The sequence below is a fragment of the Harpia harpyja genome, chromosome 11 (assembly GCF_026419915.1).
Source record: "Harpia harpyja isolate bHarHar1 chromosome 11, bHarHar1 primary haplotype, whole genome shotgun sequence".
NCBI classification, from domain to species: Eukaryota; Metazoa; Chordata; class Aves; order Accipitriformes; family Accipitridae; genus Harpia; species Harpia harpyja.
In genome coordinates this window covers 24,666,619-24,810,797 of record NC_068950.1, presented here as the reverse complement: position 1 = coordinate 24,810,797, position 144,179 = coordinate 24,666,619, and the positions used below count along the sequence as shown (strand labels likewise).

The following is a 144,179-nucleotide window of genomic DNA, read 5'->3' as shown; positions in this document are numbered from 1 at the left end:
GTTTATAGTGCCTCAGTAAGAACAGTCTCAGTAATAAAAGGAAAAGAAACACAAACTGGTTTAGATGGTACTTAAGTTACTCATTATGCATTATTCCAAAATGTCTCCCGTGCCTGACAGACTGAACGACCTTGAACAACTAAAGTAACTTTCTGTTCCACTGCTCCCTATCTTTAAAATTAAAATAATGATATTTACTCCCAAATGTAAGGTGGTTTAAGATTGATGAACAAAAAGAATTCTAGACTGATGGAGTATTATTACCAAGATTTATCCACCAATAGCTATATAGGTTCAGCTCAGAAGTACTTCACTCTCCTGGATTCTGGCACTTCAGAACATCACATCCACTTAAAATAAAACTGCAGTCATAGGGACCGCCCTTCATTCCCTCTCATGAAAGAACTGGGGAAAAAAAAATACAGTATGGGGACAGAAATTTTATTCACAGCTGCCATAAGTGATTGCCAACTAGCAGATAGCAGTCCATGTTGAGATAAACATAAATATGTTGGTAAAATATAAATATGTTGGTGCTGAGAGCATTTTTTTAAAAAATACACCCAATAACTTAGCAATGTATCTACAGTATTTTCTTACCTCAACTAATTTGAAGCATGGCAATGTCATGTAGCTTCTCTGAGACTGACGCCTGCTGTTTGAAATCATGTTCACCTGTGAAGGAAAGAAGTTTATTATGTCCGTCTGGAAGAAACTAGCATTGTTTAGAATAATGTGCCCACAGCAAACTATTAAAGACCTGCTTAAAACACAGATTTGTACCAAAATAAGGAATGGTGAGAATTACAACAGGAAAGAGGACTGTTCACGTGTGCTCCTTTATTCCAGTATGAAAAAGCTTCAAGTTAATTTACAGTTTACTATTTTGCTAAACTGATTCCAGCCATTTTTGTTCCAAATAACAGTATCTATACAAAGATTTGTACTTAAAATTGTTTTAATTATATCCCTGCATACTTCAACAAAACAAATCTTTTAACTCTTTTCAGCAGAGCTTTTCTAATTCTATTGACTTCAAAGAAACTTAAACGTGTTCTTAAAGTTCATACTAGAGAGCTTTGCTGACAGGGCATTAGTTGAAGGCTTAAAAGTTTTCAAAACTAAAATTTTAATCTACCAGGCTTCTACAGAAGCATGGGAACACAGGCCTAGAAGGAACTACCAAGCTGTGAAGTTGTGTCTTGCAATCCCAGTACAGTAGGCTCCTGGTAGAATCCATGGAATATTTATTCTCAGCACCACAGCTACAGAAACTTTCCTAGTACCTTGCCAGAAAATTAAGATCTGTTGTTAAAAATAAAACAAACCCAAAAAGCAATAACCACCAGGAAGAAAAACCCGCACTAGTAATCTCTGCCATAGGAAAATAAGAGCAGAAAACAGTGCACTGTGGATGTAATGATCCCAGGAATCAGCCCATGACTGGAATAGTAAATTGACTAACATTTCCAGAGGAGTTAGTATCTTCAAGAATTAGAAAACTTCTAAATGCTGGGCAGCCCCTCTAGATTGCTCTCTTCTTCCTTAAAAAAACCCTACCACACTATTGCTTTGATTATCTAATTTTTAAAACTCTAGTTTTAAAAATTTCTCACTAGGCTCTTCCTAAAAGATACTGAAATAGTTCTTTAGCCTTCTTCTGTTTTTCTCAGCTGTGCCCCTCACTGTTCTTCATTTCTGTCTCACTATTCACTCCTTTTTTATGTTCTCTCCTTCTGGTCTCCCTGTGTCCCCCCTCCAGTTTATCTTTTGCACATACTCCCTTTTCCTCATTCAGCTTCTCTCATGTAGCACATCTTCCAACATCTTGCATCTCCTTCTCTCTCTCTTCCATGGCCTCCCAAATCCACCTTTGATTCTCTTTCTTCCTCTGATGCTTTAGTAAGCTGCAGCTGACTGTTGTCTTTCTCCCTCCCATGCCCTGCCTGTGCATGTACATATTTCATACAGGGCTTGGGGCTGAACAGTCCAGGAGACAGCACACTAAAACCAGAAAGCAGATGCTTCCAAGCAATAGCGGAAAAACAAACTCTGCTATGTGTGCGTGCAGCCTGGCTCCCAGCAATGCACTGAGCATCTTTGACGCTCTCCTCCCCTCCTGAAGGTAGCTCAGGGAGTGTGACACTGTGCCTCTCTCCCCTTCTGAGTCAGTTAGTAGAAATGTGGAAACAGAGCTGTTGCTCTGCTCAGGGAGACTTGTGCTTGCACCAGCTGGGGTCTCCCTGGGAGCTATGAGCTTTTCAGCTGGGACCCTGTCACTCTGGGCATTTTTAGCCCAGTTTTTGGTGCTATCAAACACAGCAGTGCCTACCTCTATTGAGCTTGTGTTTATCCAAAGCAATGAACAAGAAAATGCTTCATAAGCAAGCAGTATGACCTATGTTCTTGAAATCTCGCTCAGATTGTTAAAGGCTGAACTTAATTACCAAGAAAATAGAAGATGGTGGCTCTGCTGTTGATCAATTTACTTGTATGCAACCAGGGCCAAACACTGCTGTTCATATTCCATTCAAATCTTTGCTCAGGCAAGAGTCCCAGAGACTCCTTGACACTCCATTATATGGTTACATAATATAACCATTAATATTGCATGTGGAGCTGTGCATGCACAGCTACTGCACATTGGGACTATACACTCAGCTCATTAAAGAGACACCAACATAGCAGTTATTTATTATTTATTGAGTGCTAACAGTACATTGAAGAAAAGCGAAACAAGCTCTGAGCATTAAGGACCAATACACGGCCACTCTTCAGCTGTTACCTCAAAACCAAAAAGGGCCTAGGATTCATCTTCCCCAGCATAGCATCAAAGGAGAGACATGTTCTTGTTAATGTTGTGTAAGTACTGTAGATGGGTGTCTGCAAATGCCTAAAGCTCTCAAGTGCACCAAAATGGGGATGAACTGTAGAGCCTGAGGTGTGTCCCAGAATTTCCTTTTCCGTAACATGGAGACGGACACTGGCTGGAGCCTGGAACACCCTTTACACAAGATAAACACATACCATATGTGAAATTGTCTTTCCAGAGGTTGCTGCTATGAGTTTGGAGGAAGATGAGTTAGCCTGAATGAGGCATCAAGAAGCCATCTGTGAGGGCATGGCTGAAATGCTACAAGCATCCCTACAAATAGCTCTTGGTAAATAACTAGTTTTGGTTTAGTAATATGAAGTCTTTCTATGTAACTAGTTACTAGGCAGCCTAGGAAACAGTTTCTCTGGCAGTACCCCACTGTATGCATTAGGCAGTCTGCCTCCCTCCAGCTGCTGCTCTGGGGCTATGCCTAACGGCAGCCTACAGGATCACTCTCCAGACAGGCCTACCCCTGCCACATGTCATCACCAATCTGCCTCACTGCTAGACTAGGGAGCCATGTTCACATCTGTGCTGTGTTTTTGGAAGAAAAATTGCAAGCACACACCTCCAGGAGGAGCTCTGGACAAGAGCATTTGACTGAGCAGCAGTATCCCCTGCAGCTCTGTAGGGCAGCTGGTTATGAGCCACAGGTGAATTTCACACTTGGCAGCTGCATGCTGAACACCCTCAATTTATACAGTTGATGCAAACATGCTCTCAGTGTTTCTGATCACATTTCCGTCAAAATCAATTCAATTTATAAGAAGCCTCAGCACCTCTCTTCTACATGAGAGAATTGCATTCACGTTCCTAGGGTGGTTTGGGGTTTTTTTTAACTTTTAGCTACTGTGTAAAGGGGGTAGGAGTTTGGCAGCAAGACCATGGCCAAAACAGCAGAATGTTTTTACAAAAAGCAGTCACTGCCCTGCATTTTGCCTGGAAATCAATTCTATAGGTGATTTCTAGGCACGCCTACTGGCTCAGGTACTTCAGGTTCAAAGGGAGACCTCCTCTCTGGATGTGACACAGGGAGACCTCCTCTTTGGATGTGACATGAGCTATGAGCTCTGGGAAACTCTAAACAACTTTTAGTGTCAAAAAGTAAGATGTTTAGAGTTTAAGCACTTCCAACATTACTCAGAAACAGAAGAGGAAGTGCTTGGGCTCACAGCTTGAATATGAATTCACGTGATTTACTTAATACCACATTTCTGCCAGAGCCACAAAATGAACTCAAATATCCTTAGTTCTGAAAGGGAGCCCCCTAACCTTCTCACTATTTGACTACTTGTATTACCCACAGTTGCCATTTTTATGACTGTCTTCTGGCATGTCCCTTTTTTGGTGAAAGCCAGTGTAAAGGCAACTTGAGAGCCTCATGCTGCCCATATTCCATAGTTTGTTACACAAGTGCCAAGCAGATCTAAGACACTACTGTATCATCACAGGATGTCTGCTCCATCACAGGTTTCCCTGTAACTTAGGATTCAGCTGGAAATACAAATGGCATATTCTATTTAATTTGTCTCCTTCCATTTATGTGTGAAGTTCACCTACACCAAGGAAAAAGTACTTATCAATAATTCAGGAGATGTAAAGATATGCTCTGAACTAAAAAAAATCTACTAAAATGCAAATAAAGCTCACTAGAACTATCTGTAGCACTTACACTCCCCAGTGTGGTAAAAATGTAGTGGCTTGCCAGAAGGTAAACAGAGAATGTGTCTGGGAAATATTGAATTTGTCAAGAAAACAGGAAAATAAGGTCACTGTGCTATGAAGAAAACAAATTTTCATGATAGGAAACCATTTTTATGTGCCAAATCTATACAGTCTTCTTAGAGGTAATGGACAATGGAGAAGATGATGACATTTTAATGAAGAAAAAGAGAAAGAAAAACAATGAAGATACTTTCCTCTGAGATACTGACATTTATATCTATCATTTGTATCATCTGTATCTATCTTTTTATCATCAGTATCTATTCATAAGGATGAAAAAGGATGAAAAGTCTCTTTTCCCTAATGCCGATATTAGTGTTGATCTTGGGGTGTACGGAGACAGGCCAGACAAAGCAATGGGAAGCTAACTCTAACTCTATGAACAGCAAATGAGCACTCGGAATAACCAACAGAGTAGAGATGAGCCTCGTATCATCTAACCTGAACATCAAACCAAACTACAGAATATCAAAGAAGAACTCATCTTCAGATAGAAGTGATAAAACAGAGAATTTTGTACGCTAATGTCTATACCTTTTTCATGTAAAATGCTAGGGAGTTTGTTCTCAGCCAAATATGTGACATTTTTCCAAACTGTTTTTCTCTACAAAAATACTGTAAAATATAAAAATAGGAATGATGATCCTTTCAGGCTCCAGATCTGCCAGAGTAAGAAAAGAAATACATGAGAGCCAATTCTTCCCAGTAGAAGAGACAACGTATCTCTTACGTAGGTAACAGGGAAAAGGAAAAGAAGTAACACAGCTCGTATTGATCTGTCATGGTTTAACCCCAGCCAGCAACTAGCACCACACAGCCGCTCACTCACTTCTTCCCCTGGTGGGATGGGGAGGAGAATTGAAAACAAGTAAAACTCGTGGGTTGAAATAAGAACAGTTTAATAATGGAAATAATTGAAATAATAATAATTGAAATAATAATAATAATAATAGAAAAATATAATGATGATGATGATGATGATGATAATGGTGATGATGAAAAGGAAGATAACAAAAAGAGAGTGAAATAAAACCCAAGAAAAGACAATTGATGCACAATGCAGTTGCTCACCACCTGCTGACTGATGCCCAAGCAGTGATCTGCCCCTCCCGGCCAGCTCCCCCCAGTTTAAATACTGAGCATGACATTCTATGGTATGGAATATCCCTTTGGCTAGCTCAGGTCAGCTGTCCTGGCTGTGCTCCCTCCCAGCTTCTTGTACACCTGCTCACTGGTAAAGCATGGGAAACCGAAAAATCCTTAACAGGATAAGCACTATTTAGCAACAACTAAAACATCAGTGTGTTATCAACATTGTTCTCACACTAAATCCAGTATGATATACTATACCAGCTACTTGGAAGAAAATTGACTCTATCCCAGCCAAAACCAGGACAAGATGGTAAAGATGCTGGGGGGGGAAGTACTATTTAAGATAACTTGGACACAGATCATACAGATCAAAGTCAACAGTTTCATGTATATTCAAAAGCAAAGCGTGAAGCCAATGAAATCTAAACTGTACAAGAATAGGTTGCTATCAGCTGAGAGACACATGAGAGAACAATTGCAAATCACCCTCATGAGAGCACGAAAAGGCACTCTTGGCTGCTTTTGCTACCTGAAAACTCATGCGTGCCACTAACTGGCGAACCTTACTAATGAACTCAGATGCTCTTTGCCTCTGAAGCCCAGGGCAGTTACTCACTTTGCCACTTCTTCCAAATAACCTTCCACCTCACAAGTGTATTAATCCATAGCCAACAAGTTCCCTGTAGCATCTGCCAGGCCGTCAGTGATTGCCAATGCACAGCAACAGCTAGGTCAATAGTAAATGAAATGTGGAGGAGAATGTTATCAGCAGATTGGAGGCAGTGCAAATATACCAACACAATATTTTCCCCAGTGATTTCCACATGTTGCACAAACATCCCTTGTTTTTTCATTCTTTGCTGGCCTTCTGATGGGTGTACATTTGTGATGATATTGAGAGCTAAATTGTGCTCTCCTACCTTGAAATTAAATGAGTTTTTAAAGAACTGTAGAACAGCTGAAATAGTATTGAGAGACAATCTTATTACCATGAAAGATGAAAGCTAGGAACCAGAGAAACTATATCCTGCTCTTTCTTAGGTTACTCATTATCTGAAGATTAGGAGGACATGGAAGCCTGTCAAACACCAGATCAAAAGCTCCCACAGGAGTTCAAATAGTAGAAAGTGTTATCAGCAAGAAAAGGATTCACTGGATTTGTAGTGACAGGATTAAGTTTTTCCCAAACTGCATTATCAGAAATAACAAGGTCATTTTTATGTTAAGGAGATGTGGGAAGAATGCACTTGTTTTGCAAGCAGGCAAATTAATATGAGATTAACCAATAAAAGAATTTAATAAAATTACTTCATTTGTGAAATCAAGGCAAATCTTAATCCTATGGCTTTGTACTTAAAAAAGACCCCACTGGAGTAAAGGAGCAAAATCCTTGTGCTGACTTGAAATCTCATCCAACACGGATGTGACAATGACTCCCTACCATAATAACAGGAAGCCCTTGCCACTCAGAAGGTATCTACAAAGACACCTTCCCACAGTCAGGCAGCTGATTGTGGGAATCTCTGCAGAGATACTCACTAAAATAGTACAGTGTAATTGTCTGAAATAATTCCCCATATAGATCTTGGAATAGCTTATTGTCTTCATTTTTCTCTCTGTTTTAGAATCAAAATATTTAAATATGTGGAATGTTTTAAACAGCTAGTCTTAGTCTGCAGCTTGCTCTGCAGTCAGGAATGGATTTACCAGGCAAAGCAAAATCAGCTGCAGCTCTCTGTGCATTACCAATGGACAGTGAGGTGTGAATGACACAGGCCATGCAATGAGGTAGCAATATTGGGTCTGTTTTAAACGCAATGTAACCAAGTCTTGAGCCCTAAAAGTTCTAAACAAATAATTCACAAATAAAACACAATTATGTGAATTTAAACTTTTCTTTTAGTTGCGCACTGATGACACTAGAATTACTGCTGCTGAGAGTCCCTCACGGTCAAGGCTGGTAGTGGTGTAGAGGCAGTGGGTGAGTCAACCTTGCTTGATGCATCCATAATTGTACCTACATATGATAAGCATCTTTTGTCCCACAGTTCATTGCCTCACTCAATGAGGCAATGCTCAGTTGAGTGTTTAGGGTCCCTGAAGTACTTTATGGCCAGCCACACTTTCTCTATTCATTTTCCAGTTTGCCATATAGGACCTGATAGAACATTGCTTATTTAAACTCTGGGATTGATCAGTCACAATCACTATCAAGGACAGATGTGAAGTCAGCCCACCATAAGCGATGGACATTGACCTATCTGTCACATAGCCTCATCTGGAATCAGATGTGAAACAGCTGCTGATAAAAATCATACAGCTCATTAATGTACTTTCTGTGGGTCTCATTAACAGTATTATTAGAATAAAATAATAACAAAGTAAGTGAGGTCATATTTTGATTTCCTCACATTTATTCAGTACTGTTGTGGTTCAACCCCAGCCATTAACTAAGCACCAAGCAGCCGCTCGCTCACTTCCCCCCCACCCAGTGGGGTGGGGGAGAGAATTGGGGAAAAAAAGTAAAACTCGTGGGTTGAGATAAGAACAGTTTAATAAAACAGAAAGGAAGAAACTAATAATGATAACAATATTAAAATGACAATAATAATAAAATAATTGGAATATAGAAGTGATGCACAATGCAATTGCTCACCACCCGCTGACCGATGCCCAGTTACTACCCAAGCAGCAATTCCTCCCACCCCCACTCCCTCCAGTTTATATACTAGACATAACGTCACATGGTATGGAATACCCCTTTGGCCACTTTGGGTCAGCTGTCCTGGCTGTGTCTCCTCCCAACTTCTTGTGCCCCTCCAGCCTTCTTGCTGGCTGGGCATAAGAAGCTGAAAAACCCTTGACTTAGTACAAACACTATTTAGCAACAGCTGAAAACATCAGTGTGTTACCAACATTATTCTCATACTAAATCCAAACCATAACACTAGACCAGCTCCTAGGGAGAAAATTAACTCTATCTCAGCCAAAACCAGGATAAGTATTGACATTTCTTTCCTGATTTTTTAATTCTCATTATTGCCAAATATCCAAATTTTGAGTTATGCTGATTAGTTTTGAGTAGATGTAAATATCACACATTATTTTTTCTATTACAAGGATCAGTTCCACCTTCTATTAATTAAAAGTTAGTTCACACACCAGCCTGTGAAATTTGCTATTTCTAAGTATTTTTTGCCAGGAGAAAAATCAACTGCTCTAATGTTCACCAAAAGTACACGCAAAGAAGAAGCAGAAGTCACTACAGTCACGTGTATATCAAAACTAATTTGTATTTAATAATAGCTGCATCTCAAGTTGTCTTGAACTGCTGATCTGCAGAATTCCTGATAGTGATTTTTGGGAAGCTGGGCTGAATACACTGTAATGGTTTTTTTCCCAGCCTTTAACTGTTGTTTTTCTTTAAACTGTATCTTAAAATATATTAAGTACTTTCCTCATGTGACTATCTAAGTAAATTCTCTATTGCCAAAAAGATGTGATGCAACTACAGATGAAAGCGGGTATGGTTCTTCTTTTTCAATATCAAAGAGGTGCACTACGTCACCAGTCTGAGAGTCTCTATGACACTGCAACAATCTGTTGCAACAATCAGTTATTTCTTATTTTTGACAGATTTGATGGAGGTTGACATGTATAAATCTCTATATGTTATTTCTTCAGATTCCACTTATTTGTTCTATTTCCTTCTGGCCAAATAAACTGAGTTCATTTCAGCTCAGGTAAGATTAAAACCTGGCTTTATTTCTGCTGAGATAAAATTCACTGACAGTTCTCAGCTTCTGCATAAGACCTAATTTGTGCATAATAATATGTCTAAAAAGCCACAATTAAACTTCAAAGAACTTAAGCATGATAATCATCTTTATACTTCATTAAAACAGTAATGACTTAAAATTTTACTGCATAATTGTAAATTTCCCAGTTAGCTTATGTGTAATTTTTCTTCTTAATCTCTGTTTACTAAAAAAATCACAGTAAATATCTTAAAGAAAAGAAGAAAGAAAAAATGTGATTTTTTTTACAGGGGCAGTTTAAGTACAGACCTGTAAGTGAAGGTGTATGAGTCAATTGGCTGTGTTCTGGGCCTGCCTGAATACCAAAACACTGCCTGCACTGGCCACCTAAGTACATATGCTGAATCCTACAGACTCCTCAAATAAATTTACAGATTTCAAAATAAAAGTGAAATAGGACCTCCATGTTGTGTTTGCATTTTTTAGTGATAAATTATGTACTTCTTATTCAGGCAACTGGGATACCTCACAAAGGGTGGGTGTCAACTGCAGGATTTGCCATCTACTAAATAACAATATGTTCACAGGAGTATATAGCCATACTATAACTTAAGGCCAAGTAAACAGAAAATATAACCTCAGCATGTGTATGTGAGGTTCATCACAGTTTGTGCTGTGGATCTATCCATGAAAGATTAATTTTCTAAATATGTCATTGCAGCCAGTGATTCAGAAGTAGAACACTTCCATCTGGCAACAGATGGTCAAGATGCATCTTATTTGTAGGACAGTCTTCTGCTAAAAGAACTAGTCCTCTCCACAATCTGTATAATCAGATAAGCAGCTTCTTTCTAATATTACTGAAATGAGAAACCACACCAGCACCTTATCTCACAAGATCAATCAACCCTCTATACACCCACATGCCTGCTTAAGTGTTAAGCATCCTTCTATGTATCATGGCCACTTCTGCATTTCACTCCTGATTTTGCAGTTGAAAACGTGCATGTTACCTATGTAACAACTGGGTAGTTTCCCTAACATGCTAGTTGGTGCTCTGAATCTATGTAGCAGTCAATCATGTGTTGTGATGAGCTTATCAGCAGCTGTTCTTATTGACTGAGGGGTGGTTGCAGCTTCCTAGTAGCGTTTGCCATGGGTTTGCAAAGCTATCCCCTCAGACCGAACCTACTGCATTGTTTCACATGTTTTTAATCACTCACGCACAAGGCGGCAGTATCTGTGGGAGTAACAGATGGCTGCTAACAAAGTTGGTTTATACTATTTCCTCCCTCACCATCCCAGATATCTGTTCCCCATTGCTGGCTTTCTTCTCTAAAGGTTTTAGGAAGAATATTCCAAAGCTCAGCACATCCTAACCAACCATTCAATATTTACTCTTTGTAAAAATCCAACAGATTCTGTTTCACAATAACTGGAAAAAAAGAAAGAAGGGTTACTTTCACTAAATGAGTTGATCCTTAGGAGTTGTTCACTCAGCTCTAAGAAAAAGGTCTCAAACATCAGCTCTAGTGGAGAGTTATGAGTCATCAGATAAGAAAATTCAGCTCTCCCATTTTTATGTGATATGGTAAACAAGAAAAGCACTGCAGAATTAATTCAGTGCTTGCTTTGGTCACAGAATCTGAAGTGACTGTTGCCATGGGTACATAGAATCAAGTTTTTAAAGGGGATTTAAGGACATGACAGAGGAGAAAAGACAGCATGGAAGATTCAAGAGTTGTAGATCCCTGAAGAAAATGAGGATCTGAAACACAGAGACCCAGAAAAGAAAAGTAGCCATTCATGCCCTGAAGACAAGGTAAGAGAAAAGACAGCCAACTGAAAGATCAAGGTGGAGAAACAAAGAGAAGAAACTGGCAGACACACCAAGGGGGAAAGAAGAGCAGCTAGCTCCGTAAGAAGAGAGGAAGGGGCAATGAAAATAAGCAGGGACCAGACCACGAGGACAAAGAATTGCTTTACACAGAAGATTATGAGAGATCAGAAAAGGACAAAAACAATGGATAAAGAAGTAACAGATGAAGGATAAGGGGAGAAGCACATTTACAGCATGAAAAAGATATGTATGGATGATTGGGGATTTTCATTGAAGAGTCAATGAGCAAGTCATCAGAGCTGATCTGGAGAAAAGAAAGATACGTGGTGTGGCAGGAGCAAGGATACATGTTGTCCTGAACAAAAAGTCATCATGGGAGAACAGAAGAATCCACTAATCCTACTTCATGCTGAAAAATGTCACTGCAAAATTCCATCAGGAACAGGATCAAAGAGCTCCCAGCTGGGAAAGACTGGCTTATCTGGTCTTTAATGGAATTCTTCCAGCCCCAAGAGAAGGAACATGTATGAAATTCAAGATTAAATAAACTGGGAGATGACTCAATGACTAATCTTAGAAGGAAGGTTTTAGGTTGCTTGGCCACTCAATAGAGGACTTTTTTCTGAAGGGAGGACTTCCCTTAAAAAAGGAAGGGACAGTAAGGAGAAACAAAAGATAATATTTAAGAAAACATCGGGTGAGTCAGTGACATAGCTGCAGAAATCTGGCTTTAAAAAAAAAAAGTGCTTAAAAAAAAAAAAAAGACAGTAAGCAACACCTGAAATGTATGTCCATAAAGGAAAAGAACCTCTAGAGGGAAAGCATGTTGAAATAGCAGTTGTGACAAGGATACCACCATGAAAAAGAACTTGCTGGCCAGGAAAGGGATATAAACCTAAATATAGTGAGATGTCACTTCACAGTAAAGATGTGACAGACTATAAATAAGAAGGGCTACTGTCGATGAAACTGAATCTACGTGGGTCAAAATCAGTTTGTAAAAGCAGTCCTACTGAGTAGCGTCAAAAGTGTGTGATCACCACAACTGTCTGGTTGGATCTTTGTTGTGAAATCAGTTGCAGAAAATGTCCACGTAAGTGTTCTTACCTCAAGGCACTTACTAGAAAACACAGGGCTACCTGCTCTTCAATGAAAGCTTAGTTCCAGCATAGCTTTCTGCTTGAGAAGCACAGTCTGGCCTTTCTTTATCTTGCTATTATAGTATTAAGAAATGAATCACTAAGAAAAAAAATGTATTGTTTCAGAAAGGTTTTTGGAATTTTTATATTCTTGTGGAAGCTAAAGCTGTGAAAGGGCTCCCAAAAGAGTTTAGATGCATTCAATGAGGATATGATCAGTTTTTAAATGTGATCATCCAGATGAACTTTCAGATTATAAATCACTAAATTCAGGATGTCTTTTCAGGGGAAGGATCATTAAGACATATTCTCTATTTCTTCTACTTTTTCCCTAAGCATCCTTTAATGGTCACAGTCAGAAACAGGAGACAGGCTAGATGGCCCTCTGTTCTAACTCAGCGTGCCTGTGCTTTGAGTTTGAGATTGAAACATGCCTTTGTAATGGAACAAGAAGGAGTAAGAACATTTACATCCTTGTTACTGATTGCCTGATTTCTTTATCCTATAGAGCATGGATAGGGACACAATGATCAATGAGCATTCATTCCATAACACTTTTGCAGACAAAGAGCCAGAGGGCTTAATTTGATACTGGTAAAAACCCCTTCAACTCCACACTCTTAGAGAAAAGAAGACAAGACTTGAGAGTTGGAAAGCTGTCCGGAAGTTACGGTCTCATCCATGGCTACTTCCAGGACTTTGCTGCATGAAGTGACAGTGCAGTCTAAAGGGATGTCCTAGAATATACGTATAATTCATAAAAGTGATTGAAAAATAAAGTTCATGTGCTCTGGAAAAAAGTAATGCTAACCTACTATTTAGACTGGATGTCTTTCTTTTTCCATAAAAGACATGCTGAGAAAAGCCTCTTTCTAACAACTATCAATTAATGTTTTATTTCACCAACAGTGTGTTACTTTTTGTTTGTGAGAAGATTGCTGCATAGTTTTAATTGCTGTACAATTTCCCACATGAAGTCTTTTCCACCAGGAAGCTCATACTGTACCTATGAAGAGTTAAGGCTCTCTTGCTATCAAAAGTAGCTCCTTTTGCCTACCACTACTGTCAAATTATCTAAGATCAAAAGAAAGTTAAAGCATTGCTACTAGAACATGTTAAGGTTATTAAAACACCTCTCTCCCTCTTTTTGAAGAACTGTGTGTTTTTCCTTCACAGTCAACGGACTTTCAGGCATTTAGGTCAAACATGGTTCAACTGGTTGAGACCTGTTGGAAAGCATCTTGCAAATGTCTTACGTGAGTTTCTTCGTGGTAATGTATGTTGCAGTGCCATGTGGCTCTGTTGAAGTCTGTAAAAAAGATGCATAATTAGTAATATTCATTAAAGTTTCAATAATACTCCAAATGTATTAGCTGCTGTCCAGGCAGATAGGGAAAGATAGTCACTGCTGTAAGCAGCTTGTAATTTAAAATCAGTAACAATGAATAAGAGAAAAACAAAGATGTAGACTCAGTTTATCATACTGTCCACACTTACATGGAAAAATATTTAGCTGAAATATTTTTTAAAGTATTTAGGTTAGCTAAGAAAGACTACTGGGACAATGGCAGTACTTGAAAATGTGCAATGACCTATATTCATTTGAATGAACCACTGAAAGCTTTAGCATATTCTGGAAGAACAACTGTGTGGGCAAAGAGGGATGCAACCTAAAATGACTTCTGTGCAATTAAGCACACAGTTCATAATTTAGCACACACTGTATTAAAAACTGACCTTTTAAAAAGTTTTTGACTATGGATATAGCCACAATCCATTTTCAGTTTAGTTACAGCTATGATTTATATTTCTACTAGGCTTCTGGCTAACTTCCCTGAAAGAAATGTGTAAATGGTAAACACCACATAGTAAAAAGAAGGGTGCAAATGCATCCCGCTGCCTCAGACAGTCACGAATTTTTTCTAGGTTTTTCTTTTAACTAACATTAATATAGTGTCTGTTCATGAGGCCCAGATGCTATTGCAATAAAACCAGTACAAGAGATAGATGGAAAGACAGATTAACATCTTGCTGCATATCTTTAAAAAGAATGTATTGTGAATAGACTTTTTTCAAGGTAGGCAGCAGTAGTAATAATAGAACAGGCGGTGACTACCTGAAACTGAAATCTGACACTGACATTTGAAGGATAACTTGAATTGTCATGTTTGAAAGATTCTGGAAGAGAACTTAATGGTTCTTGATAAGGATTTAGTTTTGCTATTCCCAGTTCTTTCCAAGCTCAAAAGAAAAAAAAAAAAAAGAGAAAGAAAAGACTAATGATCCTTCCTTTTTCTGTTGAAATTAATTGGACTTTTGGCCTTAATGAGCAGAAAAACAGATCTCAACATCCTGCTATTTTCTGAACAGGTTTGTGCCTTTACTTTGGGGATATCACTTTGTATACTTTTGAGCATATTTCAAATACTTGGTGCTACAATTACTTGAGATATAATTTATATCTTTTTTTAAAATGGCCTTTGAAGCTGTTAACACTGGTGTCATCCAGAATTACTAGTGAAGTGTTAGCTTAAGGTTTCCTGAACACCTGCTTGTTATTTTTATATATAGTGAATTTTAAAGTGTGTTTGCAAGGTAACAGAAGGAAGAATTGACTCTTGCAAGACCTTCTTGCTCTACCTGTATATCTGCTTCTGTCAATTCACACAGGGTAGATATTCTCACCCTCTTAGACTTCTACATATGACTTTTATGCAATGAAGCTCTCAGTCTTTACAGAACTCTTAACTTAGTGTTGCCAACATGGACTAAAGCAAGTACATGAGACTCTTTTGCTTTTCTCCACTGCAAAGCTTCAAAGCTTCCTGCTGTCTCCCCAAAAGCACTGAGCCACATTCTGGGTCTCAGCTTTCATCTTCAAACTGTTAAACACATTGGTCAAAATTGTGAAAGTCTGCTCTAAGTCTGGGGACACAATGGACTCTTCTACCATCTACAGATTTTCACTGAAGGAACTAGAACTCCTCTCCAGTCAAGCTGAAGGCTATGAAAGAACTACCACAGGAATGCTCATCCATCACCAGCCTCACTACCTCCTGCTCCAAGTTCAGCAGGAGGACTGCCAGCTCCAGGATAAATCTAGGGCAGCATGAGGATGTGTAGGCTCTCTGCTTCCCTTATATAATGCCTATCTTATACAATTCGCACCCGAAGGAAAGAATGAGGCAGAATGAACTGATGTCATGGATTCTGAAAAAAATAATTACATGGCCCACTAATATCCTGAGAGGTCTTCAGACTCTCTGGTGATGATGGCAATATAGGAGGCAAAAGAAAACAGATGAGAACTATGCAGGTAGAAGCCATATTAATTTGCCTGGGATATTTCTGAGATTTGAAACAATGTAAGTCATGCTACTGTCTCTCTCTTTGCATGCCTTTACAAAGCATCCCCAAAAGTATAACACAAAATCATTACATTTTCTGTCATATAATTTAAAAATCAACAGATATCTATCCTGTAAATGATGTCAGGTTTAAAACGTCAACACTACAGAATCACCAGATAAATGGATATCACATAAAAATTAATACACAAGTGGATCGTTGAAATCCAGTAAATGAGATGAATTTTTGTGAACAGTGTAGGTATAAGTTTAAGAAAAACTGTACAGTTAAGAGGAGAGGAGGATGTAACAGAATCGATTAAGCCATTACTCTTTGTCTGCAGAAACCTGGCACAAAGCCTACCTTCACTTCCAAGTGTGATATGAATTGACGAGCACTCTTAACCTCCTTTGTACTGAAAATTTGCCTATGTCTCATTCTTACTGGACAATATGACTGGTAGGCTAGACAGAGAGCTGGTCTGCTTGATTACAGCACTCAATGTCAGGAGCACTTTTTTAAAAATTCATTAATTCAGAAGCACCTATATGAACATGTGTAAGTACCACCATGACAAACTATAGTCCATTATGCCCATTCCTACCTGCTGCATACTCTGCAAAAATTTTCTGGTGAACTTATTTGAAGTGCCAGAAGGTCCACTGTCACGTAACATCTCATTTTGAACAACTCATAGGACTAAAACACACTGTTTATGTGGGAATAAGTACTGCTGGACCCCACTGGTCCATCAGGTTGAGTACACCTCTGGGTGACCTTGCACTGGCTGGTCACTCATCACACCACTGCCTCCGCACCAGTCAATCTCTGCCAAGATGTCTCTCCATTCTTCTTTGTATAATTACTTTCTTCAAATTATCCAAAGGTACATAAATATGATTTCCAAGAATAATAAGTTTTTCTAAGTATTCCTAATGTACACAAAAGAAACCTCAGAGTAGATAGGTAGTAGAAAGCTAGTAGGAAGCTAATGGTTGTAATACCTATAAGAAGACCCATTTCTGCTTGATTTTTATGAATGGTGTACAAACACAGCCAGAAAAAACCACCACCAATGACACATATTAGGAAACACCTCTACCAGAAAAGAAGATTACATTGTCACTACTATAAAATAAAATACGTTGTCAAGGTTGTTTCCTTCCCAACATATTATACCATGGTATTGTAGAAATATCTTGGGGGAGGGGCTGGGCAGGAGGGAGTTGAAAACAAATTCTGTAAAATTTTACAGCCATACTTTTCAAGTAGGCATTATTGCAAGGAATGACACTTGTTTTAGTACCCCATGTACCTGTATTTCACACATACTTAGCACCCCTCAGTTTCATTATTGAAAATCTTTTCCCAAGAAACTAAGGATAAAGGATGCAGCTCAAGAAAGACTTCACACAAAATCTCAAAATCTTTTTGCTATAGCTACATAACTGTAAATTTGAAAAAGAAGCTAGTACCTGTGTCTTTTGTACTTCCATCCATTACCGTTATCTATACCTGTATCTCTTAATGTTTCCAGGTACCTTTTGTTTCCTTCTGTACTTAGACCGTGACAAAGGTACATCTGTTTCTCAGAGGTCTCAGCTGTGGGCATACAAACCACTATGTTCTTCCATCACATAATCCAAAGGCCACATCCTAATTTTCCATCAAGAGTACAGCCATCATTGTGGTGTTGTACCACAGCTAATAGGCTGCTCAGAGACCTATCTCAAATCAAGCCGCATGTCTTTTTGTAGTTTGGCCCCATCCTGTAGGAAGAACATCCCAAGCATGATTATGGTGGACGAATCTCGTACAAAATCAGTATAGCATGTTTGAGTGGGGTAGGAAGATGGGTAAATAGTGGGCAGATGATAGGCATTTTGTGTCACAGGAATGGTACTGTATGTGTATGCAGCTTAGAGAAGAATTTAAGTGGTGATACATCTATTTAGTGAAAGTCACTCCTTCTAAGACCTCTTAGTCTGGTTTCTAATGAGAATTTTAATAATAAATGTTAGGGAAGTAGTTGTTTTAACATTCATCCAAGACACAAATAAAATCCTCACCTTACCTGCTGCCATAATCCGGGAAGTATTAGATTCTGTTCGCTCTAGGACTTTGGTAATGGTACATCTGGTGTTGGATGTACAACTCATTATTTCTATGAAAATAATTGTTCTCTATCCTGGCCAGAAGGAATATGCCCATTTGGCCTATTTTTGCTCACTTTATTGACCATTATTTCAGTTAGAAAACAATATTTCAGTAACCAGTTTAAGCTCTTCCTCTTTAAACTATCTTATTAGGTCCCATCCTGGGTGTTTAGCTTGGAGTGAGGGACTACATTGGGTAGAAGGGTATTATATCTGTCTATTGCTATAGTAATACAAATCAGGGACCTCATCAGAAACGCACTGGTCACTGGTGCATTTAATGGAATTGCTGTTTCTTTTCTATTTTCAGAGAAAAAGGGTTTGTGCGAGGGGATTTTTGGTGGCTGGAGAATGAAATATGCTTTATCATTTTTGCTGATAAATATTACTGAATACCTATTTAATATTTCCCATTTTTATAAAATATAATGTTCTGCACCAAATCCTACTACTTTGGAGATTTAGCCAACTGCCTTCTGTGGAACATTTTGTGTAAAGGAAGCAAGTTTTGTGTGGACCAACATTTGCAACATTTCTATTTTAGCTGTCCGTAGCAATTTAGGAACATCAGAAGCACGATGCAGGAGAAGATCGAAGATCCATCTAGCTTTATATCTTTTCTGAACAACCACTACTGCTCCAGAAAACATTAAACTCCAGTAATGCACTCTTTGATAGAAGGATGAACTTCCCATTCTGAGCAGCTGATCTTTATATGCCCCAAAGCTTAAACATTCTTGATGCTGCAGCGCATGCAAAGCACACCCCAGCAATGTATGTGAAATTGAATATGGAAAAGCATCATATCCCTCATAAATTGAATTGAACAGCTCTACTGCAGAAAACACCTTCTGTCAACATCCACAAATCATTTGTAAGTTTTGTATTGTATATTAGAAGAAAAATTCATTGGAAAAAATGTGCAAATATATAATATTTTATTTTTAAATCCCATATATTGCCTTCCAGTACACTTTATTCCCCACTCATTAAGCCCTTGACATCAGCAGAAACATTACTGTTTACATCCCACAAGCTTTGCACAGATTCATCCTGTTAGATGAATGCCCCTAGAAATCAGATTCCATTTTTCCAGGGAAGTTGTATCCAGTTTTGCTACAGCTGTGTGATGCTTTGTCTCTTTATTTACATACCAAGTCCATCACTCATTGCATACAAAAAGCATTTTGTAAGCCATACAAATACATATGTACCAGATTTCGAAAAAGGTAAAGTCTGGTTTGTGTCCTACACTCTAAAGATTTCTGAAGACACAGCAAGGTTGCATATCAACCTATGCTCAGTAGAGCAGTCTGTAACTGTAATTAGTCTTCCTAAATACTAATCAGCATTTCATCTCTGTGAGTTCTTATAATATATTCAATTCCCCAATGCATTAAAGAGCATTTCACTGCATATTTCAATCTGTTTGGTTCATTTCTTCCAGAAGATAGATAATTTTAGGTAATTAAAAGGATTAAAAAGTATTACTGTCCTTCTTAGCAACATTAGTTACTCTTTATGCCTGTTAAATCAACATTAATAGAATCAAGTGCAAAGTAACAAGAGTCTTTAGGAAGTTTCCATATGCGTTAGGTATCTATGTAAACAAACTACCTTACATGCTTTTATTGATATTAAATGCTTATGTTGAAGAAAAATATAGTGCCAAAACTATTTTCAAAAGGCAATTAAAGGAAGCGCCAGGGCACCGCACAGCGCTCAGTTGGGGAGCGCCAGGGTGCCTGGCAGCAAGTGCCTGCCCACAGGGGGGCTCCGAGCATGCAGAAAGGCTGCTCACGGTGGCTGTCTGCTTACAGCTGCTGCAAGGAGCAAGAGAAATAACAGGATAAAAATGAAAAGCTCTAATAGCATGTGACTGCTTCTAGATTACATGGACTCACTGGGAAAAAAAAAAAGCCCAAACGTTCGGGGGGGTGTTGACTGAGCAAGTCTGATGCATATTCACTTCCGAATTTCAAAAAGCACTGTGTCGATGCAGTGGAAAATCCCAACAGGATTGCCAGTGCCAGCTGAAACAGGATTATGCACACATGACTGACAGTCCCTCATAGCTAAGGAAGAAGCAATGCAAATCACTGCTGATTGATTTTTACAGATCAATTACACTTGAAAGACAACATGTTTCTATCTCCTGTAACAGAATTCCTGTTTGGCTGTTCAGACGCCAGGACTAGAAGTGGATGTGGCTCTCAGTGTCACTCTTGCTGTGTCCCAGCCACTGCCGCCACCGCCCACGCTCATCCCCTGCAGCCCCAGCCTGGGCCCACGGTGCTTTGCATCAGCGCTGTCCGGGTCCCCTTTCCCTACCCTCGTGTCCCGGCCCAAACTGCAGGCCCGGTCCAGGTCCCACTGCCTCTGCCTCCAGCCTACCCATGCTGCACATGGATCCCACAGACCAACAGATGAGAAGCTGGGTAAAAATACTAATGACACATTCTTGCGCCATGAAAAGAAATTAAGGCAAAAGGAGCAGAGCCTGAAATGACAAAAAATGTGCAGATAAATACAGAGAGGAGACCAATGTCTCCATTACATTTGCAAGAGCTCAGCGCTCGGCAGAGGGCTCCAGTCCTGCACACAGGCAGCTGCTCACTGCTCCCTGTGCCCAGGGGTGCCGCAGGCAGCCCACACACAGGAGGGAAATTGCACAGTTTGTCCAATCACAGCAAACATAAACCTCTTTCTTGAAACCAGGGTTAAGATATTTGTTGACTTGAAAGGAGAAGAAATAGGCTTCATGTTTTCTATTCATGCCATTGTCTGGAGATCATCTTTATTCCTAGCAGAAAAAAAATCTGCCATGTTCCTGCACTGAGGAGCTGCAGGGACTGAAATAAAATGGCTCATGTCCTTTTAGTTTCTGTGAAACATCCACCACACAGAAAAAAGCAGACAGCAGAGCAGGAAGCATGCCTGGGTTCATGTGCCCATGCACTCTGTGTTAGCAACACACCGTAACTTCTTCTGCTCGAGTGAACAGAGTGAAACACTTGTTCTCTCTCTCATTGAAGATGCTGTTAAAAAACATGCCTGGATGTCAGTCTCTGCTCCCATCTTCTCCTTTACTGAGTGCTCTCCAGGCTATAGAAAAAACAGTGAAGGAGTCAAATACAGGCAAAACTGAGCCTTAGTAGAGAAGAGCAGTACTACCTTTCCAGGTGTTGATATTACCACCACAAAGTGCAAACATTTGAAACAGCTATTTAATTGAGCCTAACATGAAATACAGAAGTAACCTGACTGGCCTGATTTTGAGTGTGTTCTGGGATTACTCCCTTCACTGCAGTCCAGTTGCTCCTGAAGTGTGCCACTGCAAGTAGACCAGCTCTTATTCTAAATTAAACCCTCTTCACAAGAATATTCAGAGTCCGTACCCCAGCCTTTCTATAGTGCTTTGCAATATATGTTGTCTAGAGGGCAATACAAACAATTGTAAGTTCTTTTTATTACAGTCATATTTAGACGTTTAAAAAAAAAAAAAAGAGCAAGGTTTCTTTGTGCTTAGCACTGTATATTTACTCAGTGGTACATCCATTGATTATTTTTGTGGTCCTTAATTGTACAGTAGAGGACAATTGTACAATAGAGGACAAATGTACAATTGTACGTCCTTTCCTTCCCTTCCTCCCATACACTAATATGTTTATTCACAGGTCTCCAACAAGCAGACTAATTGTGAATGCACAAATGTGCATATGGATTGATACACATGAAACAGAGCAAAGTTACAAAGGGGTGTGCTTAGTTGAAAGAATGGGCCTACACCTACCCAGTGCAGTATACATGTTTGTGGGCAAACTTTACATACAGTATGCACAACTGAGTTACAGCAGTTACAGATGCAGACATCAGACATTATCTGAACTGAAAGCTGTCTGTAGCTATAACCCTGAAGAAGACCCCAAGGATTCTGATGATCCCCCCATGAGAAAATCTCATTGAATGTAATGTATACTAACACATTTTGTACTGTTTTTTAGTATTTACTATAGGACAGCAATGATATTCCTACTGAATTTCACGACTTTTGCTTTTCAATTCTGTAAGATCTTTGTGCCACTTCTCTACAAGATTGTCCACTTGACAAATAAATGTTTTCAGCTTTATCAAAATTTAGAGAATTTTGCATATGGGATATCTTATATTATCAATAAGATTTTTATTCTTCAGTATCTATTGTAAAAAACAACCCTACCTCCCTCAACAGAAATTCTAGCAAGGCTAGAAATTCTCGGAAACTCTCAATTTATGACTAGTACCCTGGAGATGAAGGTTTTCTCTGGTAGAGATGTTGACCAAAATACCGAGATTTTACTCCTCATGACATTCAGTGACACAGGTGGCAAATTCATTTGTTCACTATGAATGTAAAAACATTCAAAGGAAAAGACAATTGCCCTAATGCCCCATGTAATATGACAGACCACTGTACTGTTGGTGCTATAAAGCACAAACATGTAGACAGAAGATGCCGTGATCTTACAACCGTAACCGCAGGCAAACTGCAATTCAGAACAGGCCAGAAACAGTAGGCTTTCTCATGACAGCCATCCATGTATATATCCATGCAATGCCTGGTATTGTTATCATACTTTTTCTTTTGGACAACAGGTAGAAGGCAATTGTATATTTATTTCCCTGATGAAATTGAAAGATCATTAAGAAGAAAATCCAGAAAGGGGAAAATGCAGCATTGGGGTAGGTGTGAAGTTAAGAGAATGCTGCAAGTCTTGCATACTTCTAACCTAGTATAAACAGGGATTCCTCACTCTTTTGCTTGAAAGTTCCATTTATTTCAAGAAATCTATTTAAATTAAAGCAGGAAGATTTGAAACACACCATTCTTAAAATGTGTGTCTCTATCTTTCTCTGACTGGCTTTTCTTAAGGAAAAAAAAAGAGATCTGGAGTAGACCATGAAAAGGGTATATAGTGAGTTATGCATGCACAAATTAGATTTTGAGTGAATATAGTCATGTCAGCTTTTTACAAGGTAGTACATTCAGGACTTAAGACTGTAATATGCTAAAGTACCTTAGCACTGTAAAGAGTATGTAATCTCAGTAAAAATATCTATTTTAATTACACCACCAGCAATTTGAAATAGAAAATGTACATTTTAGAGTTCATTTTAGAGCTAAGGACGAGAGGTGCTAAAAACACACAGTGCCATATCATGCAGATTTACCTCTTCGGTTTGCTTTGTTTCTGTGATAATGGGAGTCAAATTTTTCTTCTCCTTTTTAAAGAATAGAAGAATAGGACCAAGTTAGTCATTTTCAAGGGGTCCGTTACCCTATTACTGAGAAAGAAATGTAACAGTTTATTAGATATTTCAGAGCAAAGGTAGTTCTGCGCTGAAATCCTGCATCATAGAATGCAGGATTTAGTACCTGGGAGTTTAATGTTAGAGTGCAGTTAAAATAACTAGCTCTTACTGAGAAAGGACAAGAAGCTTAACCCCTACAGGTTTATCATGTCTTTTATCCCAGTGAAGTCTATGGGGAACAAAATTCTCCATTTTGGAGAAAGGAAGAAGAATGTCTCTGCATTGAGCCAAATTTACTAGCTACCATGGTGGAGCAAGGACTACCAGCTGAGCCATGAAATCAGTCCTGCCTGGTGTGCTTTTGCAATTGGAGCGCAGATAGCATTAAAAAAACACAAGCTGCTGTAACAAGGAGGACTCCACTCTGTGAAATTTGAGGTTGTGATTTCATATTTCCTATGAAATTTCATATATGTGTGTTTCCATCACAAACATAATTTGGTATGACATTAAATGAAGATACATTCTAAAGACTGCAACTCACAGTGGGTCTTAGTTTAATGCTATACATGTAAGAAGCATTCTTTTCAAATTAATCCTGACACTCTAAGAGACAGATTTTCCCTGGCATAGCCTGGGGGGTAAAATACATACCAAGGTCTGGATTCATCCAAATTTAGTTATTTAACTGAAGTACCTCAGCTAGGAGCTTCCAACTACACCAAAGTCAGCAGAACCTCAGGGAGTATATCCAGTCCTCCTAAAACTCGAATCACCTTCTGGAGATGCCTCTCTCACAAAACACAGTCACTGTCTCCATTGACTATATGGAAAACCTGAGGACTGAGTGCCTAAACTTGGGCAGAAATAATTGGTGCTCAGGTATCTGGACCAAATGTCTGTGGCCTCCATGTGACATGGAAGAATACAGCACCAAGGGAAAGTATTGTTGTACAAAGAAGGATAGAACAGACAGATCACAGTCCCCATGAGGCATCCAAGAACAATGCAGCTCATACACTACTCAGCTCACTGAGGAGGTAGCAAAATTATGCCTCTTGTCTTCTGTGAAAGACGTTTAATCCAGCTTTAATATGAGTCCTTTTTTCTTTATACAGCTATTTTCATTAAATACAGATCATAGAATCATAGAATCATTTTGGTTGGAAAAGACCTTCAAGATCATCGAGTCCAACCATCAACCATGCCCACTATACCATGTTCTGGAGTACCTTGTCTACGTGCTTTTTGAATACCTCCAGGGATGATGACTCAACCACTTCCCTGGGCAGCCCATTCCAACATCTGACAACCCTCTCAGTAAAGAAATTTTTCCTAATATCCAATCTAAACCTCCCTTGCCGCAACTTGAGGCCATTTCCTCTCGTCCTATCTCCAGCCACCTGACAGAAGAGACCAGCACCCACCTCACTACAACCCCCTTTCAGGTAGTTGTAGAGGGTGATAAGGTCTCCCCTCAGCCTCCTTTTCTCCAGACTAAACAGCCCCAGTTCCCTCAGCAGCTCCTCATAAGACTTGTGCTCCAGGCCCCTCACCAACTTGGTTGCCCTTCTCTGGACACGTTCCAGCACCTCAATGTCTTTCTTGTAGTGAGGGGCCCAGATCACTGCACTGCTGGCCTGATAGCATAAAAAATTCATCAGTTGACCACAGAACACTCCAAAATGACAATTTTTCTTTCCAGCATTAATAGACTTTATATAAATGATAAAATGAAGTTATTCTCCATGCCACTTCATGTATTTTCACCACAGCACATATCCCTGAGAACTACAATGATCTTTGTGTTATAGGTGCCAAGATAGCCTTGGCTTTCCAAGTAGGAGGGGGAAAACCCTGATAGAGGAAGGTGAAGACAACTATATGTATTTCAAAGTACATATTCCCTTTGGTGCTGCATCTTCAGACTGACTGTCCCAGTTTTCCCAGATCTCAAGTTTGGGGCAAGCACACAGGACATTCAGAAAAATATGGCCTTACAGGGCCCTCAGTCTACTTCAAATTTTAAAATCAGTATGAGACAGCTTGTCCTAAAATATACAGTAAGTGTCTAAAATACACATTGTAAGGGAATGCATATTTTGTTCCTACAAAGCGTTCCAAATGGACTTTCTGTATTACAACTATACTAAGTCAGCTCCTTCACTCGGTGGAGCTCTATAAATTTGCTAAATTGATAACCTTTTCTTTCTGTAATATATAGTTTGGAGAGAAGTAAAAACAAAGCACTAAACTAGGTTCCCAAATCCTACTGAAAACAAAAGGAGCTACTCTGAAACACCAGGAAGCAATATTTGGTTCTAATGGTTTTTGCACACAAGGTGGTTGTGTTCTGAGTAGTTCCTACCAGGAAGATAGTTTGAAAGATTCATTAGATCCATTGACTTAGTCATATGCTAGTTTCACTGGCTTAAAATAAAAATGAAGGCAGAATCAGGCTATTTCCTGGTTCAGAACACAGCTGTTCTCCCACTGATGGCATAACTAATTCATTTAATAATATTCAGAGCACTCCATAACAACATATTCTAGCAATTTCCAGTTGTCCATTATTTTTTTAGTTTCCCCTCATAATCAGACTTGATTGAGAGAAAATGGGAGGAAAAAATACATACATTATGCATGTGTAGTGCATAATGTCTGATCTATGATGACATTTCCCTTCATTCATGCAGACAGACAGAATAATTCTCTCCTGGCTGTGCCATTCTTGAGTTTTTCTTTCTCTTTCTGCTCACAAAGTCATGTTTTATAGTAATGATCCAACATTATATGGTAGGGAAATGATGTAAACCATATCAGCGGGGCAGGAAATATCAATATTATTATAGCAAAGTTTAATGCTTTAAAAGATGACTCAAAATTTCAGAAAGAACATTTAAAAGATATCTTTAAAAATCTCAGGCAAAAACTCTAGACAAAACTGCCCTATATGTATAACAAATAAATGCAAGCTTTATGGATGTATGATTTAAGTTTTTCCTCCCCTGTATCCTCCTTTCAGCTTAAAAAAAAGGAACTTAGATTCATTTCAGCATGCTATTTCCTTAGAGAGACAAAGGAGTGCACGTCCTTACGAAATACTTCAAATTACAGTATGACTGAAGTCATTAACTTCAATTGGGCCCGGATTTTTCCTTCTTAAGTGCAATACTAATCTGAAAAGTTATTATGTTAAAATAGTCAGTTTTTACATGGTGGATCACCTCTATTGAAATATTGGGTAACTTCTGTTGACCATAGTCACAAAACTATGTCCTTTACTTCTTTTTAACTCCTAAATAAACATGAAGGAGCCAAATACCCTTTTTTTCTTTTGTTTTTGATCAGCATTATCATTTACTAAGCAACACCATTTTCGAAGGGATTGTGGCTGTTTTGCTAAATACTATTAGTGTTCCCAGGCCCTAAATATAGCATAATTGCCTGAAAATTCTGGGGGCAGGGTCATCGACTGAAGATGTGGAGGTTTCTCTCAGTCATCTCAGTGAAACCTCTGCCATCTCAATAAAGACAACTTAATGCAACTGATGAAAGGAGCAAGGCCCGAACACACTGGTACATAAGCTTCATTTTTGCCTTCTGGAGCCATTTAGCCGTGGAAGTTATAACTAAGTTGAGCAGGACCAGCCGGGAGCCAAGACAAGCCAGACTCAGCAGAGGGCACCGCTGAGCAGTAACCAGTGTTTCCACATACACCCTGCTGGGCATTTGTACAGAGCAAGTTGCTTGGGCCTAACTCTCATCAACAACTCTCTCGCAAACCAGCAGAAGACAAACAGCACAGTGCAGGGGTCAGCTCAATATAATTTGAAGGCATTGATGTTACCAGGTATAACTGAGTAACTAATACAATCTGCAGCATTTTAATTGCAGGTCAGGATTCATTGGAGGAAAGGACTCAGCATGATTCTCCCATCCAAGGTTAAGCACTCAAGGCCGGAAGTGAGGACAAACGATTGCTGCTGGTTTTCAACAGTTTTTACAGGGAAACTATTGAAGGGAATGATGTTATCCTGCTATGCTGATTACCGTAAAATCCATTCCAGATAAAAGTGGCACTTAACAGTAGCGTTTCGCTCCCAGGAGGTTGAGTAGGTTATTTGAAGGAGGTGGGAGAGGGCAGGGGTGAGGAACAGCTACAAATACTTCCTTTTAATTTTTGCATTTAATGCAAAATTAATGCATGCCACATTATATCTGGTATAATCTGCACCTCTCTGCTCTGTATCTTATTGCAAATCTTTCTAGGGGTAGATTAACTAGCAGCAAATAACTCAGAAAAATGCTCTTTTCCTTTTTTTACGAAGTAACCTATTCACTATAGATCTTGTGGTAGCAGGTGTGACCTGAAAATCTATGCAACTTGCATCTATAGAGCCATGTGGGGATTCTCCTCCCTCCTATCCCTAAAGTCCACACAACTCCTGAAGGAAAAACCCATAGAAGTATATTATACTTAACCTGGCAAACTTATCTTCAAATACATGTGCTTCTTTTTTGCCCTCCTGCACCTGCCACAGGTATGTTTTTACACATACTTTTTGAATCACAAGTGATTATAATTTTTGTTACAAAACTGTGTAAGACTCATCTTCCATTTCTCCCATATTCAATACAGTTTGCCAAAATACAAAAGCTGATCTTACTCAGAACTGATTTCCATGACATTTGATCATTATACTGCTAACACTACTGTTTCACCACATTTCCATAATGGGAACAAATTGGAAAAATAGCTACTGCATTTGAAAAAAATCTCAGCAATGCTTTGCCAACCCTCATTTCTTTCTTTCCCATTTTACATTTTAAAACACTCCTTGGAGACCCAGAAAAGATTGAAGAAAAAAGTACTTGAGAATTCAAGTATAGTAAAAGATGATAAATTATTACATTTATAGAATAATCTTATGTGTTATATTTAAAAGGAAAACCAGTGACATATAACTCATAGAACAGTACTAATAATAACCCATATTTCTTGCTTTCTGTGACATTTCTACATGAGAAGTCATCCCTTTGTGTCATTAAAAAAGTGTCATTGCATTAAAAAAGATACTAGCCATGGAACATACCCATTTGAAGGCACAACCTCAGGTTCACTGTCTCCTAGAGGAACTGTATATATTATATGGATATTCTTCTGGAGACACAGAAGTAGCTGACACCTGCTGCTTTGCCATCTTGTGACAACACGACTGGAAGAGGTTAGGTGGAGTAGGGGGTGAACCTCTTGTTACCACACCTGATTCTAAAAATTCTAGGGACAGTAAAGGATCCCTGTAGCTCCTCTGGGAAGAAGACTGTCTGTAATCAAAATGTATAGAAAGGCAAAAATTGTAAGTATTCATTCTAGGTCTCCAACATCTTTCGAAGTTCCTGAAAAATTCTAACTCCTATCAGCATTTTTAGAAATTGTACCCAACTGAGTATCTTTAAAGATTAGAGTTACAGTAACAACACCACACTTTCTTCTAATGACCTCACAGTACTGAATTTAATTATGGTTTACATAACCCTCATATCATCTCCTGAGACTGAAAATGACATTGTCCCCATTTTACAAAAGTGTAAACTTCAGCATAGAGAGCTTATGAGAGATCCAAAAAACTGTGGAACAAAGGAAACAACAAAAGTTTTATGCACTGTGCCAATGCCACCCTCCTGCTTTTTGGAGGGTGATTTTATAAACCCATTTTTCTGGGTTTCAGGAATAGTCCCTCTTCAACCACTCCTGGAAAGAGTCACATAAACAAGTGGCAAAACTGAGTCACTGGAGAAACAAATTAACTACACACAAAGAATTCTCAGATGTACAAATTAAGCCAACTAAAAAATAGACAAACTTTCTCTAATCCTCTGCATACAGATGTTACTTCCTAAAACAGATGATGAAAATATTCTAGGCAAGAAATATGATTATTTAGTTGAGAATGCCCACAAAAACAAAGTATTGTTTGGAGCAAGGAGAGGTAAAGGTTGATCCTTTGTACCTATCAATGTTTCTCACCACATCTTTGATACACCAGATACCCATTACATATATTCTAAATGAAAGGTCAGGTCAACAGACTGGAAAAGTGTCCTCAGGTATCAGTTCATAATATTAATAGTAATGCACAGAAGCACATTTTAAATGCATTTTCCCAAACATTTGAAAACAATCAAATTGGATGGTATGAATTGGATATAGAAAAAACCCAACATATCTGCATATCTGAGAACTCTAGCTAGGCAAGTGATTAGGGAAGCAGAACACTGGTGATCTGTCTGTAATTCCATCCCCATGTAGAAACCACATGTTCTTTCTGCCAAACTTTGCAACAAGAGATACTGCTTTCCACTGTGTTCCTTATCTCCTTCAGCTAAAGTGGTGTCTGAGCTGCCTGCACTGCAACATCCAACTGACTCCAGCATCCTGAGATTGCTATCCTGGATTCTATTAGCCTTTCACAGATCGACAGATACCTCCCCACAGACTGCAGTGGAGTTACTAGGATGAGAGAAAGAGAGGCTTCATGGCTATGTCTGCAGCCACTTTCCTGAAAAGCTCAGTGCTAAAATACCGAAGGGGAAAGAGATAGGACAGGATGGGATGGGGACAGGACAGGACAGGACAGATGGGACTGCCAGCCGTACCTTGGACAGCTCCTCAGCGTCACTTCTGCCTGCAAAAACGGGACGGAGTCACACTGGCAGCGATGACCTTGGTACAGGTAATATTTAGAGGGGTACGGTAAGCACAGGGCACAGACACAAGTGAAGAGAAGGGTGTCGTCTTGCTCTTCACTTCAGGGCTTAGTCACCTAGTTTCTGCTTTCTGTCTCAGTTAACTATTGCCCTAAGCAAGGCTGGTTGGCTGGCAATACCCAGGAGACAGCATGACAGGGAAAAGCAAAGAAGTGGAGGACTCTGGGGAAAGGGGCAGGGAGTTTGGAAATAGACATGGCAAAGGTAAATAAAACAGGGTGAGAAGATGAAAATGAAAGACTGAAAGAGCTGGATGAGAGAAAAGGATAAGGAAGGGAGGATGGCGGAAGAGGCAAGAAAAGTAAGAAACTATGTAGGAGGGAGTGAACAAGACATGAAGACAGAAGAAAAGAAAGAAAAGGTGTGTAGAAAATTGAGTGCTAGAGCTGGGATGGTGCAATGGCAAGGGAAACAGGGAAATGATATGGCAGAGACATGAACAAGACATGCACAAGCATTTGGAGAGCATAAAATGAAAGGAGAACATAAAAAAAACGTGTAGTAAGAACATACAGAAATGTGTAGCCCATACTATGGGTAGTGATATCTGCTTCTGGAGAATCACATACCTTCCTCCAATCTCCAAACCTTACATCTATATCCCAAGACAAATCAATATTCACTGGTTCAGCCACCAATCCATTAACAGATTAATGGATACACTTTAACTCCTGGGAAGGTGTTAATACTTCTATCCTCTTAACAGTGGTCTTAATCTTGACATCATACTGATTAAAAATGTGGCATTTTAACCTGTTTAATTAAGATGATAGGTGCACTCATTGCTTTTAATTTTGCTTTTGCACCATAAATAAACTAGCTGATCATATTTAAGAGTCATAAACAATTTCCATCTGGTATCCAAGAAGGTGATATGGTTCATCTGCATATCATCAAGTGGCATGCATGTAAATAAGAAAGTTTTGCTGATTACTTGCCCTACTTCTTCTACTATAGTGAAATTCATAACTATTAGGATCTTCTAACATCAGGTCAGACTATCTGAACTTAATTCCAATGTGAATGAAAGGAAACATTCCCACACTCTTATTTCATTATTATCAATTAAAGGTAGAATTGTACATCAAAATGGTAAACTTTTCTGTTGCCAAAGTGGTGTATTAGATGCAGAAAAAATAGTAGAAATAAATTATTGCCATTAGAGAGATGGACGAGCCCATTCAAAGAACAGTAAAATTAAGTATTATGCAGCAACAAAAATATCACTTCTTTCACATATTTTCCCTCTTTTTAGATATGTAATTTGTCATTGGTCACAGTTCCCTCTTTATCATTAGAATTTGTATCTGGAAAACATTCTGCCAGGGCAGGAAGGCAAATAATGGTAATGAAAAACACGTGAAAATTACATTCTACTAAATAAGTGCTTATATTGATGTTCTGTTATCAAAGCATTTTAAATCCCAAACAAATAAATCCCTCAATCAACATAAACGGACTCTTGGGAAAGATGAAGAAAACTACACTATTGTATATTTGGATTAATTTAGAATTAAGAAATATTTGTAAGGCTTTTTCTTCTTTCAAAATCCAACAGTTTGCTTTTTAATTTGGGTTAGCTTAAAGATATAAATAATTCTATTTCAGTGCAATTCAGGGGTACTGCTGAAAATTCAGGGGTGACATCCATTTGTCCACAGTGAGAAAAGAGATTTTAAACAATTTCTGGTATTGAATTAAGCTGCAAATCAATTTGAGATCCTAGTTTTTACCAGAGTAAATCACTAAGAGCTCTCTTAACCTACAATGATCTGTTGCCTCAGGCGATGCACAGCTCCTTGCTCCACAGTTAACTGACAGCTGACTTATCCAGTCAAAAGGTTGGTCTGTGCATGGAAGCCTTTCCTTATTTTCTTCCATATTGTTCAAAAGGACCATCTCCCCTTTTGTAGATCTCACCACCTAATTCATAAAGCCTCTCCTCAGGTTGGAACTCCCTGGGAATGGCAGCTGAATTTTGCTGGGCTACACAGCATCTCCCCTCTCAAATCAATTCAGTCAATTCAGAGGATCTTTCCTAAATATCTGTTCTCCTTACACTGCTAATGCCACACGTATGCTGAAATGGGTGCATCCTGTACTTCTCTCTGATAAAAACTCTTTATATCAAGAGACGTCAAGTCCAAGTTCCAAATCTGCTTTTGCATTCAAGCTCTACTAAACAGAGTGAGAGTTCAGGTAACAGAGTGAGAGTTCAGGTAGAAGGGAGAAGCTCACATGGTGCAGGATGAAGCCTTCAGCAGGCCTATCAGGGTAGATGAGGCATTCATTCATTAAATCACAGAAGTTGCCTCCATTTTACTCCTACTACTGATAAGAAATGAAGTAATGGATGCATTTCCTGAAAATAAAGAATTTGTACAGTTTTAAGGGGACATCATTTACTTGGAGGAACTTAGTTTCGTTTAGAAAATACTGCAGGACAAGATTCTCGTAACTGAAAGCATTCAGAAAAGCAACATCTCTGTTGCACATCTGTTTCCTTCAGGTATGTGAAGGACTTTCAGCACTTTCTATCTAGTTGGTTTTAGTGACACACTGCAGAACATTCCTGGATGTAGACACTGCTCTTTTTTGTCATTTGATTGTGTACATCTACGTTCAATTTAATTTCCATTCTAGATACAGAGTTTGGAAGGAATAGAATTAAGGCTTCCTGCTTTCTTGTTTGTTCCCATTCAGATACAATTATACCAAGGCTGATTGGAGAGCCTCTGCTGAGCCACCTTTATATGTCCAAGTCACAAAAGATTTTTTTCTGAGACTTTGAGGTTGTAGAGACATTTTGAGCTATTCTACCAGGTGAAGAAACAGTAAGTCAACGTGATTTAATTTAGCATTAAGCTTTTCTGCAATCATTAGACCTCAGAGAACTTGGAAAAGTTGATTTTTTCAGAGTTGCTGGGGCACTAAGCTATCTAAGCCGCTAAACTTCAGCTATGAAACAAATGAGGTATAAGTTTCAATCCAATCTGAATGACTAAGTCATTGAAGAATTTATGGATAAAACATTAATTAAAAGGGCTATAATACACAAAGATTGGGATTTTGGAAAAATGTGGAAAAATGTTACTGAATTATTAAAGCACAAAGGGAATTTTTTACAGAATTATTAAAGTTCTCGAAGTTGAATTATTTAAAACTATTGAGAGACTTGAGTTTGCCTGGAAAAAACTACCTAGATTTCTAAGTTCAAAGTAGGAATCCTGTTTTCATCTTTGTACTGAGATTCTTGTTTCAATTAAACAAAATAAAAATCCTGCAAGCAAATTCATGTATCTAGTCAGGCTACAGGCAGAAGCCAACATGCAGCATTTGAGCTGCACAAACAATAAACAAATGAACGTGGGTTTGTATTAAAAACTTGCACATAATTATTTAAAACTTTTAAACTAAAAAGGACTGTGGTGGGTTGACCCTGGCTGGGCGCCAGGTACCCACCAAAGCCGCTCTATCACTCCCCCTCCTCAGCTGGACAGGGGGGAGAAAATATAACAAAAGACTCGTGGGTCAAGATAAGGACAGTTGAATAAAGTGAAAGCAAAGGCCACGCGCGACAGCAAAGAAAAACAAATGATGTTATTCTCTACTTCCTATCACCAGGCGATGTCTAGCCACTTCCTGGGAAGCAGGGCTTCAGTACGCGTAGTAGTTGCTCTGGAAGACAAAAATGTCCCACTTCCGTCTCCCTTTACTTAGCTTTTATATCTGAGCTGATGTCATATGGTATGAATATCTGTTTGGTTAGTTTAGGTCAGCTGTCCTGGTTATGTCCCCTCCCAAGATCTTGCCCTGCCCCAGCCTGCCATTGAGCGGGGGGGGCAAAAATGTTAGAGAGACAGCCTTGATGCTGTGCCAGTACTGCTCAGCAGTAGCCAAAACACTGGTGTGTTATCAACAACTTTCTAGCTACTGATGCAGAGTACAGTGCTACAAGGGCTGCTATGGGGAGAATTAACTCCATCTCAGCCAGACCCAATACAATCTTCACCCCTTATTCCATACCATTTGCGTCATGCTCAGGTCCCACATAATTTAATACGCATATATTCTAACCACACCATTGTATTTAATTCTCATTACTGAAATCCCTTCTTACCAACACTTACAACTGAAACTACATACTTAAACCACTTTTATACCCAACATACAGATTTATACATTCATATTAATTACTATCCCCTGTCCTTTAACAGATAGATATTCCATGGGCTTCTTCCACTCCTCCAGATGTTCCCCATTCGTCAAGATGAGTGGTCAGGACAGGAGAAGCAGTATGTTCGATTGTTGGGCACCAACACCGGCTTGGTTTGGGTCACACTCCAAGGAGGCAAGCTTGCCACACTGCAAGGAGGCAAGCGAGCCAGTAAATGCCTTATAATGCATTTAATTATGCATTGGGCAAGCTTTATTCTCTTACAGCTCAAATATGGGATATGAAAGGCGATGACTTTGGCCTGTGTTTTTTTTCATGCAAATATATAATATAGCAAATCTTCTGGAGTATGTATCTGTAACTATGTCTGCAATTATATAATATTGGCTTTCCATACATATTAAATTGTTTATTGTAATTCCAGAAAGAATAGATCATAACATCAACAGAATCTGTCCTCAACCCTTCCACTTAGGCAAAGTTTACAACTCCATGAAATGATGCTGGCCCCATGTAATCAATGCAGGTGTTATATTCAGTATATGCATCAACAAAATCAAAGATAAAGACTAACTCCTCTCAAGTTATGTGAGCAAAGCCTTTGTCCCTCATTTGGGGCTTTCTTACAGTTCTCTGATTACACAAAAGCCATAAAGATGTCAGGTCTCCCTGTGGAGACATGTCAGTAGGCCAAGGGATACACTGCAGAGATATAAGACCAGCAGGAGGACTCTCCACCAGCCAGTCCACAAGGCAGAGGCCTGCAGAAGCCATGGTTACTAGAGCACTTCAAGTGTTTGGTGTTCCTGAATGCTTCCACAGGGCCTTGTTGCAGGCAACAAAGTTGAGGTACACTTGAGCTACTTCAGTCTATCTTAGGTAACACTTTCAGCCCTAATTTCCCCAGATTTTGTACTTAGCCATTTTTTTTCTAGATGGTGTCAAATTCAGGAACAACCACCCAGGGAAAGCTAGGTGCTAACTGGAAGAACATGAAGTGAAAAGCATTCATTAAGTCATCAGATATGTCTAATTCCCTGCTCTTCCCCACTTCTTTTTATCCTACCATTGGTGTTTACTGGAGCAGCTACACAGAACAAGAACTTACTGCCACACTATGGAGTGAGCTGCACACAGCTCAAGCAGATACACAGCCTCCACTTCTGCTTGCCCTATTGTAAAATCATCTTATATTTTCCACACATTCTGCAAACATAACAAGCTGTTGCAGGACAGTTATCTGGGGAATGAATCTGGGACCATCAGCAGTTACTGCCTACTCCCAAATGCTATCGCAAAAATCTGCAGATTTTTGTAGGTACGTACCAGAAGACAGGCTGAATTTAGATGCAGGGTTGACAACTTGGAAATTATATATCCTAATATGCATATGCTCCCAAGCATGTGTAGAAATATCTATTTATTAAAGCAGTCCATTTACTTAAAGGAATTAATTATCAGTAATTGATTTTTAAAAAAAAACAACCAAGTTATTGAATGAGTACAATGATAGAAAATGCCACCCATTTAACTCTCAAGCACATATTGTACAGGCACACCTGTAAGCAGAATATGACCCACATCACTCAAGTTACAAGCAAGCATCTCCATTTTTTTCTGCAAGTTATGCCTAATAGCTACAATCCTTAAAACTCAGTGAAAAGTCATAATGGCTTGAATGTGTTTAAGATATTCCAGTCAGAGGAAATGAAGAATTGCACCAAGAAAAATCATCCCCTTATATGTTGCATATCTTCTCATTATTACTGTTGCCATTACTTATGATAATTTTCCTTCAGTTATTAAGCTAATTCATTCAGTCTGTGTTTTATTATTCTTTGGCCTTAGTTTTTGGCACAGGAAGAAATGGAAGCTTGGTCCAGTGGTTTAAGGCACTGGCAGACTCAGAAGATATTAGTTCAGCTCTCAGCTTCCCTTCAGGAAATTGCCATGGCACAGCTTACAGAATTTGATTGTGTAACTGTGTTGAGGAAAGTGTGACTTTTTTACTTCAGGAGCCTTAAAGATAGTTGTATTTTATACTGCAACAAAGTAAGTCTCATAACTAGGATACTGTATTCCTGTTCTCCAAGTGAAAAGCATTAAAGAGAATTTTTCTGTCAATATCACTGAATCTGTATTGAGCTCTTACTAGTCTAACTATGCCAGGTACGTCTAATCAAAGAGCTATTCCAGCAAAGCTAAGGTCTTGTTAAGGTCTTAGTCTTTCATATTTTATTTTCTCAGTTACAAAATAAGGATAAGTATCTTAAATTATGAGGTGCTCATTTACTGTGATAAGCTAACTCAGTATTTTAGATGAATAATCATAAAAACCCCAATACTGAACATGAAAAACCAGAGTTCTCTGCTTACCGAGATCAAGTGTACTTGTCACTAAAGTCTTTCACTTCCGGTTGACTTCAGTAGGCTGAGAGTAATCACTATATTGCAAAGAATTTCTACCCTGTATTACTGTAAACTATACAGTATTTCCACTGAAGCCACATTTTAGGTAAGAATAAACTAACTGTATGTGTGTTATGAGCTCGTGTGCTTCTCTGCAGAAGCATAATTCTACAAGGGCAAATTTATACATAGGAATAGAGAACAAAGATTGATATTGTCCTGCCCACCCTAGGAATGTTCAGATCAACAAAAGAACATTTTGATTCACTTTAAGGAAATCCCAAAGCCAAACTCATAGAGCCAAATTACTTCCTCTTAGAACCCGTTTGACTATAACAATGTCACACAGATGTTGTTGAGAAGAACTGGTTCAGAACCATTGCATTTGAATTTGCAATGAATTCGAATGCTTATCAACCACGCCACTTTGTGTCCTCTACATAAGCAAAGTACTAACTTTTTATTCGAATACCAATGGAAACTCATTCCTAAATGCCCAGTGATATTTTTCTAACTATATGCAGCTCCTTTTTTATATAAGGCCTCGTTTGTTGCTTTTTCCTAAAATATTTGAAATAATAGAATAATAGATAAAAGGAGAAAAAAGCTCAATTATTTCAGAAACCAAAATATCAGCAATCAATGAAAATACAGGCAATCATAACTACATCTTGAAAAACACATTCCTTTCAGTTTCAAAGTCAGGAACAACTGTATTAGAAAAATTGAAGTGGTAGAAAATACAGGCTTACAGTGTTTGGAACAAGTGCATCGGTGTAACACCTCTGTTCAGGATTTGCACTCTGAACTTCAGCAATATACTTCTGTCAGACAGAAGTCCAGAAGTTTCTACAAACAATGAACTTGTCACATAGAAACAAATTACTTGGTATAGAATAAAGAAAATATTTAACTGGCTGCATAGGCCTTTATTTATTGGGAACGTATAAAAACAAGAGTACATCCAATTAACTGTGTGAACAGCTATGGTCCATAAGACTACACCTACTGTGAAACGGCAGTATTACTGATCTCCGTGTGTGTGGTAAATCCACACTCCTTGGAAGCACTGCAGCTACTGAACGTGTGTAGATAGATGGTAAAATATATGTAGATTCCATCATGTGATAAGAGAAGGATTGCAATTTGCAACTTCTCATGTCATCGGAAGAAGATTGAGCACTGTAGCTTTAACTATTTGGAAAGCTACATACCCATTTCTGCCACCATCATTTTATGTTCTGTGCTAGAAACTACCCAGAGCATCAGGGTGTATCTAAGAAGCACGCCTATTTGGCATTCCTCTGGTATGCAGGCACTATTGCTAGACATAATTTTTTAACATCAAGTGCTAAATCCTCAGTTATTTTCACCAATGATAATGCAAACTGTACAGTTATATCTTTATCTACATCAAGGAATAATTACTCAGTTACTGTTCCCTTTCTATGGTGAACACCTGTTGACTGTTTGCATCTACATTCCCCCTATTAACAAACTTTTCCACATTTAATTTAGCAATGGTTGATTTTAACAGCTTTCTAAGCATGATTACAAAGGGGCTGAAAGCCACCTGACAGCTCTTCAGTCTCACGTTACAGAACCAAGATACAAAATGATGGTATAGCCTCTTGTATTTTTGCCCAAGTGTTAATTTTATAAAGAACACTCTGTGTGAATATTCAACCAGTTTTCACAATTAAGCTATTTCTACTCAACTTAATCACAGATCAGTTTTTGCATTTTTAGTCTAACACGATGATAGGACTGATTCTTGTGCTGTGCTATTTCTGCACAACATTTATTGATAATGAGTTTTTCTGCTGCCTGATGATGTAGAATTTTTTCAAGGAAAATGTTATACAAATAATAAAATATGCATTTCATGGTTTTCCCTTTTCTGTTAGTTCAGTGATAGAGTTCTCTGGTGCTATACATTATAAATAGTTAATGCTGATATATATTGAGTGCTACTGTGGAATTGCAGTCATTTTTAGCTGACATGCTTTCATTAAATTGCCACATAGCACCTAAGCCTTAAGACCTCCTAAGTACATAAAAACATATTTATATGCATATGCACATATAGGGTAGGTTCTTATGCCTCGGTTTTAATAACTAACAGTGAAAATGAGTATTTAATGGTGGGGGACAGGAGTTATCTTCAGTCCTGAGGTCGCCTAATTTGTGCCCTTGACAACCAACAGCACTATGATTATCAACTTCCAAAGTAATTGATGTTCTCATAAGAAAGTTAACGTTGGACTTCAATATTGCAAAAATAAAAGATTTTTGTCTCTTGTGAATTTGGAACATCTAAGAACACTCTGAAAAATACATATTTTAGTATTTTAGACATTCTTCCTGCCACCTCCAATGAATAAGTCACCATCTTGTGCTTTTACCATTCACTTGCTAAATTTCCTTCTCAAAGCCATGCACACAGTTTGTCTTGTTCACAGAATTTGAAGCATACATTTTTCATTAAAATGTATTGAATAATATTGTGTTTAGGCATATTACTTTAAGAAAAAAAATTTTGAGAAGGAGGTTATTTAAGTCAGAAAAACATGACATCAGAGTCTTGGAAATGGCAAAACTAAGCTCAGATACAAATATGTGCAGTGGTTAGAAAGGGACGGATTAATAACAACAGGCTATTGTAGCAGTACTCCTCAAAATGTCAGATGTGTACATCAGCCCTTTTCTGACATGGTATTTCATACAGACTGCAGGGCAAACAGGATTTCTGCTGGGACGTTTTTATAAAATACAAACAGGACTGTCCTGCATTTCCATTCAGACAAATGGGTACTACTGTTAATTACAGTTTCTCACTTGACCTCTGCCTCAGCTCATGCACCAAATGGCTGATGTTTAATTAGCTGCTGATAACTAACTTGCCCAGATTCAAGTAAAATCTCTGTGATGGGTCACCGCATAAAAATCCAGATTTGTGCCTTACTGATATATACAGAAAGTTGCTTTAAAGAGCCATTGATATCCCAGAAACAGTCTGGGATTTTCACATTCTGACATTTTCATGCCTTCATGCCTGTAACTAAGATCTTAAATCCAGATGTATGCAGGTAACCAAGAATATGCCATTATCAGCATCAAAATAAAAGCATAGTGGGCATAATACATAACAAACATAAACTCCTTTTCCCATATTCCACATCAGCCAGCCACAAGGCAGCTTCACTAAAAGCCAGATAACCACTCAGCCCAGTGCTATGTCTGACTTAAGGGAAAACAGTTCATACAAACCACAGTCCAGCGCTATGCTTCTGCAGCCACATAACTTGCAACCCCAAACTCACCTAAGGCCAGGCATGTATGTCTGCAAAATACTATGTAGATGTGTTCATAGGTAGTATTTAAAGCCACAGATTCAGAAGAATGATTCTAGCATGACTCATGCAAAACATGCAAAATTCATTTTCTAGACCAAACGGTGCAGTGTAAAAGGCAGCAGAAAAGCCAGGAATCAGTGTCATCTGCTACTTTAAAGCTGTGACCTACATCTAGTAGCCAAAGAAAAGACATTAGAAGACAGAGCTTTACAGCAACAGGAGATTATTAGGCATAGTGGAGAAACAATTGCTTGATGCAATTACAACTTTAAAGCAGAATTTAACTCTCCCATCTGCACTGTGGGTCTCTTTTGTATGTTTTGAACTTGTTCCACTATGAATCTCCCAGTGCTGTCACATGCCATCTATCCAAGAGCGCTATGTGCTGCTCACATGGGAGCTACAGATGGGTCAAAGAGGAAAATTTTGCCCTGACATGAATAAGTAAGGAAAAAATAAACTTGCACTTGTGAAAAGCTAATGCAAGTGTTAATAATTAAGGGGATGTCCTTGATATCATTCAGCTATCCAATTTTGCTGTATCCTATCATTTTTCCCTTTCATCACATTTACCAGGTTTATATGTAGGGCACCTTGTTAGGATGCTAGAAAAGATGTCGTCTGACATGGACTTTGTCCTGGGAGTGACCATTTCTTTTCTCCAGTAACAGATTATATTAAAGTAGTTGCACCGAAGATTAGAAAGCCTGTTCATGAAATATTTGTAAAAATTTATCTGTGTTATGACCACAACAATCTTTTAAATAGATGACTGTAAAACAAGCAATGTCCTCTCACTTGCTCAGGGCAGATTTACTTATGGAATAACATGGGAATTCAATACACACAGCAAATTCCCCCAAAAAGACATTTTCCTGAGGGACTAGTGGGGGAGAAAGAAGAATATATATATATATATGCACACACACACTGCTGCATTTCTGAATTCTGATATGGCAAGCAAAGCAGAACAAAAATCATCTGTCAGTTCCCCACAGCAGAGCCCAGCTCCCATATGCCACTCTTTTTCCAGAAGAGGATTACTGTTTTAATATGCTGAGTTCACATCATCTATTCCACGCTCAGTGGGCAAAACAAAACCAAAAAATCCATCTATATAATATGAAAGAGTTAACCCTGATCCATACACACAGTCTCAGAAATGGCCTTTGTGCAGGGAAATTGTGTGGTGACCAGGGGAAAGCAGGTTTTCTTAGGCTACTAAGCAACAGTAACTGCAACTGCAGCTGCTGCTGCATGCAGCCTCTGGCCAAACTTCTGCTTGCTAGAAACCCCCCAGTGCCATTGTCTGACCAGTAGATCTGCACAGCCACAGACCCACCGGCTCTCAGCCAATTTTAATTCTTTCCCAAATTATTTCATACTGCTTTTACAAGAGGGTTTATTCAGTGATATAGCACAGGTCCCTGCTTACGCAGTGTGCTTTCTGTTCCCATGGAAGCAGTGAAACCACAGCCATTGCCTGTGTCCAGCACTTACCAAAGCCTGGGAATAAAGGCAGACTTTGCTGCAGAGGGAAGAGAGCTCCTGGATAAAGAGATGATGACCTGCAGTCACATTTTATACAGTGCAGCTTTACCAACGCACTAGACTATGCTGGAAAATAATTTCAAATCATGTTTCTAATAACTGTGGCAGCTACTATCTGCCTGACAAGTGCAAAGAAAGGTGCTTTCTTCACCTAAAGAAGCTCCACCAACAATAATTCTTCAGTGGGGGCAATGTTTTGTGTCAAGCTGATCTCTTAAAAATCAGCTTGGACTCACCAGGGGCACCCACTGATGGCCAAGTTTTCTTTTTGTTGAAGGAAGAATAAATATCTCTTCGTAAAATCTTATTCCAGATGAGTCAGAAGAGGCCTATACTCCAGGTCTATGAATTTTATCTTTTAGTTCCCCAAGTTCTTAAAATTTTTCTATTAACTTGATTGGTTTTGCTGAAGCAAAGCATAAACAGTTTTATACTTTATGCTAATATGTTTCCATGACACTTTCCTGTTACAGAGATTGCTTGAAGGTGGGTAAAAAAAGCTGTCAGCATTAGTGCAGATCCTGTACATATGACTAGCCTGCACATAGATAATAGGCATTCATAAGTCATGCATCACCACACTTCCTTGTAAGATTATCTTGATTGAAATGGACAGGAGGTGTTTTCTGAATTTTTTACCACCAACAAATTTTCCTTTAGGAGATCGTACAGATGAGATACTCATTGTGGTGGGTTGACCCAGGCTGGATGCCAGGTGCCCACCAAAGCCACTCAATCACTCCCCTCCTCAACTGGACAAGGGAGAGAAAATATAACAAAAGGCTCATGGGTCGAGATAAGGACAGGGAGAGATCACTCAGCAAATACAGTCATGGGCAAAATAGACTCGACTTGGGAAATTACTTTAATTTATACCAATCAAAGCAGAGTAGGATAATGAAAAATAAAACCAAATCTTAAAACACCTTCCCCCCATCCCTCCCTTCTTCCCAGGCTTAACTTTACTCCTCAATTCTCTACCTCCTCCCCCCACAGCAGCACAGGGGGATGGGGAATGGGGGTTACAGTCAGTATATCACACATTGTCTCTGCCACTCCTTCCTCCTCAGGGGGAGGACTCCTCACACTCTTCCCCTGCTCCAGTGTGGGGTCCCTCCCATGGCAGACAGTTCTCCATGAACTTCTCCAATGTGAGCCCTTCCCATGGGCTGCAGTTCTTCATGAACTGCTCCAGCATGGGTCCCTTCCATGGCGCGCAGTCCTTCAGGCACAGACTGCTCCACTGCAGGTCCCCCAGGGGGTCACAAGTCCTCCCAGCAAACCTGCTCCAGTGTGGGCTCCTCTCTGCACAGGTTCACAGGTCCTGCCAGAAGCCTGCTCCAGCACAGGCTTCCCACAGGGTCACAGCCTCCTTCAGGCATCCACCTGCTCCAGCGTGGATTCCTCCACAGGCTGCAGGTGGATATCTACTCCACCGTGGACCTCCATGGGCTGCAGGGGGACAGCCTGCCTCACCATGGTCTTCCCCATGGGCTGCAGGGGAATCTCTGCTCCAGCACCTGGAGCACCTCCTCCCCCTCCTTCTTCACTGACCTTGGCGTCTGTAGAGTTCTTTCTCTCACATATTCTCACTCCTCTCTTTGGCTGCAATTGCTGCTGTGCAGCAACTTTTTCCCCTTCTTAAGTATGTTATCCCAGAGGCACTACCACCATTGCTGATGGGCTTGGCCTTGGCCAGCCATGGGTCCGTCTTGGAGCCAGCTGGCACTGGCTCTGTTGAACATAGGGGAAGCTTCTAGCAGCTTCTCATAGAAGCCACCCCTGTAGCCCCTCTGCTACCAAAACCTTGCCACGCAAACCCAATACACTCATTTACACAAAAGACATTTCACACTGTTCTATCAATGTTTTTATGTAAATGGGAATCAATCCCATAATTTCTAACAACTAACTGTCAAAAGAGCTGAATGCAACTGCAATGGGAGGGACTTCTGTGTTTCCATGTGTTAATATATAGATGAATCCCTTAGTCCAAAAGCCATATCATTACACTCAGCAAGGGATTCTTCCCTTTTTCCATCAATATTCATGTGCTTGAAAAAGGACACACAGTAACTTAAATGTCAGTGTTGAGAAGTGGAGAACAAATATTTTTACTCCATTATGTTAGTTCAGGACATACGGTCCAAATGACTGCAGCCCCCTCTGGATACTGCAAGATGAAGAGAGATACAGAGCCTCTGCATAGAGTCGGTCAGGTGCTACCCTCTGACACTCGGGCAGGTAAGGCAGAAACTAGGAATGCATTGCTGGCAGCACAGCAAGGGTGAAATGATGAAGTGGCACTTTAGCTGTACCTTGGTTACTTACTCTTGAGAAACTGGTTGCTATAGCTGAGTCTCAACAGAGAACAAGTGAAAGCCCAGAGAGAAGGGTGGGAAATGCACCCTAGCCATGTCCATACTTGCCCATCAGTACCACCGTTAAGACTAGTGTGAGGCAGACCTGCCACACTCTGGGACCCAGGCATTGATGATTGTCCTGGTTTCAGCTGGGATAGAGTTAACTGTCTTCCTAGTAGCTGGTACAGTGCTATGTTTTGAGTTCAGAGCGAAGAATGTTGATAACACTGATGTTTTCAGTTGTTGCTCAGTAGTGTTTAGACTAATGTCAAGGATTTTTCAGCTTCTCATGCCCAGCCAGCGAGAAAGCTGGAGGGGCACAAGAAGTTGGCACAGGACACAGCCAGGGCACCTGACCCAAACTGCCCAACGGTGTATTCCATACCATGTGACGTCCCATCCAGTATAGGAACGGGGAAGTGGGGGCAGGGATTCGCCGCTCGGGGAACTAGCTGGGTGTCGGTCGGCGGGTGGTGAGCAATTGCACTGCGCATCATTTGTACATTCCAATCCTTTCATTATTGCTGTTGTCATTTTATGAGTGTTATCATTATCATTATTAGTTTCTTCTTTTCTGTTCTATTAAACCGTTCTTATCTCGACCCATGGGTTTTACTTCTTTTCCCGATTTTCTCCCCCATCCCACTGGGTGGGGGGGGAGTGAGTGAGCGGCTGCGTGGTGCTTAGTTGCTGGCTGGGGTTAAACCACGACAATGATCATTTTCCTCTATTTGACTAGATTAAGGGCAAGAGTTCTTGTCAAGGTCTGTCACTGACAAAAAAGTAATTGCTTCACTTCAGCTAAATCATATATAACTCCTCTCCTAACTCCCTCTATCAGTACATTCACCAAATAGTGAGAAACAAAACCAGAGAATTAGCACAGCTCTTCCTGCCCTTACAGCAGTCACACAGCTTGCATTGCATCCTTCCCACCAGACATTGTCCTGGTTTCAGCTGGGTTAAACCACAACAGACATTTATAGTAAGAATTTGTAGAACAGGGACAGGTTGCTACTCTGCATTTTACTGTACCTAACTATCACTGCTGCACTCTTAATTGGCCTTTAGGCAGTACAATAATAAAATATAATTAATAGTCAGGTTTTTGCCAGTTTCTGAAATTATATCACGATGTGAGTTTCTTCGTTCATTTTACCAGAGAAGCACCCTAACCCCTCTAATCTTCCAGAATGAAGCACTCGTGTGAAATGGAGGCAGACAAAGCACTCCTGAGTAATTTTTAATGGTGTGTGCTAATGATTTTCAAGCCAGATTCAAGATTTCAGAACAAGCAAGGCTGATACAGTAAATGCAACTCTAAGTGGCCATCGCTCATTAACCACTCTCCCCAATAATAGTTACATATTTGGCAGCAGCAAAGTATGGCTACAGCTCCTCAACCCTTACTGTTTTGCTTAGAATAACCCAGCAGCAAGGCTAACAATAAGGGACTTTTTTTACTTAAAGGCTAGACCACTGATGGGTAAGAACAACTACCAGACACCCCCACGCAGCCCAAAATAATTTCCTGGAATTTGGTGCTGATAGTCAGTTACAAACCTCCTCTGCTCACAGCTCCTCTACTCCCAGAAGCCCTCCTGGCCACCTCTGCTGCCTGGAGCCCCCCCACCTCCCTTTCACAGGGGCACCAATGAGTCCCCTGTACCCCTGAGTCAGCAGAAACCCTGGGAATCGTTCCTAACAGGGTTAGGACAAGACTATGTGTTGCAAACAACCTGCGGCAACCTGTTGCAGCTCTGAAAAGTCTTTTTCAATGATTTGGAGTCCGACTACAGAGTTGCCTTCCACACCTGCCTGCAGGCATGGAGTACATTTTTGCTTTTACCCTCTTAGGAAACTTTTTTGCCTGTCTGCTCAGTGCAGAGCATGGATTGGCACATCCTCTGTGGGTAAAGGAAAGGAGAACAGCTAGAAAAGAAAAGGGGCTGGTGAGAATCTTCACCTCCATTGCCATAGCACACTGGCTACAGCAGCCAAAATACTAGCAAACATCTGAACAAGAGCAGCGGGTTATTTCCCGTGTCCCTCCCAAAAAGGAGGGACAGGAAATAAACGATGACTGTTTTGAGTCACACTTCTGTCCTTGAACATTAAAGCTATACACCACAATGCAAGAATAAGCTTACAGGCAAAAGACAACATTTGCAGACATTATTAATGTCCTACAAAGAATGAAAATGCTATCCCATACAGGGAACTCCTGCAGGCCTCATCCGTGGTACCTCTCACTGACATCGACAGGAGCTTGCCTGAGAAAAGGCTGCAAACTTTGATCCATAAATAGGATCTCGAAATAACACATTTCACCATGGAAACAATTGTTCAGGTTAATTCTGTTCTCTTTAAGATTGTAGCAGGAACTGCACCAGATGCTTCACGGACTAGAGAAACCACATGCCTCAGTAGCACACACGGGGTTGAAGAGCTCGGTTTTGCTCAGTCCCAGTCACACCACTCCCCCCTGCCTGGCGCTGAGGCTGCGGTGAGCTGTCATTAGCAGCTCGATCTCAAAAAGAGTACACCTGCAAGAGAACACTGGCCATACAGGAACGGTATTCCCAGGGCCGTTCCAATACTCCTGTTTCAGAGAAAGATTTCCCAGAAACAAGATAAAAGCCCCGAACTCCCCCTGGAGCGCCCCGTACACCCTCACGCCCGCAGGGATCCTGTTCGGGTGTCTCAGGCCCGTACGTGCACATTCGCAAATCGCTTGCTGCAGCCAAAGCTCCCCCAGTTCTGAGCGCGCCGCCCCGGGGCGTCCCCTTCACCCCCGGCTGCTCTGACGCTCCGCGGAGCGCCGGCGCGAAGGAGTTAAGGCGGCCGGGACCCCCGCCGCCCGCACGCCCGCCGCCGGGGCCGGGCCCCTTCCCCCCGCCGCCGAGCAGCCTCCTGACGTCAGCCCCGCGCACGGCGCAGGGGACGCGCTAGCGGGCGGCTCGGCGCGGCGGCGGCGGCGCGGCGGCGGCGGGCGGAGGAGACCCGCGGCGGGCGGCTGCGAGCGGCCGGGGGAGCGCGCTGCCGCGGGGCCGCCGCCCGCAGCCGCCGCCAGCATGTCCGCGAAGGAGCGGCAAAAGGGCAAAGTGACCAAGGACAGCGTCACCCTCCTGCCCTGCTTCTACTTCGTGGAGGTGAGTGGCCGCCCCGGCCGAGCGGGCTCCTCGGGAGCAGCCGCGGGGGCGGCGGTGCCGGCGGCGGGCGCGGGGGGTGGCGGCGGGCGCGGGGAGCGGCGCGCCTCGGAGCCTTTCCGCGGGGAATGCCGCTTTCCCCGCGGGGAGGGAGCTCCCCTCGGCACTGCTTCCGCACCGTCTGATGCAAAATCCCTACGTGATGCTTCGCCTTACCAAAATCGGCATCGAAGCCCCCCATAAGGAGCAGGCGTAAATGAATCTCTTCTTTGCAGTCTTTTCAAGTGCGAATTATTTCTAGGAATTACTCAGCAAATGAAAGGGTTGCTCAACTAAATCATGCTATGTGCACAGGAACCTCTCGGGAGGAAGACATGTTTCAAGAAGGGCTGGCTTCTAGGCAAACGCCGCTCGCGTTGCTTTAGTAGAATAAAAACCACTTTCGTAAGGGAATGCTTAGGGAAACAGAAATGTTCTCAAAATGATAATCAGTGGCATCAGTTTCTACCAACCTCTGGATTACGTGCTTCCTCTAACAGAGCTAAAAATGTCTGGTTTGAAGATGGAATGGGGTTCTCGGCACATCTTAAAGAGCAAAACCTGCTATGGCTGCTCAGCTGGTAGCAGGTGGAGTTGCAGAGGCACTAGCTGCTTGGTGTGTCACTCGGAGGCATTTAGCCCCCCTGGAAAGTACAGTCACTTATGTACTTGTATAAGATATGAGTAGACACAGTTTAAGCTTAAAGAAATTGGCGTGATGTTAATTTGTTTAATGGCACAGCAGTAAGAAGGAGGTAAGAATGTTTTATGGATTGAGCAAAGTGTTTCAGGTGACCCCACTCACAGGGAGGTGACTGAGGCACTTTGAGGCACCATGTAACTTACCTCAGAGAGAGATTGTGAAAATAATGTGAACAACTTAGTGGTAAAATATGGTGTAAGTTAACTATAACTGGTGTGCTGAATAAAAACATAAAAAATACATACAACCCTTAATATACAAAACTCTAAAATATAAACATTGGCTGAAATATAAAACAAAAATTATTTTCTTTCAGGTGCACTTGAAGGGCTTGGGAGGTTCTCTAGGAGGCAGAAGGGGTCAGGTTGAGAAGGAGTTTTAGATAACAGTGGAGTGTCTCTGTCCCCTGTGCTCCCCAAGCACCTGGACATGGTCAGGAGCTAACCCAAAGTAAGCTGCACCAACTGGAAAGCTTTGCAGAAGCTGGTTATATGGAAGTATCCAACACATCCTGTCAATGCAATTAGGCCTGCTCAAGAAAAGCCTTTTGACGGAAGGCATTTGCTGTGCCATGTATCTTACACTAGCTTCGCATAGGAGGGAGAGGTCAAGCTTGGAGAAGCCCCTAAAAAAATGTAGGGGCTTCCTCAGTCTCTGTGCCATCTTTGTTGCTTTGGGAATCCAAACAGGACAAGAGATTGCTGGACTTCAGCTTGGGCATAACTCTAATGCAGGGGACAATGTAGAGATCCTGCAAGACACAACAGAACTGTGCTGTTTGGTGGGCTTGGCTTTGGCCTGCAGCAAGATGGGATGAAATACAGAGCAGCAGCACAAAACGTGTGCCTGCTGCTCAAAAGAGTTGCCTTACATAATATTAATTGCATACTTGTAGTTCCCCTAGAAGCTCCCTGTAGCTGTTACAAGGAATAAGGCAAAGGATTCCATGAGCAATGAAGAACTTAGACTGAGCTCTGTGTACAGTTCCCACATGAAGCAGGCGAGTTCTCCACTCTGGTGTGGACTTCTAAGACCTTCAGCAAGTCATTTACAGCTAGATCTAAAGCAGTGGAGATCTCTTCAACACCCACCTGCTCTGACAGGGAGTCGGAGTTCTCGCTTAAAAGAATGGTGTCCTAATGAACTTCTAGGACTTACTTGTTATTCAGTTGCAGGAGCAGAGTCCAGAGCCTGTGTGAGCCCTTCTCCCCCAGGAGCAAGTTCTAATTATTGAACTCATGAACATGTAGGTATTCAGTACAAGTAAAAGCAACATCAAGAGAAAAAACTGATGCAATACACCTGAGCTTAAACATCGATTAGGAAACTCTTTGGTGAGTTGTCAGCCCTCTCCCATTACACTGCAGGAGGATTTGAAACCATTTCCCACATTTTAGTTGAGTAGTCATATCACTTGAGTGAAAAGGTGACAACAATTTTTATGATATTTAGAAAGAAACACTTGGCATGTGTTACGTACGTACACCCACCCTGCATTTACCCGCATGTGCACTAATTCCAGTAAGACTAATGAGAATGCCTTTCTAGAGCTTTGTAGCACAGGCGGATGCCAGCACTTCAACAGCATCAGAAAAAGGACATTATGGCTTAGATTCTTCCATTGTGATTGGCTCAAGGAGAACCAAAGATTGAGTTGCACCTCATAAAGAGAGATTTCATCAAAGATAATTTAATTGCAATGAGAAGTTCACAAGTGTAAGGGATAGAGGAATCACCCAGTGTGGTTGACTGGCATTACTATCTAATACGGATTTCCTTTGTAAGCAGGAGGTAAGCTCCTAATGTGATTCAACTACTTAAAAACAAAACTTACCCAATTTAATTAAGGCGCTCTGAATTTTAAAGCTTTTACTTTCATGAATAGTGGTTGCATGGATGATGGGAAACAGGCTTCCAACCTCTCTCCTCTGAATGCTGTCAATTCTTTTATGATTTTTTTCTTCTGCCACTCACTAACTTTAATTTTCCATGTCCCATTCATAGCAGACAGTCCCTCCCCACCCTGAATTGCAATAAAAAAAACAGAGCTCGTTAAGTTTGCACCTTCAAACAAGAAAATTAGGGTTTGCTGTCATCCACTTTGTATCAAGACCTAGGAGGTCTAGGCCAAAAGAAAAGCAGATTGTTTAGAAAATACGTTACAAAAAAGTGCTGTTTTTTCTCTCAAACACTAGACAAAAGGAAAGACATGGAAAAAAGGATGTTGGGTCAAGGAGAAAGTCAAAATTCCAAAGCAGTAGGAAAGGGATGTGTTCATGTGTATACAAATGAAATATATATAGTTAGAGAGTGGAAAAATTACCTGTAATAACCAATATAATTCAGGCATGCAGAACAAGTAAAGACAGATTCCGTGCTTCAGAAGGACCTTATCTTCAGAAATAGCAGCAAATACAGTTCTGCCACTGAGGGTTTTCTGCTATTAAGATCCTTAAGAATGTGTTATGAATGAGACTAACTCCTGTAAACAAACATGTTTGGTGGCAGCAACTTTCAGGATTGGATAAAATACGATTACATAGAACATATGCAGGCCAACGGATGGTTAACTTCAAAAGAAATACTCTGGGCCTGATTTTGGTTTCAGTCTAATTTAAGAATTATTCAAACTAGCAGATTTTATCAACAACAGAGTTAAAACATAAACCCAATATGCCCCTCTTGAGATCATTGTTATCACTAGAGCTACTCTTCATTTACGCAGCAAAAGCAAAAGGAGAATCAGGCTAGAGCTTTGGAAGACATAGAAATGAAAAAGAAATGAAAGAGATGGAGCTTCTGAAAAATGTGGATGGGTCATTCTCTAAAAACATCAGAGGCAAACAAATGAGCATTATGAAATAAATCTTAACACATTTTCAATTACATATCTTGAAGTTTCACGATTCATAAAATAAAATAACTTGTATCATAAGAATGTTTTAGAGGTTATTTTAAAACACTGGTAATACTTCTGCTTAGCAGATCGTGTGATCAGCACACACTCCTGACAGCTGAATAGTTTTAGACTGCCTTGTGCATCGTGCTTACCTGAAGCATGTGGTAATCAGCACTGCCAGGCAGTTTGGCCTGTTTTATTCCTAATCATGCTTGTGGCATTTTAGGGTTCTGTAGACTGTATGGGTTATCTGAGCTTCATTTGCATAGCTGAGAAAAAACTTGCCATGAAAACTCACAGTCCCTCTGGTCAAGCGGGAATTCATTTTCATGGTAAAAAGTCTACATGCCTCTGGGAGATACTGAAAATGAGTATTCCTGGAATAAGTTTTGCTTTTTCTTAACTGACTTTCTTTTCAGCATATTCAGAGTATATCATAAGTATATTCACTTACAGATGAAATACGGATGTCTCGCATTTTAATATGAATCTGGAAAACTTCCAGGGTTATGTAGTTTCTGTTCCTGGCAGAATGGTCATACTTTAGAGGCACGACAGACAGATACATTTCTTCTTGGTGGAGGAAAAAGACTGTCTTCACCCATGCTATTCCACATCAAAAACTGCTGGTTTAAATCCTGGCTTCACAGAAGTCACTATGAATTTTGCCTTCGACTTCTGTGGCACTATTGCTTCATCTGGTGCCCCAGATGTGAGAAGGCAAAAGGCCAAGGTGTTGTCAATCTGAGTGACTTGATGCACTTATTCTCCACCTAAATTGTGTTCCGGTGCCACAGCCTTCATCTGTTGGTTGCTTAACTTCCAGGGACTAAAATGGGAGACACTTCAGACAATGTCCCTTGTACAGTTAAATTTTTTCCTTATGTTATCTTCTAGAGTCTTGTGTATGATGCATGCATACAGATATAGGTAGCTTCTTTTTTCTAGGTTTTCCAGAGTGCAGCCAGGAGTTAATAACATCAGGACTGTTTTGAAACGCTTTTTTCAGTACTGGAAGACCACTTTTCTCGTTCCCCAAAGGAGCTGGAATTCTCACCAGCAGAAAGCACAAAAATCAGTTATCATTGTAGGACTCCAGGCTGCAAAATGCAGGTCATCAGCTTCCATTGAAATAAGTGCATGTAGAGAATGTTCACTGTGTCTCAGCACCAGATGCTTTATTTCCTTTTGTTTCTAACATACACTGACAGAGCTAGGTTTGAAATGTCAAATGTTTGTATGCATCACTTGGTAGCTCAGTGCCACTTCTCAGTCACATCTGGCATTTTTTCCAGCTATTCAGCCATGCATGACCCACCACATTTATGCACTTTATCACCTGCAAGTCATGTATAGGTGTGACTGCAAGAGACACAAAAAGCCAAGGGAGTGCACTGATTAGAATAAGAGCAGAGGGAGAGTAGGCTATAGGGCCAAATCTTTCTTCCTAAGAACAGGATGTTCGGATTCAGTGTAAGAGTTAAACTATACCGCTGTGTCTTGGAGGCATAGTATAGTCACATTTCTCTCTAGATAGGTTTTCTGTTATGCTTAAATTAGCCTTAGGGGGGAAGAAAAATAACCAACAAAAAACCTGAACTGCAGAAGATGAAATTATCCCCATACTGTGGAAGTAGCATAATACTTTCCAAATACATTGCTTTTTCTCTCAAAGGAGTCAACCATGTGTGAGGGGAGGGGAAGAAGGAAAAATACATTTAACAGTCTGCTCATTAAGCTGACCTTGTCACGTGGCTGACTTACAGAGGATACATGTGCATTAGAGGCCAGCATCCCCAAAATATTAAGGGGCTATCTGAGGCCTGAGGAGGCTGCTATGCATTCAAAGCAGCTATATAGTTCATTGGCCAAGTCATCAACGTTACATCCTCCACATCACTTCTATGCTTTTACAGAAGAGCCATACAGCCTGCATCCCACCAGCTTTTAGCAGATGATGAACAGAAAAGGGGAACAAAAAGGGAGGTGTCAGGCCTGTGCCAAGGCTGTCCTGGGAGAAAAAATGCAAATACCACATGTCAGATCTCCCTCTGTGTTTGGCTACTTGCTTGGCAAGTGTAGAGGTTGAGTTGTTCATAGTGAAAGAAGGCCCTGCTCCCTTTTCAGTCCTGCACCATCCTCCTGACCTAATACCCCAGTAGTAAAAGGAGGCCTGAATGTGTTAGAAATTAAAGGATATTAAATTTGTCAAATTATTACCTCTTCCAAAAATTTATACCCCTCTCTGTGATTTTCTTCTATAATTGTTAAAAATCTATTACTCTGCAGCCAAAATTAATAAAGAACAGCCTATTGTGGAACCCTACATACACGGGAGCTGAGCTGTTACAAACATTGTATCTTGACTGACGATCTTGTCCCTTAAAAGTCCAGTTTGTAGGAAGGGAGTTCAGAAGTGGCAAAACATCATGGGAGTAGGCTGCTGGAGAAGGGTTGGCACCCACAGAATTTTTTTTTTTTTAATGTATTGTCCTGGTTTCAGCTGGGATAGAGTTAACTGTCTTCCTAGTAGCTGGTACAGTGCTATGTTTTGAGTTCAGAGTGAAGAATGTTGATAACACTGATGTTTTCAGTTGTTGCTCAGTAGTGTTTAGACTAATGTCAAGGATTTTTCAGCTTCTCATGCCCAGCCAGTGAGAAAGCTGGAGGGGCACAAGAAGTTGGCACAGGACACAGCCAGGGCACCTGACCCAAACTGCCCAACGGTGTATTCCATACCATGTGACGTCCCATCCAGTATAGGAACGGGGAAGTGGGGGGGCAGGGATTCGCCGCTGGGGGACTGGCTGGGTGTCGGTCGGCGGGTGGTGAGCAATTGCACTGCGCATCATTTGTACATTCCAATCCTTTCATTATTGCTGTTGTCATTTTATGAGTGTTATCATTATCATTATTAGTTTCTTCTTTTCTGTTCTATTAAACCGTTCTTATCTCAACCCACGGGTTTTGCTTCTTTTCCCGATTTTCTCCCCCATCCCACTGGGTGGGGGGGGAGTGAGTGAGCGGCTGCGTGGTGTTTAGTTGCTGGCTGGGGTTAAACCACGACATGTATGTATGGAAACCAGTGTGTTTTAGAGAGTAGAATAAATTGTAGTGTTGTGTAGGGACTGGCAGCTTTGTTCCCTAGAGATGGGGTTTTTGAGGAAACTTCTAGCTGAAGTTCGGTAACACTCTGACCCGAAAACAACCACCTTTTTTTTGGTATGTTGCTGTTCTTGATTTACCTTGCAGCAGGAGCATAAAAGAAGTTTCATAATCAACAGTATGTGCAATATCCTAAATCTCATTGTTTGTGGTTATTCATTGATTATAACTAATCATTGATTTAATTAATCAATAATCATAATTAATTGTAATAATAATTAATGAATCATCAATTATGTTTGAAGTCACACTGAAAAGAAATGCATTAATGGTATTTTTTGTGTTGTAAAATTTCTGCCTAAGGATTTGCTTTCTATTTAAGCACATATACTTAATTAAAAAGAAATATTTTAAAAGTATTTTTAGATTATTCCTGCCTGAGAATATTTTTGTTAAACAATTTTTATTCTGTTGGTCTCTCCCTGTGTAATTGCTGCTTCACATACTTCTATTAAAAAAAAAAAAAAAAGGAAATAAGCACTTTTAGGATTACCATGCGTTCAGCATGATTTTGAGATTTCTGAAATAAATAGGAATTTTATCAGTGATGTATCAGCTCTATTTCTGGTCTTACACATACTGAGAGGTTTTCTATTAAGATTTGGCAAAAGATCAAGAGGTTTGAGGAGCTGCACGAAGGTATCTGTATTTCTAAAGGTAGACTCTAATTGGCAGTCACCAAACAAATTAAACTCTAAAATCAATGCTGGAAATAAGGATAACTTAATTTTCCAAAATTGTAATGATAACAGCTTTCAATGACATCTGGGATTTGAAATTAAACTGTGAGTTGAAATTACATCCAATAGTGTTAAATCTAGGAGAAGGAGGACCATCATATCATGTCTCTGCAATTAGTTTCCACAAAACTTAGACAATGGTGAGGTAAAAATCCTTTAGAGAAAAGACCAGTTCCTATGGCTTTGGGCCAGATGAAACCTGCATCCAAAAAAGGGACAAGAAACAGCAGAAACTCATGTTCAGAGAGAAAAGCAAAACGCCTTTATACAGATGCAAAACTTAGGACTTCTGAAAAGCCTGAATGCCTTCTCTTATAAGCCTGAGGCATTTAAGAATTAAGTTTAGAACATAAAAAAATCTACAAATCTGACTTTTAGGTCAAGCAAGTTCCCTGATATACAGCCATCCTGTGCTTAGTGCTATCTCTCAAAAGTCCTCATGACAGCCCAGTTTACAATGCATTTGAGCTTGTACTTGGTCTTAATCCCAGTCCTGCACAGCAGTCTCACCAAGGGTGAAGGTACAGCACTGGTGTAGCTAAGAAGGAGCCATGTGTTCTCAAACCAAGAGAAAATGGCAGAATTTGGGCTGATACCATTTCTTCTTCCTGACCTATTTCTGGAAGGTATTCAATCATAGTCATGACCTCAGTATTCATTCCTGCCAGCATAAAAGAGACCTGTCCTCCTTCCAGTCTCTCCTCCTGTCTTTTGTGAATCTCACAGCAAAGTACAACAGGACAACAGCCAGGGTGGTTGAAAGCTGCAATCACTGTTAGCAGTTGGCTAAGAATAGGAATACCTTGTCTCCTCCAACCCACCACAGCCCTCTTTTTTGTCTTATCCATCTGTTGGGCCTTGTCATTTAGACCATGAATTATTTGGCACAAGGACTGACATTTATGATACATTTTAATAGAATCTTCCACAATGCCACAGCCTTGCAGTGCGAACACAACATAGCTATTAAATAGAGCATCCTTCTCCCAAGTACCTGGCTGGTATTTTTATCAAAGGAGAAAGCAATAGCATTCATTAGCTATCTCTTTGAGGCAATCCTGTTTATTTACTTGATAGCTTACAAAGATTCCCTGATTCCCAGAAAACAAGAGAAATGCCAGGAGGCAGCTCCCATGCTCAGGAGCTCCTTGCTTGCTGCGGAAGGGTTGCAGAATGACCTAAGGATCTAAGAATTCCCAGGCCATCCAAGCCTAAAAATTATTTACAAAATATAAAGGATCCAAATAGTGTATCAGGCATCCCTTAACCCTTTTTGACAGGTGGACTAGTCATACTACCTTTCTTCTGCATCTGGCTAATCATGTCTTGACTTCCTCTGAAAGCCACATATATACTGATTCTCTCTTTTCTGCCTATCTTTTATACAGGCAGGTAAAACTAATCAATTCCACAGCCTTTGTATTTGCATCCAGTCTCAAGGAAGATCACTCAAGTCATTCCAGCCAGCACACTGAGCAGTGACTTCAATATTCAACTATAATTACAAGAGAGGCTTTTCATTTTTCCCCCTACTTAGCCTGACTGAAATATAGCCCAGGCTAATCAATTTGTAACCCATATTTAAAGAGTGTCTGCCGGTAGCCACCAACACAGCCCAATACAACACCACCACAGGATCTGGATATGAGTTCACGATAAGAGATAACACCTGTAGTGCATTTTAGCAAAGCAAAGAGAGGTCACATAAATGCAACCTACAGAACAGGTTCAGACATTTGAGTATGTGACACTTCATGGTTGCACTCTCACAAAGCCCATGGATTTTAAGATGTTATTTTCCTGAAGATAAATATGGACTCTTTGCTTAGTTAAGTGCTGGCAAATATGAGAGTTAGATATGTAACTACCAGTGTACAGTTTTAGAGAAAGGGAATTTATAGAAGCTACTGGTTCCCAGAGAGTTTTGAATTATGTATGTATCCAGTTGCATATTCTTTCAAGGTAAGAGAGAAACTGGGGGGTGGGGTGTGTGCTTATTTGTTGCCTTTCTTTTGGTTTGAGCCTCACTGTCTCCACTGTCATTTAAGAAACCATCAATATCTGATTGCTACTGACTTGCCTGTAATGCTTGCAGTGAGAATGTGGTTTTAGTGAAGTTCATTATTTGGAAATTCTCCAGGGACCACCTTGAATTAGAAATTTAGGGCTCTGCAGAGAGCCTGTGGAATAGTAAAGTTAAAGGTCCTACATTTTAACTCAAGAGCAAGCAGTTCAGTGTTTCCTTCATAACAACAGGTTGTATGCCTGGCGGAAGGCCGGAGACAAAAGTCAGTGCTCAAGATGCTGAGCTATCCAAAGGACAACCTTGTGCTATTTAGGGTTTCATACACTCCAATAAGATTTTCCCACTAAGGCTTTGCCTTGCACTGCCCCATTTGCAAGACCTCTGCTGTCATACCAGACCTGTATTCCTGCATTACAGAGGGTGCAATGTGGAGGAGTTACAGGTGTAGGATAAGAGATAGGGCATATGCTGGTACTGGAGACGTCAAGGCTATAAACAACTCACCCAATGGTCAGATAAGGAAATGCAGAACTGCAGCTGGCAAAACTGGTTTTGGGGTAACAGAGTGTACAAAGAACAAGCATCCAACATATGTAAACCATGCCGCATATAGTAAATTGGGATGTAATGTGCAGACAGACCAAAAGAGAAAGAGCAAGGTGTGAAAGCACATTAGCAAACATAAAAATGAACCCATGTGGTTCCTAGAGTGAGGAAGAATCATCATCAATATCATACTGCTCCTGACAAAGGATTTGAGATGCACTACACTAGAGTCATAAATAGCTCATTTTATACAGAATAACTACTTGTTACTACTAGATATAGATACAAAAATCATGCAGAGTTGTACCATACAAAGAAAGGTGAAAGTAAAACAAATTAGGCAGAACCTAATTTCTAAGATCATTAGAAAAACTGCTGTTTCAATTGAGCCAAAAACAAAGCTCCAGGCAGGTCAAGACAAGTACAGACAAAGCATGTTTGATAAGCCCCAGTCCTGAGTCCTTGCAAACTCTGTACAAAATCTGCAGCTTGTTCGTAGCAATGACAACACTGTATTTAGTGGGCTACAGCTCTACAGGTTCCTCTTTTCGTGCATTTGAAGCCATGGAAAACTAATCATAGGGAAGTTTAACAGAAGCATTTCCATCTACCTGGGAGTACCCCAGCAAGTTTGGACCTGGTGGTTAAGGGGTAGCCAACTTGTGGGTTTGGGGCAGGACCAGCATGGCTTCCATGTGTAGGCTATATTATATGACCAATAACAAATTGTGCTGGCAGTGTGGGTAATCGTAATCCTCACAAGTAAACCAGGAGCACCCCAAAACAGCCCCAGGAGCAATCACAGCATGTCCTACAGAAGAGCAATGGGCAACCTGAAGAACTGTTATCTTCCACCTCTGAAGTCTCACAGCCATGTCTTCCTTCAGTTCTCTGCAATATGTGATAAATATCTTGTGGCTCTTCGCCAGAAGGAAGATTTGTTACATATCCCATCAGTTAAGAGAAGTTATTGTGATACTGAATGCTCTTTTGGTTTGTCCTGCACTACGTAACACACAGGAGGTTGTCACCTTTCATTTTTCTCCTTACAAGATCTCTAGGTATTTACATTCTTGTTGAGCTCTTGGGAATAGAGATCGTCTTTTCTCAGGCTTGCCAATTCCTAGCTCAATACAGCAAAATCTTTTAAAATACTAATAACATTAATTATTATTCATAGCAAAGTCCTATAGCTTAATAAAGGCTCTTAACTTACAGTTTAAGAAAATAACAGGAAAAAGAAAAAAAAAATCTTTTTTAGAAGAATAAATAAACCCCAAATCAAACCTTTTCAGCAGCTATGCTGATTGTGGTCCTGACTTTAAGACTCTAAGCCAAACAGAGTTTGACCACTTGGGTCAAACTCTACACTTACAGGTCTAAATTACAAGCTAAACAGGGATCTTTTTCCATTAGCCAACCAAGGAAGTTAAGAGTGGAAGGACTTATTAGTCAAGATATGTGAACTGAGGCTGGGAGTTTTATTATTCTAATTAGGAACAGGAAAATTCCTATTCCATTTTGTAATTAAAACAATACACATTCCACCATCTAATTATATTTGACATTTTCAAGGTGTTGGGAGCTGAAGTCTGTAATTACAGAACTACTGCTGCCTTAAGCAGAGCACTGCATAAATATTCATATATTAAATAGCCAGTTATACTGTTCAGAAGATTTTAGAAACATTTGCTTTTTTTTAAGAAACATTAGACTTTTAGAAGACACATCTTATATTTGTGTTTTTAAAAAGATAGGAAGAAAAATGTCCTGTGGGATCTGACATACTGTATACAGCAAATTGATTATAAACCCATTCATTAGTATTGTAAGCAGTTATGTTGGAGATTCATAGTCCTTTAGAATTATTTCTTTTCTTTTAGCAGAATGGGTAATTACAGTCAGAAATAATATGGGAGTCCTGTAGTGAAGTCATAAGACAGTAAAATGCAATTCTTACAATTCCTTGATTTTGTAATTAACAAAATTATAGCTTGCATACAGTAGTTTAAAAAAGTTACCCACGTCTTTTATTTTAGTGTCTCACAATAAAATATCACTTCAAACATCACCTATTTTTGATAGTTCAATATTGCCACTTAAAACAGTTGCCTGCCTAAGAATCCAAGTAGAGGTGGACTTGTGGGTAATGCAGAGCCTGTTGTTCAAGGACAGGCTTTCCTTTTATTGACATTAGAGAAATGGAAAAATACACAATGAAGATGAAACTCTTGAGTGCAAAGTGTTCCATAAGTCTGCCTGCTCTGTGTTTCCATTCTAGGAAATGAACCTTTGGGGACATCTAGATAAAAGGGCATAATTTCTGAAAAGAAGGGCAATAGGCACTTTGCCTGTTTTGTCCTTTTAGCTCATTGGAATAGGTTTGTATCCTGTTATAAGATGCTTTGCCCCATGGGACCTGGACTCTGGCTAAGTCATTAGGTATGACTTTTAAACAGTTAATAATAAAAGACATTGCAAATGTTTCAAGAGTTAAATGCTGTGCAGAATTTCAGTGTCCCAGCAAGAGCAGCAGAGACTCAGTGCAAGCTCCCTGCACACCCGGGCAGCATGCACTGTGCTAGCCTTCTGGTCAGGAGGCCAGTTAGCCCAAACAGCTCCACAGTCCCTGTGCAGGCAGGTGTGGAGAGAAGGGCACCCAGTTCCACAACAATATCTTAATTATTCCCAGAGTATGAAGACTTGAGGGAAGTCCTCTTTCATCCCTGCACATCTGTATAATGACTAGAAACAGTCTAGCCCATGTTGACGAATCATGCATGCTCGCACTATAGTAAATCAAGGACTGCGTCCAGCAGGAAGTGAGAAGTAGTATTATCTAATGCATCCAGCTAAAGAATTGGACTTCTTCCTGTGATGGGCAGGAAGCCGGACTCAATTTAGTTACATTTTATATAATTCTTCCATACATAGTATATGTCAGATTATATAATAGTTATGTATTCACATAATATGGATTACATATTGTGTATGTTATATGCTATACATAATATATATGTGTAATATAGTATGTAAGCGCAAATATACATATATGTTTGGGGTTTATATATGTGTATACACACACACTACTTACTGAAACAAACTTACAGATGCCTGGTGTTATTTTTGTAATGCTCATAGCACTTAGGGATGCCAATACACATTCTCTCCCTTTCTATACAATCACAGCCTCTATACTATGCAACATTACAATGCAATCAACTTCAACACAGATAACGAGACAGGCAGAATTCTTCCATTCTCCACCTTCTACAGATTTTGCTTAGAACGCTTTGAAGATACAACTTACCTTCTTCAACTCTGTCCTTCAGCACATCAAAAGATAAGCTGTTCTTTTCAAACAAAAAACTGTCATATTAAAAAGTGTTTCAGTGAAATTTAGCTAGAACCTTCCTTCTTTAACCACCCAGAATCACATTTTATGCACAAAAAGTCTGCAATTTAAAAGCCCAGTGTTTAAAAATCTGAAAATGGCCAGTTAATGCAAGAAACCATTGTCCCTCTGCCATATATAGCAGGTTTTATTCATCATTTTCCCAATATACATATTTATTCAGTTTTACCTCTACTTTTTTACTCCATTGTAGAATGGGATGAATGACATTGATTTTAATCAATCAATTATTTTTGTAAATGTGTACTGAACATTGCAAGAATAATATAATCTAAGTATGCCCCAAATTATGTTAGGACAATCCCTATTTCTCATAATGTGAGGTGCTTGATGTAAAGGAGGGTTTTTTTCTCAAGAGATGTGATACACCCTTATCAAATATTTATGATTTTATCTGTCTAAGTGAATCTATTTAGTAGTTGCAAGCTTTTACTTTTCAGCTGCAGCTAACAATAAGGAAAAGTTAATGTGATAACCATCTTAAAAAGAAAAAAAGAAAACGAAGCAGATAGGCAGTTCACATCATATTATCCATAGGTACCTTCATTGCAGTAGAGACACAGGGAAAGAGTCATTGCATCTCAGCGGAGGAGCAGGCAGTTGTTCTAATGTTGCCTTGTTCAGTGAGGACTCTGGGAAATAACAAACAAAAAACATTTCTGAGCATTTACTAAGAGGATACAGAGAATAATCATATGCTGCTGGTCACCTCTGAATGCCCCAATGCCCACCCTGGGGGAAGGGCTGCCCCCTCTGTTCACTTATAAACCAATGGCTTCAAAATGCCTTTTTGCTATTCTCTTGAACGACTTCCTTCCACAGAGGCTTACTGGTTGAATCTGTGCTTTCAGGAGCTGGTGGCAAGCTGGGGTGAGTTTATCCCCAGAGGGGCCAACTTTGCTCTTAATAAATTACTGGAAGTAATTGCGAAGGGTAAAATCACTAAATAGCTAGAGGATAACAGAATTGTAAGCCATAGTCATCATGGTTCTAAACAGACTGAGTCTTGCCAAAGTTAATTGGTTTTTTGATAGAATTACAAAATGAATGTGCAAAGGCAGAACACTGTATTATCACCTATTTAGATTCTAGGGCAGCACTGGTTACTGTTTTTCATTAACTGTTACTTTGAATCTTAATGCAAACTGGCTTTAATATAAACAGTGTCATATACATGACATAGAGTTGCTAAAGGACCAAAAAGGGTCCTAATGACCAACATAATGCTAAGGTCCCACATGGGAGACTGCAGTCCTGCTACATCCTTTAAAAAAAAAAATAAATCAAAGTTTGTCTATTAATGATTCATAGATGAAAAGGCTAAATTATGTGGGCTGAAGATTGGATTGAGTGTTTTGACTAGCTTGGTAGACAACAGGGTTATTTGGTATCAACTGAATAGTATCCTGTCTCTAGAGAATTAATTATTTAAAGATGGTAAAATGGATATGACAAGGAGCAGTGAGATGTAAACAGCGAACATCACAGAGGTTTATTAACAGACTATGTTGTCTTTGCAAAAGCATAGCTATTCCATTTCCAAACAGTAATCTGTTACTTTCTTCTCTTCTAGTTGCCCATATTGGCATCTTCTGTGGTTAGCCTCTATTTTCTTGAACTTACGGATGTCTTCAAGCCAGTTCACTCTGGATTTAATTGCTATGACAAGAGTCTGAGTATGCCATACATTGAACCTACACAAGAGTCTGTTCCCTTCTTGATGTTGCTTAGTCTGGTTTTTGCTGGACCGTCAATTACGGTAAGTTTGAGGTGCCACTGTGACTTATTAAAGATTTTGAACAAAGTTTCAGTTGGCATAAAGAAAATAGCTCCTTTGGTTTCACTTAGGCTGCAGAGTGTCATCCAGGCTAATTACTTTAGGATTTTAAATTCATCTTTTATTCTTCTATAACAGAAGGAGACACACTCCTTAAAACATTCCCTGTAGCACTTCACCTACTCACACTATGCTGATTGTGGGCATTAATGTTAAGAAACAGCATCTACTATTGGGTAAGAATAGCCTGAATCATTCTGTTATGCTGTACAAATATTTGAACTTTTACAGACAGGACCATCTCCACACTCTGAGATACACCAAAAATTCAAGATTTTGATGGAAGTGGAAGCCTTTCATTTACAGCCCTGAACATGCAACTTTTATTAGAGCTAGCTTCATTCAGTGAGAAGGTGTATCAACCGTGCCAGTGAAATCAATTACACTTTCCCAAATAGCACTGGGACTCCTCTAAATGGCGAGTTAGCCATTAGGAGCAGGGAAAAGGAAGCTGGTTTAATCATTCACCCAAAGGGAGGGGATGATTTCAGCAGAACAGAAATGTCCTGTCAGAATATGAGCAGTTTGGCCACTATTTTACAGAAAAAAAATATATAAATGGTCTGATACAGGTGAGTATTGTCACTGCTGGAATTGCTGTGTCCAAGTAAAATGAAACTAAAGACTTTACCTTTATATATACACTAAAGGGAATTCATTGTGTCTGGTTTTAGGCAGCTCAGACAGGAGCCTTATTCTCATACTGCTCCTGTTGGGCAAATGGAGAGAGAAATTCACCTTGAGTGGGTGATTCCATGCACCTAAAAAGCTGAATCAACCTTCTGAAAGGGTCTCTTCTCTCCCCTGACAGCGATGACTGCGCATCTCGGTTAGGCACTTCTCTAAGGCCAGCTGCAAATGTATCTCTGCTGCCAGCTCCTCTGAATTCCCTTAAACTCAACCAGTTCGTTCCTTTATAATACTAGCCAATTTGCAATTACAAAATCAGTAAAATGTGATGCCCATAAAAAAATCATCAAGTCTTGTTCTCTCTTTGCTTTCCAGGATGTTTTTTGTTTGTCTTTTTTTAAACTGAACTCTTCTGTGTTTGATTTTGGTTGCTTTAGAAACCATTTTTGAAGGATTTTGTGCAACCATCAGGCTAAAAATTGTACTCATTTAGGAACTGGGAGCTAAGGCTCTTAGTGTTCCTGGTGCAGATGCTTGCTGCAAACACCAAATACTGTGATAAAAATGAAACTTGTTTGTATTGCAGTTTGGCTGGGTTTCTTAAGTCTAGACAGTGTTTCTGATAACAACAAAGTGGACTTCCCTGAAACAATCATAGAAGGAATCTATATAGACTCACTTGGGCCACAGTAGGGGGTAAAAGCTGATTTTTACTTCAGAGAGTCTATGTCAAGCCTAGGTAATATCAAACATCTTCAACTGAGATGAAAGACGCCCCATTTTATTAAGGGCTTTGATTACAGCTAAATTATTTCAGCATTGCATGAAATTTTGCAATAGAAAATGCTATTCTTGCTTGAATCATTTTCCTACCAGCAGTACAGATAACTAACCAAAACCATGCCATGTGAGGAACTCAAACCCACACTTGAGCATGCCTATCAAATATAAGATTGGTAAAGAAAGTAAATCCTGAAGCTTCAAAGCACAACTGCTTAAAAGCTGCAAGCTTTAGGAAGGTGTTGTTCTTTTGTATTAGTGTGAGCATGAATGCGATGCTTGTATTAGTTGGATAATGGGCTCTGAATGATAGTGTGAAATACACAACCTCCTTTAATAAAAGGCACTGAAGATGGTGTAGAGCATCAGCTGTTTATTATTCAATACCACTTCTGAAGTAAAAAAACTAGGGGGGTTTATTTGTCCAATTCTTCCCTTTTTCTTTGGAAAAATAGGCCAATGAAGCTCAATGCAAAAAGATGACAATTGTGTCATTGTCATCTTGTAGAGTTTAGCATTTTATAATTTAGTTTTCATTAACATTTCAATGAATTACACACTTTATAAAACCTGTAAAATATAGAAGAGAAAGCATGAGCTATGTGATGCTAGCCCCTGTCTGCAGTTCACGTACTGCAGTATGAGGCAGGTCGTCAAAACTCAATAAAATACAGGTGTAATTAAGCCACATTTTAAATATTACCAAAGAGTGTAAATAAGAAAAAATAAAAAAAAAGGGGGGGGGGGGGAGGCGGAAGGTGAAGTCGACAAGCAAATTCCAGTCTCAATCCCTCCTTAAAGCCTCATTTAAATATTAGAATAGGACTTAATTTTTGTTCCTGTGTTATTTTTGTTGATATACTTGTTTTTTCCCAAGACTGGAGAACATATTAAATCTGTTCACTTTACAGTAAATTTTTTTACAACAAATCTAGCATTTTGTAATTATTACAGAAGGATCTATGTGGATTAGGTGCTTTAATGTTTGGGGGGGTTTTGCTCATTATTAGTGAGCAGCAACTGCTTTAACTAGGTCTGTCCTGTAGCCCTGAAGTGCTACAGAAAATTGCTACCTGTATTACTGACATATGTATATCAATACATTCTATATGTAAAAACATTCTATATGTATTCATAAACCACAGGAGACTTCAGTGTGGAACAACTGGACTTGTATGGATATTTTATGTCTGGAATATAAATATACCTGAATTGCAACATGATTTCCATTTTCTTCAAAGAACTCTGAATCTGATCCTCTGACATATTTTCTCTCTAGTTATTAATTCAAAAATGTTAGGACCAGTTATTTAATCACATCAGTGTAGGTTCAAACCCTTATCAGCCACTGACTAAAAACCTACTTAAAGGTAACAATGTGCTTTCTAACAGAGATCACCAGGAAATTAGATCACACTGATTTGGGAAATCAATTCGCAAGGAGAGAAATTCACTGCTGGCAGTTTCAGTCCTACTGCCTCCTCTACTGTGGGAGTTTGTTTCCTTGGAAATACCAGCCTCTGAATTTTCCTTGACATAGGCCTTGCTGTTTCCCAATTTTCTCCTCTATCACACAAGCTAATCCGTCCCTCTGGTCTTTTGCCCTGTGCCAGACATTTGCTAGAGCCTGGCGAAAAACTATTAGAGTTTCTCTGTTTTTTAAGTTTGAAATACTACTGATTTCTCCAGGAAGTTTCAGCTGTAAATTGATTGAATAGAAACAGATAATAGTGACTATAGTTCTCATCTAATTAAAATTCCTTAAATAACCCTTACCACTGACTTTTCTATGTAATGAGACAGGCTTCACTACTTCAATTTTTCTGGCAAAGAAAGGAAATTTCAATTTATTAAACCTTTAGCTAAAAAAGTTAGACTAAGCTTTTCCATTGTATCTCCCTTCTGCTAGGGTAAGGGGTCTTAGCATGCACAAACTTCACTGGTAATTACAGCAGATACAGCATAATTCAGATTCTTTAGCATCTCATTGCATTGTAAGCTTTGTGCATTGCATATATTAGTTTTCAATGCATCTGCGGATAGACAAGGTGACTCCCCTCTTAGTGGTGAGAACGGCCTCATTAATTTCAATATTTCAGCCCGACCCTTATTCTGAACTCTGTACAAGCCCTGTACAGATTTCCAAGTTGTTGCACTATTCAACAAGGAAAACAATCAAACCTGAGACTGCAAATGTATAAACAGATCTGGATTTTCCAGCAAGTAACACCATTTTTAATTTCTATTCTTCTCTTTATTTCTGTTATAAACTCTCATCTAGGGCTTCAGTCATAATCTGTTTTGCTTGGTGTGTTCAGAGGGACCATAAGGACAGAACTTTTTCTACTGCTGTGGATCTGGTTAAAACCCAAGCCAAATTAAATAAATACAGAAGAGCGGGCTGCCATGTAATTAGAAACTGCTAGGGATTGCTAGGCTTGAGGCCAAGGCTGAGTGCTAAAACCACCTCAGGAGCACTAAGATGTTGCAGTGGCTCTGGATTATTTTAGAGGCGAGATTTTCTAATTATTACTTTTTTATTGTAGAAGCATCAGATTTCAGCTGTGGATCAAGACCCCGATTCCATTGAGCACTGTATACTGTATGCCACTTGTGTTTAATTTTAATGCCACCTTCTTGCCTGCCTTCACTCAAGCTAAGGTGCATTACTGAATGTTTACATATTGATACAAATCTTCTAAAGGCGAGTACCCATCAGTGGATGACATTGGTTGTGGTATAGTTATATTTCAGCCCTTTGAATTCAATCAGTGTCTTCTGAGTAACTGCTACATTTAATTTAATGGCTCCTTTGTCATTGCAGATAATGATAGGAGAAGGAATTCTCTACTGTTGCCTGTCCAAAAGAAGAAATGGGATTGGAACAGAGGCCAATATTAATGCAGGAGGATGCAACTTCAATTCTTTCCTTAGAAGAGCTGTCAGATTTGTTGGTGGGTTTCAAATGTTAGTCACAAAGAAGAGCTTTCCATATACATTCAGTTTTCACCATGCAGGTTTCTTTCTCTGAAACAGCCTTTCAGAACAGTGCAGGGCTGTCACTGGCATAGATCTTCTGCCAGAAAACACAAGAAGAGCAGAGCAGCCCCGTACTCAGTAATGCAGCATCTACACTCTCCATCTTCCCTTTCCTCTCCTGTACTATTGTCAGTGTTTCTAAAAGAATAATTTGTTTTTCCTTCTCTGCCCACCTTGAGCTGGCTTCCTTTTAATGGTTTCAGTGTATAGCTTCCCCTGCTTGTCTTCATAAGGATTCAACCCACCTGACACAGTATTCAGCACAACAGTAAAAACTTGTCAGAAACTCTCAGTAGATTTGACATTCTTTTTCTGGGATGTGTGTATCTACCTCTTGAAAAAGGGCTAGAATCTAGAGAGGGTCATGTTGAATTGTTTTATTTTACTTAGTTGTCATTTATGAAAAATGAACTTGAAAAGGCAACTGGACTTTGTTCCCCTTCTTGCAGTTAATTTCCTCTACCAATGAGTGGCTAAAGGGAAGGTTTTCTCTGTTCCAGAAATCTTTCATTAGAGACAGCAGCCTAGGCTAAGACAACCTGCAGGACAGCAGACTGAAAATCTGGTAGGAGGACTATACACTAGCTTTCTGTATTCTGGCAAGCAGGGAGGTAATGACAGGAGAGGTTATACATTCTATGACCAGTAAAGCATCCTCTTAAGAGCAGCAGTGAGGAAGTCAGCAGAGGGGATGGCAGATTAAAATATCAGCCAGAAGGACTGTAAAGATAGCCCATGCTCTCCACTTCTTCTCCTGTACGGCATCCCATTCCAACGCCAAAAAAGACAAGCTCAAAGATGCATAGATTTAATTCCTGATTCATACTCTGAATTTGCAGTTTCTTTCATATTTTAATGACCTTAGCATTCTTTCAATGTTAAGGTGAAAAATAAATTTATATGAATACAAGTAGGGAATTAGAGGTAAATTTTTAGGGGAAAAGCAGTTGAAAATGCTCAGTAAAACAGCTGCATTTACTTCAACTGCCTTGTGAATTTGGCATTGTTAACCAGATGGAAACATTGATCAACTACCAAAAAGACTTAAATATTTGTGCTCATGGCAAGGACTTGGTACTCAAGAAATATCAGAGATGTGAAGGTAGCCAAAGTTATTGCCAGCTGATGAGTCCCTGGTGGTAGAAAGAGAACAGGTCCTCAGAGCAGCGATCTAATGGGCAGCTGTCCATGTTATTAAAAGCCTGTATCCCAGTGGGCAAGTCCAAGGACTGGATAAGCACATACGCTCTCCTCAAAGAGTTGGCTGTCCTTTAGTCAGTTCAGAAAACTCCTTTCCAAATTGAAGCAGCTCCAGCGTAGTTCACTTTTATGAAAAGATGTTGGAGGACATCAAGCCATCAAAATGAAATGTTAAGTATCAACAGGAAGAAAACAAGCATAAATAATCTTAATTTTTTACATTAAAGAATTCAACTTTGCAGTAAGTTTTCTTAAAAAAAAAAGCATCTTATTCTTCAGTTAAATGCTCTCAAGGCCAATGACACAAGCGACCAGAATTCCATTGAATGTATTTTGTCACAATGAATTAATCTAACTTATGCATATAATAAAGTTAACAAGCACTACTGATTTCTTTCCTAGGTGTTCATGTGTTTGGTCTTTGTTCTACTGCTCTCGTTACTGATATTATACAACTATCAACAGGATATCAGGCACCATATTTCCTGACTGTTTGCAAGCCTAACTATACATCCTTAAATGTATCCTGCTCAGAGAATTCATATGTTGTGGAAGATATTTGCTCAGGAGCTGATCTCAATATTATCAATGCTGGAAGGTTGGTTCTATCCTTCATTGTGTACATTCTTAAGTATTCATTTTATATTTTCTGTCCCAGTTTCAAGATTTTTTTCCTAGATAAAAGTCTGAATGATTTTTTCAGTTTTTTATAACACAGGTGAGAGCAAAAGTGCCTTTTTAGTGATGTTCAGTTTTCTGTAGAAAGATACTGTCATGACCCAGACTGGACAGACCAGGGAGTCGTGTTTAATTTGAAATTCCTTTGGGCTAAATTAAGGTGAAACGACACCAAACAATCAGTTAAAGATTTTATTCATGACAGAAGCAAACTGAACTGGGGAGGCGTGATAGTAGGTGGCAGGGTTTCTCACAACAGGAATTGGCATAGGACTACTTCTGTAAACTGTATAACCCAGGGTAACCATATACATCAGTTCAGGGAATAAGGAGATCCCTCCCATTGAGTCACGAGGTTCAGAGCAGACCCCCTTGCTTTCTAGACTCCTCCTCAGAGAAGGGCCCAGGGGCGGCTGGATCCACTCTTAGTCCCAGACTTGGTCAACCGTTTTATGTCTTAAAGGGATGAGGTGTAGGGATTGTGGAAACGGAAAAGGAAAGAGAGAAGAAGACAGAGAGAGAAAAAGGAAGAGAGAGAGATTTCACTGGTCCTGGGTCCAGCGTTGGTTCAGTCAGCTGAGGGGTCCAGTTCTGGTGGGCTTGCGCACCTGGGGCTTCAGTTTGTGTCCTTTTATCATCCTTGCCCCTCCTTCAGGCAGGCACACGAACTCAGCAGGCTAATGAGTAGTTTGTGAGCCTTTGGGTTTGGGGGTCGTTTGGGGAGTAACTTCTCCTTCCCTGCAGACGTGGCCATTGTTTGATCTTTGTATCAGAACAGCGAGCTGTGCACCCTCCAGCATGCCCTCCCCCTCCTGTTGCTGATGTCTGAGCTGATGGGCTTTTCACCTTGGTTCCTTGCTGTGCAGGGTTTGTCTTTAAGCAGAACTTGCCCCACCACAATGTTTGAGACATTAACTCTTTCAGTCTCTCACAGATATTAAGCCGACAGTGGGCTTTGGAAGACTTTGTCAGATTCCGAAGCGCAGTTGTTAGTAGCTAGTTATTTTCAATTTCCTATACAATTACTAATATGTATAGCTTCTACTTCTTTTCCCAGTGGGACCTGGGTAAGTTCCCCGTAACAGGCAGGGGAAGAAGTCACCCAAGTACTTTATCTGAGACCTCTGACTAACATACATTACTGTTCTGGCATTTTGGTCTTAGTTTGTGAGGCTTGGTTTGGGGATTTGTGGGAGGATTTTATTTGTTTTCTATTTCTCTAGTTGATTAAATTTTTTACATTGACAGCACTGAAAAAATCCCTTTATTAGGGGAAAGGCCACAACAGTGCAAATCTCTGTGTTCCCAAACACATGCCTTTTCTTTCATGGTGTTTCTAACTGGTGGTTTATCCTCCCTGATGATTTAGTCTTTAGCTTCCCTACTTAGCCAGGAGAGAAATTAATATTGTTTATAAAAGCAGGTTTTGGACATGCATATCAGTTGAGATAAAAACCAGACTATATATCTTACTTTAAACAAGCTTGATGTGATAAAATAGTGATAGTTCAATTACTGATGACAGGTCATAGATTTAAACATGGAATCTGAAGGTATAAGTCAATAAGATGTACTGTTCAAATACATCTGCTACTCGTTTAGTTCAAGGGCTTCATTAGTATGAAGTGACCTAAATATAAGCACTACACTAGTGAGAAATTGTGAAGCTCTTCACTGACTACAATAGTAGTCTTCCATATCTTTTCCACACCAGGTTAACCTTTATTGCCTGTTAGTCATTGAATATTTGAATGTTTTGCAGTCCTTCAAAATTTTGGTGCTTTTTTAAAATCTCCTGCTCTCCAAAAAAGTTACAGCAAAATTATAGAATGCTTGAAATGACTACAATTTCTGTCTCTGACTCAGCTGCATAATTTCTCTGTGTACCTGTTTAGCAGACATGAAACTGTGTTACTTCTGTCACATCCACTTCACTAAAGCTTTGCACTCCTTTCTTGTTCTGTATACAGCCCCAGATGCTAGCTTCTGTTTTAACTTTATGCCTCATGGCATTACATTTTTGTCACATGGATATTATTAAAATGTTCTGTCTATGTATTAAGGCACTTCTCCCCCAGTTTGTTTGCTTTCCATTTATTTCAATGGTCGACACACTTGGGAATCATGAAATCACTCACTTTGTAACCATCTTCCAGCAAATGTCATAATCTGTCCCCTTTCACTGGGACAAACCAATTTCACTGATGTTTAAAGACCCTCAATTATTTGATGTATTTGGTCTTAAATATGTCTAGTGGGCTAAGACTCATAATTAGCATTGATTAATTTGCCGTATCTTTTCAATTTATATATGTGGGCATGATCCAGAGCTGGAATGAAGGATTGTAGCTCTATTTGGCCCAAATAATTTGGTGACAATAATTTTGGTGAAAGGCGTAACCAGAATTACTACACCAGCCTTCGCCTCCCTGTCTCTTTTCCCATAACCATTTGCTGTTACTGGGATACTGCCACTGAAGCCTGACGTTTGCAAGCAGTGTGTTGCACCTACATGGTGTCCCAGGGAAATCAGTGTAGCTTTACACATGAGCAGGCAGAAAAATATTCATGATTACATCTCATTCATTTCATTATCATCTCAAATATGATGCCTACTGCTCTGAATTGACTGCCTGTAGCCATTCCAAAAACGCTGATCACTCCTAAGTTTAAATATCATCACTTCCAAAAACCAGTGAAATTAGTTGTAACATATTAAGACTAACCAATCAGGTTTTGTGTGTGTCTGTTTCTTTAGGTAGATGATCATATATTGATATCTCAAATTGATTCCCATCATAGAGGATACATTTGGTGATCTATAATATTCTGGCACCACCCTCAGTTTCTCCTTAATTCAATTTTACTGCATTTTTCCTTTATTAAACTGTTGCTTTCTTATGCCTGTCTCAACTTCACCAAAGTGATCAGCACTTGCTACTGGTTCAATACTTCCTTCAGTCATCTACTATAGGAGTTATGGTATAACTTCTCCAGCCCAGGAGGTTAATTTGAGTTCAATAATTTCAGCTTGTAAAAGACTTGTTCTTCTGGGATTGCTAATGGCCTTCATTTTTTATTTGTACTTCCCAGAAACTTCGGTTCCAGAAATTTGCCTCTAGACTCCTCTATGAAAAGTATAGAGAAGAACACACATAATTATCCAGCTGATTAGATGAAGTAATTTTGTGCAACATCCCCAAATATCCAGTGGTTTCCTTTGTCCATCTTTTTGTCTATTTATCCTCAAAGAGCCTTTTCAGTAATTTCTGTTCAGATCTCCAGTGAGTTCTCTATCCTCTGTAATTTCTGATGTTCTGACTCAGTATGACTCTCTCTCTCAGCATGACTCTTTCTCATCGTTATTCCCCCTTACACATCCTCATGCACGAGCATTTAGAATGATACACCGTCATCTGAGTTCAGGACAAGTTTTCTTTGAGACCTTTGTTCACCTTTTCAATACAGAGCCATACAAAAAGGCTATATATTTTTAGCTTGAATTAATTTAATTTTAGATTAGAAGATAACAAATAGAGGAACAAAAGCAGTGTCACCATTAGAGAGTACACAGAGTGCATGTAGTCTGTAACATGCTGTGCTTGCCCTGAAAGCATATGAACAGAAAAAAGAATAAAGAGAAAATTGACTGTAGCATAGTGACACACCTTATATACTATAAAAATGCCATCAAATTAAGGTTAAGTTCTGAGTTGTACTTAAGTTCATAGAATCAAATCTACACATTAGCTCCACAGAGACCGTAAGTAGATTTATGCTTCCACTAAAAGCTGCACAGAGTAAAGGAGCTGATTAGCCAATATAAACATTTACTTTTTTTTCATGTCTTCATCCTCCTGTCCTCAACCCTGAACTTGTTCCCCACAGATACTCTTTGTGAAAGGTTTGTTTGGGGTGGCAGGGGGGAAGGAGGAAAAAAAGAATAATAATAATAATTTAGGTCTGTCTTTACAAATGAAAAAGGAATCATGCTGATTTCATTGTGGCCAGTCATGAACCTGCTGGAGCCATGGGCTCAAATTCAGGTCAGCAGTGTGGCATTCACACTGAACTACATGACACATTTAATTGCCAATGAATTATTTAGAGCAGACAAGGCAAACTGCATAGGAAAGAAATTTAGAAAGAATTTAGACTCTGCTGCTTTGCAGAAAAACGTCTTTGTCTAAAGGTAAAGGACTATGTTTCAGTCTTTGCTATTTTAAACTAGCTAACTCAGGTGCTGCTAGGAAAATGGCTATACTTGGAGCCCAGTTACGGCAGCAAGACCCATCTGCGAAGCTGAATGATTGTTCAAGTTTTTATCCCAAGCTGAGGTTTCTCAGGTGAAAGTGGCTGCAAGATAGACATACCCTTCTTCACCAAGACAGCCAGCACATTACATGTCCATGCCATTTTAAGGAGATAAATGTTCAGATATAAACTGTTACACATCTTCACTGCATCTTACTCGCTCTTAGAGCTCAGAGGTCATCAAAGTTTTTTAGGGCTTCTACAAGCTATGAACTAGATGTCCGCCATAGAAGAGGTGTTACTGAATCCAGCCCCAGCTAAGTTTTCCCCTCTACTGTGTAAAAATCTCTCCTTCATGTTCCCATCACTTTTTTTTGTTGCTTTAGAGGACTGAAATGGGTCTATAAGAAGAATAACGTTAAAATGTTAGAGGGCCTCGTGATGGTTCTGTGTAGCTGCAACTTACACACCACCTCCTTTTCTTGGTCAGAGAAGTAGAAGCTAAGCTGTCACTTTTAATTTTCATATATGTAGTTTCTGACTCAAGAGCCAGTCCACATCATTCAAGTCCCCAGGTTTTGAATGGGAGCAGAAGGCCCTCAGCAATTTCAAGAATAGACCTGATATTCCCTACTGCCTCACACAGTTTGGACATATTTTCATTTACCCTCTTATTCTGGAAGGGGCCCGGTAACTCTTAAAATGCCCTCTCCATGTTCTTGTGCTCCATTCACTCCTATCATGTAATAAAGTGCTGAAATTTAAAAAATAAACCTGAAGACATAGCAAATAAAGATGGAGTTTGCCTCTCTGAGAAGAATGTCACCCTGTCATCCCCCCATTATTAGAGCAACAAAGCAGGGGCACAAACATGATTAATTCAGTTGCTGAAGTTAGGGCCTGATTATCGAAGTGTATGAGTCCTTACTTTGAAAAGAGTCCAAGTGAAGTCAGTGAGAATAATCATAAGATCAAGGTTCATGCATTAAATAAGTTGTATAATTAGGTAGTTACTGAAAAGTTATTATGGAAATTTATTTATCGAAATAAATTCATAGATATTTCTCTCAATCAAGCATTGTCTTTAGCTCATTCCTACTGTTCTCTTAGTACACAAAAAGAATTTCATGCTAAATATTTACGTCAAAACAGAGAATTTCATTAACATTGGTCCTTTCTCCAGATTATAGAAAAGAAATTTAGAAATTAAATGTTTCTCATAGATCATATATTGCTTAGGAAGTGTAAGCTGAAAATGATTGTACCACCCAGTGTTTTTTTCAAGTGAACACTAGCACACTGTATTTGAACTGAGAAGCATAATTTGAGTGTCCTTCCTTGGCAGAAAGTCATTCCCTTCTCAACATGCCACCCTGGCAGCCTTTGCAGCAGTGTACATTTCGGTGAGTAACCAACTCTGTTCATTTTCATTTATACAAGACAAAAGTCAGAAAGTCATTTGCTATATATTGTAAAGTGCTGTCTTGCCTGGATATCCTGGATAGATAAAAAGTTTTTATCCTCCCAGTTTGAAAGCAAAATAAAACTACTAACAGCTGAAATAAAACCAGCTCTATTAAGAATACAGAAAAGATTCAACTGCTTCACATCCTTTGTTAAGAAGCAACAAAAAGTGTAATGTTAAAGTATATTTGATGCCTCATATTATTCACATATAAAATGCAGTGCTTATCTGTCTTGCAGGGTGATATTTTAACTTACCATTCCAATTAACCTTTATATGTTCTGCATTTTCTTTATTGCCATCTTTACTTGACTCACTGCTTTTAAACTTCAGGCATTAAGGAACAAACATTTATGTGATGTAGTTTCATTTGACCTCCATAGAATTGCAGCATGGATGAACTGGCACAATCACTCCCAGAGGCCTCCAAGGCGCTACTGCAATGCAAGTGAATAAAAACCATCAGTAACTAGCAGGGAATTGTAGGACATGCTGCAGCTATCACAGCTGATTTTCCACATCTGACCAATGACATTTCTTCAGTGTGGGCTACACTGTTTGCATGAGTGACCACTCAAATTGAAGTTTAAATTAAAAAAAAAAAAAAAAGGAAAGAAAGTGATTCCATCACATGTGCTGTAAAAATCAGAGGAAAACAACAATAACCACCACTTAATCAAATTAGATAATGGAATTGTGCGTGTACTGGGAGCTTGCCACTATTTATTCTGCCCAGGGAAAGGCCAAAATCTGGAATAATACTGATGAACCACCTCCACTTAATTTTTGTGACCTCCCTGACATCATGGCCCCCAGTTGAGAAATGGCTCTCTAAAGCATCTGGTAGTAGCTTTTGTTAGAACAGGTTATTGCTTTCATCTGGCATGACATCTGGCTTCTGTATTTCAGAAGCGGTGGCTCCTTAGTCACATTTACAGAACATTTAGGTTCTGACTGTGAACAGTATTTAGGCATAAAATCCTTATCCTAATTGATGTCAATAAGCAACACTGCCTATTTCTGGAAATCCATTCCTTGTGATTTCAGATCTTCCTACAGTAAGTGAGCAAATTTTAACAGGGCTGTAAAATAAAATCAAAGTTATCATTTGCAATATTACTGTGTAATAGTGATCTATGTGTGAAAGAAACATTGAATACGAGAAATTAATATCCTCTTAGGTAAATTTAAGTTTCTTCAACTGCTTCTTCATTTCTTTCTTTTTTCAAGATGTACTTCAATTCTACGTTAACAGACTCCTCAAAACTTCTGAAACCACTCTTGGTCTTTGCTTTTATCATCTGTGGAATTATATGTGGTCTGACTCGTATCACCCAGTATAAGAATCATCCAGTTGATGTTTACTGTGGCTTTCTCATAGGAGGAGGAATTGCTCTCTATTTGGTAAATATAATACTCATGTAGTTAAGTTTTAGCAAATAAAACTGATAGGGCTGTAATAAGAGTACTGGTATTTTTTACGAAAACTTTTCATCACGGTCATATGCCATAATTAAAAATATAGTCAAAATGTGTTGAAGATGATGACGTTAGGGGTAATCGCTTTAAAAATAAACAGGAAAAAGCCAATATGTATTTCAATTTAAAGTGCCATAACAGTGCATAAAGTGGTATATAATGATCTGGCATTGTATACAGAAACAGCTCTGACATTATGTGCTTCATTAAATACTTAAAGATACTCATCTTTTCTATTCCACATTTACAAGCATAACACAAGAAAAATATTGGATTAATTGGTATTTGTTGCCAGCCTGAGTTTATATTGCCAATGTTAGCTTTATGATCTCAAAAAAATGGTTGAATTAATATGCAGCAACTCAGCTGAGTAAATTGCTGAACCTACAAGAAATCAAAGGCAATATTACACCCTTATGATGTTTTGGAACTCTTCAGGAAATTATGCAGGGGAAATAGGATGCCCAAGCCAGGTTATTCCTATGCTTTTCCTCTGTACTTGGTTGAAACAGGTGGAGCACCTTGGAAGGTGTCCTGTAAGGGAGTAGTAGGATAGGCCTGTTTGTGTCTGTCAGTAGGAACCTCATCCAGCATTTGCTTTTGCTTGCTGCTCTCAGTATGCCTCCAACATGACTGCTGCTGCCCTAGCTGTTCAGCACAGTGTCAACCCAGGTGCCTGTGAGCAGTCAGGAACTCCTATTGACAACATTTTTGCTCCAATGTGGGCAGGTGTACAGAAGAGTCTTAACAGCCAGTGGGATGTTTCTGACCCCCAAGAAGTCAATGATGAATTTTAGTATAATACTAAAATAAGGTCATATCCTATCCCCCTTTTTTCTGTGATAAGATAATCTAAGGTACATGCAAAGAGTCTACAAAGGTGACTGGGGGGGAAATGGCTTTCACAGTGGCAGAAGAAAAAGCAACCAGGGTAGATAATAGAAACCCCATGAGCTACTAAAGTCAGTTTCTATGATTGCACTGTGAGCAGAAAGGCACTCTGTTGAGAATATTATTTCAAATGATTAAGCTGTTGTAGACTCTCATAAATGGAGCCGTTGTTGCCATGTTTGAAATCCACAAACAAGTATGCTCTTTGTTAGGTCTTCTCCATATACTGTTGCATGACCACATACATCAGAGAGTACATTGTCCTGGATATCCCGTAGTCAAGTAAATCTGCCCTGAAAACTACATGCCAATAAGAGGAAGGGGAGGGGAAATCATGTGAAACTACAAATAACTCTGAAAGGAGTGTAAAGAACAAGTAACCTAAGTGAAGTCAGGCATTTGACCCTTTCATGGAATATTCTCTCTCAGTAGAGTCTTTTTAAAATGACAGCATTTTATAGTGAGTGCTGAATAAAAAGATGTTGTATGACTAAAACTTGATACAGTTCTGCACAGCTTGGAAAGCAATGGATTTAAAGTTGATACATTGTTCTATCATGTAGATATTGTATTACACGGTTATTATGCAGTAGAAAGGGCAGAATCACAGAGCAGAGAACAACCCAAGCTGTATCAAGATTCAGTAAATCAGAGCAGACAGTAGTGTAGCTGTACAACAGCTTTGCCTAGAAGACTGCAAACATTTACTTTGTTATTTACATAACAAAACGTTCTTTCTTCAGCTGTATCGCTTTATAAAATGAAGAAAACTGAAGGAGGCTAAATCTTTTCCTCAACTATCTATTGCCACGAACTATGTGCCCTAGTTGTTCTACTGAGCCTACTGCATACATGTCTAGATGTACCAGACTGAGGACAGAATTTGGAGTAAGGATATACTGGTGAGGAAAGGAAAGTGAGCATACCTTGTCAGTTAAGCTGGACTAATTCTATCACTCAGTATTTATTTAAAGGCAGAAGAATATAATTAAAATACCTTAAAATGTCTCTTTTTTCCATAACTGATTGCTGATGCTTCTGTTCAAATATCAGGGCCTGTATGCTGTGGGGAATTTCTTACCAAGTGACGAGAATGTGTTTCACCCAAATTTTCACAGAGAACCTCTAAGGTCTTTGACAGACCTCAGTCAAGATGCTAACAGAATCCTGCCAGGCAAAAATGGTAGCAGCAGTGATGGCATTGTCTCTCACCGTACAGAAAGTATCCTGAATAGAAACCACAGAGATTCAGGGTCTCTAACCAATATCAAGAGAGCAAATGCTGATGTAGAAATAATAACACCACGAAGCCCAATGGGAAAGGAAAATATGGTTACTTTCAGCAACACTTTGCCAAGAGTCAACACGCCATCCTTGGAAGATCCAGCAAGACGAAATGCAACAATACATGCCTCAATGGATTCTGCCCGTTCCAAACAGCTGCTTTCCCAGTGGAAGAACAAGAATGAAAGTCGAAAGTTGTCACTGCAAGTAATAGAGACTGAATCTGGCCAGTCACCACCAAGGGCTATTGAAATGAGGTCAAGCTCAGAACCCTCCAGAGTGGGTGTAAATGGTGATCATCATGGCCCAACTAGCCAATATCTGAAAATTCAACCTGGCAGTGTACCAGGTTGTAACAACTCAGGTCTTTCTGGAGGGCCAAGGGTCTCTATTCAGTCACGTCCTGGCTCATCCCAGCTAGTACATATTCCTGAAGAGACTCAGGAGAATGTGAACACATCGCCCAAAAGTAGTTCAGCTAGAGCTAAATGGCTGAAAGCTGCTGAGAAGAGTGTTGCATGTAGAAGCAATAGCCAGCCAAGAATCATGCAAGTAATAGCCATGTCTAAGCAGCAAGGAGTGCTTCAGGGCAGTCCAAAGAGTTCAGAGGGAAGCACAGTCACCTGTACAGGAGCCATCAGATATAAAACCTTGACAGACCATGAGCCAAGTAGCATTGTCAGAGTTGAGGCCCATCCAGAAAATAACAGACCTGTAATTCAGATGCCATCAGAAGGTGAAGGAAGTGGGTCATGGAAATGGAAAGGTCCTGAAAAAGTCACCCTTCGTCAGACATATGAGCTAAATGATCTTAACAGGGACTCTGAGAGCTGTGACTCCTTAAAAGACAGTTATGGTTCAGGTGACAGGAAAAGGAGCAACATAGACAACAGTGAGCATCACCATCATGGAATCACTACGATAAGAGTCACGCCAGTGGAGGGAAGTGAGATTGGCTCAGAGACTCTGTCCATTTCTTCTAGCCGGGACTCAACACTTCGAAGAAAAGGTAACATCATTTTAATCCCTGAGAGAGGGAGCAGTCCAGAGAACACCAGAAACATCTTCTATAAAGGCACATCCCCCACACGAGCATACAAGGACTGAGAGGAGACATATCAGCTGGTCCGTACCACCACAAAGTAAACACATCTTGACACAGGTTCTGCTCTCTTTGTTTTGAGCTGATACTTAGCTTTGATGTGCCAAATTATTGACCAGCAGCCCAAATGTTGTTGAACACTGCTGATGTGCAATGTGCATGAGCCTGTGGAAAGCATGTGGTGGGGGGAAAAGCACAATGCCAGAACCTAACTAATGTGAAACATTTTCATGCAACTTGTTTCTTCAGACTCAAAACATTTATCTGAGGGTGATGATGTCAATCAAAACAATGGTCTTGAACACAGACACTTTATTTCCTGAATGTGCCAACTTTTTTATTTATATTTGTGTCCGAAATCGACTGAATTTTTCACAGCAAAGGCTGTATCAGTGGTATATATTCACCTTTGCAGAATTTGCACCAAATCTTTACTACAGGATGGTGCTGATGATAAATTTACATGTTTTGAAAAATTGCATAATTATTAGATTCTACAAACACATGACATATTGATGTGCAGTTACTTTAAAAGTAATATTGCTAATACTATGATGATGCTGGCTGCATTCATTTAGCGTAGAAAATATTTACAGCTTTGTTATAGTGGATCTGTCACATTCAAAGATTGCAAAGGTTTTGTGTAGTTCTTTAAGATGTCTACTGCAACAAAAAATGTGTGGGTGCCATTCCATTAGAATGGAATAACTATCTATTTTGAATAGTTTTGCTGCTACTGCTCAACTTTTGTTTAAGAACAGGTGCTACTAATGAAGAGGCTGCTTCTTAGTGGGCTAACTTGTAGAATTGTTTTAAATTATGTTTTTTAAGGGGTCTTTTAAAGTACTACAAGTAATTCACATTTTACATTTTTAAACCTCGTATCCTGTCCTTCAGCAACCCTTCCATTTTTCTATTAGTTTTTAACCATATAATGCAGGACACCAATAACTGCATGATGTGCAAATGTGAAAGATGAGCCCTAAGTAAATAAAAATAAATGGCCACTTTCCTGACCGGCTTCCAAGGAGACAGTAATTAATATCATAGCTCACACTTAGAAGCAGTCATTCACCTCACTTGCTTAGTATGCCACAAGAACAATCACAAATTTCACCCCAATCACCATCATTTAGGGGATTTATGCTTCACTTTAAAAATGGAATGCCTCAGTATTGCAGAATCACTGAATGAGTGTTGCATTGTGCCACTACTACTGTTCACCTCCCTTGAGGCACCCTCCAGAGCCTTCTTAAGCATTATTTTTTTTTTTTTTTTCCACCACTGCCACTTAAGAATATGGAGGGTCTCTGCACCTGAGAGAACATGGATTATTTTAGTAAATTGAGCTTTGGATATAATGAAAGAACTTGCCTGCTAAAAATCTCCATTGCCAAAAATTGTTGAAAGGATAAGCTCTGAAAGGAATAAGCATAGCGTGTCCCGGGCATGCTAGAAGAAATGCCTCATTACAATTGGCTCTGACTTAAATAACTTAAACCATGAAGGAAGCCACAGGCAGTGTTCACCCAGTGCAGCTCCTCATTCTCTCCTACATTATTTCCACCTGAAAGAGAACTACAATCAGACACCCCCCAGCTCCCCTGCTAGGAGGGGGAGGGAATGGCTTAGCAGTCCCCTCACAGAATAAGTAGTAGCAGATCAGGTCTGTTCTCTGGCTTCTTGAGAGGAGTGTTTTGCTCTAAGTCCTCTTCTGATGTAGGGTATCAGAGAACCAGATACATACTACATAGTCAGAATCCGTCTACAGACCCTACCCCACAGAACTATGAGGAAAAGCCCACCCTACCCCAGCCAAGTAGGAAGTAGAAGAAAGAATCATCCCATCCCAAGAAGATAAATAGCACAACACACACAGACCAAAAAAACCCAAAACAAACCAAAACAAAAAACCCCAAGACAAAACCTCCACAACCCACAAAAAAGCCTCGAAACCAAAACAAAATCCCAAACCCACCCCCAATCCTAAGTAATTTCAGAAGTATGAGGATGGTGTTTGCTAATGCATATAGAAGAAGGGATTCAGAGCCAATAAAAAGCTTTATATACCTTCCCAGTTATACAGGTGCTCCAGGCTTAGCTGAGTGCTGTCAGCCAACCCTGTCAAGCAATGCTTCCCTCATGTGCCCGTCACCCAATGCTGTGGAAGAGTGTTGGTCCTTAGAGGAAATGACTGCACTTTTCCTGCTAGTAATAGAAGACAACCCCATCATACATTTGGTGATTGGGAGGAAGTATTCTGCAGGTTACATGTAAGAAGCTAACCAGTAGGGTTGCAGCATATTGTGTATGTTAAAGGCACAGTATGCTGAAGACACAGTTTAAGGCACATTAGCTGGGAAAAATAATCATAGATGCCAGGGGGAAAAAAAAAAAAAAAAAAAATAATTTTTTAGAAATATGTTCTCAGACTCTAGTATTTACAAGTCAGGATTTGTTTTTTTTCTTTTTAAAACGATGAATCTTTAGTCCTTGGTATTTAATATCAAATTTTGTACAAGATTCCTAGGAATTACAAACACTTGGATTGTCACAAACAAAACCCTTTGGATTTAGTTTAGTCTAGGTATGTGTTAAAGCAGGCGGGATTAGCTTTAAAGGAATGGGCAAGATACAATCACTGTTGGCCTATCAATGCAGGGAAATAAAATGCAATCATTTGTTAGTTTGTAAGTGCAGGGGAAAAGAACATAAGTAGATGAACCTGGAAATAATGGGAAATTGAAATGGAGAATAATGGCAATAGAGCAAAGATTAGAAAATGTTCCCTCTGGCAATTTAGCTGTATTGGAAACAGCAGGATTCCTGGTGGGAGTGTTTGTTCTTTATTCCTTGGTTTTAGTCAGATATATATTGGCATATGTGTTGCTTTTATTACTCTAAAACTTGCTGCACTATTTCAAGTGCAGTGTGATATTTTTCCTAAGGTTTCCTATTTCTTAACAAAAGATTTTAAAGCTCTTGTGTAATCATTGAAATTGTGTTCTTTACATAAATATTGATATATTCTTTTTTACTCAAAGTGCCAAAGGCTACTCTTTTTAATAATGGCTTATCAAATTATATTACATTAGAGAGCAGAAATGTAATAATATATACATTGGAACTCAGACCTCTGCATGTATATTTGATAAGGAGCCTTTTGTAAAAATTACTCTTTGTTTACATTCCACTGATACCTTAATTTAAAATTAATCAAATAAATTGACAGGTGACATCTTCTTAGCGTTCTCATTTTCTTACTTGCTAACAGGCACGAATTTCTTTGTTAGGCTGTGCTTTACTGAGAAAAGAAAATACTCAAAAATAAAATATGTTTTTAAATGAGAACTCTCTATATAAAGTATTGTGTTTAATAAAATGTTATGCAATGTTTTCAAATGGAAAAAAATTTGTAAATTGCTATAAATGTATTTTGTTAAATAAGTACAGATCAATGCTACTGTGTGAGTTTACTGTGCTAACATCATGAAAATAAAGATAAAATTCCTCATTGATGTTGTCATCTCTGTGGTGAAGCAAAGTCTCATTCCCCCAGAGATTATTTTTCAATATTACGTATCTCATGACACGTAAAGTGGTCATCAGTGGGAAACCTGAAAACCTTGCATAGTTGTAAGAAGTTATGAGGAACAGTGTCCAGACAAGTTTGTCTATCCAAAAAACACTTTACAAAAAAAGGAAGCAAGTGAATTGGGAGCTTTAGGCCATGTGAGGACACGTCTGCTAGATCATTCTGCAGGACCAGCTGCATTGCTAAGCCCCTAATACCTCTAAACCACCTTGCTAGTGTTGGGTAGAGCTGCCGGACACGGTGAGGCCCACCTTGGATTTGTGAACGAGAACAGGGCAGATGTCAGGAGCAAACCTGAGAGGAAGGGCTCTCTCCAGGGGAAGAATTGAGAATGCAGGAGTCATCAGCTGACATACACCCTTTGCTGGCAACAGTGAGAAACATAGACGTAGCAGCATGCTGTCAAAAACACTGTCTTATCTAGAAGCCGCACAACGTATGTAACAGCAAATGCAGTCTCCAAGCCTGTCCTGAAACACCCTGAAACAGGACAACAGCAGGGCCCTAAGTGCCTGGGATGGAAGACACTGCTGTAGCTAAGGCATGCATGGACATTGCCAATGGCATAATAAGGACCACAGGGACTAGCAGGGCCCCTGCAATACATGGCAGCAAAGCAAACGGACTCCAAGAAGCTTTCCCACGTGTGCCTGGGCCTTTGTGCAGGCTGCCACGTTGTAGCTGTGTGTCCTTCTAGCAGGTGACCTGCCTCGGCTGGGGTGGTGGAGGGACTGGGCAGCTGATGGCACTGCTGGCTCCAGCCAGGCACTGCACTGCTGAGTGGTACAACGTCATACATGTGCCACACTCCCAGTGAAGGCATGCTGGGGTTGACTGTTGTCACCCCATGCTGTGGTGCAGATCTGGGTCACTTGGCAATCTCTGTCCCAGGACTTTCATGACAATTTAAGACGGGGGCTCTTGGGCAAAAGAGAACTGGAAAACAGTATGTTGTCTCTCAGAGAAAGGGAAGTGTACATACAGTTATGATGCTGCTCCCTCTGTGGTGACTGAAAGAGCTCTCTGCTTGTGGCTGGGACTGGAGAATGTCCTGACCCCACTGCATGAGCAGGCAGTTTCAGGAGAGGCCTCTCCTTTGGCCAGGAGCAGATGCTGGTGTGGCAGCCCGCTACCTGCCCCAGCAGACAACTGCCTTGAATGAGGCTGTGTGAAGGGTGAGGGCTGGGGACCAAGGTTTTGGTGTCCCACCCTCTAGGACACGTATTGGTAACTTGGGAAAGCTACAGGCAGCCATGGCCAGGTATGGCTCAGAGAGACCTTGGGAAGGAGTGCAAGAGAGTAAAACAGGTGCTGCTAGGATATGACTGTGCTGAAAGTTGACATCTACTACAAATCTGATGACTTCTCCTCTGGGAATGGCCCCTTCCACGGACTACAAAGGGGCCTAGACAATTAGTTCAAACATTTTAAAAGGCACATTTTAAACATCTAAATTTAGGCTAAAAATGAAGTCCCCCTGTGAAGGATACCTTTGATGTAGAGGTTATATTATAAAACTCAGTCTAAGATGAGAAACTACCTCTACTGACAAACCTCATCTTATTCTCTTAGACTATTCTGGCTACAGCAACACTGTCACTAAATTAAGAGAGCTCACTGTGATCCAGATTGATGACTGTATCTAATCACGCAAAGGAGTTTTCAAAGGTATGAGTGATTAAACTGAAATTTAAATCTATTCTGTGCTGGATTTTAAAAGACCTTCAGAGGTCTTGATATAAGAAGCCACATAAGACAAGATTGTACCGTAATCAGGTTGCTATAGATTTATGAAGACCTTTTGTATGACAGATCAGTGCACAGCCAATTTGGCAACAACATTTTAAAGGCATTACAACCCTGGTTCATAAAATTGTGAATAAAATCTCTTCACAAACCTTATAGCACAGACTGTATCAAACATTGGAAAAAACTAACAAGTGTCTCCATACTGCACATTCAAAATGAAAGTAAGGGAACTCCAGCTGCACACATGTGCATACACATGCACACATAACACAAAGTTAATGTACTCAAGCCAGACTTTAGAAAGAGAAAGCTAAACAGATAATTTAAATCAAGGAACAAATTGTGGCAAGGCTACAAATACTCCCTCTAAAATTTGCCTGCTTTGCCTGCAGTAATCTCTTCAGGCATTCCAAATATACATAAAGACATCATTTGGTTATACCTCCCATGGAAGAAATCTGTTCCTCCAGTGGTTTGCCGTAAAGGATAATAGGAAACTTGCACATTCCATGGCTTTACCAGCATAGCCCTGATAAAAAACAAGAGATAAGATGAGAAATCATCCAGAACTCAAGCAAGTCTCCTCAGACCTAGAAAGTACCTCTTATGTTTGAGAGGAAAAAAAAAAGAGAAAAAAAAATTTTTTCTTTTTTTCTCCTCCCCTCCCCGCCCCCAGAAAAATCTCCCTACCTTCAAAGGCCAACTGTCATTCAGATTTTTCCAACTGTATTACTCTTCCAGTGATGCTCAGAGATAAATGAGAGTCATAGGGATTTGTGGATCTGTGAAGTCTCTGCAGCTACTAAATGATGCATAAGGGAAAGCTCTGCTCCCTCACCAAATCATTCAAAGGAGACTGGAGCATATCTGGGTGCAATGTGATCAACAGAATTTGATTCTTTCCCTATTTCTGTTCCTGCTTCAAACTGAGCTTGTTGATTACAATGTCTGTTCCTACAATGTACTAGGGCCAGAAAACTAGCTCTGCTAAGAGACTAACATCACACAATTGGGAGCAATAGCTTTGCTCATTTTTACCTGTAAAGTATATGACAATATAATCAACACTTTGTAAACAATAGCCATGTTTGAATTTTCCCTAAAACTAGCTATAATGTTTTTACAGTTAGTACAGCCTATGTTTATCAAAGTCTTCAGTATGCATCCTTTTGGTGTTCTTTCATACACATATTCATGTGATGTTCATTGTCTGAGCTACATAATTCGCACTGAGGGCTAGTTACCCTGGAACTTGTTTGCTTTAGACCAGAAGAGATGTGGATACTTAGCAGAGTGCCAGGTGTACATTTCTTTTAGCAGAGCATCACCAGGGGCTGAAAATCTGTTCCCAGGCCCAAAAGAAGTATTAGCTAAATCCTCTGCACAGTATCAGTTGCAGTCTCCTCTGGTACTTATCTTTCTGTATAGTCTGAGACAATTATCTTCACTCTTATCAGAGAGGAGAGTTTTCACAGAAGTGTTTCCAGCAGCCCCTATTTCACAACACTGAGAGTGCGCCAACCTGGCAGGGGAATAGTTGTAGGCTTTGGCCAATTCTAGGTTTTAGTTTTGCAAGAACTACCATGTGTCTGATGCCAAATTAATGCCTTGGTTTACTACCAGAGACAATGAGGTTTCCACCCTTTAATAATGAGCAGAAAAATGGAAGAGAAGCACGTGGTTTAAATGATCAGGACAGCTAAGACTTTATGTATCACGTTCTGCTTGGTAATACAAAACAAAAGTGCTGTGAGCTCTGTATGCCTAACAGATTGCAGACTGATCTAATCTGCTAAACCAAGGCAGACCATTGGAAGAGGTTTCTTAAAATGCTTTCATTTTTAAGGAGATTTATGAAAGAGTCCTCCTTTCACTAACCTTTTTTATGATGCAAGTAGAAGAATTCAGATACAAGTTAGCAAAAAAAAAAAAAAACCCTTACACAAGAAAAGAAAACGAGCCAGGAGGAAGTTCTAACAATGAGTCAGGAGAAAGTTTAAGGTGCTTTCCAAACTGTGAGATTAAGTAGCACTTAGCAAAGCACAAAATCATCATTTGTAAATTTGTACATGATGTTTATCAAGCAGAGTAGGCAGATGATTAGTACAATCAGTGCTTTCTTAATCCCTCTTCAATTATTCATCAAATAATTGAATACGGGGTCACTGTAAAACAATTAATTTCACAAAATGTGCCTAGTTTACAAAGCCCCCCCAAGCTCTTGTCATTGGGAGGGGGCAGGGAAGAAAGCAAAGGGATTGATGACAGTATGTTTTAATCTGTGAAGTGATACAAAAGCTACATGAATACTTTATGAGATTCAAGATTAAAAATTTGGAAAATTACAAGGAAGACGAATAGCTAATTCAACACTGGACATGGAACTAACACAACTAAAATACTTCAGAACTTGTGAGAGGAGGATATTGCCAGGTCAAGCTCACAGAGTGGATTTTTAGCAAGGATGGTGAGTTGGGCAGTAGCAGTTGTGTGCCACTAAGCAGTGTTAGACTGTATAAATGGTCTGTTGTTATAAAGAAAAAACCTGTAGAGAGACATGGCAAGAGATCTGCTGCCATAGAAACAAACATAGCTGCTAGATACACCGCATCATTGCTACACTAAGGACAAACCATGGATCAGCAGTATACCATAAACTGCATCTAACTTGCTTTGTTCAATAAGAATTTAAAATCTGAAACAGATACATGATGATCAATTATTATATATAACACAACATAGCTGCACAGACTTGGCATACTTTCTCACAGGACTTAATAACTAGTGGAAAACTGGAGATTAAAAACTCTAAAAAATTAAATATTATTCAGAAGCTTTAATCTTTGCATCCTCAGAAAAATTAAGAAAAAACCTCTAGTGCCTGATCCTTCATTTCTTATCCAGGCAATACCCCTATAGCAGTTTCGGGGTGCTTTACCTGTGCAGTTTTTGTACCTATTTCCCACAGAATGAAGTTCAAATTCCATATTTCTAATGCAAGACCATCTCTCCTATTCCAATTGATGGTACTTTCTTGTACATAAGGAATCCAGCTGCCAGAATCGTACACTACAACACTGCACATCTCATCTTCTGTTATAGCCAGTCTTGCACCAGTCTTGTAAACACTTACCAGCCTAAAGTGCAACTGCTTTATGTGGAATAAATAAACTCTTTGAACAAATAAAAATAAGCCACTGTCTAAATCACTGCAGAAACTGGACTTTAAAGTTTACTTTTAGAAAAAATTATAATGACAACGCTTCAAGGCTGAAACGTTATTTCTGTGTAGTCAGTATCTCATTGTTCTTAATACTATAGTGAAGTGCAAATGTGTTTCTGTTTTAAAATTATGGCACCATGCAGCATTAGATTATCCAGAGAGAGTTAACATTGATACATAGCTGATATGTTGCATTCTGAGGCCACCTGATTCTCACTTCCTTAAAAGGATTTGACTACATGAAACAAATTAGTAGTATAACTTACAGGGAGAGATGTAATATCTGTTATGTGTATTATATTTAGGGCACAAAGATGGCATTTGGTAGATGTTATAATCTCCTGCAACTGTATTAATCTTTACTGAGTGCTGCCTGTTCCTGGTAGAATTCTGATGATATCACTTAAATGGGAAAAAAATGATATGTTTGAAAACTATTCAGTTTTGCTTTCTTCTGTGAGACCAAAATAAGGTGTTCCATTTAAATGCACTCCTACATGGATTTCACTGCATAATGGTACCCAGTGGCAGCAGCTTACACAGTAATGCTGCTTTGTATTAAAAAGCATGAATTGACCTTATGTAAACTGCAGTAATTGTGTCCTGCATTAATGAAAAGATCTTTCATCTTTCCAGAACAGGAAATTCAATTGAATTAAGAAGCTATTAATCAAGAAGTTCAGATATTTGCAATGTTTACACAACTCTGGTACCAATACCATAGAACAACCTATGCAAGCAGAAGCCTCTGGATATGAATATCACACATATATCATGTTAAGCATAAAAGTGTTGAAAGTACTCTCAATCTATGTCTTTTTGAGAAGACATATACTTTCCAAATATGGAAGCAATACACATTTTTAGACATTTTGCTCAGCATCCATTTGATTCTGGTGACTCTTCACCTTGCTGAGAAAAGGACTGCCTTTTGGCTCAGAAGTGTTGGTTTCTGGGAACATACTATGCCACATCTCTGTTGACTACATTGTCTCTCCACTGAACACAAAGTTCAAATCTATGAGTCTTCTGCTCCTAACTGCCTGAAAGGAGTCTTAAGAAAGAAAACTCTTCCATTTGGGTTGGCCTCGTTTTTACTCCTTGAGAGTGCCTGGCATGTATCAGAGTAATGAGTGCTAATTAAGAAGGTGAGAGAAAAGGACAGAAGGTTTGTATATTGTACGCTGTTTCTTTTCAAACTGTCATCTACGTCACCTTAAAAAAAAAAAAAAAAAAAGATGAAGCGGCTCTTGGAACAGTGAAGACCCAGTTATAATGAACAAGATCTTTTAACTGTGTATTGGTTTTTTGTGGCAAGGTTTTGGTAGCGGGTGGGGTTACAGGGGTGGCTTCTGTAAGAAGCTGCTGGAAGCTTCCCCTGTGTTCGAGAGAGTCCATACCAGCCTGCTCTAAGACAGACCCGCCACCGGCCAAGGCCGAGCCAATCAGCGATAGTGGTAACGCCTCTGTGATAACATTTTTAAGAAGGAAAAAAGTTGGGGCGGCGGTATTTCGGCAGCCGGAGAGAGGAGTGAGAACATGTAAGAGAAACAACCCTGCGGACACCAAGGTCAGTGAAGAAGGAGGGGGAGGAGATGCTCCAGGCGCCGGGGCAGAGATTCCCCTGCAGCCTGTGGTGAAGACCATGGTGAGGCAGGCTGTCCCCCTGCAGTCCATGGAGGTCCACGGTGGAGCAGATATCCACCTGCAGCCCGTGGAGGACCCCACGCCGGAGCAGGTGGGTTCCCGAAGGAGGCTGTGACCCCGTGGGAACCCCGCGCTGGAGCAGGCTCCTGGCAGGACCTGCGGATCTGTGGAGAGAGGAGCCCACGGAGCAGGTTTTCTGGCAGGACTTGTGACCCCGTGGGGGGCCCACGCTGGAGCAGTCTGTGCCTGAAGGACTGCACACCGTGGAAAGGACCCATGCTGGAGCAGTTCGTGAAGAACTGCAGCCCGTGGGAAGGACCCACGTTGGAGAAGTTCGTGGAGGACTGTCTCCCGTGGGTGGGGCCCCACGCTGGAGCAGGGGAAGAGTGTGATGAGTCCTCCCCCTGAGGAGGATGAAGCGGCAGAAAATAACGTGTGATGAACTGACCGTAAACCCCATCCCCGTCCCCCTGTGCCGCTGGGGGGGTGGTAGAGAATCTGGGAGTGAAGTTGTGCCCGGGAAGAAGGGAGGGGTGGAGGGAAGGTGTTCTGAGATTTGGTTTTATTTCTCATTACCCTACTCCAGTTGATTTGTAATAAATCAAGTTAATTTTTCCCCAAACTGAGTCTGTTTTGCCCGTGACGGTAATTGGTGAGTGATCTCTCCTATCCTTATCTCGACCCACAAGCTCTTTGTTATATTTTCTCTCCCCTGTCCAGTTGAGAAGGAGGGGGAGTGATAGAACAGCTCTGGTGGGCACCTGGCATCAGCTGGGATAGAGTTAACTGTCTTCCTAGTAGCTGGTACAGTGCTATGTTTTGAGTTCAGAGCGAAGAATGTTGATAACACTGATGTTTTCAGTTGTTGCTCAGTAGTGTTTAGACTAATGTCAAGGATTTTTCAGCTTCTCATGCCCAGCCAGTGAGAAAGCTGGAGGGGCACAAGAAGTTGGCACAGGACACAGCCAGGGCACCTGACCCAAACTGGCCAACGGTGTATTCCATACCATGTGACGTCCCATCCAGTACAGAAACGGGGAAGTGGGGGGCAGGGATTCGCCGCTCGGGGGACTGGCGGGGTGTCGGTCGGCGGGTGGTGAGCAATTGCACTGCGTATCATTTGTACATTCCAATCCTTTCATTATTGCTGTTGTCATTTTATTAGTGTTATCATTATCATTATTAGTTTCTTCTTTTCTGTTCTATTAAACCGTTCTTATCTCAACCCACGGGTTTTGCTTCTTCTCCCGATTTTCTCCCCCATCCCACTGGGTGGGGGGGAGTGAGTGAGCGGCTGCGTGGTGTTTAGTTGTTGGCTGGGGTTAAACCACGACACAGGGTTAACCCATCACAAACTGTCATAGTGGATTTAAAAATTTCTGCAACTCTGTATGTTAGCTAACATAATCACTCAGTGTTTTCAGGATCTGAATTCCACTGAATTGACTGGAATCAGATAAATCCGGGGGAAACGTATACTGTCAATTCAACCCAAGATTAAATAACCTCATATGCTGAAATCAAACAAGGAATCTTATAGCTGCTGTTAACGCTTACATCTCTGCCCACGTAAATAATCCTGACATGACATTATGTCAAAATATGGCACACACATGGACATATGTATGATTGATGAGTGGATTAAATTAATTTCTAACATATTAAAAAATAAAAAGCAACATCCCCTTGAAATTACCGGAATTGTTTGATAACTGCCAGTAAGAAACCAGATGCACTATCCTTAGTATGACTATGTAGAACACGTAGATTCACACAAGCTCAGTGCAGCCCTGGCTCTCCTTGTTCCAGCATAAGTAGTCTGTGTGAGGTTTTGGGCTTTGAAAATTGTCAGCAACAAGAGCCTGGGAAATTACAAACCTGGGGTAGTAGTAGCATGGGTCAGTTATTAACCAGCATGGAAATTGCTGACAAGCAACAGAACAAGGACAAGAGAAGACAACGAGGTCTGGAAACCTTTGCTGTCTCCAGTTTCTTCCATTCTCCTTTAACACTCTTAGAAAAATGGAAATCCAGGTATTTTTAGAATTTTTTAATATCTAGCACTCCTCACCATAGCACTGATGCCATGTCCTAGTACCCTCCCTTCTTTTCTCACAAAAACTTCAACTCCATAGAATAGGTTGTGTTTACTCATTTCTTCCTTTTATCATATCATTACTTTTCTTTTTCCTTAGATTGCACGTGTTCTGGGAAGCAGAATCTTTCCCTGTGTTTGTCACACAGTGAGAAAGTAGTGATTGTAACCTATATAGATAGCCATAATATGTATGTCAAAAAATGACCCTAGAGGCTAATCTCTACCAAGCATTTATGTGCTAGCAGTCAGGACACCAGGGAAGGTACTGCATAACCCAACATACACTGCTATACCATAGCCCATTGAGACACTATAGGGTCCTACTGTATTGGCAGTATGAATCACTGGCAGCGTTATGCCCCTTTGCCTACAGAAATAAAAGCTGACTGACACACACTTCTGGCAGGCTGATACTGCTTCAAGGTACCTATTTTTAATGCTCTCCATTCCTTCTCTCCCTACTAAGAAAGGACAAAAAGATTCTACAGAAGGGAAGTGCAAATAATGTGCAGTACCATCACGCGTACTTTTGAAACAGGAGAGTGCCTTCCAAAGCAGATCAAATAATCAGCACTAACAAAACTACCAATGTAAGCAGGGGCTAATTATTAACCCACGCTAACAAATGAAAGCAGCAGCATTTCAGCTTTCCCCTTAGTGATGAAATTCAAAACCTCAAAATGAGAAATATTCTAGCTGGAACCTAGCAAATGTCCTAACCTTCTCTCTCACCAATCTGTCTTTCCTGCCCATCAAATCCAATTGACTGACAGGCAATTTGTATGAGCCTTTGTACTATATAAGCTCCAGTAATTCCTTCTTTGAGAAAGCCTTTCATTCCTGCTCACTGTAAGTGGCGAAAAAATGTGTCTGTGTGAAGAGAACAAGTAAATTTGGCAGAAAGCATCCCGTCAGCTCCCATTAGCACTACTCTTGGGTATGGCAGCTGGGATGGGCCAACGGCCATAACTAGCTACTTTCTCATCATTTTACTTAACCTCTCAAGAGATGGTGATGAGATCTTATTGGCCCAATTAGCATCTAAGTCTTGTCAGACTATCTTATCTCAGACTTACTTAAGATCGTTTGGACAGATGAAGCTACAGAGCTAAAAAATACTGAGAATGACACATTTTATGACATTAATTGGTCATTTCTTCAAGGAAGAGGAAGGATTATTTCTCTCTTACCATTTCCCTAGCAACAGAGAAAATGAGGTGTTCTTTTTCATTTATAGAGAGCCTTGATTTCAGGATTGCCAGGAAATAGAAGCATCTGCTTGTAACCACGGCATCTTCTGAATAGCACAGGACTTACAATTAAAACCCTAAGAGCTTTTTAGACCTTATGTCTTATTATGGCAATTATGTCAGATAAAAGGAAATTACAAAGCCTGAGGTATGGGAAGGCTTTCATCACATCATGAAGTGCTCATATCATAATCCCTCCCTAGGAGAGAACTTGCTTGACAAATACTATATTTAAGAGCCTACATAAGAGGATAAACAATTATTCATCTGCTGATAAATTCTGACAGATCGTCTTTCCTATGCAACTTGAGTGAAAGACATCATCAGAAAGTCCTTGATCTGTTAATGGGCAAATATCACTCTAAATCCAAACTACCTTGAAAAACACTGAAAGCTTTAAAATGTAAATTTACATTTTTTTCTTTGTCAGTAAGGTAGTGTCACTGAACTCTAAGCATCATATTGACACAGGACTGTGGGGGGTTTGTTTGTTTATGTTTTTTTTACTTTTTCACTCTATTAATGTTTAGCAGAGTTATATTCATTCCCACTAAATTCAGCCTAAGTTCTCAAGCATTGCTTTTTGTCAGGGAGGCTGGCCACTCTCTCAGTGGAGAGAACAGGTTAAAATGAATCATAATTAATTAATTAAATATACGAAACCAAAATTTCTTACCAACTGCTACACTTGTTCTTTAGTGAGAGTCATTGTGTTAATTTCAAATGACAAGCAGGTAATATTGAAGAAAAAAGCAAAAAAAATCTGCAGCCTCCAACTATAATCCCATTATGTAATGATCGCTGGAGTGTCCTAATTAAGAATTTCAGCTAGTCTCATTCCTTATAGAGACTGAAGAAATTTTTAGGGAAGGGACTCATATAACTATACAAGTATATGTCACTAAACAGAAGCTAGAAATGGAAACAGTTGCAGTCTCCACAGCTTCTTTACTTCTGTCCTGCCAATCTGCAGGGAGAGAAGGTGACTATTGCTGAAGATGAATGAGAGAAGTATTCTTCCTTTTCTGCCAGATCAATTATTTTTAGAATCACTGTGCAGCTGACAGTTCGGGGCCTGCTATGATAGCAGATCTGAAAAATCAGAATAACACACCTCTAGTGTACAAAAGGATAATGATTTTTAAAAGATTTAAAAATACATGAATGCATAGAACCTGTCTTCCAAAAATCTTCCACTGAAGCCATGGGGGGAAAAAAAAATGTAATAAAGGTTTTAACCATGTGATATGGCCACATTTTTCAGATATTTATAGATATTTTGTGGAACAGCTTAGGGTTTGGGTTTTTTTTCCATTTTTGCCCATGAAATTAAACATTTAAAATAAAATTATAACAGTTCTTATTCAAAATGAACCCTCTATGCCAGATCTCTGAAGAATAATGATGCTAAAAATAAAACGTTACCAGGGAAACTGAATGGAACAGAAATTAGCAATAGGGCCTGATCTGAAGCCACTGAAATAAATGGGAACAGGATCAAACTACACTGAAGAAAATAAATCTGTATTCCAGAATTTCCTCCTTTCACATTTTAGTGGCTTCTGTTCCATGTTTATGAAGAAATCAATTTGAGCTGAAATAACACATAAGCTGTCAATAGAATACAGGTTCCTATGATTCACTGGGCTGGGTACTGTGAATTCAGCAACAGGAGCTTTTGCATGGGCATTTTTAAGAGGACTAGCCTATTTTTGCTCCCTTGTCCTTTAAGGCTACAGACTAGAAACAGGAAACAGACTTCAATCGACGAAATACTAGAAATGAGCAGAGAAGGAGACAATATAGCTGACTGCATGGGAGACCTGCAAGGCACATCTTAGCCTGGACTTCACCTTGTGGAAGAAATGTGACAACAGGGCCAGGCACAGGTAACGTGGCATCCCAGAATGATGAAGGAGAATACATGGCTGGCTGATGGAGGAAAGGGCCAGTTGGTTGGATAACTGGCTCAGCCAGAACGCAGAAAAGGAAGTTACTTCATGGGAAGGAGGAATGAGAGTGAAGTCCAAGTTCCAGTGCTCAGGATGAGGCAGACATTGCAAAGGAAATTCAGTTGTAAAATGGTCTGTGTTTCCACATAAATATAAAGAAAGCAACAAGGATAAAAAGACAAACTGGCTTCATCTGCCCTCAGAACTAAAAGGTATTGTCCTTAAGAACATTATTTACCAACTTTATTTTTGTGTCATTGACAGCTGCTGTTATTAATTACTTGGCTAATACTTCCTGGTCCTGGAGCCATAGGCCATAACTCTACTTCTTTGGAGAGGGAGAACATGAAAAATGGGGAAAATCCCATCAAATAAAATCCACTTCACTTTGTTCCATCAATAACAGAAAGGCACAGCTGAATGCTAATGCTCTCAGGACCCCCAAAACTGTATTCTTACAGCACTAGGCCAAACATACAGTTCTCATGCAAAAGAAGTGGCTTTTGTTAAAACCCCCTTCATTGTGTTATGATGAAACCAAAAGCCCAGATGCAGTAGTCTCTGTACAGGAACCACTCCAGTAGCAGCCCAAGAGACCAAAAATTTGTATATGCAAGTAACATTACTGCAGTCCATGGGAATTCTTATATAATTATGCCCACACTAATGTGATCAAGATTCTGTAATTTTACTCCTGACACAGACCTGTTCTTGGATGCTGTATTACTGCCTATAACTGGCTAGTTCTGTCTTTTTATTCCGCACTAGTTTTCATAGCAGTATTTTGTTTCCCAGTGCAAAGAGTTTCTTACTGAGTCTGGTTTAATGATTCTTTCTTCCAGCAATATAGGAAATCTCAGAGTACCTTATTTTACTACAGCTGATGAGGCTACTCTTTACATTCTTTCAAGCAAATTTCTTAATTTACTAGCAGGGTAGTGGGGAAGTAGAGACAGGAAAAAATTCCTGTTAAGCAATTCAGCATTTCCTATTAAATCAAGAATGAGGCAGATTCTGCTCTTGTTTACATTGACACAATCACACTGATGTGTAGAGGGCTTTGTATAGGCAAAGGCAGAGGAATACTTCAGCTGTAAGTATATTACTGTTAAAGTGACAAGCATTGATTTTGCAAAGTAGTCTGCCTGAGGACTTGTAGAGGAGTTAAATCACCTCTCTCTTCAGTGAAGAGAGAAGCAGGTACTCAATTATTTCTTAAATATAGTTTCAAACTCAAAACAGGACTTATTTTATGTAGATTTGCCTTAAGGTTTATTTTAAAGTGAGGGAGAATGTTGACATCTACAAAGCTGAAATAGTTTTCCCATCCATTTCTTCATAAGCAGCTCAAAGGCTGGTTTATCTCTCTGTTCCAAATTCCCTGTTCCAAAGCCAATCTCCCATTTAGGAGTTAGTCCTGGACTTCCATATAAGGTTATTGCAATTATAATCCTTCAACAGCAAAAGCTTTACTCTGTTAGTATCTCTGGTTATAAAACAAAACCAAAATACAGCTCCTGGCATGGCTTTTTTCAACTGTCTGAATGTCCTCATACGGCATGGTGAACAAGACTCTCAGTATCTACTTGGCACCAACTGGCTACAAGAGATCCCCAAGCCTGGCCTGCAGTGCACTGATTTCCCCCTTAGTGTATGAGCTAATAACTTGAGTCCGTTTTACATAACTAAAATTTCATCTGTTCTTTCACTTATATCAGCAACCCTTCCATCTTATGTTTCTAAATTCCTTCTGAGAAAGTCAAAAGGTGGAAAATTATTCAGGATATATTTTATTAAGAGTCTAGATACTCTAATTTCAGCATACATATACACACATTCATAAGGAGTATAGAGTCACCTACCACAAAGTAAAAACATCAAATTTCTCCATTTCTGAATGGGTTAGTCTGCTGCTATAAAATAGCCAATTAACTATTTTCAAACAGAATACATTACTTCAGGATTAAATTATTTACAGAGAAGTACAACTACTCCAGACTTGACATCTCCATCCCACATTTACTAATTTTAGCACCAATCTCAAGCTTATTTCCTCACTTCACCCACGACTTCACTGTGGTATCGGAGATCTCTGCCACAATATCCATTTCTACTCAGTGGTGGCAGAAAGGCTCCCCTATTTGCGCAATTGCTCCCCAAGTGAAGAAATCTTAATGTCTACACCCTCCTTCAAAAGAGTGAAAGCTTAACACTTAACCAAAGTAACTACCTAAATACCTGTCTGCCCTTGAGGATCACAGTGTAAAACTCCTCTCTGCATCCCTAGACTTGTTCTAGATAAACCCTAGAAACAAAAATACCAAAGAAAATCTGTACTGTCTGTGACACTGACAGCTTCACACAAATCAAGCCAGTCCGAACTCACAGAGGGCACACTGCCTGATAGGAGCACACTGCCATATATGAAAGCAGACAAATTCCACATCGCAACGTCTATAGCACATTGCACCTTCAAAGCACCGGTGTAGTATAATTCTTTGATCCTTGCAGCAGAGTGGTGAGCTAAAAAAGGATCATTATACCACTATGTACATAATATATACATAATAAACAAGAAGAAATAGCTATGAGGCTTTCTATGTTTACAGGGTCTTCTCAGACCTCTGATCATTTAGTTTCTCTTCTGCAGTTCAGAGGCTTACCTCTCAACACAGGTATAATGTAGGCTGCACTTGGTATAAAAGTTTAAAAAAAAAATCCTGGAGTACTGGCCACACAGTGGCTTCCAGCCACTTAACCCCACGTTCTAAGTTGTCTTATTTCCTCACCATTTAGGAACTTAGTGCCATGCTTTTTCAAGCCATTACTCAACTTAATGGTGGTTTTCACTCTCTCAATATAAAAAAAAAAAAAAAATGATATGCAGAACTAATCATGGCAGATCATCAGCTAACACTGAAAAGCCTTAGGGAGTTTACCTAATTCAGAGTTCTGAATCCTGCTGAAGAAGTCACTGTAACCCGCTATACAGAAAACAGCAGCAGTTTTTAACTGGCACTGCAGAAAGATATGGCACATGACAAAAGTTTAAAGTAGCAGAAACTCAGTGCAACCTTTTCTGCAAAGAAATTTTCCTTTTTGATGAAAAATCTAAAATTAATAGCTCCTTTCACTTAAAACAATCATTAAAATATAAGGAGGTAAAAAACATGTGAGCTGGGCAGAAACTACTGACTTAGCCTCTAACCCCTTCTTTTCACTACCCACTCCTCCTGTGACACTTGCAAGAAATCTGCCAGTTTAAAACCCTAGATTGGGATGGAGGAGGAAAAAAAAAAAAAACCCAAACAAGAAAAAAACCTGTAGGAACATAGGTTTGAGAGAAAGTTGTAGGTCTTCAAGTCTAGGTTACCTGCAAAAGCAAACACCCATGAAATAAATGTCTAGTTCTGGCATTTATGGTATAGAAAAATTAAATAAAATACATACAACATTATGCAGTGAGACACAATAAATATGAGAGAATGAGCACTGAAGTACAGTAAGATAAGCAGCAGCAGCATCTGAAGCATTGGACAGAGACTAATTTCCCATTCACATAGCTATAATATACTGGCATCACACGGCCAGTATTTTGGCATTGCTTATTAGCATTGCTGAGCTCTCCAGAGTTATCTGCATTTGATTTGTCTGTGTCAAGCCTTACATTTGCGCTTGGGTTTGCTTGTGAGCCATGAAACTCTGACCCTGCAACTGCATTTCCACCAGAGGAACTCTGTGCATAGGCAGGGACTCTGCAAAGGCACAGAAACTTTGGTGTAAAGATCCCTTTGCAGTTAAGTCCTTAGATTCTGAACAAGAATGAGCAGAGTCTGTCTTATATTTGCACAATGAGTCCATGAGCCTTATCAAGACTTCTAGGTGTTACTGTAGCACAGGTATCTACTAAGCTGCAATAATTATTAAGCTATTAGGTTTTTATTCGATTTCTCTTGGGTTATGCTTGTTGAAGTCAGCTGCACTCTTTCTATTTTCAACTTTCTTGAAGATTTTAAACATGTCACTACATTTTAAAGAAAGGAGTCTTAATTCTCTTTCATGCATAAAGTACTCAGGTTTTTAAATTAGAAACAATGAAGAAATTGCCAGCTGGAAAACAAAACTATTTGTCATTTCTATCTGATGGAATTTAGCAATTACAAAAGCAAATAAGAAAGAAACATCTATCATTAAAATCCAGAAGTACAAAATGTTTATTCCTCTTGTCTGAGTCACTTTACATTGGTCAAGTAGGAGGGTAGGATTTTGTTCTTGTAAAAACATGATCCCACTCTTATGCATCTGGATTTGTCTCATGATTCATGATAATTTGGCCGTGCTAAATCAACAGCAACCATTCCAGCTGTAAGAATGAAATCATAAGGAGTACTGAGAGATCATGTGGAAATCCTCAACTCTCAGAATATAAGTAGGTAATTCAGTATCAAAGAAGGTCTGATTCAAAGTCCAATGAAGTCAAAGGAAACAGCTTTTTAAAGGAATTTTGGATAAAGCTGTGTGAACTCAAGAAACTGGTTAGCTCACTGATATTTTTCTCATCATTAATTGTTTGAACAGGAACCCAAATTAATTCTATACAGTTATTCAGTGTGTGCATTTCCATTGTTGCAAACCTACACTTCTCATACTGGCTTTGCTTGTCACTCAGTCACAAAAGTCTGAGATACCCCATCAGAACCCAGACACTGTTATGAATTAGTCATAGTGAAATGTCTACTACTGAGTATTACAAATCCCATTTCGTTCTAAAGACTGGCTTGTATTAAAGCATCTACGCCATAGTCAGAGGGTTGGTGCAGCGAAGAAGAGACAAGGCTAAGAGCATGATGACTGCTATAAAAATGAAAACCCCATCTCATAGCTTGTTTCCATAGTCATCACTGAGGAATATTTGTCCTGGTTTTCAGCTGGGATAGAGTTAATTGTCTTCCTAGTAGCTGGTACAGTGCTATGTTTTGAGTTCAGTATGAGAAGAATGTTGATAATACGGAAGGTTTCAGTTGTTGCTAAGTAATGTTTAGTCTAAAGTCAAGGATGTCTCAGCTTCTCATGCCCAGCCAGCGAGAAAGCTGGAGGGGCACAAGAAGTTGGGAGGGGACACAGCCAGGGCACCTGACCCAAACTGGCCAATGTGGTATTCCATACCATGTGATGTCACATCTAGTATATAAACTGGGGGGAGTGGGGGTGGGGGGATCGCTGCTCGGGGACTAACTGGGTGTCGATCGGCAGGTGGTGAGCAATTACACTGTGCATCATTCGTACACGCCAATCCTTTCATTATTACTGTTGTCATTTTATTAGTGTTATCATTATCATTACTAGTTTCTTCTGTTCTGTTCTATTAAACCATTCTTATCTCAACCCACAAGTTTTACTTCTTTTCCCGATTTTCTACCCCATCCCACTGGGTGGGGGGGGAGTGAGTGAGCGGCTGCGTGGTGCTTAGCTGCTGGCTGGGGTTAAACGACAACATTATTCAGAGATTAGAGTCCTCTGTTGTTCCTCCTCCCATTCTTCTCCATGTCTCCTTTTAGAAGATGTTGGGAAAAGCAGAAATGTACATTTCAGTGCAAATATTTGCTCAAGGGCATTGACCTCAACAGATTTATTCAACACATGATGAAGTCTGTACACAGGTATGGGGGCCAGAGCTGGTTTAATGCTATGTGTACCCATACTAGTGTGAGACTTTCCAGTTGTAGTGTCGACATACTGATAGGTTTATTAAAAAATTCCTCACCCTTAGTCTGGAAATCACTACTTGTTCAAAATAAAGGTATTCAAGGAGCCGTCTATCTGGCACCAAAAAATACAGTATGAGTCCAAATCAAAGAACTGTCCCCCCTCTTGTATTTATAACTCCACTTGCATTTCTAACCTCCTCCTCCCCGCTACATAACTTGCTTTTTTCCTTCCTTACTGCAATGAGAAGCAATGCTAACCTCTCTAAATCCATGGATTAAACCAGGGTACATTTGCCAAGAACTTTGGCAAAATGCTTAGCACATGTAGTAGCTTATGTATGCATGACACCACACTGCAGTATGGGGCTTTTTGGTAGTAAAAATTGTCACCAATCTCCGGAATTAAAAAGTAAAACTAGAGAAGGTCAGAATAGGTGAAGGATACAATAGAAATCCTGGTTCAAATGTGTGCCTCACCAGATGTAACTCCTTTGTCTAAGCCAAGAAAATACAAGTCTTTCATCTTGCAAACAGTATAAAATATTTGATCTTTTAAGAATCAAATCAGATAACAACGGCCAAATTAAGACTTAATTTATCCCAGCATAATCTCAAGTAACTTCAGTGCAGTCAACGGAGCCCCACAAATGACAGTGGCTGTTATACCAGATTCACGTTCAATGATTCTGCCATCACTTTCATTTAGTGACCTAACAAGTAAAATGATGCTGGCAGCTCTCTGAGCATTATTTTCTCTAAAATGTTATTGATTTTTGTTTTCTGGAATCTGACAGAAAGGTTCACAATATAGGTGTTAATCAGTGATTTTTAATGGCTATTCATTTTACACACATTTTTGGTTCTCGAGCCAGATTTCTATATCCAACCCAAACACAGCTCAATATCATTGTTATTATTAATCATTTGTTCAGAGTTGTCATTGTGGGCTAAACCTTTTCAAGTTGATGCCCCAGGGTTCATGCACAAATTTGCAAACTTAAGGGTGGATTTTCATAATGTGTTATTGACAGCATTTGCATCTTCTGTGTAATTACTCTAGCTCAAATAAAACGTAGACATAAGGACCCCAGAGCACAGTATTTTCCTTCCTTCCCTTTTAAAATCTTTGTATTGACTTTCAGCAGAGTAGATATTTTTTAATCAATTTAAATGTAATTATTTTTGCAGAAACCCTAGTTTAGATTTACAGACATAACCATTTACTATGGTTTGCATGCCAACTCCTCTGCTTGGGAAGAGAAACAACAGGCAATTTATATCTCCTTCCACCTTTCTCTCCTGCATGTCCTCAACACATCTCTCTGAATGCCAGGAATCAAAGTGTGCATGATATCAGTTCAACACCTTAAGTTAAATTAACAACAAAACAAAAATCCCAACTCTGAATTGGTCGCTTCTGAGTCATGTATGCATCAAAATGCTTAGCAGCCATGTTAATAAAACTTATTTCCTAAGCATTATATATATTGCATTATTGCTACCAAAAAATAATTATTCACTACATATGCCTCTCTGTCTTTACAGTATAGGCACTGGAGCCTGTTCAAAATTCTGAGAATACCTGGATAAGGCTGGGGGAGGGAAAGGAATCTGGAGAACTTTGTCTCAGTTTCTGTGGTCCCACTTGTAAGAGACTGAAATGACAAGTTTGGGGTGATTCAGATATGTCCTTCTTTCAGAAAAAGTCAAACATTGAATACCAGCAAGTTACATCTCCTCCAAGATTTCTTATATAGCAGAGTTGGTTGCAGTGTCAGGAAGCTAAACATCAGATGACTACTTTCAAATGCAGATCCTTGTCTGCTCTTGAAAATTAATTAAGGCTGAATTTACAACTTGGAGGGAGGTCACCTGCTACTGTGCCTGATTCTACAGAAATGAACTCAATGAGCCAAGTGGCACTGCTCACATTCCCCCAAAAAAGTCATGACACATTTTCCCTCTCCCCACTGGGAGCCCAATCTGATGTGCCCTACTTCTATCACTTGTTCTTAAAGAGGAAAATAAGGCTGGATCTAGGCCAGGTCCTCAAACTTTGAAATCAGTCAACAGTATTATTTACTGAAAAGCCAGTGTTCTGTAACATCAAGTAAAAATAAAAGCTCGTATTGCAATTAGAAACAATAAGCTAACGAGGAGGTAGGCTTACAGTATTCTTGAAAGATTTTGAGGGACTGTAGGTTTTACAGTCTTAAATAAATGCGCACTGTTGTGGGCAAGATCTTGAAATTGATAGAAGTAATCAAGACCCTGTATATTTTATGTGGCTTGTATGTGTTGGTAACCTGATATACAGATGGAAGTTACCATTCAAAGGAAATGCCCTGCAGTCATCTGCAATAACCTGAAAGTACAGAAGGGAAAATAGGCTGATGACATTTTGTAACTTCATTTCATTTGATATAGATAGACAACGAATACCTGTAAAATAGCCATTTATACATATATACAACTGTTTCCCTGTCTAAATGTAAACTATAGGTTATTATAATTTTCTGTAGCCAGGCTTCTGTCATCACTGGGTGTTAAGGGCATTCATTTCCTCTCCTACGTCTTTTCCATACATCCGTCCATACACCATACCTACATCTTTTCTTTTCTTTTTTTTACTTCATTGTCTGCAGTGTGGGTCTAATCCACCAGTTTCAGGGAATGCTGGATTGTATTTTACACAAAGAAATTCAGCCTAGTGCAGTTTAAACAAAGATCTGAAAAGTTTCCATGAGATGAAGCACCCACAATGCAACAGGGTACATCAGTACACTGAAGCTGACGGCATTGCATTGAAAAAAGTCCACATAAAATAAGAATTTAGAGCGAGATTCAAAAGAAAGATGTCAATGGACAAAAGCAGATGCGCTAGCTACAAAAAGTTAATCATGAAATGAAAACCAGGCAGCTTCACAGGTAAACTACCATGCAACTTCATAGCTTCAAATAAACTGAAGTCTTTTACTCTGTCTTCATCCTTCTATCCTCCATATATCCTTCTTATCTGTCAAATAATGACCAAATAATTCCCTTTCACTGTCTGTTAAGTCATTTTCTTCACTAACATCACCTCATCTCCTTGTTGCACCAATTCTTCTCTTTCCTTTCACAGTTCATGGCCAGTTACTGTTTGTTCCATTTCTTCTTCTAATTTACCTTCTCATCATAATCTTCTTTACCAGATGTATTAAACAGTAAGTATTCATTACTTCTAAATGTTTGTAACAGTAATTCTATGGAGCCTGTGGGTGTTAGTATAATGGCCTGTCAAAAAGTGCATAAAAGATTTATAACCTATATCCTCTTATTTGTATTTCAGGTGGTAAATATTAGCTGCAAACTTCACTTGTGCTTGAATTAGGAAACGTTTTTTCAGGGGCTTGTGTGAATGTAGAAAGGCTGCTCTAAATAAATAAATAAATAAATAAAGAGCATGTTTGGGACTAGTGTTTTGATTAACTTGATCCCAAAGAAGAGAACTGGCATGGAGACAATTCATTCCATGAAAAGGTTGAATTTTTTTTTTTCCTGCTTTTATGTTTTGCCATTTAGAAGGATATGCACTTGGAAACATTGTTCTCAACAGAACTATGTGTATTAGACCACAGCCAGCAATGAACAATTGTGCACTAATTCTGGCTCATCAATGTCAACAGTAGGATCCGGGTAATAGGGGTAACTCCTAAATGTCAACTGAACAGCAAAATACTGTCAGCAGCTGCTCGTCTCCTTTTCCATGCTATGGATACAGCAGCACCACATGCTTCTGCTTGCATGTTCACACACGCCAAACAGAGAGAACAAGTGCTTGCTGGGTACCTAAGCTCAGAGCAGCAGCCTAGTAATTTGCTGCATGTCCTTTCCCATTGCATGTAGTATATGAAACGTTAGGCTGGTCTGCAAAGCGTTTATGAGCACTTCAGTCTCTCTGAGAAAAAGCATCTGATCTTCTGGATTGTGGGATTAAAAGCAAACACTTCTGAAGGAGCAAGTGTCCATACTTTAAAAATTACATTATAGGGTAGATTGTAAAGAAACCCTAGATAAAGCATGTCCACTGATGCAGTAAGTTAACAGAATGTTGTGTTGGGGTCCGTGTGTCATGTTGGGGTCTGTGTGTCCTGCATCATTGCCAAACATCCACAGTATCAGTTTCAATGAAATTTCCATCTGTTCAGTGTCTTTACTGCACTAGAGAAGATTCTTCTTTATATCCATGTTTGAGGCATTAGTATATAGCCTATATGTACGTGGTTAGAAGACAGGAAGTTGAATAAACTTTACCATTTTGTACAATTCAAAGCAAAAATTCAAATGTAAATTGTTCTTCCGTTCAGTAATCTTTTAATCTCATTCACTTTTCTATTTTACCTAAAATTGTCGGCAGTTATTTTTAAGTCTGTACTGCAGAAATGAGTACCTACCTAAAGCCAAAAGCACAACCTGATGTAGTTTGTTTGCCCGAGAAGCAGCTCTGTACACCTAATATTTAACACAAGATCAAATAAACTTTGCCCTCCCACCCCTGAAAAAAATCACCTCAACAGCTCCCACTTGCTTTATTTTCTCTTCTGTGCATTCTACTGGCAAACTACAAACAACCTGTTTTCTCCCAGCAACACCTTACCTTACCAACAAGCCCATATGCTTCTGTGACATACAATGACTGTATACAAGAATGTCTACTGAGGACACTTGAAAACATTATAATATTATCTAACACACACAGATAATAAAAAGGTACAGAAGAGGATATTACTATTTTTTGATATAAAATATCATTAGTATGCAAAATACAAAGTTATAAAACAAGGACAGACTGCAGCTTTTAGCACAAAATGATAAAATTATAACTGCCTATAATACAAATAAGATTCATAGCCAGCAAGAGTTGTGGAAAGAGCCATATGTTAGCTCTTCTGAATGGCTTAACTAAAGTTCATGAGAAAATGGGAGATAACCTGCAAGAAAAGCAACTGATAGCACAAGTCCATATAAATTATCAGACATCACATTTAACACCTAGCTAGCACAGCCTCCATCATTTTCACATAGCTATGGAATCATAGAATCATTTAGGTTGGAAAAGACCTTCAAGATCATCAAGTCCAACCTAACACAGCAAAGTCCACCACTAAACCATGTCCCTAAGCACCACATCTACACATCTTTTAAATACCTCCAGGGATGGTGACTCCACCACTTCCCTGGGCAGCCTGTTCCAATGCTTGACAACCCTTTTGGTGAAGAAATATTTCCTAATACCCAATCTAAACCTCCCCTGGTGCAACTTGAGGCCATTTCCTCTTGTCCTATCACTTGTAACTTGGGAGAAGAGGCTGACACCCACCTCGCCACAACCTCCTTTCAGGTAGTTGTAGAGAGTGATAAGGTCTCCCTCCCCTCAGCCTCCTTTTCTCCAGATTAAACAACCCCAGTTCCCTCAGCTGCTCCTCTTAAGACTTGTGCTCTAGACCCTTAACCAGCTTTGTTACCCTTCTTTGGACACGCTCCAGCAACTTAATGGCTTTCTTGTAGCGAGGGGCCCAAAACTGAACACAGTATTTGAGGTGTGGCCTCACCAGTGCCAAGTACGGGGCAACAATCACTTCGCTAGTCCTGCTGGCCACACTATTTCTGACACAAGCCAGGATGCTGTTGGCCTTCTTGGCCACCTGGGCACACTGCTGGCTCATATTCAGCCGGCTGTCAACCAGCACCCCCAGGCCTTTCTCTGCCGGGCAACTTTCCAGCCACTCTTCCCCAAGCCTGTAGCATTGCATGGGGTTGTTGTGACCCAAGTGCAGGACCCGGCACTTGGCCTTGTTGAACCTCATACAATGGGCCTCGGCCCATCGATCCAGCCTGTCCAGATCCCTCTGTAGAGCCTTCTTACCCTCAAGCAGATCAACACTTCCACCCAACTTGGTGTCGCCCATGAACATACTGAGGGTACACTCGATCGCCTTGTCCAGATCATTGATAAAGATATTAAACAGAACTGGCCCCAATACTGAGCCCTGGGGAACACCACTTGTGACCAGCCACCAACTGGATTTAACTCCATTCACCACAACTCTTTGGGCCTAGCCATCCAGCCAGTTTTTTCCCCTGTGGTACAGTTTTTTACCCCAGAAGATACTGAGCTGCATCTGCCTGAGCTGGCAGATGGAGGCAGAAAAAGCTTTAACTGCCCCTGGATTTGCTATGTCTGGAGGCCGAGGCAAACTTGAAGGCTAGTAAATCTACACCTCATTCATCAAGCTGGTTCCAGCAAACCTCACTGTTACAGAGATTTGTTGCCCCAACCTGCTCCAAAATCCGGTTCCCAGACTGGACAGCTGGACAACATAGGTCCACCACACTACTTCTCTTCTAAGTGACTTCTGTCTTTTAAGTTACAGGCTGAACCCAAAGAAATAGTGGCCTTGATGGCAGACACCAAGGTCTGCCATTGTCACAAGGAAAGGTAGTATGTGATCTCCACGTCAAGGCAATATTAAAAACGAAAAAGCACACCTCTATTTTTGATGTTTTGTTGACATGTAACATAGCGGCATTTTTGTATGTTATTTATAAGACATAAAGCAGAATCAATCTTGAGAGTTATTCTGAAGTACTCAGAGAGCATTTTATTTAAGTAGGTGGTCTACCGTCATGCTATAGAGCACAGGACAGAAACATAGTAAGCTACATTTGCTTTAAAAAGTTCACTTGGAATGGCATCGGGATTCAAAACAGCAAACCTCTGATTCGGGTAATTCCATTAACAGCCCATTTGTTACTTCAGTATGAAATGAGTTAATTTCTCCTGACAAAACTTCTTTTTAGAAAAACAAAGAGTCTGATAAAAAAAATTATTAAAAATATATACATTCTCAATAGTTGTTTAGACTTGAATTTATATGTTTGCTATTTTAGATTGTTATTCTTTTATCTCTCTCTCTCTCTCTCCATTATTTCAGGATATACTAAAAATAGTTGCAGGGTATAATCTGAAATACCTTTTCAAAATCCTGAAATCAAATGCTAAAACTGAAAAATTATTAATTTTCATTATGTAGTAAAAGTTTTTAAAAGTTGCTTTGTTCTATATTAAAATGAAATCAAATCACACCTTCCTTTATGAAATGTAAATTCAGAGCTTTAACCAATGCTATGCAGGGGCTATACAAGAGACTAGGATAGAGCACTGCATAAGCTGTGTCATAGTGAACGTTAATATACAGCTGAAATGCAGTTAACAGATGTTCTACCTCCCCATATGGCTAAGATAATAATTAACTGGTATTACTGCATGGCATCTTGTGTTTCATTACTATCTTAAGCATCTGAAACATCCAAAAGAAGTGCTAAAGCTGATCAAACCTGAACTCAGTCTAAGTGACATTCAAGCAGCTTTCAGACTTTTACTACCCGAAATCAAGTGCAGCTGCTGAATATGTCAACGTAGCCAAACGACAGCAGCTATCTAGATTCCACTCCTGGAAAATGCTACTGGGAAGGTGGCTTATCAGAAAGAAAGACAAAATCCCATGATACCTAGCTTTTATTCTCTGTATTTTTTTTTTAAATACTGCAGTGCAGCATAGTGGAAAAAGAAAGCTTACTGAACCTGATAAAAGCAGATTTCTGCTTAAGATCAAAGCAAAAGTACAGTCTGTGATGGAGTAAGCTTTGCCCTTCCCAACAAGCTCACCTGACAATGGGAAATATCTACTGTATGTTCACAAAATGGTCTGAGGAAAAAGAACTGATTTCTGAAACAGATTGGACAGTTTGAAAGAGGAAAGGCATTGGTTGCTCATTGAAAAATATCTCTTTCTGGCAGCACTGTAGCAGCAGCCTGGCTGATGGCAGAATGGACAGATGGCTGCACATCCACCTGGCGGCTGAAATAATTATATCACCAAGTATTTCTGAGTTACGAAGAACAGCACAATAGAAAAACAGCAACTAAAATGTATCCTCCTACAATTGTACCAACACATTTTTATAGGTGCTTTAGCTGAAATGTAAGCCTGGCATAATGCACATCCAGTGTTTGTGATTACCAGCTGGCTATTACAAGAGACATATAAGAATCAACGTTTCTGTAAATCCAGGATTCACCTCCCCCTTTTACTCACTACCATTCCTCAGCATTCTTCAAACCTGTAATTCAGTACAACAAGAAAAGCCTATGGAATTCTATCTTTACCGTCAGCTATGGCTGATATACATGTCTAACGTACCATATTCTGTTTTCTTGACATTTATAAAGTTCTTCAAGACCCTGTGTCCTTGTGTATCTTGTAATGACTGCAGCTTCAAAGTGAAAACCAGAAGTGTTACAAGAATTAGTGCCAGAATGGCTTGATGGAGAAAAATATCTCAGGATATGGAAGACCAAGCAGAAATATCAATACAATAATGTAAGAAAAATCTCAACTGCTCAACTGTCTATGGTTCAGAGGGTTTTCAAACAATGTCTTTGTGGTAATACACAGGACCTGATGCAAACTGGATTTAATGCAGCCATGTTAAATGATTGTGATATCCTAAACCAGAGCCACCTTTTACTAGTCTCTGATTTGAGTCCTTGCCAGAACATCTACCATGCAATTTCCTGACATTTTCTATGCAATTTATTATCATCTACAATTTGGTCATGGATGGAAAGATGATAAAACTTTCTTCTTCAAAACGTACAGCACTGCTGCTCTTATATTCTTGCTATTCTATTCTAAGAAAACTGCAGCTGCCACTATGAATACATTAAGGCTTCATAAAACAGCTGACCTTAAATATCTCATTGCACCTCTCCATAGACAAGTATGGCATAAAGCCATAATTTTTGTTTTCATTCTTTTCATCCATGTCAGTTACAAATGAACAAACTCACACAGACATTTTGTGATACCTCTGATGAACCATGTTACTCTGGTGATAACTTTCACTCCAAAGTGCAATTGCAAAGCACCTAGAAGAAAGACACTAGGGATAAAAATTATCAAAGTTGACATTATATTTCTGCATGGTTCCTAATGGTTATAAATGCAGACTGCTTTAGGATTGCACCAAAATACCAGTGTTAACTTTCCTTTTCTAGTTCCAGATGAGACCTTGTTTATAGATCCTCCTGCAGAAAGGCTCTAAAAGGCAACTTGGGAAACACAAAGCATTAAAAAGCTGCTTTTTGTGTCTCATTTGGAGTAGCAACACTATTAAAAGCAGCTGAGTGCCTGACAAATTAAGGATTTACAAGAAAATTACTTCAACCAGTTACTGTTTAAAAGACAGAACTTCATCAAAATATAAACTAGATTAAAAGCAAATATAAACTGCATTCCTATGACTGCTAAAATGTAAAACTCATACAAATTAAAGAAACAGAGCAAGTTTATTTTTCTAAAACTTGTCTAGTATTTCCCTGCAAAATTAGACAGAATTCCCAGGAATCCAGTCAGTTCTATTAGGAAAACATTGATGTGTCTGGAAATCTCAAAAAGAAGCTATCCCAATTACATATTTATAGCATGTGTTACCAGTGCTAACCGTCCTTATAAAAAAAAAACCAACTAATAACTTCACTTTTCATGTCCAGTGTGTCAATAAAATTACACTGGAGTAACAGACAATAACCACAGCCTGCAACTGTAGGGAAATGCACCTGAATTCACTGTTAGGAGGATTGAAAGTATGCCCACCACATACCTTATCTCGCCCGCAATACAGGATGACCTACAGATTCAGCCTTAAACTTTATAATATCCCTAATGAAATAAACTTAAAAGAAAAAAAAAAAAAGAGATTTTTTAAAATGAGTATAAAATAGTGAACACAAAATCCTCCAGTCTTTTGCTCAGACTCAGTATTAAGACTGCTAAAAGCAATATTTTCCAAAAATATTTACAGCAACTCTGCAGGCAACTTTGTATTAGAGAAAAAAAGAAGACTTACAAGGAGACCATGCAAAGATATGAAGATTTAAAGTTGTTACAGAAGTCTAGTAACCTTCTACCTTGGTCTAGCTGACATAATCACCATTACCTATTGTCAGTGCAGAATATTGATTTAATGTGGGGTAACTTGCCCTGTACTGATATTATTTATGTATTCTTTCTTCCTTTTCATTTTTAGGAGATGTTTCAGAATTGAATTAATGACATGTAGCAAGAATTTAATGAAACATTTAATATCTTCATCATAGGTTTGTATCTTAGAATCACATCTGTCATAGGATAACTACAAAACTCAACATTCGTCACCTTTTAACTGGTCTTAGTTATGATTAAAATGGTTTCTAACTGTAATTAGCTAATGATAAAAACACTTTTATGTGTTTACATAACGGATGCATTGAAATCACATTTGCTTTCCATGTGGCTTTGTCACTCATTTCTACATAACAGAAAAACAAAACAAAGCCAGCATTTTCATGTAACCGCTGAAAAGATTTCTCTTCTGTTTTTTTTACTTCTCTCTCCACCTAATCCATCTCCACAGCTGCCAGCTTCATCCTAACCCCTTGCTTCCATTGGCAATGTTGATCACAAGATTCAGTACCATAATTTCCAGAAGTACAGTTTTCAGATGGGTTGTCATTCAATACAGGGAGGCAGCCATGATTTAAAGTTCCCACTTTCTAGCAGAATATTTCTACACCATAATGTGAGAATGAAGAATTCTGACTCTTCCTCTTCAGTATACTACATTTCTTCTTGCTTTTCAGCAGTGAATTTCACACTAAAATCACTCAAAACTTCAGACAAATCTATTCTAAATACTTACCTCTTTTGCAAAAAGAAACACCTCTTAACTCATGATGGTCACCTGCTTTCATTCACATTACAAAAAAAACAAAGACAAGTTTAATATATATTAGTGTTGTGTCAGTATGTTTTTTCACTTAAAACTTTTTTCTGATTTTCTCAGGGTATTTTTTCTTGTTCTTCCTTTACTTTTAGAATAACACGTAGTAAATACTTTTATTCAATGGTTCTATTTAGAACACTCACTAAGGTGAGTTATTTCTTTGGCAGACCAGATGGCTCATTTAGATATGACATTTAATTTATAAAGCTTTTTAAGCACTTCCAGAGGCTCACACAGATTCCGTAATGTATCTCCATGGATCTCATCCATGAAGGACAGGCTAGGGCCCACATACAGGCATAAACAGGCTGTTGTGAAATGATATACAGAGGTAGTCAAGCATAAAGCAGAAAACAATTCATAGAGACAATTTCCTTCCATCAGTGGTAAAACTCTGAGTAGCTTCAGTTAAAGCAGCATGGCTGGAAAATCAGGACCAGAACAGTATTCCACCAGCACACTTCATTTAGATACCCCTCCCTATTGATTTTTGCCTCGAAAAATGGAAGTGCAGGTGTGATCTGAGCATTCTAAACTGCTGTAGTCTGTTTTCTCTATCCTTTGTCAGAGTGTGAGTGTTACTCACGTGTGGTCATTAAATTACGGTATGTCACCTAAAAGTGAGAATTTACACAGTTGACAGAAAATTGTAGTGCTCAGGATGCTGATATCTGACATTCAGCTGTCAGATGATTTACAACATCACAATCCGAATACAGATTTCTACTTAGGGATTAATTTATGCTTGAATAATCCTATACTAACAATATTCCAGTATTGCCAGAATGAGGAAATAAGGCATGGATACCATGCAGTCTCTAAACAAGATAAGTGATTCTTCTTTTCCCTACACTTTGTACTATCTCTCTCACTGTCACACAGCAGCTATCAAGAGTAACTACCACAGATTTTGAATAAAATTTTCACAAATGACTACAGTAAGTACAACACAATAGAAAACCAGATGCAATGTCAATGGGAACATCAAGGCTTTCAATAGTTCAATATACCTCTCCAAAAATTAGCATTAACCATTGTGTCCAGTACTTTATGCGTACAGTTACTTAGTATCCTGCCATATGAAATCTCAGCTTTGCTGAAAAAGAGATCTTAAATGCCTTCTCTTCTGCCTTCTGCTGTAAGAACTCTCCTAACAACTGCAGTCTTTCTTGGAAACAATAACACTAAAAGCACAAGCCTGACAGCTCTGTAAGAGTAGGTGCCTGTCACATGCAATGACAGATATTCATGCATCCACCCATCCATAATGACACAGCCTAAAATTACTATTTTTAAAAATCATTTGGTGTTGTTAAAATGTCTTATGAAGAAGGAAACGTAATTAAAAAAACCTTAATGTTAAGAGCTAGTTAAAACAGAATTCTTTACGGTACAGTACCTGTTCTCAAATACATTTGAAAAGCCAGAACTCCAATGAAAAAACATCTTCCCCTCTGCTTTTGTGAGCCTGCAATGTGTTCCCTTCTCTTCTTCATAACCACAGTAGCGATCAAAGCTAAAGTAACATTATATTAGGTTGGCATGTCTTAAAAGCCTTGATTATTTCTGTCGAAGTCACTGCAGAAAGTTAATGTAATTTAACAGCCAAATTGTTCAGTATTAATACTAAGAAACAGTGGGTTTATCCTTGATCATTTCTCCATAAAAGAGGTAAGAGTAAGCCTCCTGGCACTGGTCAAAGGGCACAGGATCACCCCGATAATCTAAGACAAACGTTGTAGCTAATGAGGAGTGTTGTCTTCACTCTGAGTTGTCAACAGACTGAAGTACCTGATACTAAATTTTAATTGTGTTTGGGGTGTATAACGCTTCTTTAAGACAGTGGATGGAACTACTCCAAAATTCTCTCTGTGAAGGGGATACAAACACTGATTATGATTTTTGTAAGATTTCTTTTTAGAAGAAGAAGCATTAACACTAATAGTAAATATAAGCCCATTTGGGGGAGCAAAGGTGAAGAGGAGAGTACTTCAGACGATTTTACAGCCAAGAGTTTTTAATCTCAGTTCCCTAGAAAAAAGCCTGCCCAAAAAAGCCAACAATCTATCAGTTATGTCACTTACCACTGCTACCTCTTATCACAGCTTCACTAACAATATGTGTAAAGAATGTTCTACGTAATGTAAGTGAAAAGTGGAGGGGGAATTTTAGATACACCAGAAGGATCAAAAACCACAGCATTAGGAACATGATTTAGGCCAGCTATAAGTCCTGAAGTCTTACTTTTTTTCCTCAAATATATATATAAAATACACACATAACATATACATATTAGCATATATAAGCACCAAAATGAAAAATTAGTATAATATGGAGATGCTGATTTTGATCAGATTAAAAGAAAAAAAAATTACTATATTTTAGTCTATAATTAAAAAAATCTTTGAGGCTTTTAAAAATGCTAGCAACTGCTTTTTGTGTGTGTATATGTGTGCACATGTGTGTGCATGTACCCTTGGTATCTTAAGAGTTAGGAATAAATGCTCATTTTAAACCAGCCATAAATGGGATTGTAACAATAGCATTTATGTTTCATTGCAGTACCTTGCCATAAGATCTCCATGACTATATTGCACCTGACTGTGTGGTATGAAAAGAATATTCTGTAACATTTCAGTACCATTAATATTGCTTTAATACTGATACAACTTTGTACGAAGGCTCTGAAATCTGAAGAATACTAACGTGGAAGCCCCCTTTTAGATATTTAATTAGTAGGTTGTTCTCCCAGTTGAGAAAAAACTCTCCACATTTTCAGACCTGGGTTTTTGAAAGTAGGCTATGAGGCCAAAATTTTAAAGCACTAATGGCACACAGGCAGCTGGTGTCCAGGCTCTATTATAACACACATTTAAATATCCAGATTGGATTCATCATTCAACTAAAGGCAATTACATTTTAGCTACCATTCCATTTTCAAAAGCACTGGATGCTTGCACCTTCTATTGAATTTTATGAAAGCATTGGATGACATTTAGGTTATTTATTTAGATACCTGAATTTGCATTAACTTCAAAAATAATGAACTTCAACTTAAGAAAAACTAGAAAGGATTATCTGAATTGGGAAGGATCAGACAAAGAAGGAAAGATTAGAATTATTTTACTAAGATTTAGTCATTACAGGACTTTTCCAGGCTCTTGGCAAATGCACAATGATTATGATTCCCTACTCGGGGAACCATATAGCCTGAAGTCATGATGGATTTGCTTTTCACAGTGGGCTGTCCCAACAAGCTCTGATGAACTAATAAAATCTCTCTGTGCTGTTTCTTAAAAGATGGTACCTATGGGCAGCTGTGAGGGGCCAGGGAGCAGAGACTGAAAGATTTATGCTAATCAGAACTCACTTTAATCTTTAACACCCTTAAGTAAGGATTAACATGAAATCCTCTCCCTAATATTTTAATTCTAAGCCAAGAGGAACAAATTATGACCCATGGTATCCATGAAACAAATTTAATCCATTTGAACATCAGGATTTGTCACACCTATAAAACACTAACCATGTTATGGTGTGAAACAGCAAAACTTTCATTAAATATCATTCTTTGGCAGACAATTTGACATCAATCTGTCTGGAAACCTTTAATTTAAGGTCCATACCAGTCAAGTAGATTTTGAAGAGAACCTACTGAAACTACAGCCCATGGAGCCTAACAAAGTGCTGACCTACAGTAACTTCTGTTCTTCCACAAAGACACTAAAACACTCCTTGAAGAAGTCATCCCCTTGTGACAACCAGCATGGCATTAGCATGGCATAGTGTCTAAGGGAGCCATAAGAAGTGAGTCTAGAGGAGACAGCCAGAACACAGCATTGCCACACAAACCAAGCACTGGTGCCTCAGAAACATAATAAATTTCTGAAGCAGAACACATTTGGTATTTTTGACACTTTCTTGTCCTACTTCACACAACCAATCCCTTAAAAAATGGTTAAGTGATGCTTCTTACATGAATGCTTAAGCAACAGCCTGAAACTTCACTTTTCTTAGAAATACCATAATTTAAAAACAAGTGAGGAAAAAATTATGACAGCTGATGGACTTAATGAATTGAATTAGCAGAAATATCTGCTGTAGCAGAACAACAGAGACTTTAGAGCTAGTTTGTGGGTGGTCTTCTGTATGTAGGTGGGTTGCAGACCACTGTATATAGCTACACAATACACACAAAGAATACAACTATAATTCTGCCTCTTTTGTTTCCACTAGCAAGGATCTGAAAACTAAAATAGCAGTCCCAATAGTTACCTGGAAGAACATGAAACCATGGCTAACCTGCAGACAGTATCATGAGAAAAAGGGTTGTCAAACGCCTCCGGGACCCAGCCCATGTCTCTCATAGTAGATACAGCAGTAGCTCATCTAGAAAATAACTACAGTGAATGCCCAGAGAAACTGCTCCTGTACTGCGTAAGTTGCTTACTAAGTGCAATGAGATTGTATCACATGTGCATGGGACTGCCACATGGCCCTGCTCTCCTGTGACCTACTGACAAAGCCCCCAAGGCTCTCAGTCTGTGAGGGTCTTCTGCAGCAGGATGCTGAGTAATCCATATAGGTATATTTATTCCCCCACCTTTAGGCTCCTAACTCTACCAGATCATCCTGAACTTTCTACAGTCAGTGGAAAAATGCAGGTTTGTACAGTAGGGAATTCTGAGCCCCTGGCGTCCTGCCTCAAATGTGCTACCTGGGAGATCCGACCTCTCTCTGTAAACGATACCAGGAGTCTGTGGAGATCAAACAGCTCAGCGAGCAGTTACATTAGGTGGCCAACGCTGAGTACGGTGTGCATCCCCTTGCTGCTCAGTAATGCTGACTGTTTGCTGGTGTGGCTGATAAGGCACATTGGCCATGGAAGTTGCCCATCTGGAGATACATCTGCCATTAAAATTTTAAGTGCCTATGTAGTTATTTGTGAGGACATTTACTCACATGAACAAACTCATGGAGTGCAAGGGGACCCCTGCTCTCTGTTGTAGATAGGATTATATTCTGACCCCTAAATTACTTCGTATATGTCAAGCACTAGCATTTTTGTATTCAGCATAAGGGCTACTATCAGGATCAGCATAGTCTGTCCAAGATAATTCAGCACAGTGCCAATGTGAAAGCTCTTATAGAAGTTTTCATGATAACATTTTGGTGACTATACTGCTGCAAAGATCAATAAAACAGTGGGTCTGCTCAGTTTACTGAAGTCATTTAAAATATGATAAATGTCCTATATTGTCTTTTTAATTAAACTGAAGTAAACAAATCTAGTATTGGCTGGATCAGAAATGGATATAAGGGTAAAGTCTGTACTGGAGGTAGGTTAGAATTATTTGACTAAATATTTTCAATTAAAAACATGGCATTGTCAGAGCTAAAACATTTTGCAGAAAAGAAACACTTTAACAGATTTCTTGTTTAAGAGAAATGGAAAAATCTCTATGGATATCCAAATAGTTTATGCTGGTTTTTCAAAACACAGAAAATACTATTTTTTATTAGAATTTCCTCTTATATCTGAACATATGAATTTATAATATAAAATAAGGATAAAAAGAAATTAAATATTCCAAAATAAATTTAATTAAATGTTTCAATTTTCCTGACTGCATTTTTTGCATAATATAAGTTCATTAATATTTTCAAGGGTCCAAAATTCATTACGATAAAGAAGGTATTTAAATAGTGAATATTTATAGGGTGGGAAAACAATTTCCTGCCCTGCTGTAGAGAAATTGCTTTTATTAAAAATTGCCCAGTTTGGTTTAAACCATATACAAAATTATGTTTTTATTCACTTTAACTAATGCACCAGCAAGTAAGAACTCCATCTCCACAATCATGCCTTTTGTGGAATAAACGTTACATGCAGGGGAGAAAATTGTCACAAATGCAGAATTGTTTCATTTCCAGCAGGTGAGGTGCCTGTAGAGTATCTTATACACAAAAAGCCTTTTAAATTGCTTCTCTTTTGCACTTGTGTAAAATGCACAATCATTGAAAAAAAAGCTGAGGGGGATAATGACAGGCAGGCTAAGCATACAGTAATTGCCAGGAAAATTTCTTTTCCAAATCCAACATATTAGGCAGGCACGTCTTTGGAACACATATATTAGCTGACATTTATATTGGAAATCAGAAGAGTGTTCTGGTAACAAGTACAATCTTTTACATTCTGTCAGAGCCCACAATATATATTTTGTACAGCTCAATCATCCATTTCTCAAACATTTTCTGTTAATATTTCCTGAGAGTTAGCTAGACACCCAGCTGGCAGACATAGCAACATTAAAGCCAGGTAGAAGCACTAACAAAAGAGCTGAAAACAACAACAGAATCAGGAAACGCACAGTTTTACTAGTGAAAAAGCACAGCTGAATTTTCAAATCCTTCCTGGTTCATAGAATAGCATGAGAAACTGAGATTTTAGAAATACAAGGCCAAGTCCCTGACATCCACAAATTAATACTTATTCATGTAAATCAGCCCAAAGTTCTCAGCTGGAATTTTCCCACATGATGACAATGAGCTCTATGAAGACTCGGTGGATTAAGCACATGGATTTTTAATCACGTCATATCTGTCTAAATCCACACAGTAATTTAATTTGTGTCCAGCATGCCATTCTCACCCTCCAAATCAAGCCTCTTCCCTCCAAATATATTATTTTTAATCTTTTCACTACCATTAAAAAAAGATTTCCATACTGGGATGTCCCACCATGCTGTCTGCACTTGACAGTGTGCCACCCACACAGTTTTGTACAAGTCATAAGCCTACAGTATTCATAAGCTCTCTAAACTGCAATTCAGAATATTTCCTACAGCAGATGTTTATCCTTGCTTCTGCTTTCATATTTAGTAAGATTTAAAAAAAAAAAAAAATCAACACAGATGACAAATATAATTGCAGCCAGCTGAAGACTGGAAGGAAAACCTCCATTCAAGAACATCTAAACTACCAGCATCCAGGTCTAAGCCCGCATGCTAAGAAGTGAGCGCATCTTCTACTACCAATTTTTACTTCCACTGAAATGATTAAGAGGGTGGGAGCTGTTTGTTACAAGTCTTCCTTATTTGCATTGCTCCAGTGTTTTGATGTGTATATACAATGACTGAACTCGTGTACAAAGCAAATAATCAAAGATGGGCCAACATGTGTGTCGTGGTTTCAGCCCCGCCGGTAACAAAGGACCACGCAGCCGCTCGCTCACTCCTCCCGCCCCCCTCCGGTGGGATAGGGAGGAGACGGAGGAGAGAAAAGAAAAAAAAACCTGGAACCTCGAGGGTTGAGATAAGGGCAGTTTACGGGGACAACACACAAAAAAAAAAGGTTACAACAACAACAACGGTACTAATGAAAGAATATACAAAAAAAAAAAAAGTGATGCACAGTGCAACTGCTCACCACCCGGAACCCGACGCTCCGCCACCGAAAATCGGGAGACCTCCCCCCGGCCCGCTCCCCATTTATATACTGAGCATGATGTCACATGGTATGGAATAGCTCCTTGGCTAGTTCAGGTCGGCTGCCCCGGCTATGCCCCCCCCCACCTCCCAGGTTCCTGTAAAAATTAACTCTATCCCAGCTGAACCCGGGACAATGTGCTATGTGTGCAGAGTGACATGCATGAACACTGGAATTAGTAGGTGGGGACAGTGAGATTCCTGCTGGGCCCTTGAAAATGTGATACACAATTCCTGTGTGAAAACAATTTGTTCATTTTTTTTATATGATGAATCTTTGGGGTTTTTCCATTGAACTCACAAATGTTCAAAGACTATGGTATTTACTGCATGGACTTAGGCATTCATGAGTAAACATGGTCACAATGCACTTATTGCTTTGCCTACTCAGATTTGATACAAACGCTTCCTTCTTCTGGGGGAAGCATGTCAGCAAATCAGCCATATTCTGTTGCAGAGTAAGCTTAAAGTTTAAAACTCAAATCCACATTAAAATATATTGGCGTGGGGCTTATATATGTCACCATTTTACTTTCCCACTGTTACATAACTTTGTGCAGTTAATGTATCACCGTATATCAAATTCATGCAATTAAGTTGCTTTTTTCATTCTAGGTAATATTTTTGCAACAAGTGAAAGAATTCAGCTGATAGTGATGAAACTTTAAAACCTCTGTTAAGACAAAATGTGTTAAATCATTAGAAAATTAATGTCTAATGGTTAGTGCCAGTAGTAACAAGAGAATCTCCCTTTTTAAGATAAGAGAACAAAGTACTCTGTTCATATTGTAAGACTAACAGGAAACCAGCTGTTTTTGTTGTCTAAGATATTGTTTAAGGAACCCCAAAAATATAGAAATGTAAATATGACCAGTAAGAGGAAGAATGGAAATAGTGCTAAAACTAGAGGGGAGTCAATAAATGAATATAGCAAGTAGAATTTTGTTTGCAAGGCATTGCAGGTGGTCAGAAAGAAGCAAAGAATAGAAATGCCTGGGCAACCGCATACTGTCAGATAGGGCTGGTCATTATAGTACAGACAACAAAGGGATCTTTATCTGTAACTTAGGAGGGATTTTAAGTAACGTATTACTCCATTTTTTGGCAGGAAGGTAAAAATACCCTCAAAACAAACATTCTCTGTTTAAAGTCTCCATGACCTTCTCTACTGAACTTCTCACACAAATTATTTGGCCTGTGGCTCAGAGTTCTCCAGATCAAAGGCTGAACAGTGCTAAGTTGTGAGCTAGAACAAGTAAATGGACAAATTACTTTCAGTGCTAAGATGTAAGAGTCAAGTCAGAGCTCTGGTTTAATTCCATTAACTTTTGTAGAGGCTACATTTGTTAAGTAAATTTAGCTACTGGATTTCAAAACAAAGACTCTAGTGTATTATGGCACTGCTTAACTAACAGTCTGACAAAGCAATGTTAAAGGAGATCATCAGCTTTAACTAGGAACCACAAAAAGTAAAGCAAAGTGAAATGCTCTTTAAGGAAAACAAAGGAAAAATCTCAGAAAAGTGTGCAGAAAGCCAAAGCCACTGCAGTAAGTAACCCCTCACGGCACTTTATTGAACTGAGTATAGCTGTCACTTGGTCTCTGACTCCTGGTGTGAAAGTTACCAAAATTTTAGAGGAATAAGAAGAGGTTCAACGTACAAGTGCTGTGCTGAAAAACTGTTCTGTTACTGGCAAATAAAGAAAAAAAAAGCTAACATTTGGTGTTACTTGATATTGTTACATGTATCGAGGTTGTTATTACTTAGCTAGAGGAACAGATTCAACAGTTACTGTGAAGAAATTTGTGCTCCTGACAGTAACGTGCTCTCATTGCCAGGTTTATTAGACATCACAGGAACTTATGAGAACACAAAAGTTAAAAATGAAAGAGCAATCAACCAGAACAGGGAGTCAAAAAACCTCACAAACCCAAGAATCAATTTTCTGAAATGTAAATGTAGGAGCATTTAAATTAAACCCAACTCTCAGCCACTCGTTTCCTACCAATGCATCTCAAATGGGGCAGAGTCCAGGTAGTACAGCTGATGTTGTACTCCTCCACTTCAGTACGTTGGTATTATTTGCTACAGTCCTGAGAGTCAATTTTTCCCTTTTTTGTCATGGTTACAAACAGCACTGGTACAGTGCAGCAATAGGTTTGTCTATATCCAGTGGACTAGATAACCATAACATTGTTTCCTTATTTTTTCCTTAAAGCAAACAACTTGAATAGAATTACAAGAAAGCATTCTTACTGCTCACATAAAAATATAGTATTCCTATGTCATACATCCATGCAATCCCATTGTGCCTGCTGTGGCTATCTTACAGCCAACCTCTAAATACAAACATACTCAAGAAAAATGATACACCTCTGTGTTTGATCTTTGAACCAAATTCCCTCTTTATTTAAACAAGGTTGCCACTGATGCTAGTTGAACAAGAACTCCAAGAATTACCTTTGTCTTTCATCTTGTTCTAAGAGGCTTTATTAGAACTGCCTTCCAACAGATATTGATTACCCTTATTAAATAAATTCAAAAATTCATGTTACCATACCCAGTGCTGATTTAAACAGTTGCAGTTCACTAATAATAGATTTAGAAAGTCAACCACTGCTGTGTGACAGAACTTAATTTGTCCCATTCTGATTTCAATACCATTCTTTATCATCAAAGATAAAAAAATTTCAGCCCTGGAATAAGTGTTATTTCCTATTTCACTGTACATTTTTTACTGAGGAACAAACAGATCTAGAGAGTTAAAAATGTAAAAAAATACAAAACAATCATTACTTTGCCATACTTGAGATCCTAATTAAAAAAAGTCAGCCTTATATTCAGGTGCACCTAATGTGAAAGGGAAGCATTAAGATTTCATTGATTGTGAACACATCAATACCTCTGTTACGAGCGGAGTTTCACCAACACTCTCATGCACACGTCACAGCCAGACTGAATGTTAGTGTGAATGGAATTACAAATCCAAGGAAAATCAAAACTTATCTGTTTTCTTTTGGGGTTTGTTTGTTTGTTTCTTTTTCATTTCTTCCCCTCACCCCCAGGAGCTTTAAAAGTCAGGTTTGGAAGAAAGAAAAAACACTGCATACTTACTCCTCCCATAAAATCTGAATTTATGAAAGTTTGAGACTTAAAAAGCAAAAATACTCAGGGATGCTTCAATACATCTTGTTGGATCTAAATGCTGTTTCACATACTATTCTGCAACATTCAAAAGGAACACAGAAATACAGGTGAAATAAATAAACAGTGCTACAAACATATCTTCCAGCTCTTGAACATATCTTCCAGTTCACTGGCAACCTGCCAGTGCCTGCAAGGAGATTATGGAGGAGACAGAGCCAGGCCCTTGACACTGGTGCATGGCAGGAGAGTGAGAGGCAGTAGGGGTAAGCTGAAACAAGAGAGGCTCAGGGTGGTTGTAATGAGGGACTTTCCCACTGTGAAGCAGTCAGGTAGTCCCCCAAGGAGTCTGTGCCGTCTCCCTGCTTGGAGGTTTTCAAGACTGAACAAAGCCCTGAGCAACCTAGTCTGAGCTGATGGCTAACCATGCTTTGAGGTTAGACTAGATATTTCTATAATCCTAATCTTTGCAATAAAATGCTATGATGCCAAGGTCCTTCCTTTGCAGGTGTAAAGATCATATCGAAGTTTTCTTTTCCATACATAATTCAGCCGGTCAAAAGAGGTGATTATCCCACTGTATTTAGCATTGGTACAGCCTCACCTTGAACACTGTGTGCAGTTCAGGGCCCCACAATTTAAGAAGGATGTGAAGGTACTTGAATGCGTCCAGAGGACAACAAAGCTGGTGAAAAGGCTGGAAGGAATGTCCTGTGAGGAGCAGCTAACGACTCTGGGTCTCTCTAGTTTGGAGAAGAGGAGGCTGAGGGGTGACCTCATTGCTCTCTACAACTTCCTGAGGAGGGGAAGTGGAGAGGGAGGTGCTCATCTCTTCTCCCTGGTATCCAATGATAGGACACATGGGAATGGTTCAAAGCTGCACCAGGGAGGTTTAGACTGGACATTAGGAAACATTTCTTTACTGAGAGAGTGGTGAAACACTGGAACAGGCTTCCTAGAGACATGGTTGATGTCCCAAGCCTGTCAGTGTCTAAGAGACATTTGGACAATGCCCTTAATAACATGCTTTAATCTCTGGTCAGCCCTGAAATGGTCAGGCCAGTTGGGTCCCTTCCAACTGAAATACTGTATTCTATTCTAATTCAAAAGGCCAAATATCCTCCTGATCTTAGCTAGATCACTAGATTAGTACAGCTAAGACACATCAGCTTGTATAGCCAACTTCACCCAAAGGAATGGTTTCATTTAGCATCAGATCTGGTTACTTTTGCCTTCTCAGCCCAAATGATCGGATACCCGTTTGCAGATAGCTCATACAAAACAGTCCTTAGCACAAGCCCAGAGTGAGGCTTGAGTCATAAGAAAAATTAATCATTCTGCTTCATGCATTTCCATATGTAATTACTATTACAGACCTGAGCTGAAAGCAGTTACACAATTTATCTGCACATTTCTCTCCCACGCCTTCAGTACCAGCCTTAATTAACAGAATCCAAAAGCATTGACTGCATTTGATTTCAACGGCAAACATACTCTGTTTAGGGACTAACCAAGTCCATTCATGTCAGGGAGCTGCATAATTATCCTGGAACTGCAATAGAAAATGTAAGCTTTAAGTGCCAACAGGACAACAGGCAACTGACGCATCCGTGGAACTACATTACCTATGGTCACTTCAGCTTACACTAAGTGCTTTTCCTCTCAAATACACTGTCCTGCCAAAGACAGCTGATTATTTATTTGCCTAGAATTCTTCATTGTGCATTTTGTATCATCTTGCTCATGCGTATAAGCTACTGCACTGATACTTTAAAATCCTAGAGAGAGAAAAAAGATAAAGTAATGACTATAGAAACAAGTACCCCTCACAAGTGCAGTAAACTGCAGAAGAATTATCAGTTCTTCTCATTCATGCTTGTATGGATTGGCTACACAAACACAGGAGTAGATGTTTATTCATAATGGTTCTGCACACGCTGCTGTGAAATAAGCTCTAGAGAAAGAGTCGTGAACCTGAAGTGCTATTGGAAAATCTCAGGTATTGTATATTTTATGTCTCTGTAGAGCTACCGCACGGTAATGGCTAGTAGATAACTGCACAGAACAACCAAATGTCTCCTGAATATTTCACCAGGAATGTCCATCTCAGAGTTCTTCAGAAATTTGGGACAATTGTGTTAAATTCACTTATAAAGTAATCTCTGTGAAATGTGTTTCAGAAGACTCACTCTGCCTCGTTGCCTTAGAAAAAAAAAAAACACCCAAACAGTACTGTGCAAAACTCAGTATAGAAGCATTATTCACACTAATGAGTAGGACTCTTCTGCTTGGCTGATAAGCACATGGCTACCCATCAGCTGAAAAGAACCCATTTACCCTACATTTTTGTTACTTATTTCACTTCGGTGAAATAAAATAAGATTAATCTGGTACAATGGAAAACCAAAGCCAAGAAGCCATTTAGGCCAGTAAAATTTTTGGAAGGGGGTACAGGTCTTTGTGAGAGTTTGCACTAATCACTGCCAATCTGATCTTTTTTCATTGTTAAACTTCAATTAGCACCTCAGGAAAAAGAATTCATTGCAAGGCATTCATCAGGGGAGGCTTGCCCTTCTCTTCTCACGTAACTGTAAAGTTAACCAGTGTACTAATTTCTAGCAGGCAATTCCTTTCAGCCTCTACATACAGCAGACAATGGCTACCAAACTAAAACACCAGTTTGCTAACTAATTATCAATTAAAAAACACCTCTTAGCAACTTATAATATAAATGAGAAGCTGTATTATGTCAAAACATTATCATGACAACAGAGTTGAAACCACCCAGCTTTACTATAGTATTATTATAATGAAACACAAATCTAGATGCTATCCAATTGAAAGAATAGGGATACCATTGGAATAGAAGGATCTGATAGGGTTAAAATATTGTTTCATTGTTATGAAATCATATTTTAGAGCTTCTCTTGGAATACATATTCTGGGTTCTGACTGCTTATATTCAGGATTTTTGTAGATCAAAAAAAGAAGCAAGCAATTAGCAAATTACCACTGCAATTATATGCATGGGAATTTGAGGGCAAAATATAGTCAGAAACAGTATCTTTTTATTTCCATCTGCAAAAGCAAAAAAGGGTTTTCTACCATGCTGGACAAGCTTGTATAAAAGACCTGCAGCAAAAACATTATTGCTGATTAATACTCTGCTAAAAATTTATTTTTCAGAAGACTGTCATTGATGTAAGCCTTCTCTTACTAAGAAACAGCTTCAAAGCACAATGAGAAAAAATAATAAATGAACGTGTCTTGAAAAGTGAAGTAGTCCATCTTGCTTGTTATAAAGAAAAATAAGGTTTCTTTTCAGTATCTATGCAAAAGGATCAGCATGGATCCAAGTATGCTACTGAATGTCAAGAAGGAATATTGAAATACCTAAGTGTGCCTTGTTCAGGCAGCCATAATGGTGCAAAAGTGCTGTTTCTTACAACAGTTATTCCCATCAACCTAAAACTAAGTTTTTGAGAGCTAACTAGTATACATCTTCATAACACCACCATGGGTAACAACAGATCAAATTATCATCTACTGAATCTCTTACCACAGTTAGAGAGACAGTCTGGCATTCAGTCTGTCACAGCATGATGTCCTAGAAATGCATACAGATTTACTCTCTTTAATACTACAGAATGCACTTAAGTACTCAATCTTCCATTCACCGTATCTTTTGGGAAAGGCTCACAACTCTTACTGCTCCCTGTATTTAGTCCACGCCTATAGGGATGGAGCACAACATGAATGGGCAGATCCCAGCATATTTAAGATAATTCACTCCATACCCACTCCATACCACTGTGGAAATCTGAACAGATTTTGCACAAGAAGGAAGCATATGGGATGGTTTTGTTTTGCTCATTTTTTCCCAAGAGCATCTCCTAGGGAGAACAGCTTTGTGCATACTGCTGTTCAGAGCAGTCCGTCTCAAGAAAAGATGACACCAAAGGAAGAATTGTTTACTGCCATATAGAAAAGATTTCAAATGGAGCCTCTTTTAATGAAAGCAATCTTAATAAATATCATCCAAGGTATACAAACTGACAAAAGCACAGCCACAAAATTACTGAATTTAACAACACATTTCTCAGAGATAAAAAGTCAATTGGCAGATGCCAAAGGGGAAAAAAAAGTGATGTGGCATATTGCATCTTTTTATGACAGATGGTTTCAAATGGATTAATGAGGTGAGTGCTAAATTTCTAGGTTGCAGTTAATATGTAACCTCCAGCCAGCAGACACCTCTAAGATTCTAAGATGTTTACACCTGAGTGGTAAAGAGGCCTACCCAATTGAACTTGGAAACACCGTGCTAATTTGAAGGCTATCTTCCAAATGAAAAAAAAATTAATAGATATTCAAGGGGGGGGGGAGGGGGGGGGGCAGGTAGAGAGACCTTGTCACAACACTGGTATGGAACTGGAAATTCAATACTTTTTTCCCCTCTGAGAAGCTATGATGAGGACAGACTCACAGACACACAGACTACATGAGTTCATATTATACCATGTCAGTCAAATGAAGAAAAAGAAAAGGATCAGTAAGATAAACATTGTTTCTAGACAATTTTAGAATGGTAAAAACTTACCTTTCCATTAAAAAAAAACCAAAACAAAAGAAGTTCAGCAGCAATAATGAATCTTGTCACTGTACTTAGGCCATCATAAAAGTTACTTGCTTGATATAACCAGCAGACATGGCATGTCTTCAATACCTTTTCAATATCTCCAATTTTCACAGTGCATTTGGCTAAGAAGTTACGGGAAAGTGTATCACTTTACAATAGGCAGAACCTTTCAGACACTAAACTAAATCTGAAAAATAGTTGTTAGCAAGACTTAAAGTCAGGGTTTGTGGCTAAAACAATTTAAATTGGATTTATTTGAGTAGAGTTGCAGGTTAAACACTTCAGAGTGATTACTATTATTCACTGTCATTTACATTTTGAAGTAACTACTGGAAAAGCACATTACAACAGTATCTACAACAATTCAAAGATGAATGAGAGCAAAATCAAATGACAAATATTATCATTCTTAGTGTAAATATTTACCATCCTAACAAAAATAATTATTGGGACATTCCATTTCACTATTTTCCTCCTGCATTTATCTTTTCCTGGAATGTACATGAAGTCATTCTGACATGACTTACTGTCATATTGAACACACTACATTTCTCCAACAAAATGGAAAAAACAATGTCTGGTCACACACTATTACACTCTAGCTATTTCCACAGCAGGTTCACAGAGGGCCTGCATAGGCCAAAGGTAACTCCATGGCATATCCTAAACTCGGAAGAGTATAGGGAGTATTCATTATTTTCTAATATACTAGGAAGAAAGAGACTAAGAAACAAATGACTCCTTCTTTAAAAAAAAAAGTTAATGACGAAAATAACAAATTTCTTTTGTTTTCAATATTCTTGAAGAGAAAAATTTAAAACATTTTCACTTTTTTTGCTAATAGACCAATAATAGATTCACGCTGTGGTAACCACAGACAGAAGATACAGTCACTAGACCTTGCCTACAGAAAGCCAACTACAAACAGCTGAAACACAAATGCTCTTGGAAGGACCTCTGCCTTGGTCATACAATTTCCTTGCTTAAAACTCATCTTTCTGCAGTGTATTTGAGAACTAATGACCAACATACCACACCCAGCTGCATCTCATTTTACATGGTTCTGACTGCAAATCAACACAGGCCTCAACACCCCAGTCACCATCTCAGTCTGTTCCAGGGCAACAAGAGGGGATCTGTATCTTTGTCTTCATTGTGGGCTGGGCTATACACCGTATGAATCAAATGCTCTTAAGGATTTTTTCTTGACAGAAAGGGGTAAGAAACTCCTTAATATTGCATTAATACCGCCAAGCAATTTGTGACAAAATGGAAGATTGATACTCTAATTCAAATTGCAGTCCATGTATCACCCCTCTTTACAAATTCTTTATAGGAAGCATTCCTTTCCACAAAAGGCTGTCACACAAATTGTTATATAATGTATTTTTGTAACTTTGGAAGAAGAAAAAAATACACATATATGTAATATACATAAATACGTAAATATAATATATAAAAAATTCTATATATGCTTCCATATTTTATATAAGATATATTTTTATGTAAATAAAATGCACAATATGCTCCTGGATGATTGACAATACCCACAGCATTTGCCACATTTGTCTTTTGTGCTCTGTTTCAGCATATCGCGGGTAGATTCAAGCGGTAAAATAATTAACCAAACTGGAATACATGGTGATTATCCAAAATGGTACTTAGAATTCTGCTCTAATAGATGTGACGAAACCCTTAACAACTTCAAGCAGTAAGGGGAGGGGGAATGGAGGGAAGCAAGTTTGAAGCTGTTTTCATTATGAAAACCGACAGGTCTTGGTTCCAATTTCACCCCAAACTGCCATAGAGATTAATATTTTTCTTTCAAAGCCACATTTTTATAAGAGATTACATTTTCCTCTGAAAGAGAAGAGCTCCATTCAAAGACATGCCCATTTGTTGTTGTCAGATTCTGCCTAACTGGGCTGAGAGCCTACTGTAGCTCTGCAGAGCTGTGACCTGCACTTCACTCCCTCCAGGCACTATAAATAATTTCCATGGAAACAGCGCTGAAGAAGATATCTGCAAGCCAAGAAGATATCTATAGTCTTTCTGTTAGATTTATGTCTCTTATTTTTTCCTCTCCATTTTCTCAGTTAAACCAACATTAAATACAATTATTTTATAAAATACTTTACACACACAACTAAAATTACAAAAGAAATGAAAGATACAGGGGAAAAAAAACTGAAGGAGTTTCCTACTCCACAATATGTATGTATCTATCTATAGATTATCTTCACATTCTGCATTCCCATTTGCCTGGAGGAAAGAGTACATTGCATCTACACTGCACTTCTTTCACCCAAGGAAGAACTGTCCGTTAGTCATCAGGGCTGGAGCTAATCCTCTGTATAATGTATTTAATGAAGTGTGTTCTAATTCACACCTTGATGAGGCTGAGAAGAAAAGTAGATTCATGTGAAATCAAAGCTGAAGGGCTCTGAAACAGCCTTATCAGACCACACAGAGAGGAACTGAACACGATGGAATGCACTGCGGCCTAGCCAAGTGTAAATCTGCAGCTCTTCAGGCCTGGATGTCAATTTATCACACAGTGAAAATCAGCTAACTTCCTAGCCACTTCTCTTTCAGCAATGGAAAGATAATGCTCAATGTGTGGATGTAGTAAAGATAATTGGAAATCTACCAAACCCTGTTCCCTCATAATCCCCCAGATAACAAGAGTCCATGTATATTGGAGGTGTACAGTACTCCCTCTTCGTCCTCCTGGCCACGGGAATACCATGGCTTTAGGCCCTCCCTGCAAACTGTACAGCTGGTACTGTTTTCATTGTCCACTGAAGCTGCAGACGACTCGTCCCAAATTGTAAGAGTTTCCTTACTCCAAGATCAGTCTACAGATATGGGGAGAAACAGAGATTGCCTTTTCTCTCCTTTGGCTGGGCTTGTACAACCTGCCTGTATCTTAGGGGACAAAGGAAGCGAGTCAAAGCATCATATCAAAACTCAAACACAAGCACCTAAGGAGAAATAACTGTAATCACTGCTCTGTTTTTTTCTTTTCAGTATAACAATAGTTGTCACTGAACATAACAATAAATTTAAATAACTATTCTTAGCTGCATTACCGGAATTTTTTGGAGCTCCTTTTCCCCTCTGTACTCCTCACATAAGCTTTGAGTGCTGACCATGAGGTTTTTCTTCATTAAAACACATCAGATTCCACATCATCTTTTACATTTTTGTCTGTATTTTAATCTCTATTTTTATGATCCAAAATATTGCTCTCACATCAGGAAGAATTCATACAGTTCATAGTAGTATCAACATTAGCATTAAAAATAACGACTTAGGCTTCCTCAAGCCATTGCTCTAAAGCAGACTTCTTTAAGAAAAGATTGCCTACTAGTACATAAGCGATTAGCTGTACTCATCTTGTAAGGTGTCTGTCTGTACTATGAATGTTAGAAAAATACTTCAGAAGCCAAGACTTTCTTGGAATTTTTTGATCCAAAGAAGTTTAGAAAAATATCAAATAGAAGCTAATTCATCATAAGAGATATTTGTATTTACATCTTTTCCTATAGCTACTGAAATCCAGATTGCTGTTCAACTAATGGTTGACAGCTTTTAGGTCCAATAGTTAAAAGAACAAGAGTATCAAGATTAGAAAATTACTTCTTGTTCTCAATCTAAGATATCCTAAAGGCGGCTATTTTTTTGAGATTGTTCTCAGATCCCAACTCTACCTGTCAAAATTCACACTGTAACTACTTCAGACACTACCAAAGTATTTAACATTATGTATACTATTTAACTTCTCTGTGTCTTGCCTTGCCACTCTAAAATGATTCTCATATTAATTACCAATCTTCTTTCACAGAATTATTAAGGTTAATTAATTGTTTCCAGAACTCCTGAGATTCTCAAATGAAAAAACAGTACATAGAAGAAGGGCTTTGAAGAAACTTTGAATTCACTGTCATAATCACAATTAAATCAAGGAGAAATTTTATATTGTTATTCTCAGATTCTCTTTTCTTCAGCTCACTATTTTATTTTTTCCTACAGGTTGCCATTTGCTGCAAAGTATCTTAACTGATTCAAAATTCCATATTATACCTCGCTTTAGAAAAAAATGTAAATTGCATCCATCACACATTAATCAATTGTATCTAGGCAACATAGGTGAGGTTAGACCATGTTTTTGCAATCACCCCTGTGCAAAGAGATGGACTCAGCACCTTTCACCTCTTTCATTCCTGGAAGTAGCCACATTAGACCAAAAAAGATGCATAGCAGCAACTCCTCACATCAACCAGATACCTCATCAGAATCTGTTCACTGGGAACAGCAACTCACAACAACATATATTAAATCTACCCTGATCTTCCTGCTGCTGTAGTTATGTACTTTGACATTCAGCCCCTAGTTTCTCCTGTCAATCATCTAGAATTAACAACAACAGAGTAACAAATAAGTTTATAAAATATGGTCTAAACAATAAAAAAAAAAAGTCAAGAATATGTGGATTAAGAAACAGTAAAAAAAAAAAAAAGAAAAAAAGAAGAAATTCAACTCTACTGTATTGTGTGTTTCAAATGTGTGCTGGTTTCCTTCTGGCAGTTTTCAGTGGAAAGACAGTCATTTACTTAAATTTATTAACTGAATGTTCCTGAGAGACATCCATTTAGTGCCTGTAACAATTATCTAATAAGAAATCTTATAAAGTACAGTAAGATAAATAATTTTGAGAATTACATTCAGAATTTAAGATCATGAAAGTTGATTCATCAGAGATTACAGACTGTTATTAAAAATAGGTGATCTTGTTTTAACTTTCTAAATACCTGATTATTAGCTAATAACCTTAAATAGCTTAATATTCTGGCATTAACTTAAAAACAAGATATTACCTTTAAAAAAAAAAGTTTCCAGAAGGATAACATGCAGGTTTGGTCACTGAAATACACACCTTCAAGAAATACATGCAATTATGATAACAGTGTGCATGCTTTCAGTATTCTCTTGATTTTTCTTTACCACTGAACCTGAGGCAGGTTCTGACCTCTGTTATATCCAGGGTAACCCCATAGATTTATTTCACTAACCTGAATCTGATTTTAACTTTATAATTCAGAGTTTGGACTTACTTTTATTATTTAAGCATGCTTTAGCCATATTAATATATTTCACTGTCACAAAACAGAACTATATTTGCCTTGTATGTAAGTACTTATGAGTTCCTATACTACTTGTTTTAACTTATCATCTGATGTGGAATACAGACCAATTAGATATACCGGTGGCTTCCACCATATACATACAGAGCTTCCTGAGCAGCACCACTGTGAACCCCATGCTACCACTGCAAGAGCACCATGCAGTCCAGCCTCGAACAAGCCAAGGGAGGAAAATGAGACATAAGCTACTGGCAAAACAGAACTGTCTCTGCAGCTGCTTTAAAAAAACTTCAGTTTTCTGCCAAATGTTTTTAGCTGAAAACTTTCTCACTTTGTGTTTCAGCCAACTGTGAAACTCCCACAGACGAAGCCACTTTCTGAATTGTTCTACTGAGGTAAAAAATAATAAAAGCATTGTTTCTGGCTTCCACTTTTTGTGGATATTTATACCTCTGGAAGTTAGTGCAGACTAATATGCCTGAGGAAATTTTTCCCTTTGGTACTTTTTTCAGTTTGCCGTACACAGACCTTCATCTGTTCCTTGCTAACTCATTCCCTTTGAAATAAAGTACTCGGAGATTCCCCCACCACCCCTTCATTTTGGCCCCTTTAAGTTGCTGCAGTAGCAGAAAATAGTTAAGTTTTTAACTCCAGTAGCCAGTGGGGAAAGCTTAAACCATGAGACAAACGGAACTATAAACAAAAATGAAGTGAAATATAAAGAATCTTAATAAATATTTTTATTCTCTTTTGGGGGGGCTGACTCATGATGTTGGAATGAATAAGGCCAGTAATAATAGTAAAATATTTCATTTTCTCTCTATTTACAGGACAAGAAAAATTTCAATTCTAGTCCTACCAGACCAGAGCTGTTTGATACAAGTTACTACTTTTCTACACTTAAATACGTGAGATTTCTGAAGGAGTTTTAGCATAGTAGTACAAAAATTGCTTAAAGCACTTGACAGATGTTAGAAATAAAATTATATATAATTTATAGATACATAAATTATGTTTATGTCTTGCTTAAAATATACAGAATCTTTATATAATAAAGTAATACGTGTCTGTGTTACACATATAGATACACTGTATATTTATATTAAAATATCACATCTATACGTGTCTAGTTAAGGGGAAGTTACCATAATCCGATCCATAAACTTTAAGAGTATTTTGGGTTCCAGCTAAATGTATAGAAAATAACTAAAGATAGTATCACAGTTATAGAAGTGTCATAGTCACAGTGAAAATATAGGAACACAAACATTCACCTCCACAGCACTGATATAGAAGGTTTAGGATGACTTAATAGAGCCTTTCAATACCTGTAACAAGGTTCTTGGGAAGATAAAGATTTTTGCAGAGATGCCTGGCAGGAAGATTAGAGACAATAGACATGAACTAAAATGGGAGGTTCTGACCTGACATTAGGAAAACAGTTTTTGACAGTGACAGGACATGAAGCAGTGGAACAGGTAGCCCAAGAAGTCTGCACACTTGGAGGTTTTCAAAACCCTGAGAAACCTACTTTGAACTCAGTAGAGACCCTGCTCTGAGAAGTGGGTTGGACTGGATCCTGGGTCCCATCCAACCTGCAGGAGTCTGTGAGTCTATGACGTCTGCATAAAAGCCAAAAGTATAATTTCTTACACGTATAGATTCTGAAGCATTCCAGACTCTGGATGTTTAAATATTTTTCCCCTATAATTTTGACTTTTGAAATGAGAAAGAAATCTCAAGAATATAGAAGAAACATACTCGAAGTCTCTGGCATCTTTGGAAGAGAACTCGCAGATGATCACAACCATGTCACTGCGACAGAGTTGCTACATGACTCCTGCGCTATGGTCACTTCCTGTAAATGCATTCATTCTTCAGTACAACCCATCATCACTCAAAAGCGGTGGTTTAAGCATTGACAGTGCAGAGGACCATGCTGAGATTCACAGTTTCAATTCAGAAGTGGTGGGTAAGAAGCAGTATATGCCAGGCCTCCATGCAGTTATTTACACATCTGAGCATTCAGACCTTCCACATCTGTTTGTTTTTATTCTAACTACCTGTTTGACATAGTTGACCTACCTGAATAACTTATCTCTCAAGCCAAATGAGCTTAAACTCATAAAGTTTAAATGAAAAACAAAAGCTCCAAAGATACTCAAGTTAGTGGGGTTTTTAATTACAGATCATAACCAGAACCTCTTTCTCTTAAGCAAGGGGGGCCTTGCTTTGCTGGTAACTGCTGAAACACACTCCTTAAGACTGGGGAGATCCTTCAGCAAAGCTAAGTGTACTGTCAATTTCAAGCTGCTTTTTCACTGCCTGAGTGTTCCTATACAAAGCTATGATGAATGAAAACCCAGCTACTCTCTACCACGGTTTCTGGTGCCTGGTGATTTGTACCTCTGGTAGCAAACAAGTAAAATCACGGCTGTGAGCAACCGACAGGTAACAACTACAGGCTTCACACCTCAGCTGTAGATTTGGAGTGGCCTGAGAACTAGCTGATACATTTCTATTCTCAGATGATTCATCACATTTTACAGATATTAAGTTCTGTGCTGTAATTACTAAAAAGTCTTTCACGATCTTCTTGCTCAGAGATGAGTATTCAAATCATCTGGGATTAGGCTGTAATTAACTATGAACAGCATTCCTTACAAGCATATCCGCTTTTGTGAACAAACCTAGTTTTTTCAATAGTTTTTGCTCCTCACAGCTATTTGACTTATGGTTGGGCTAAACAGGCTTCAGTCAGTGGTCCCCTTCCATCATAGTGCAACTGGATCACTGCAATCTCTTAGAAAGTAGGCTGCCTTCTGCACTGTTCCTAGACACAAGAAACACTTAAGATGTCAGAGTTCTACTGTAATTGGGCATGGCATGAGCCTCAGGCTCCTACTACATTGTTTTTACAAAGGACAATATAATGCTACAGTCTTGAATTGTACTGTCTAGGATTGTCTTCAAACTGTGTTTAAGAAAAATAATAGCTAAAATGCTGCAGAGGGGATTTAAAACACCACTGTGTTTTACAAGATGGGAAACATACAGATTTATTATATAGTGTTATATAGTTTTAAAATGTTTCTGTAAATAGATCATAGGACTTCTGTTCATGTGGACATACAGTATCTCAGAAGCAGCAATAGGTATATTATTCACTGAAGCAGAAGCCAAGCATTGTTTACATAACTCCCCTCCAAAAAAACAGAAGACTTGCTTTCACTCAGTCATACAGCTGCAGAGATTGTGCTTTTGCAGAAATTGAAGCGGGGGGGGGGGATATTAAAAGCAGGGCTGTTGGGTTTGTCCCCCTTAATGCTCCTTAATTTTTGTCTTGTCCTGCCCCCTGGTGGGAGCACAGGCCGCGGGTCTGTCGGTTTCACAAAGGCACATTTGTACAATGCAACCCTAGATTACGCTGCATTTCTTATATAGCTATTTGTAAAAAAGAATGTGTATTTAATGAAATACTAAGGGAAATATAATATTATTATTATTTAATAAAAGGCTGTGTGTTTTATCTAAAAATTAACAAAGCACCTGCAGAATTTTCACAGTGTTGCAATAAATATCCTTTCTATTCCATATAGACACTTAACAGTCACCATTAAATGAGAATGGATAGTAAATATATATATATATATATCTAAACATACAATGTTCATTATTCAATGGTGTTTTAGTAGGAGCTCAGGATATAGCATCATCTATAGCATGAGAGAAAGTTTGTTTATTTACAGATTACATAAATTTCATTCTTTTATTTCTAGAAGGATCAACAAAGATGACAGTACAGACCTGCTGTGGGTTACAGCAGTTGATAGTTGAAAGGTACTTTAGATCTAACAGGTAGGAAGGACAAAAGCAGAATCAAAGGCCTTAAAAGTGTTAACACTTATCATCCATTTAACTGCTGTAATTCTGCTCTCACTGAATGATTTCCTCTAAGAGTTACAAAATAAGATACTATCAGCACAGGTAAATGCTGATCTTAACCTCTTCAGCCCATTCAGCCATGTTTAGATTATTTTTAACACATCTGTATTGCAACCTCAATTCCTTCATCCCATTTCAGCTCAAAACACTTCCGTATACTCACGAACTCCCTCAGGCAGCCAGGTCACCCACTGGCACTTCAGCTTTCTCTTGCCCTGAACTCAGGGTGCTGTAGACTCTAATGGCTGCAGGCAGCACATTCTGTTCTTGTCTATACTAGAGCTGTAGTGGAGGTGGGAAAAAAATCATTCAGCCCCACTCAGTTCACTGGAGGTTTGACAGTGAAAACACCAGCACTACAGTCTCTGAACACACCATACAGGGCCTTTGAGGCAACGATGTTTGCAAGGGCTCACTATCGCAACAATAATGGCAAGACCAGGGTGTGACATTGGAGTGCACTCACCTCCCACTGCTCCAGGAACCACCACAGGCCTCTTGGTAAACCAGAACAGTCTCAGCAGCAGCCAGAGCCCTGTCCACCCCGACTTCTTCAGGTGCATTTGCCTTCATCATCCACCCAAAAAATAAATGGATCTTTACACCTTTCCGTGGTTTCCTATTGCAGAAGAGTTACTTTTTGATGTGTGTATAAATATGTAAGCTGACAGAAAAGCTCAATCCTGTTCTCACCCAGACAATAGCGATCAGAAGTAACTGTAGAGGCATATGTAAGAACAAAACACTAAAATACCAGAAAATATCAGAAACTAGAGCAGAGGCTTTATGGTTTCCATACACATTGTGGCCTGGATTCTCAGCTGGTATAGAGCAGCATAAATTCCACTGCCTTCAACTTAACTGCTCTGCACTCACCAAGAATCCAGCCATGTGTGACAGCTTTGGGCAAAGGGAGAATAGACATCTTCTTGCAGTTACATAACAATTTGCCTAAGTTGTGAATTTACAAGTTGCAATCAGAATGGCCTACCCTGCAGAGGCATGTGAAAATGCCCCAGGCTACGTGACACAGAATTACATAATGTCCCTGACTGATCAAAAACCTGGTAAGAAAGGGTAGGTTGCAGATGAAGATGAACTGCCAGCTGCAGACTAAAACCAGAATGTTTAGAGAACAATTTCTTACGACTGTGTATTAGCACAGGACAACCTTTTCTCTACTTATCCACCCAAGCCAGACTAATTTGCGCTCAGGCATTTAGGGATTATATGTCTTTATGAACCCCAGGTACTGGGGTACATCATAGGATTGTGTTTTCAGAGCCATTTGATGCCTTATATTAATAATGCTCTCACCACACAATTAAAACCTGATGAGATCTCAGTTTGGTTAAGTTCGGTTAAATTGTCAAGGGTACAAGTAGGTGCTATAAAGTCTAATTAAAAGAAAGGACTCTCACTCTTTTTACATTGAAACACAAAAGGGATTCTGGTTCATCTCCAGTGACTGTAATTGATTTAGTCCCTCATTTATACAAATTTATATTCTAAATAATTCAGATGAGGACCTGATTCTGCAATCCCTCTTTGTGTCAAACAGGATATACTCAGGTGAATAACAACATTGATTTTAATATTCTAACTGCACACAGGAAATAAGTAAATAAATAAGTAGGAAGCTTTGCAAGGTGAGAAATTATCTTATTTTTTGTGGAACTTTGGATTATAAAACACTATCATGCTTAAAATTATTTGGTTGGGCCATCCAGTCCATAAGCAGTTTTCTTGACATGCTCAGGGAAGAGGCAGATAGCCAAACCCTGCCTACTCACTAATGGCCTGTGAGTCAGAGCAATCTTCCCGAAGCAATCTGGAGATAGCACAGGTCTGCCCCACCTCTAGGCCACAGAAAGGACCGCTTAGGGACCAGCCTCGGTGTTAAGTTCTGCAGGAGCTGCAAAATGGAAGAAATTCCCATCTAGCAAGCTCTAGGGCTTTCAAGACCTCTTTGTATAACACCCCTCCCTTTACCTGCTGTGATGCTCCAAAGTTTTTGCCCCAAAGCCCAAACACAGAGTTGGAGCCAACCGAATGAGGTGGTGAAGGAGACGGCAAAGACTTTGGGCATAGCTCCCAGGCATGCTGCTTCACCTTGGAGTTGCTGACCAGGAGAGCTGACTTCTTTCATCAAACCAAAAGATACAGCTGGAAAAAAAAGACAAGTTTTCAAGACACATGGTCTTTAATGGCTTTTCTCTGCCCAAGACCTTTTTTTTCCCAACCAACTGGTCCGTCTAATATAAAGTATCACATCTGCCTATCCATCTTGCATACTCACCAAGCACTTAAAGTCATCTGAATAAAAGAAAACCTCTGGCATTAGAAAACAGAGGTGATTCCCTTAACAGATAGGAGTGGTTGGTACATGTGTCTTGGCTCTGGCCAGTTTTTGCTATGGACCACTGATGGTCCTCCCTAATCTGTGTGCAGCAAATTCCTTGCAAAACTTCTAACTGTTCCCTTTCACTAACATCATACAGGACAGTTTCCATAGCCTTACAAACTCTTTCCCTCAAGCCATAATGGGGGAACAAGGGAGTGAACCCAAAGTAGGAAGATATTTCAGTGATTTTGTAAGAAGTGTGAGGAATTCTATAGAAGAGATTACTTCTATGTAATCACTAATGGCTTCCATATAACCATTAAGTGTCTGAGCATATTCTCCAGAAAGATGTGCTGCTTGGCAGTCCCAGTCACCCCACTGCGATACCATTAGAGGACTTGCTCTTTTTGCCCAGGATACAGCCAGCATAAGTTACTTGACCTCCCTGACAAGATTTTAAGATGCCTAAAGGAAAGCAACAAAGTACATGTCACAAATACAAAAAAAAAAAAAAAAATTTCTGCATTTCTCAGCATTATTAAGTACAGCAGAAACCATCAATATGCCTCTGTGCGTGTGTGTGTGCAAGAGAGTACCAGTTGTCCAGACGAATAATAGAAAAACAAATTCCAGTTGTGCAAATTTTAAAAAACCATTTGAGCTCACATTCTGTACATCAGGCTACATCAGACATAACATGTTATACTGCACAAAGTATATTGCAAATATTTGTTTTCACTATAAAAAGAAATAAACTGTAGCTAATTAAACATCGCACTGCCTTTGGAAAAGAAAACAGAATAAGGGGAGACTGAGAGGGCTATCTATACTCAGCCCAGTGACCAGAAACTGTAACTAAGGAACCTACCTCGCTTCTAGCACAGGCCACTGATTTGCCTTTTCATTGCAGACTCTGGTCTGTGGCTGGGCTCTTGGTCTCTGCAGCCTGACTGGCACTGTAATTCACCTTCTGGGAAAACTCCCTGCTGAGATTTTGTTGCAATGCCTAGTGAGGATGGTCAGGTTTTCCATCTCTTCAGACTCCAGTCAAGTGTTTTCAGCATTACGACCAAAAGGTGAGTGACCCAGTTAGAAATTTAAATATTAATACTTGTGTATGTTCTGTCTCCTAAGCAACCACTCTTCTTTCCTTTCTTGTTTCAGAAGATCTAAAATACAAACACACTAAAAGATTAAGGCAAAAATATACATTGTTATTTCCCTCAGAAGGGTAAGTGCTCTCCCCTACCTGAGGTATTTTTTGCCATGGCTTGTAACCAGCAAATACCAGAAAGCCATTTGCCTGACTTCATCAGAGAGACGCGAGGTAACCTGCTGGCATGTGTTAGGGAGCTCTCGCCCAATGCACATCATGGATCTCCACTCTGGCGCCTGGAGCGCCTCATTGTCCCCCTCCTTCTCCAACCTTGGGGATCGCATGGCTGTTTCTCACACTTTCCCCCCCAGTCCTCACCACCTTTATGGCATTTTGCCCTTTCTTAAATACGCTTTCACAGACGTGCTACCAGTCCGACTGAGGGGCCCAGCTCTGCGGCGGGGCTGCTGGAACCGGCTGGAACCGGCTGTGCCCGGCACGGGGCCGCCCCGGCCTCCCCTCACAGGGGCCGCCCTGCCGCGCCCCCTGCTGCCAGCACCTCGCCACAGACACCCCGCACAGAGAAACCCGGTAAAGGGAAAATTCAGGGCAAAGGGCGTTTTCTGGGAGGGCTCCGGTGAAGTGAAACTCACACCACTCTCAGAAGGACAATAGTTTGCTGGTGGTCCTTGATGAAAAGTGCTGTTTTTCCCCACTCACAGAAGGGACTTCTTTTTTGCAATTTTCTGAAGTTTGTGTGATCCCTTACGGTCCAAGCAAGTTGAAATTGAATACTCCTTAGTGAAATGAGTCACCGCAATCCTCCACTCACACCCATAATCACATCCATGCATGGCTAACTATTTGAGCTGGTCAAAATTACAATGAAAGAAACATACCATCAGCTAAAATGCGCTTGCATGAAAGAACTGCATGGATTTGAGAAATACAGCCATTCCCAAGAGGCAGCTGTATTACCTGTTAGCAGCTAAAGGTGAAGTGAAATTTCCAGCCTGGTTCTCCTAAAACATAGGGTTTTACCTCAAGAGAGACTTTGAACTGTTGGCTTTTTATCTTAATTCAGGATGAAAAAAAGTCTTCAAAGAAAAAAAATCACTTGAATGTTTTCCTGGAGGAAAATACCATTTCCCAACTGCCTTCCCAATTCCTTTGAGCAGTCTCTCTTTGCAAAGCACTTTTACCAAAGCTCTTCCAGTAGGGAATATTTTATGAAACACGTTTGAAAGAGACTAAAAGATGTTCATCACCCAAAAGATGCAAAGACACATCTTAGCTTCTCCCAACGAATAACGTAATTCTCCCCCTTGGATCAGCCAAAGAAAAATGTACTTCAACAGACTGGCAAACAAGATGGCTGCCTCTGCCCTTTGCTTTTCCAGCACACACTGCTGGAAAAATGCTCACTGCTTACTTCAGAAAGTGCAGGTTGTTAGCAGGACAATAAAGGATAAGTAAATATGCAAACACAAGTCTAATCTATTTCTTATCTATGACCTATTAATATGCCGAAAACTAACAGCTGGGAATTAATTGTTGAGGATACTCAGTACACCAAGAGGAAAATAAAAGGCAGCCTCAGATCAAATTTTCTTCTAGAAGTTGCTATATAGAGACAAAATCTTCCTTTTGTGCACCTACTTCTTAATCTTTGCTAAATTTTTAATATGATTAACACATAAGGTCTACACAGGGTCATTAAATCCTCTAATTTTATATTTAGAAGCCCACAGAATTTCTTCAAAACCAACAATCATCTCTTTTTTAGTTGAAGCAGTGGAAAGTCCATCACTCCTTTCCTTCTTCCTTCCAGTCATTAATATGTCTGACTTAGAAGAATTTCACTTGAAACACTATAGACCCACACTGATATAATCACGTGAGTTGCCTTCTTTACTGCAGCAGGATTACAAATTGGAATCCTCCTCCTAACATGGCTGTAGAAATGCAGTCCAGCTGCTTAGTGCTCGGGGACAAAGAAGTGGATGCTTCTGCCTGGGCAGAGGTGACACTTTCAAGAGAGCATGCTTTAGAAATCATGCTGATGGCATGTGCCCTCAGAGCAGAGAGCCATCAGGGAGCCCAGTTTCCTTTTCCTACCTTCATCGCAGGTACCATGATTATTGTTTTTATCTACCCACCAGTACAGAAAGTCTCTTCTGCTGCTGCTGTTTGGTTCATTCATCAGTAGGTTTCCACGAGTTATATTACGTGAAAATCTGGACCTTCATTAAAGTAAAGTAATGAGGTAACTTTTATACCTGCATTCAGTTATAAAAAAATACATCTATTTTTAGGAAGTAGTTTACACACCTAGGAACGATATTATTATTCCTTCGTTCCCGTGACTTCTCCAAAAGAAAAAAAAAAAAGTTATTTGTACTACGGTAGTGATTATAACCCCCTAACAGTGTCTGACTGTGCTAGGCACAGTAAATGCATAAAAAAACAATAAAGTGAATTCCTGCCTCAGAGAGGTTACACATTAAGTATACATGACAACAGATGGAGAAAACCCTTGAGTATTAATATTGCATGACCAGAAGGGATTATTCCCACCATGCATGAATTACACAGTACACTGTTGCTACTTGTACTGAAAGTCCTTGGTCCAATACCACATCTTGCAGGACTGGAGGTGGAATTAAGTTTTCTTTCAAAGTCTGCAGATTGAGTTCTCCCTCCCACACATTTCATTATACTGCTGTCAAAGTTCATTCTCACCAGCATTGTCATTTTTATTTTGAAAATGTTTTCAGATTGCAAAAGGCTGCAATGGAAAGAATCACTGACACAAATTTGGCATGCTTTTCTGTAAGCAGTAGAAGGAAACTCTGCCTGCATTGCAGGCATGACAATCAGCATATCCCACAGGTAAGAGTACTTGTTTGCCTCATCTGAAAGCAACACAGAACATAGCTGCACCAACAGTCATCATTTACTTTCATATCAGCGCACCAGTGGTCAGCAACAAGGGAAAAGGAGAGCTTAGTAAAATCTAACACGCTGTGCTTGAATATGCAGGGTCTGGAGCATTTCTGCAGCAAACTACTGACCTGAAAGTCCAGATGGTTTTGTAAGCAGTGCCCTTACAAGCCATTTTCACTCTGACCAAGCCAATTTAAAATCTGTTATGCTTGTGTCTACTGAGAACAGCTTTTGGCATATCTCAAATACATTGTAGAGTGGTTTTCATTTTTGAGAAGCTTTTGTTAAGAAATACTAGTTGTTTAGCTTAAATAACTAAGTTTTAAATAGAATTAATCACTTGGAGCCAATCACTCAGCATTAGGACGCAGGGATCATAGCATAATATTGTGTGATTTGGTATACTGTTTGTTTAGCGATAGTTACTTAGCATAAGTAGCTAGATTTGCTGAAGCCTTAGGCTGCAAGCTGTGTACTTTCACCTAGATTTGCTGAACTTTTACCTACTTGAGCAAAAGAGGGCCTCCAGAGCCAGCGCAAACCAGAAGATAAGGAGGGTACAACTATCAGCAGAAGCTGCAACTCAACAAGACGATGGCCTGCCTGGAGACAGTGAAGGAATCCAATAAGGTGTTAGAATACCTCAGACCAGAATCACCATTGGACCAAAAGCCACATGAAAGAAGTGTGAAGAATGCACGATTGCACAGATTGTAAGGGTATAATTGCTCAGGGATTTCTTTGTTCAGGGTCTCTCTCCAGAGGAACCCAGCACAAGCTGTTTTTTCCCCAGGTGTACCATTTGAATAATTTTTTTTTTTTTTAAATAAGATTCGATGCCTGAGACTCTGCTACAGGAAACCTGGGGTTTGAACTGCGAAGAAATTTATTTAACACTGTTTCTTCTTCTTCTGCCTAATACATTTGAACTTCCATAGGACCAATCAAGCCAAGAGAATACTCTGTCATAGGCTGTGTGCGGACCAGATGTGCTTCTGCTGATGTTTCTGAGAGATTTCTCCCAGTGGATTTGAATTGGGAACATGAAGAGGCCATATGGTAGTAAAGCTAATTTACATAGCACCTTTTATCACCAAATATCACAAAGCACCTTGCAAATCACCTACTGTACAGGAAGAATTTCACTCAGAACTGAAATGCAAATATCTTTGAGGTAAAACTTGGCAAATACATAATAGCCCACAGTAATGCTATGAAACAACCTGTAACTAGTTGTGAATAAAGTCATGGCAAACTGAAATCATGAGAGGAACTTAGGCAGACAAATTATAGTTACAAATCAGTTGCAATCTACACAGTTTCACTCTATATGTGAAGCACTAATTTATGAAAACTAGCTTCATCCTTTTGATAAATGAAACTCTGTTAAAATTATCTGCAAATATAGACATTGAAAATAGAACACAAGACTAAGTGGATAACTTCATATTAGTTTTGCAGACATTTACTGTACATATGCACAGTACATGTATATGTATCATCTTAATCTCAATGTCCCAGAAGGTAATGTGGCCAAGAAAAGCTGTACTATTTTTTATATTTGTTATTAGGAGGTAGTTTGGGAGGCTCTGATACTGTCATGCATATCACTACATAAGTTAGAATAATCAAGAAAAAGCAGTTGTTTCAAATACAATAAAATTTTCTTTCTATCCATGTTGGGACAAATGAACAGTAGGAGAAAGAATATGTGATAGAGTGCAATATGCATCAGAGTCAGCAAAGAAAACAGTATTTTAATTTTCAAATGAAACAACATAAAAGTCCTTTAGTGAGGTCTATTATTTGAAAATGCTACCTTCTTTTGTTACCATTCTACTACTTCCAGACTGACATTTTGTTTCAGACCAGAATCTGTCTAATGTGTAGATATATTCATACTATGTTTATGTTCTGTGAGAAGGCAATTCTAAATGCTGCTTAACAAATCAAATGAACATTAATTAGACATACAACATAATTTAATTTATGCTGTGTATTTATAGAGCTCCCAGAAGAACTTACTACAAAATCATTCACTGCACTTAAAATCAAACTGGAAATGTAGTTTTATTTAAAGAGATTTTTGAGACAAGGGTTTTCAAAGAACCCAGAAAGTTCAGCTGCTAGCTCCTACCTTTTGATTTTCTGTTTCTAAGAATTGCT

At 39.3% G+C, this 144,179-nt stretch overlaps 1 protein-coding gene across 1 annotated transcript; it reads left to right on the top strand.

The window, feature by feature from the left end:
• Nucleotides 1-46,808: 46,808 nt before the first annotated feature.
• Nucleotides 46,809-82,691, top strand: PLPPR4 (phospholipid phosphatase related 4). The gene is made up of 7 exons (XM_052801823.1): nucleotides 46,809-47,004; nucleotides 62,108-62,293; nucleotides 66,606-66,735; nucleotides 68,423-68,618; nucleotides 74,298-74,355; nucleotides 75,648-75,821; nucleotides 77,841-82,691. The coding sequence occupies exons 1-7, from the start codon at nucleotides 46,927-46,929 to the stop codon at nucleotides 79,176-79,178; spliced, it is 2,160 nt and encodes a 719-aa protein (XP_052657783.1). The 5' UTR covers nucleotides 46,809-46,926; the 3' UTR covers nucleotides 79,179-82,691.
• The last annotated feature ends 61,488 nt before the right edge of the window (nucleotides 82,692-144,179 follow it).

Bases quoted from the DNA above. Each gene is read 5' to 3' on its own strand.
- PLPPR4 (XM_052801823.1), top strand. From the start codon at position 46,927: ATGTCCGCGAAGGAGCGGCAAAAGGGCAAAGTGACCAAGGACAGCGTC. The intron at 66,736-68,422 runs GTGGGTTTCAAA...TTTCTTTCCTAG, and splicing joins AAGAGCTGTCAGATTTGTTG to GTGTTCATGTGTTTGGTCTT. The intron at 68,619-74,297 runs GTTGGTTCTATC...CTTCCTTGGCAG, and splicing joins AATATTATCAATGCTGGAAG to AAAGTCATTCCCTTCTCAAC.